At 44.0% G+C, this 144179-nt stretch overlaps 3 protein-coding genes across 4 annotated transcripts in view; 1 reads left to right on the top strand and 2 right to left on the bottom strand.

Moving 5' to 3' along the window:
• Positions 1-46488: 46488 nt before the first annotated feature.
• On the bottom strand, positions 46489-63151 carry LOC130122980 (dual specificity protein phosphatase 19-like). The gene is made up of 5 exons (XM_056292079.1): positions 62988-63151; positions 62597-62840; positions 57018-57064; positions 55675-55827; positions 46489-49015 (listed from the first exon to the last, which is right to left on the bottom strand). The coding sequence occupies exons 2-5, from the start codon at positions 62814-62816 to the stop codon at positions 48833-48835; spliced, it is 603 nt and encodes a 200-aa protein (XP_056148054.1). The 5' UTR covers positions 62817-62840; positions 62988-63151; the 3' UTR covers positions 46489-48832.
• Positions 63152-64952: 1801 nt separating this feature from the next.
• nckap1 (NCK-associated protein 1) lies at positions 64953-114035 on the top strand. Of its 2 annotated transcripts, none has more exons than XM_056291561.1 (31): positions 64953-65256; positions 77709-77819; positions 82331-82423; positions 83324-83380; positions 84014-84156; positions 84509-84599; positions 84892-85029; positions 85879-85927; positions 88094-88250; positions 88707-88763; positions 90346-90442; positions 91416-91522; positions 95092-95224; positions 95633-95714; positions 95898-95956; positions 96791-96936; positions 97310-97442; positions 97812-97931; positions 98508-98647; positions 99002-99133; positions 99411-99629; positions 102088-102218; positions 102319-102416; positions 103144-103237; positions 105816-105898; positions 106157-106237; positions 106400-106493; positions 106788-106904; positions 107807-107916; positions 109184-109273; positions 110816-114035. In XM_056291561.1, the coding sequence occupies exons 1-31, from the start codon at positions 65149-65151 to the stop codon at positions 110930-110932; spliced, it is 3387 nt and encodes a 1128-aa protein (XP_056147536.1). In that variant the 5' UTR covers positions 64953-65148; the 3' UTR covers positions 110933-114035. The 2 variants fall into 2 exon arrangements, with proteins under 2 accessions (XP_056147536.1, XP_056147537.1); XM_056291562.1 differs by having other exon boundaries at positions 82337-82423.
• A 27794-nt stretch (positions 114036-141829) lies between these two features.
• The window catches only part of ppp1r1c (protein phosphatase 1, regulatory (inhibitor) subunit 1C), a 29132-nt gene continuing 26782 nt past the window's right edge, over positions 141830-144179 (bottom strand). Inside the window, exons 6-7 of the mRNA XM_056291409.1 lie at positions 142196-142399; positions 141830-141834 (exon numbers count right to left, since the gene is read on the bottom strand). Of these exons, the coding sequence (XP_056147384.1) occupies positions 141830-141834; positions 142196-142399 (209 nt within the window). The remainder of the gene's footprint in view (positions 141835-142195; positions 142400-144179) is intronic.

The following is a 144179-nucleotide window of genomic DNA, read 5'->3' on the forward strand; positions in this document are numbered from 1 at the left end:
CGATGGTGGCAGGGCAGGAAGTCCTCTGCCTGCCGGTGCCAGTTACCTGTTTGTGGTGGTGGTCGTAAGAGTTGATGTGGTTGTCGTACTGTTGGTGTCTCACATACTGCTTATCACACAACTCACAGTAGAAACTAGAGTCCCCTTCCTCCTACAGAGAGGGAGAAAATAAGAAGAGATGGGACAGTTAAAAGAATATTGCGACCAAATGGAAGAGCGAGGGAAATTGGCTTCAATTAGGGAACAACACTGGCGAGCCATTTTCTTTGGTTACCTGAGTGAAGCGTATAGAAACATTTTACCTACTTTTTTTTTTAACAGCCATGTGGCCAGACAAATAGATTGGTTCCCAGTGAACATTTGATAATGTTGCATATGATATTCAGAAAGCAACGGCGATACAAACAGCCCGACATCATATCTGCGAGGCACATCTATCTCCAGATGTTTCAATGCTACTAGTGTCTCTGTTTGTCAGCATTCATTAACTGTGGCCATTTTACAGCATATTGCTGGCATAAATATGTAAATGTAAACCCTAAGTAGCACCACAACAGGCTTGCAGATTTTCAAAGCAGATGCTCAGGATTGGCTACAATGTTACAATGTTACAATTTCATTTAGCAAACGCTTGTATCCAAAGTGATGTACATCTGAGAGTTAATACAACACAAGCAGGGATCTAGTCAGGAGGCGACAACGCAAGTGCCAAAAAACCAGGTTCAAGTCCAATAGGACATAGGTGTCAACAGGCAGTGCACAAAGGCAATGCATTGGGTGCAAGGAAGCGATTTTTTTTCTATATTAATGCCATCAGGTGTGGAGGTGTTCGAGAAAGAGCTGGGTCTTTAGCTTCTTCTTAAAAATGGAGAGGGACTCAGCGGATCGAATGGAGTTTGGTAACTCGTTCCACCACCGGGGAACTACAGAAGAGAAGAGTCTGGCTAGTGACTTAGGGCCCGTTGTAGTGGAAGTGCCAGGCACCTTTCGTTGGCCGAGCGTAGTGAGCGGGACCGAGTGTGGACCTGAATGAGGGAGTTCAGGTCGGCAGGAGCCGTTTTAGTTGCTGTTTTGTAAGCGAGCATTAAGGTTTTGCATTTGATGCGGGCAGCAACTGGGAGCCAGTGGAGGGATATTAACAACGCAGTGACATCTGCTGTTTTGGGTTGGTTGTAGACCAGCTGCACCACCGTGTTCTGGATCATTTGCAGAGGTTTGAAAGTGCATGCAGGGAGACCTGCTAGTAAAGAGTTGCAGTAGTCAATGCGTGATATTACAAGAGCCCGTACCAGGAGTTGTGCTGCGTGCTCAGACAGGTAGGGTCTAATTTTCCTGATGTTGTACAGGGCAAATCAGCATGACTGAGCAATCGAAGCCACATGAACCTTAAAGGTTAAGTTGGTCATCAATCATGACACCCAGGTTTGGGTGGGCATGAGTTGGGTTGATCCAAGCTGGATATTGATCTGTTGTTGTAAGGATAGACTGGTTGGGATGACAAGGAGCTCAGTCTTAGATAGGTTAACCTGAAGGTAGTGTTCTTTCATTCATGCAGAGATATCAGCAAGTCATGACTGTATCTGTACTGAGACTGTGAGGTCATCTGGCAGAAATGATAGGAAGAGCTGGGTATCGTCAGCGTAGCAATGGTATGAGAAACCATGGGAGTGGATGATTGCACCAAGCGAGGTGATGTATATTGAGAAGAGAAGGGGACTGAGCGCTGTTTTACCAAACGTGTGTGACCCATATTAACAAATAGGTGAAGAATTTGTGCTTTCCCCAGTTATAGCGTTGTTTTTCATGCGTCTGTCGCTCCTTCTTCACATGTGTATTGATGATAAAGATCACAATAACAATCACCGGTCTCATTTACACTCATTATTGATGCACCTCCAATAGCCAGATAGAAATCCAGTTGCACTCCATGACTGCCTTTTTACACACAACATTCACGTCTGTCTTGCAAAATACAGCCTATGTTTTACCCATCTGGGAGGAAGATAGTCAAATGACATGTGGGGTTTGGTTAAACGTACAGCCACAAAGTGTCTCAAACTTCCTCCTGAGTTGGTTCAAGCAATTGGATTTCAGTCCGTCCCAAGTGCATTTATGCTCAGGTTTTAATGCATATATGCGTGCTTAAACTGCTCTGTGATCCCCCACAACACATTTAAATGCTGAGTGTAAACAGGGTGATGTTTCCACGAAAACAGTGTGAATGTAATTGTCAATGGCAGCCATTAAGAGTGTCCAGGATGAGATTGTCATGTGACACAGGGCAGAAAATAGGCTAGTCAAATGTTCCCTTTGATTTATCGCTGAAAGCTTTAGGAAACTTGTAGATTTGATCTTATTTATATGTCAACCATAATTATGTACTCAGTCTGCAGAGAGAAATTTGTTCGATGGAATTATTTTCAAGGAGCTCCCGAAGATGCCTGATCTTATATGACCTCATTGCTATGGAGAGACATTAAAGTCAGTGGTTGCTCAGTACCTGTAAACCTACGGGTAGGGTACAGTGTGTACTTGTGTATGGATGTGCATGAGGGAGAGGCTGTTTGTGTGCATGTATGCAGGCATGCTTGTGTGTGTGTGTGTGTGTGTGTGTGTGTGTGTGTGTGTGTGTGTGTGTGTGTGTGTGTGTGTGTGTGTGTGTGTGTGTGTGTGTGTGTGTGTGTGTGTGTGCGTGTGCGCACGCGTGCCACAGTGGAATACTGCAATCCATTTATCCGTGTATGTCTATGTTTGTGGTTAAGGACATTTTAGTAAATATATTTATTCCCTGTGTGGATTTGTGATTTGTGTATATATGTGCCCTATAAACTCTGTGTGTGTTTGTGTGTGTGTGTGTGTGTGTGTGTGTGTGTGTGTGTGTGGTTGTATGAGTAAGGGGGAGGCTGTTTGCGTCTGTGGGTTTGTGAGTTCTGTCAGACACTCAGATTGCTGATCAATGGTTCTGATTGACTGGCCCATTAGCAATCGGAAGCGATAGAGACAGCATCACTCCGCATGACACATACCAGATTCACTTAAATGCATACAAAATAAACATAGGCACACACGCACACACACACACACATTCCACATGGCAGCTAACATAGTATTAGCATGATTGCAATCAACATAATTATTTTCCACAAATGACTCTACAGGATATTTTTTATTCACCATCATAAACATGAATGTCAACCCCACACACACACACACACACACACACACACACACACACACCCATCATCACACCCATCTACCTTCTCTCTCTCTCTCTTTGTCTCTCTCTCTCTGTCTCTCTTTCGCTCTCTCCTCTCTCTTCCTCTCTCTCTCTCTCTCTCTCTCTCTCTCTCTCTCTCTCTCTCTCTCTCTCTCTCTCTCTCTCTCTCTCTCTCTCTCTCTCTCTCTCTCTCTCACACGCACACACACACTTTCCATTAATAGCAGATTGATTTATCTTTAAAAGTAGAGAACATTCAATCCGTTTCATGACCTTAAGCAGTGCTCTTGGGTGTATGTTTGCGTGTGTGTGCGTGTGTGTGTGTGTGTGTGTGCGTGTGTGTGTGTTGCGTGTGCGTGTTAGATGGAAAAAGAGACGGAGGGAGGGGGGCCATGTGTCTGAATCTTTGAGCATGCGTGTGTTTCAGCGTGTTAAGAGTTTGCATTTCCTGCAAGCTGCCCCCTCTCGGTCAGCAACAATCCAAAAGCCTTCCAAACTCAGAAAAGTGGAGAGAGGCCAGAGGCAGAAAAAGGTGAACGCCCAGTAAAACAGACCGAGGGGGTGAGACAGAACAGAGAAAAACTGTCAGACATTGACAAAAAGGGCAGGGAGTCAGATAGCCCAGTTTAATTCCTCAGGGTCCCTTGAGTAGCCTCCACCCTCTGCCATTACCGCAGGGATTCCATTATAACTTCTATTACTTCAGCTAGCATTAGCTCAACAGACAGGCAATTACTGCAGCTACTATAATTCCATTAAATAATGAATTTATGTTACATTATTCTATTACACAACGAAACATTACATTTGCATTATTTAATCAAAGACGGCAATGGTTTGCATTATTTCATTAAAGATGTCATTGGTTTGCATTAGCTCGCTGAGGAAGACTTTAGATGTCCATTAGAGATGGCTAGCTAGGAGGTTTTGATTCCTGCAACAGCTGACGAGCATGTCAGCATAAGTACTCTCTGTTGAAGTGTCCTTGAGCAAGATGCTGATCAGTCGCTGCAGTCTTCTCACAAGTAACAAGCACCAGGTAAGTGCCTCAAATAAACAATTGGTAAACATAATGCCATAACATAGACTTCATAGTGTGGAGTGGAGGAATGGATAAAAAAAATGGGGGGGGGGAATTGATGGACATCTGGTTGAATGTCAAAATGTCTTAAAATTGAAAATTAACGTCCAGTAAATAGCTTTAAACCTCCCCTGGATATCTTACTACCCGGATGACTGAAATGAATCTACACAGACAAAATAAACACAGTTGGTTCAACATTAGCCTTTCACGTCAGATATCACTTTAACATTAGCAACTCGATTTTGAACACTGCAAAAAAAAAAAAATTAAGCCAGAGATTTCCTCTATCCCTTCTTGTTAAGGTTAATTTGTGATTTTTTTTTCCGGATCGCAACAAACCTCAAAAGACTGAAACAACTCGAGACAGTACATCAGATTTGAAAAATGACTGGCTAGCCTCACGTAGCGTCACAAATCAAGTTAGTTTTTTTTTTTATTTCTGAAATCAGTGAAATTCTTTCTGTCATACAGTGAAACCATTTCATTGTAAGTATCTTAAAATGTGGCTGCTGAACCCTTCGCCTGACGACCGTCTTCCTCCTCCGGATTTTGACACTGTCCATCCCTGCCTGTTGGTAGGAAAGCTCACACCACAATTCGAGCGAGACAGGAACAGGCTGGACTTTGGCGCTGACAGATTTTAGTAAGGGTAATTGTGCCCTCTCAGAATAGATCTTTTCTTCCCCAGGCTTTCCCCCAGGGTTGTATTTTTTTCCCTCCCAACTTTTGTACACTAATGAATGCTGCTGCAAATTCGTAGATGGGCATTTAATCAAGTTTCCGGATCATCGCACACTGCAGTTCTTTTTCTTTTTGGGGAGACATGGAAAATGGACACAGCAATGACAGTGATTACCTTGGGGTTATGCTGTGATTCATTCTTTCTGGAGCTGTTCGAATTTTTTTCATAATAACTGAAGACTAGACTTTTGAACAAACGGACACGGTGGTCTGCTACAGTATAATCGCCCACAAACTGTTGTTGATAGAAAACTGTTTTGTTTGTTTTGTTTTTTTCCCCCATTTTCTCCTCAATTGTATCCGGCCAATTACCCCTGCTCTTCCAAGCCTTCCCGGTCACTGCTCCACCCTCTCTGCCGATCTGGGGAGGGCTGCAGACTACCACCTCCGGTACATGTGGACTCACCAGCCGCTTCTTTTCACCTGACAGTGAGGAGTTTCACCAGGGGAACACAGCGCGTGGGAGGATCATGCTATTCCCCCCAGTTCCCCCTCTTCCTTGAACAGATGCCCCGACCGACCAGAGGAGGCGCTAGTGCAGCGACCAGGACACATATGCACATCCGACTTCCCACCCACAGACACGGCCAATTGTGTCTATAGGGACGCCTGACCAAGCCGGAGGTAACACGGGGATTTGATCTGGTGAGTCCTGTGTTGGTAGGCAACAGAATAGACCGCCACGCCATCCGGACATCCAGAAAACTATGTTTTAAGATGAATGCGGGTACAATCCATGAGACAGCACAGGGCAGCGTTGGGTTTAGGCTTCGCTGCTGTGCTGCAGACTGGAATGGGCTAAAACGCCCTGTGAAAATGGTCCATAGGGTTATCATGATGAACCAGGCATTGCTAACCAAAGTCGGCATGTGTTGAGGAGGGCAAATAATGTTCTCAACTGCCCAAGTCAGCCCCCCCCCCACTCCCCCGCCATGAGAAAGGGTTTCAGTCCTGCAGGCGCCATTTTAGACTGTCTCTACTCAGGACCAGAGGAGATAGGGCCTGCTTGCATTACAGTGACATCAATTCACTTCCACATCAATATTTTCAAGCATCTAATGCCTGTAAAAGAATTTCCTATTTAACACTTATGAGTGGATCTTATGGCACCATATAAAGATATTGACTCTCTGGACAATCTTATTAACTGATGTTAGTCCATATGTTAGGTTTTATGTTTGTGTATTTTGCTTGTGTTTTATGATTTCATCTTTGCTATTTCCCTTGCCAGCATTCCCTTATTGGACAACAATGTTGCAAGATCACCTTTAGTTAATTTTGCAAATCTGGCTTGTGTGTGATTGTGTATGTTTGTGTGTGCATGCATATGTGTGTGCATGCATGCACGTGTGTGTGTGTGTGTGTGTGTGTGTGTGTGCTAACTAATTCTTTGGTAACTAGTCAGACTAGGGATGAGGTGATTAGCATCAACAGACACAGACATTAATTTACCTTCATACCCCTACATTGCAGCAAATTGACCACTGCCCCTAGGAAAAGAAATTTATATTGTATTATATTACGTTATATTACATTATATTATCCTATATTATATTATATCAGTGGACTGTTCTAGTCTAATAGAAGGAAATAAGAGTTTATTAATTTACTCTGAAGACATCCAGACATCCACATTATAGCAGAAAAGCAAACACATAAAAACAAAACCAGGGGACCTGTGGTCTGGTCCAGAAATATCTCATACTGATTTATATCGTCTACCCCTTTGCTTCAAAGTGAAACCTGGCTTCCTTACTCTAGATTAAAAGGATACTTGACTGCAAAGGTATTTGTTCGAAGAAAAATGACCAAAGTTTGCTCTCAGGATTTTTTTTTTCTTCTTTGTGGGTTTACTTGCTGAGTAGTCTACAAGATGTAGGAGACAGGCAATAATGTTTCCTTCAAACCGCAGGGAAATGGACGTAGATCGAGGAAAGGGCCACTCCTCTGCCACACAGTCGGCTCACGTAGATATAAATGTTAGTTTCAACTGGTTTGGCCATAGAAAAGTAGGGTGACTTATTCATCAGAAGGAGGCAAATCGGTCACAAGACCCACAGCTTACCACCAAAACACCTTTTCAAACTTTCTAAACTTGTTTCACTCATGCAAACGTTCTGCACCAGCCTTCCCCTCAGCAAATATAGCATGTATGCAACTTAAGCCTACTCTGTGATGGATCAAAAGCGAAGAAAAAAAAAATCTTGATTTAAAATCTTGGGATGTCACCCCACGGTACTCCATCTCTCTTCCAACTTTTATCCCTCTCTAATGTGTAGGGATGGTTGTTTAATAATTTAAGAGGCCATTTTCATTTATATGCGCACGCATTAAAGTGTCTCTGCATTAACAGCTGCCTTGATGACCTAAACTATCCATCCATCTTCTTTACCCACTTCCTCTTTTTCAGGGTCACGGGGGAATACAGCCTTTCCCAGCACACGTTGGGCTGCGGGGGGACATGACCACACGATGGCCACCAGCCCCCCCCCCCTCCACAATGCAAAAGCAGAAACACACACACACACACATGTCTGGAGATGTTTGCATGGTCATTGCATAAGTATTTGGTCTCTGGAGTGTGATGTAAGCATGCGAAGAACATGCAAACTCCATGTAAGACGGCCTGGGACCAAACCCGGAGACAGTTCAAACCACTGAAGCACCATGTCCAATGAAATCTATACCAAGGAGGGAAAAACACAGAAAAACAAACTACGGAATCAACACTCTGGAGTCGAATCAGAAATGCAGAAACACTCCCAAAACACTTAATATGTACATACAGAAGAACATCAAGAGGGGCTATAAACTTTAAAAGTCTAATAAAAGACACGCTTTGACATCAACCATAGCAAAGCTTCTTCTTTGACTATTATACAAGATGTTGTAGCAAGCTGGTACTGCAAGTATGGAGTGTATCGAAGACAGATGATGATGTAATCCCTGGTAGAGACACATATATACGTACACATATGAGTCAGGTTAGTGCAGGTGAACCTCACCCATGGCCTCGCGTGCTTTTATTTTGGTAAGTTTTGAAGTTTTACTGCTCTGTTCGTTATGAAATTTTGTCAGAGTTTTAGCAGACAAATGTAATGTATGAGCTGCCAAGGTGTGTATTGCTATAGAAAAGCCTGGCTGAACATGGCTGGCTACCTGTCAAAGTGGCTATCACAACTGACAGACTTACCAGCCAAAGCCCAAATTAGTTCACGTACACACATTCACTACACAAATGCTTGAACACACACACACACACACACACACACACACACACACACACACACACACATGCACATGCGCGCACACACACACCATGTCACCTTATACTTGTGGGGACCCCTCATTGACTGCAATTATTCCCTAGCCCTTAACCCTAACCTTAACCATCATAACTACATGCCTAACCTAACCCTTACCCTAACCTTAACCCTAAACCCAAATCCCAACCCTAACATAGACCCTTTTCCTTATGGGGACCCATAAAATGTCCCCACAAGGTATGTAGTTTCAGGGTTTATATCCTGATGGGAACTTTTGGTTCCCTTTAGGATTGGAAAAACCTGGTGAACACACACACACACACACACACACACACACACACACACACACGATGATACACATACACATCCTTCTCTCCCCCAAAATAGGTAATATTTAACAGCCTATTCGCCTCTATGTCTGAACAACAGAAAGAGAGAAAGGAAGAGATAAAAGCTAATGGCGGAGACAACGGGGAAAGACAGAGGATGAATAAAAGAAAAAAATGAGAGGCAGTGCAAAACAATATAAGAGGGAGAGATGAAGGAGAGAATTGGTGTTGAGGTAATGATGGAGCAATAAAATCCCTGTGTTTCTGTTTCTGTCTGTTGGCCTGTCTCCGTTCGTCTGTGAGGTCTACCTGTCTCTCGCTCTGTCGCTCTCTCACTGTATGTCTCTGTCTCTCTCTGTATGTCTCTGTCTGTCGCTCTCTCACTGTATGTCTCTGTCTCTCTCTGTATGTCTCTGTCTGTCGCTCTCTCTCACTGTTTGTCTCTGTCTGTCTGTCTGTCTGTCTGTCTGTCTCTCTCTCACTGTATGTCTCTGTCTCTCTCTCTGTCTCTCTCTCACAGTATGCATGTCCCTCTCCCTCTCCCTCTCTCTCTCTCTCTCTCTCTCTCTCTCTCTCTCTCTCTCTCTCTCTCTCTCTCTCTCTCTCTCTCTCTCTCTCTCTCTCTCTCTCTCTCTCTCTCTCTCTCTCTCTCTCTCTCTCTCTTTCTCTCTCGCTGTCTTCCCGTCCCCTCTTTTTCACTCGTTTTTTTCTGTCTATATTTCTTTCTATGTCTCTTTCTTTGTCTCCACAGTGCTCCTTGTGTTCCACAACGCGCTCCCTGTGCATATCTCTTTTCTTTCAGGCCATTTCATCATCAGAAACGCATGATTTGACATGACCAAGTCAAAATTCACTACAACACTATTTCATCCAAGCAGTTGGCTGATCTTTGAGGGGGCTCTTTATCAGCTCGACCCTGCTGTTCCCATGGACGTTCACATTCCTGTGGAGGCCTTATGCAATGCCCAGGTGAGAAACATCATAAAATCAGATTAAGAATAGAAGGGCCCTTTTTCGAACCTTGTATTAACATGGTTTTCATATTTGGATAGCATCCACATATTTTCATATCATTTTTTTCAGCATATCAAGTATCCGTACGATAACAATGTTTGTTCCCCTTGCAAGATGCATGTAGTCCTTGCCAGGCAAACGACCCGCTCTCACAGTAAATGAAAAATCGGTGAATTCACACATTTTATTTTCCTTTTTGTGATTATTCTCTCAGTGGTTTTTGCTTCATTTGATTGGACAGTGAGGCGTGACAGGAAATACAAGGTGGAGAGGAAGCAATGACATGCAACACAGGTCCTGAGCCAGATCCCAATTCAAAATATTAGTCAGGTCTGAGCCGGTATGTGCTTCACATTTTAACCGCTGAAGCCACCAGAGTGCCCACAATATGATTAAACATAACAATGATGCATGCTCATTTTTGCTTTTTTAAGTCACTTACTTGACAGTCCTCGTTATTTCTGAGTAGTGTTTTTTTGCACAAGAAAACACAGCGAGGATCAAGCCTGATGCTTTCCAGTTAAGGGATATCCACCCCACCTACTCGGCAAGCATAAGTTTATTCTCTTTGTAAGAGTGCTGTAATTGAAATAACAACCACACACATTGTTATTCTGCAAGTCTAAATCAAGTTAATCTCAAAAAGAACTGCTTTTAAACAAATCTGGCATGTAGAAAGAGGCTAATGCGAATGTGGCTTGTTTTGTTTTTTTGGGGGGGGTTTTGTGATTGTATGTGTGTGCAGATGTGCATGTGTGTGAAAACAAAGAAACTTTGATAGGAGTGAGCCAACCCCCCTAAAATATGACTCCTTTCTTCTCTTCCTCATACCCCGCCCCTCTCCCCTTCTTCTATTCACTTCCTCCTCCTCCTCTGCTCTTCTTCTTTCTCATTATATGGTGCTTTAATTAGGCTCTCTGATATGATCATCTGGACTTCAGAGACACAGCAAGTGGGGGATAGACAGAGTGGGAGAGATAGAGAGATGGAGGCAGGGCTGATAGAACGAGACAGAAAGACAGTGGGAAAGAAGGAGAGTGTTTGAAGTCCAGAGTATACATTCTTAGTTAATTATGCACCCTCCCTTCATCTCTCTCTCTCTCTCTCTCTCTCTCTCTCTCTCTCTCTCTCTCTCTCTCTCTCTCTCTCTCTCTCTCTCTCTCTCTCTCTCCCTCTCACTCGCTCACCCCCCCCCTTCCAGATGAAAATAAAACATTTTGGTAGGGAGAATATGTGCTAAAATGTATTGGAGTATATTTTGCAAAAAATATTTAAAGTTTGAGTGATAATGAATAGATAATGCATCATACTATGTCATTGTGCACCCAGAAACAACCATTTAGATTTCTTAAAAAATACATTCCAGCTGTGTGGCTACATGGTTAGTTTTTGAGTTGCACTGAAGTTTCAAAAAAGTTGAATCATAGAAACACTATCATATATTTGTTATCAGCAAATTGAAGCTTCAGTTCAATATCCTGGGGATACAGGATGCAGTTATCCAAAACTGAAAAGTATATGCATTACAGTAATATGTACATACAAGTTAGCACACTGGAGTACATACATACATACATACATACATACAGTAATATGGACTAATCGAGTGGAAAGGTTGTCACTGTGTGTATGTATCTTGGGCTTAATTTCCACTGGGGACGGGGGGCACCCCCCCTTTCAAAATCCCGTTTGCCCCCCCCCCCCCCACTTTTAAAAAAGTATTATTATTTGTTAAATCGTGCTTAATACGCTCCTATTTGACCAGCCGTCAGATTCTGGCTGAGAAAGTGGATTGAGCTGCTGATTTGGTATACGCCAAACATTGCCCTGGACGAGTAGCGGACATGGACTGCCTGCCTACGCATCTGAGGCGTCTGTGGGCGAGGACGTGTTCCACGCATGCGCACTTGAAAAATTGCTCACTGGGCGAGCAAGCGGCAGTTCATAAAAAATGAAACGCCAACAGCAGCAGTTAAATTTAATGTCTTTGTTTGGAGAGGTGCGGAGCCCGGGAGGTGGCATGGACAAAATTTGCTTTAGTGAGGGGATGAAAAGGAAATGTGAGTTGGTTGATTAGAAGGTTATTCAGTAATGTAGCTCAGGATAATCATATTTTCTGTCTCGACCTGTTGATGCTAGGCTAACGTTGACCGAGCCAACATCGATGCACTCTTGCTAGGTAATGTTACTATTTCTGACGTTGGCTGGCGAGCGAAATAGTCTCCAGCCCGTCATATAGTTCCCTGGGGGGAAGCTATTTGACAAACTAAATATTTAAGGTGGCTGTAAAACAGCATGATTTTTATATTAACCTATGTAACTTGAAAACGATTCCACGTTAAACCGGAGCAAGTATCCGTCAATAATGTATGAAAAGCAGCGTCTCTCTTGCAGCTTGTTTACTCTAACGTTAGGCTCACACACCACGGGCCCAAAATGATAACTCGACTCTGCTTTCATATCAGAGATGAGATGAGGTGGAGGTGCCTAAGGAAGACAGGGAGGGCGAGGCAGGGAGAAGCAGCGCTGAGTGGCAGGTAGGTTATAAGTGCTGTATAAAGGGTTAGGAGATTTTGGTTTGTTGATAATGAGAGGAAGGAGTGAACGTAAGAAGTGAACATGGTTGAATTAAAAATAAAGTACACTAACAATCGTATTCAAAAAAGATAGATAGATACCTAGATACAGATATATAGATATATATCCAAAATTGGATAACTGCACGTGAAATTCAGTAAAGTTATGGGTTAAACAATACAGAAAGTAAGACAGCTTTTTCGAATGCATATTTAGTGCTATTCTGGCAGAATGTAGCATGATGACTGACTTAATTATTTCTCGAATTTTGTATTGGTTACCGTAGTCCCTTTAATGTAGAAATGCAGGAAATGGGATTCAAATTGCCAATTTTTTTCTGGGGGCCCAGACTCTCCGTAAGCAGAGTACACGAGTTTGGTGTTATGACATCTATTTTTTTATTGTAATTTTCTCCATCAGTTTTGACTGCTTCTCCTGACTCTGATTGTATTAATCTATTGGTAGTGTCTCTCCTAACTAATCAGGAGGAGCCAAATTAACAAAAACAAAAGCAACACTTTGTCACTGCTGCTGACATTGCCTGCTTCTGATAACATTTATAGTATGCGTAGCTGCCTGTGTACCCGATAGCCTGACTGACAGAGAAAATTCAGGTTTCGTGCAGCTGCCGAGCCCAGCATGAAGAGCAGAGTGCATTGTTAATGAAGAGCCTGTTACATGGACATATAGCGTGATTGACGCATTAGCTTGATTTGGTAGATCTGTTTTTCCCCCTCTTATTTTAGACAAACTTCTGTGCTACACGTATCCATCTCATGCAGTATTTGAGCTGTGTTGTTTGCTCAGTCCAAATGGAAACAGGACATCAAGAAAGTAATCTTAACTGTTGCTTTCTTGATAGTTTGGTAGCGGGGGGTACCCTCTGCTCATATAGTCAGTCCTCTGCATTTTCTTGCAGGCTAGGTGCTGCACCATTGATATGTTCCTGTCTTCATCCAAAGGGACTCGAGCAAAACAGAAACCACTCAGATTCCAACCACAATGTAAGGGTACTTAAGGTGCAACTAAAACCAAAGGGGTTCAGTGGATGATTTGCACAAACTTCAAAATAATGACTTGCTGAAACTTTAGCTCAATTTAAAACATACAGTCTAGCTATTGTGGAAATCAGAGCCTATTACACGTAGTTCCTCGTAAAGCTGAATATACATATTTTTGAGCTAGGGCTATTGATAGAGGCGCATTGTTTTTTTGGTTTTTGTTTTTATTTATTTAATTTTTTTGTTATCAAATCCCTTGAGGTAGAAGGCTGCTGCAGTTGAATGCACATGGCAGAAACGCTTGTGTGTGTGAGGGGGGTATATTGGTGTGTGTGTGGGGGGGGCAGGGATGTATCTGCAGCCAGAGGGCCAGATGGAGACAAATGGAGAATCTTTCAAGACAACAGCCCCCATTTAACAAACACACGCAAACACTCTCACAAATCATGTGCACACACAGAGACATACACACAAATAATCTCACAAACCCCGGACACAAGCTAAACCACAAATTTAATACAAAAAGATCCTCTCACAAATTGCACATATTTGGGGCACACACACACACAAACACCCGCTGACGAATAAAACAGACATTTAGAGCCATATAATAAAAGTGTCTATATATACACTCTTCAGCTCATTATAAGGCATTTTCCAACACATCCAGATAAATAGAAGCACACACACACACACACACACACATACACACACACAACTGAGGACAAGCTGGCATAAGCCAATACATGCTGTGACACCCCAATGTTGAAACTTTCATAAAACCAAACAGTCCAAATATTGCAATCTACATTCTGTTGGATTTCAACCACAGTAATCTGTGAAAATTGACTCCCTGAAGACTGCAAACTGCTCAACTGCCCATCATGTGATGACTTTACTGTGAAATTATGGATTTCTTGGAAGAGGAACGTGCGGCTGGACTGGGAATGACTTTTTTTGGATCACTGCTTTGAACACAGGCCTGGATGCTGTTTCTCCCATTTACCTAAGCCACCCCCCCCTTCTGTTTTCTCTTCCCCATGCACAGCTAGCTTTCGCCTAAACCTAAGTAAAGATAGCATGACCGGGAAGAAGCTTAGTCTCAGGTCCTACCCCGAGCCTTTTCCTCACGCATTTAATAAAGTCACTTTTGGTTGAACTTGAACTCTGTGCTGGCTCCCTTGTTGCATTTAGTATGCTGTTTACTGAAAGCAAGGCCAGAATAGTCATTACAAAAAACAGTGTCATGTATACACACACAAAGACAATATATATATATATATATATACATACACACACACACATACAGTGGTGCTTGAAAGTTTGTGAACCCTTTAGAATTTTCTATATTTCTGCATAAATATGACCTAAAACATCGTCAGATTTTCACACAACTCCTAAAAGTAATAATAATAATAAATAAATCTTATATAGCGCTTTTCAAGTACTCAAAGTCGCTTTACAATAAATGGAATGAAACAAGACGACAGATCAACATAAGGCGGACATACAGGGGTGGATGGGAAGGGGGGCTACGAGAGGGAGAAGCGGCAGCCACAGACGACACCAGCAGTACTCTCCGAAGTAGATAAAGAGAACCCAATTAAACAAATGAGACAAAAATATTATACTTGGTCATTTATTTATTGAGGAAAATGATCCAATATTACATATCTGTGAGTGGCAAAAGTGTGTGAACCTCTAGGATTAGCAGTTAATTTGAAGGTGAAATTAGAGTCAGGTGTTTTCTATCAATGGGATGACAATCAGGTGTGAGTGGGCACCCTGTTTTATTTAAAGAACAGGGCTCTATCAAAGTCTGAGCTTCACAACACGTTTGTGGAAGTGTATCATGGCAAGAATAAAGGAGATTTCTGAGGACCTCAGAAAAGGCGTTGTTGATGCTCATTAGGCTGGAAAAGGTTACAAAACCATCTCTAAAGAGTTTGGACTCCACCAATCCACAGTCAGACAGATTGTGTACAAATGGAGGACATTCAAGACCATTGTTACTCTTCCCAGGAGTGGTCGACCATCCAAGAGCAAGGCGTGTAATAATCGGCCAGGTCACAAAGGAACGCAGGGTAACTTCTAAGCAACTAAAGGCCTCTCTCACATTGATTAATGTTAATGTTCATGAGTCCACCATCAGGAGAATACTGAAAAACTATGGTGTGCATGGCAGGGTTGCAAGGAGAAAGCCACTGCTCTCCAAAAAGAACATTGCTTCCCAATTGCAGTTTGCTAAAGATCACGTGGACAAGCCAGAAGGCTATTGGAAAAATGTTTTGTGGATGGATGAGACCAAAATAGAACTTTTTGCTTTAAATGAGAAGTGTTATGTTTGGAGAAAGGAAAACACTGCATTCCAGCACAAGAACCTTATCCCATCTGTGAAACAATGTGGTGGTAGTACCATGGTTTGGGCCTGTTTTGCTGCATCTGGGCCAGGATGGCTTGCCATCATTGACGGAACAATGAATTCTGAAATATACCAGCGAATTCTTAAGAAAAATGTCAGGACATCTGTCTGTGAACTGAATCTCAAGAGAACGTGGGCCATGCAGCAAGACAACGACCCTAAGCACACAAGTCGTTCTACCAAAGAATGGTTAAAGAAGAATAAAGTTAATGTTTTGGAATGGTCAAGTGAAAGTCCTGATCTTAATCCAGTGCAAATGTTGTGGAAGGACCTGAAGCGAGCAGTTCATGTGAGGAAACCCACCAATTTCCCAGAGTTGAAGCTGTTCTGTATGGAGGAATGGGCTAAAATTCCTCCAAGCTGATGTGCAGAACTGATCAACAGTTAACAGAAACATTTAGCTGCAGTTATTGCTGCATGGGGGGGTCACACCAGATACTGAAAGCAAAGGTTCACATACTTTTGCCACTCACAGATATGTAATATTGGATCATTTTTCTCAATAAATAAATGACCAAGTATAATATTTTTGTCTCATTTGTTTAATTGGGTTCTCTTTATCTACTTTTAGGACTTGTGTGAAAATCTGACGATGTTTTAGGTCATATTTATGCAGAAATATAGAAAATTCTGAAGAGTTCACAAACTTTCAAGCACCAGTGTGTGTGTGTGTGTGTGTGTGTGTGTGTGTGTGTGTGTGTGTGTGTGTACACATATGGACACACACAGTTGCAAACGCACACATATTGGCGAAGCAGATCCACCAATCAGCCTATGACTCTGCATCAGAGTCCAACACAGATCCATGGGTTTAGTTTAGGATTAGACCACACACACATACACACTCACGCGCGCACGCACACACACACGTTTATATAGATGGTCTAATACACATACAGGCAAACACATCAAATATAAAACACACACAGATGCTCACTGTTTCTCATTAAGATGCGTGGTGGTAGTGGTAGCATTGATTTCCACTCTGTCTTCAACTTAGCCTATACAAAACGTGTGTGTGGTGTGTGTGTGTGTGCACGCACATGCAAGCGCTGGTCAGCCTGGCAGAGCTTCACCAGGCTGAGTGAAGATTATGGCTCAGAGATCCTTTCCTCCTTCCCTCATCCCTTTCTCACTTCCTCTCAGAAGGGAATTGTTCCTTCCCTTATCCGTTCTTCCTCTTTTGCTCTCTCTGTCTCTCTTTCTCTTTCTCTCTCTCTCGCTCTCTCTCTCTCACTGCATCACGTTATTGCTGTTCTCCCCATCAATCTCTGTTAATCCTCACTTGTAAAAGGAAAACTACCATCAAGAACTTTATAAGAGGCAACAAGATAGAAAGGGAGAGAGTGAATGAGACCAAGGGAGAGACAGTCGGATATGAAGAGAGAGAGGGGGTTGGTGCAGGGAGAGGGCGAGAAAAAGAAAAGGAGACAAATGGGAAGACACAGCGAGATGAGCAATGTGTGTTTGTGTGTGTGTATGTGTGTGTGTGTGTGTGTGAGAGAGAGAGAGAGAGAGAGAGAGAGAGAGAGAGAGAGAGAGAGAGAGAGAGAGAGAGAGAAGTGGGATAGACAGTTGAAGCAGGGAGAGAATGGATGTTGGTTGGAAATTAGTGAGCAGACTGAAAGACTGATGGGGAAAAGACTGATAGCTGGAAAAAGGAGATTTGGACTGCAATCGTCTAAGAAATCATTTTGGAATATGTGAAGCACTGCATCTGCTGAGGGGAACTGATAAATGAACCACATCTGTGAAAAGCTGAAAATCACATTATTGTAGGGAGCTCTGCTTTACTTCACTATCGGGCTATATACACACACACACACACACACAGCTAATGATTGCTTATGGCATGAAACAGGCTTGTGCTGTCTCATAAAGAATGTACTAGACTCACTGGATTGTATACATATATATATATCCACAGGATGTTGCAATGATGAAACCTTCGGTGTAGAAAAAAAGAGCTCAACAATTCAGGAGCAAAGATATATTTTTTATAGCTCAAAGTTGTTAAATGGCAGAACAAGCTTGTTTCGTGCTCAATGCACTCATCAGCTGCCTACATGGTTACAGTAAACGTCCTTATACTGTATAACTGTAACCATGTAGGCAGCTGATGAGTGCGTTGAGCACGAAACAGGCTTGTTCAGCCATTTAGCAACTTTGAGCTAATAAAAAAAATATATATATATATATATATATAAGATATAAAATACTCATGTAAAATGTCAATCCCAGTAATCCATTCTTAAAGCAATAATTTCAAAGAAACAAAGTTGTAGTCAATTGAAATTGCATAGTTAACAAATAAGGGACATTTTTACATTTCTTCAATGTGAAACACTGGACCTTTAAACTGGGAGCTGTTAATGTAATACTTGTGGTGCATGGTTCAATATATCTCTGTGAAATATATGTCTCCGATCACATATTTCAGCACCAAGACTCGCAATTGATTATCCCACAGGGTACAGGATCCAGGCATGTAATACATTTTAAACAAGTTGTTTCATTCTTGAATTGTTAAAACACTTTGTAAGAAGACGGTGCTATACAAATAAAATTTTACATTTCTGAGTCCTGATTGGCTTTGTGGCAAGGTGGTCCATTGTTCTGCTGTTGTTTTTTTACAGCAAATTTTAATGGCGATGTAGATAGAATGCTTTAACATGCCTTTTGAATAGGTTTGGAGAAGACAACCTTGCCGGTGCATACTTTCATACGCAGGGCCTGAGAGTGAGAGTCCCCCACATGGGGAAATGATACATTCTGCATATAATGGAATTGAAGTGACAAATGTAACATAGAACCCCCCCCCCCCGCCATCCTCCCTGTTAACACTTCTCCAGCATTTCCAGTTCTCAGACACCATAACTAATTTTTCTCTTTCGCCCAATATCCCCCTTTTTTCTCTCTCTCTATTCTCTCCTTCTCTAATCACTCACCGTTTGCTCCTTTCCCCTGCTCCCTCTTCTATCTTGTGTTCTCGCTCTTCATCCTCTTTTATGTCACTTCTTCCCCATTTCTCTCCGTCTGCCTCTCCTTCTCATCTGTCTCACCCCCCCCACCACCACTACCAACCCCCATCTTTCTACCCACTCCTCCCCCCAACTCCCTTTCTATATATCTCTCTCTGTCAGGGGTAGAGGAGGCAGAGTATCATTTAAAGGAGATAGCTTTTCCTAACAGACAGGCAGAGATGCGTACGTGCAAACACATACACACACACACATACACACACACACACACATACACACACACATACTCACACACACACCAGAGCATCTATGCGCGCCGGTAGATGCACACAAGCACACACCAGGCAGTTTTGTCATCTATTGTGTCCTAGCGTGTTTCTCGGTGTGTGCCGGGCAACCACTAAACTAGATGTTAAAAGGTCCAACTGCTACTTCATTCTGGGGCGAGAGCAAGAGAGCGAGAGAAAGAGGGAAGGAGAAAGAGTAAGTGAGAGTGAAGGGGTGGGCTGGAGGCGGTGTCGCAAGACAGAAACACTGGAAAATGCGAGGCGGGGAGAAAGCAATCCTGTTGGTGCTGATAGATTTCTGGGAGAACAATGTTATCGCTGTCTCTCTCTCAAAACACACACACACACACACACACACACACACACACACACACTCAGAGACCTACACGCCAAAACATACGCTTACACTCGCGTTTATACACATCCACAAATACACAAACATACACATACAGGAACACCGTGGGGCATACACAAAATACCCATACACACTCACATGCAGATACATGTTCGAACACACAAAGAAACAAAAGTGTGTAGGTACACATAAATCCACACATTTCCCCAAAAAAAAATAAAAATATATATATATATATATATATATATATGTATACACCGATCAGCCAAAACATTAAAACCACTGATAGGCAAGTGAATAACATTGATTATCTCATTACAGTGGCACTTGTCAAGGGGTGGGATGTATTAGGCAGCAAGTGAACAGTCAGTTCTTGAGTTTGATGTGTTGGAAGCAGGAAAAATGGGAAGCATAAGGATCTGAGCGACTTTGACAAGAGCCAAATTGTGATGGCTAGATGACTGGGTCAGAGCATCTCCAAAATGACAGGTCTTGTAGGGTTTTCCCAGTATGCAGCGGTCAGTACATACCAAAAGTGATGCGAGGAAGGACAACCGGTGAACCAGCAACAGGGTCATGGTCGCCCAAGGCTCATTGATGTGTGTGGGTAGCGAAGGCTAGCCCATCTGGTCCAATCCCACAGAAGAGCTACTGTAGCTCAAATTGCTGAAAAAGTTAATGCTGGCTACGATAGACAGGTGTCACAACACACAGTGCATCACAGCTTGCTGTGTATGGGGCTGTGTATAGCTGCAGACCAGTCAAAGTGCCCGTAATGACCCCTGTCCACCACCGAAAGTGCCTACAATGGACACATGAGTGTCAGAACTGGACCATGGAGTAATGGAAGAAGGTGACCTGATCTGATAAATCACATTTTCTTTTACATCATATGAACGGCTGGGTATGTGTGCATCATATACCCGGGAAAGAGGTGGTACCAGGATGCACTCTGGGAAGAAGGAAAGTCGGTGGAGACACTGATGCTCTGGGCAATGTTCTGCTGGGAAACCTTGGGTCCTGGTATTCATGTGGATGTTACTTTGACACATACCACCTACCTAAACATCGTTGCAGACCAGGTACACCCCTTCATGACAATGATATTCCCTGATGCCAGTGGCCTCTTCCAGTGGGATAATGTGCCCTGCCACACTGCAAAAATTGTTCAGGAATGGTTTGAAGAAAATGACAATGAGTTCAAGGTGTTGCCTTGGCCTCCAAATACCCCAGATCTCAATCGGGCATCTGTAGGATGTGCTGGAAAAACAAGTTATATCCATGGAGGTCCCACCTCGATACTTACAGGACTTAAAGGATCTACTGCTAATGTCTTGGTGCCAGATACCAGAGGACACCTTCAGAGGTCTTGTGGAGTCCATGCCTCGATGGGTCAGAGCAGTTTTGGTGGCACAAGGAGGCTCTACACAATATTAGGCAGTTTGTTTTAATGTTTTGGCTGATTGGTGTATATAAAAATACACATATATAGTAGTAGTAGTAGTAGTAGGTGTAAAAAAAATACAATATCACACACATGCAGATACATATACTCATGAACCTACACTCACACAAAATAACAAGGACAAGAACAGAAGAACAGATGCAACGACAAGCAGGCACAAACACAGAGAGAAAGAACAAGAGAGAGAGAGCGGGAGAGAGAGAGAGCGAGAAACCTTTCAGTTCTTTGTGGAGAAGTACATTCATCTATGTCTTTCATTTTACAACTAAGAAATCTTATAATACATAAACTCACACTGAGGCACAGTAAAACACACAAAATAAAGAACACACACTAATTTACACACACACACACACACACACACACACACACACACACACACACACACACACACACACACACACACACACACACACACACACACACACACACACACACACCTCTTTGTAGACTTGGCTTGTGTTTGACTCCAATTCATTTTGCCACAAGTGATCCCAGATTGGATCTGGTCAGAGTCCCATTACTGCTCACCTTGGCTGACCTTATGCCTCCTCCACCCCACCCTAACCCTGCACATGCACGCATGCACACACACACATACACTCACACAGTGTGTCAGCATAGACAAATGTACATTTGAAAAAATTTTAAAGAAACATTGAGTACGACACACAAACACATACCCACCCACACGCCCCCACATACGCACATAAAGGATATACACATACAAAAGGACACATACAGAGTAGCAACCACAGATAGGCTGGTATACACACCACACAGACATAAACATACACAAACTTAGGCTTACACACACACACACACACACACACACACACACACACACACACACACACACACACACACACACACACACACACACACACACACACACACACACACACACACACACATTATCGATTGAGTGTAACGTTATCTAGATGGGATCATTTCTATTGATTTAGAAAGAGAGGTCACTCTGATCAATGCTATCTACTTGTCTGCTTTGTCATTAGAGCAAGACCTGAGTGCCAAAATATCTGACTATCTCTCTTTCTTCTTAGAAAGGTTGCTGATCTGATCTTGGGTATCAACAGTGCCCGCTGCTGACATGCCCCCTGATCAAGGTCACCTAATCCCCATGTGCCCGTGGACCTACCAGCACTAAGAATGGGTAGAAACAAGCTAACACATATACTACAGCTATACTACGTCACTCTGATTTTACATTACACCGATCAGCCAAAACATTAAAACCCATGGCAGGTAAGTGAATAACACTGATTATGTCATTACAATGGCTCTTGTCAAGGGTGGGGTGTATTAGGTAGCAAGCGAACGGTCAGTTCTTGAAGTTGATGTGTTGGAAGCAGGAAATATAGGCAAGCATAAGGATCTGAGTGAGTTTGACAAGGTCTAAACTGTGATGGCAAGATGACTGGGTCAGAGCATCTCCAAAACAACGAGTCTTGTGGGGTGTTCCTGGTATGCAGTAGTCAGTAGCTACCGAAAGTGGTCCAAGGAAGAACAACCAGTGAACCAGCGACAAGGTCATGTGTGCCGAAGGCTCATTGATAAGTGTGGGGAGTGAAGGCTAGCCCGTCTGGTCCAATCCGACAGAAGAGCTACTGTAGCTCAAATTGCTTAGAAAGTTAATGCTGGATACGATAGACAGGTATCACAACACAGTGCATCACAGCTTGCTGCATATGGGGCTACATAGCCACAGACTGGTCAGTGTGTCCATGATGACCCCTGTCAGCTGCCGAAAGTGCCTACAATGGGCATGTGAGCATCAGAACTGGACCATGAACTAACTGAACTAATGGAAGAAGGTGGCTTGGTCTGATAAATCATGTTTTCTTGTGGAGGGCCTGGTGCATGTGCATCATTTACCTGGGGAAGTGATGGCACCAGGATGCACTATGGGAAGAAGGAAAGTTGGTGGAAGCAGTGTGATGCTCTGGGCAATGTTCTGCTGGGAAACCTTGGATCCTGGCATTCATGTGGATGTTACTTTGACACGTACCACCTACCTAATCATTGTTTCAGACCAAGTACACCCCTTCATGACAACGGTATTCCCTGATGGCAGTGGCCTCTCATCGGGATGATCTGCCCTGCCTCACTGCAAAAATTGTTCAGGTATAGTTTGAGGACCATGACAAAGACTTCAAGGTGTTGCCTTGGCCTCCAAATTCCACAGATCTCAATCCGATTGAGCTTCTGTGTGATGTGCTGGAAAAACAAATCCAATCCATGGAGGTCCTACTGTGCAATGTACAGGACTGGAAGGATCTGCTGCTAACATTTTGGAGACGGATACCACAGGACGGATACCACAGGACACCTTCAGAGGTCTTGTGGAGTCCATGCCTCAACAGTTCAGAGCTGTTTATGCGGCACAAGGGGGACCTTCACAATATTAGGCAGGCGGTTTCAATGTTTTGGCTGATCGGTGTATGCTTGTATTCAGAGGAAGATTTTTTTTAAGCAATTTGCACAGCACCAGCCACTCTCTCAAAGTTTAGGCTGTACATCAAGAAAGCTATTTTAGCTAATGAAAAAAAGTATATGAAATGAATTTTGGAAATTCTTACACTGTGGATGTCTTGCTGAAATGTCACTTTCTTGTACTTACGTCTAGAAAAACAATAACATAGAGAGTACTCGAAATTGCAAAGACTTTAATGCTACCAGCGGTTTACTACAGCCATCAGTAAATTTAATCTGTATTCAATGGCCGCTTAGAGGGACGTACACTAATACAATCATCATTTTCAGTGTTGCATGGAGGGTCTGCCACAATAAGAGCCAACAGCTGAAACTTGTAGTGTAGATGGTCCTGTTTTTCCCCTTGGAGGCAGTTTGCTGACCCTTCCTCTTTCATGAATATGAATTGTGATAGCAACTGTTTTTTTTACACAAAAAAAACAAAAAACAGACTTCAAGACAGCAAAAACCAAGGGCGTCACTGTTTTTCATGTTCATCCACAATGCAATGACCTTTTTTCAGTAATGCTATGTTTGATAGCGTACGGTCCTTGCAGCACTGTCCCACCTTATATACTGAATACGTAATTGCGTTGGGCCCCGGGAATCCTTTTTTTTAAATTTAATAAAGAAAGTTGCTGGGAGACATAAAGCCAATCAATGGCTCTGACCCAGTGCAGAGGCCCCCCTCTTCAATGGATGGATCATGTCAAGCCAATCAACATCTCTCTGACCCAGGGGGCCTGCATGTCAATGGATAGTTAATGTCGGTGGATGGATTTGGTTGGCACAGGTGCTGCAGCAACTGTCCAATCAATCATTATGCTGCTAAAGAATGGCATGATGGTAAAAAAAAAAAGGACGACATGATGGCGCCTCCAAAATGCAAGTATTCCTCCAATACTACCAAAAGAAAAATTAAAAGGAGGAAGACAGAGAGCAAAAGTCAGGATTCAGGTATGTGTCATGGAGTCATTCATTGCAAATCACGATATTGATACAGATATTCTTTAACAATTTCCAGGTTAGGCGACAGGCATGGGCGCAAGTCCATGAATACTGGGATGGCATCCAGAACTTTACCTGTGCCCCCATCCATAGGGGGCACAGGTTTGTACTGTCTCATAAAGAATTTACTTGACTCACTGGATTATTTTGCTGCTTATTTGTTGAGCACTTCCCCTACCGTTGAGTGTTTCTTTTAACAAAGTTTTATTATATATATATATATATATATATATATATATATATATATATATATATATATATATATATATATATATAATAGAGAGAGAGAGAGAGAGAGAGAGAGAGAGAGAGAGAGAGAGAGAGAGAGAGAGAGAGAGAGAGAGAGAGAGAGAGAGAGAGAGAAACCAGACAGACCAACCTGAGCACAGCCTGGCTTGACTACAAGAAAGCCTACAATTCAATGCCTCACACCTGGTTACTGGAGTTCTTGGCACTATACAAAGCAAACAGAACACTAATAGCCTTCATCAAGAACTCAATGTGGTAAGACAGCATTGGGGAAAAGATATGAGGGTGGAAATACCTGAGGGTGTGTGGTTACATGCATGTGAAACTCACTGCACCACCACTAACTCACTGACCTGGAGGGACTTCTGCCGGAAGGCCTTGATTCGGTTTTTTATAACACCAAAGCAGAAATCCAAGTTCTCTGGGACCCAGCACCCTTGCTGGAGAGAGTGTGGACCAATGCAAGTGGACCATACCCATATATTTTGGTTGTGTCTACACATTCAGCTTTTTTGAGAAAAGGTGGGACGTTTGATATCTAGGATCCTGTGCTTTAATATTGATTTGCCTTTTTCCTGTCTGTATCTTGGAGTTCCCCCTAAAAACATATGTAACGTTGATGCCTATCTCCTGAAAAATGTTCTAGTGGCATCTAAAAAAGCTGTCACCAAATGTTGGCTGCAGAGAAATCCTCCAAATATGGACCTTTTTACTGCAATTGTCAATTATATATGCTCCATGGAAAAGGTGACTTTCACCCTTCGTCTACAGAAAGACAAAAGGGAAAAATACTGGAAAAAATTGGATTGCTACATAAAGGAAACTGTTGTTGATTAAGTTTTGTTTTTCTCATTTCTTTCTCATTAGACAACATTGCTGAAATCCCTGTGTGATGGCCTGTACCTATATATCTGTCTTCGGTGTTGGATGATAACAAGACCTCTTGTTCTGTACTTTGTTTGTTTGTATTTAAAATGCTGTTGAAATAAATAGTGTAAAAAAAAAAGAAAAAAAGAACTCAATGCGGAAGTGGAAAACAACAGTAGAGGCCAACTCAAAGACAATCACGCAGGTAAACCATCAAATGTGGCTTATACCAGAGTGATGCACTATCCCTGCTGCTGTTCTGTATAGGCCTGAACCCCCTCAGTCAGATCCTCACAAAGAGTGGATATGGATACAGGTTCAGAAGTGGAGTTACCATCAGCCACCTCTATACATACATGGATGGCATCAGGCTTTACACCAGAAAGGAGCGAGATATTGACTCGCTGATCCACGTCACCAGGATCTATAGCGACAACATCGGCATGTCATTCAGACTGGAAAAGTGCGGTCGAATGGTGGCACAAAGAAGAAAGTTAGTGAGCACTGAAGGGGTTAAATAACCAGATGGCAGGATAACAGGACAGTTACAAATACCTGGGTATTCTACAGGCAAATGGAAACCACGAGGAGGCAGCAAGGAGGTCACCTACAGCCAAATACCTCCAGAGAGTGAGGCAGGTCCTGAGGAACCAGCTCAATGGGAAGAATAAGATCCAAGCCATCAACACATATGCCTACCAGTCATCAGATACCCAGCTGGAATAATAAGCTGGCCAAAGGAGGTGATAAAAGCCACAGATATCAAGACAGGTAAACTCCTCACAATGCATGGAGGGTTCCACCCAAAGTCCAGCAGCCTGAGACTCTATGATAAGTGAAAAGATGGGGGCCGAGGGTTAGTGAGTGTCAGAGCCACTATCCAGGATGAAACAAGGAACGTCAATTAGTACATCAGAAAGAGGGGCCCCCAAACTGAACTGCTGAGTGAGTACCTCAGGCAGCAGAAGACAAAGAGTGCAGAGGAAGAAGAAGAGTAGGTATCATGGAAGATCAAGCCCCTCAATGGGATGTACCATTGACAGATAGAAGACATAGCTGATATTGAGAAACCCTACCAGTCGCTAGAAAAGGCTGGACTGAAGGACAGCACAGAGGGTCTGATCATAGCATAGCATCGGTTGAGTCAGGGGTCTACCACACCAGACAAGACCCAAGATGCAGCCTGTGCAAAGATGCGCCCGAGACACTCCAGCACTTAGTAGCAGGGTGTAAAATGCTAGCTGGGAAAGCGTACACTGAAAGGCATAACCAAGAGGCTGGGATAGTGTACAGGAAGACTGTATTGAATACAGACTGGAAGTACCCAAGTCCAAATGGGAGACACCGCCATAGGTGCTTGAGAATGGCAGAACTAAGACCCTGTGGGACTTCAAGTTCCAGACTGACAAGCTGGTTAACCAAGGAGACATTGTGGTGGTCGACAAGGAATAGAAGACAGCAGTAGTGATCAATGTAGCAATCCGGAGCGACAGCAACATAAAGAAGAAAGAGCATGAGAAGCTAGAGAAACACCAAGGGCTGAGGGAAGAACTAGATTGAATGTGGAAGGTGAAATCCACAGTAGTCCCAGTGGTAATAGGAGCACTACGAGCTGTGACCCCCAAACTGGGAGAGTGGCTCCAGCAGATTCCAGGATCAACATCTGAGGTATCTGTCCAGAAGAGTGCAGTCTTATGAACAGCTAAGATATTGTGCAGAACCCCCAAATTCCCAGGCCTCTGGTAGAGGACTTGAGTTTGAGAAAGACACACAACACCCAAAAAAGGCTGGGAGGGAGATTTATATATATATTAAAAAAAATCTCTGTCTTACCCTTTTATCCACCATAACCATCTATCCATCCAGGAATTTATATATATATATATATATATATATATATATATATATATATATATATATATATATATATACACTACCGTTCAAAAGTTTGGGATCACCCAAACAATTTTGTGTTTTCCATGAAAAGTCACACTTATTCACCACCATATGTTGTGAAATGAATAGAAAATAGAGTCAAGACATTGACAAGGTTAGAAATAATGATTTGTATTTGAAATAAGATTTTTTTTACATCAAACTTTGCTTTCGTCAAAGAATCCTCCATTTGCAGCAATTACAGCATTGCAGACCTTTGGCATTCTAGCTGTTAATTTGTTGAGGTAATCTGGAGAAATTGCACCCCACGCTTCCAGAAGCAGCTCCCACAAGTTGGATTGGTTGGATGGGCACTTCTTGCGTACCATACGGTCAAGCTGCTCCCACAACAGCTCAATGGGGTTCAGATCTGGTGACTGCGCTGGCCACTCCATTACCGATAGAATACCAGCTGCCTGCTTCTGCTCTAAATAGTTCTTGCACAATTTGGAGGTGTGTTTAGGGTCATTGTCCTGTTGTAGGATGAAATTGGCTCCAATCAAGTGCTGTCCACTGGGTATGGCATGGCGTTGCAAAATGGAGTGATAGCCTTCCTTATTCAGAATCCCTTTTACCCTGTACAAATCTCCCACCTTACCAGCACCAAAGCAACCCCAGACCATCACATTACCTCCACCATGCTTAACAGATGGCGTCAGGCATTCTTCCAGCATCTTTTCATTTGTTCTGCGTCTCACAAACGTTCTTCTTTGTGATCCAAACACCTCAAACTTGGATTCATCCGTCCACAACACTTTTTTCCAGTCTTCCTCTGTCCAATGTCTGTGTTCTTTTGCCCATCTTAATCTTTTTCTTTTATTGGTCAGTCTCAGATATGGCTTTTTCTTTGCCACTCTGCCCTGAAGCCCAGAATCCCGCAGCCGCCTCTTCACTGTAGATGTTGACACTGGTGTTTTGCGGGTACTATTTAATGAAGATGCCAGTTGGGGACCTGTGAGGTGTCTGTTTCTCAAACTAGAGACTCTAATGTACTTATCTTCTTGCTCAGTTGTGCAACGCGGCCTCCCACTTCTTTTTCTACTCTGGTTAGAGCCTGTTTGTGCTGTCCTCTGAAGGGAGTAGTACACACCGGTGTAGGAAATCTTCAATTTCTTAGCAATTTCTCGCATGGAATAGCCTTCATTTCTAAGAACAAGAATAGACTGTCGAGTTTCAGATGAAAGTTCTCTTTTTCTGGCCATTTTGAGAGTTTAATTGACCCCACAAATGTGATGCTCCAGAAACTCAATCTGCTCAAAGGAAGGTCAGTTTTGTAGCTTCTGTAACGAGCTAAACTGTTTTCAGATGTGTGAACATGATTGCACAAGGGTTTTCTAATCATCAATTAGCCTTCTGAGCCAATGAGCAAGCACATTGTACCATTAGAACACTGGAGTGATAGTTGCTTGAAATGGGCCTCTATACACCTATGTAGATATTGCACCAAAAACCAGACATTTGCAGCTAGAATAGTCATTTACCACATTAGCAATGTATAGAGTGTATTTCTTTAAAGTTAAGACTAGTTTAAAGTTATCTTCATTGAAAAGTACAGTGCTTTTCCTTCAAAAATATGGACATTTCAATGTGATCCCAAACTTTTGAACGGTAGTGTATGTATATATATATATATATATATATGTGTGTGTGTGTGTGTGTGTGTGTGTGTGTGTGTGTGTGTGTGTGTGTGTGTGTGTGTGTGCATGTGTGTGTGTGTGTGTGTGTACTATTACATAGACTTCCATTGTAATTATAGCTCAGCCACTGTGTAGATTAGAAACTCACTTCAAATTTCTAAATGCTCAGTATTCATAGTGATGAAACGTGCACACTTTCATGTTGAGTATGAAATATGAGTTATGAATTAGATGGAAGTCAAAGGAGTCCCGTCCACTCCCAATGTATTTATAAGTTAGAACTGTATAGAGTGGAAACTCCATTCAGATTTGTAAATGCTCAGTATGATATCACCTATCTCCGTCTAAAAAATGTATGCTACGAAGACATTCCATATATCAAACTATATGTAATGTTTTGTAGATTTATGCTTTCATTTTTTCTAATGATGCAACTTATACTTTTTGATTGTTAACGTTTAATACAAGTAAACATTTAATGATATTTATTTATTTATTTTTAAATACAATTACATTGACTTCCATTGTATTTATATTTCAGCCACTGTGTACAGCAGAAACTCCATTCAAATATCTAAATGCTCACTATGACATGCTGATGAAACATGCACACTTTCATATTGATGACATACGTATATGGATTATGAGTTATGAAATACACGGTAGTTAATGAAGTCCCATCTACTCCGATTGTATTTATATGTCAGTCACCTATATACAGTAAAAACTCTTGAAATTTCTAAATGCTCAATAAGGTATACTAATCAAATGTGCACACTCATATTGATGACATGCGTGATTTATGAGTTATGAAAGACATGGAAGTCAATGTGTGCCATTATGTGTCGTCTGGAAGATCACTGGTTTGATCCCCGGCTCCTCCAGAGGGCATGTCGAAGTGTCCTTGAGCAAGACACTGAATCCCTAACTGCTCTTGATAAGCAGGTTGGCGCCTTTCATGGAAGCCGCTGCCATCACTGTATGAATGTATGTGTGATTGGGTGAATGTGAGGCATACATTGTATAGCGCTTTGAGTGGCGCTATATAAGCACTGTATAAATGCAGTCCATTTACCAATGAAGCCACATCCACTTCCATTATATTTATGTCAGCCACAGTATACAGTGAAACCTATTCAAATTTTTAAATGCCCAATACGGCATACTAGTCAAATGTGCACACTCATATTGATGACATGCATGATTTATGAGTTATACATGGAAGTGAATGAAGCTCCATCCACTCCAATTGTATTTATAATTCAGCAACTGTATAAAAAAAAAATTAGATAGACTTCCATTGTATTTATAAGTCGTCCACTGTATACAGTAGAAACTCCTTTTACATTTCAAAATGCTCAATATGACATGCTGAGTTGAGTTATAAAATACATGGAAGTCAATGAAGCCTTGTCCACTCCCCAGGCATAATTTACAGTAGCAACTTCATCCAAGTTTCCAAATGTTTACTTCAACATGTTAATGAAATGTGGTGGACCACATAATTCTAGAAATTACATTTTGAATGGTTGTATATTATGAGGTGGATTACAGACAAGTAGCTGCATTCAAATGCAAATATAAGACACCCAAATGTTATCCTACATTGCCCACTTCAAATGCACGTAATATGAAACTATTGCAAAAGACATCAATGCAAAACCAAATTAATCAGTTTATCAGCTGACATATTTTCTTCAGGAAATGCTCCTTTTCTAGTCTAGTGCATTTGTTGAGCAGAAGTCGGGATTCAGGTATGTGTCATGGAGTCAGAATGCTTGTAGTTGTGCATAGGGAATTGTGATGTAATATACTGTTTCCATGTACATAATACTTTGCATGAATATGACAGCAACTCTATTCTATAACTAGAAGAGTGAACTCAGTAGAGTGCAGATTCCTGCCGGGCGAATCTCCCCTTCTCCGGTGCTCGGACATGATGACAAATCTTTTTTTCACCTACCGGGACAAGGGAAAGAAAATACGGATGCACTGCCTGCGTATCTCCTCTTATCCGGTGCTCAGACATAAGTGGAAAACCAGCTGAGGAGTTAGCACTCAGTTGTGGTATAAAACAGGTTTTTCAAAGGTTTTGAATCACCACAACTACAAGAGGTCCTTAATCGTACTGTAACATGCATGGATAAGTAGACACGTTGGCCCTTGGCTAACTGGTCGGACCCTTTAGTCGACTGGTTAACGTTGTTGCTTGCGGAGCGGGAGACATGGGTTCGTGTCCCGGCTGTGGCAGTTCCCGGCTACCCGCTGAATTCGCTACAATATAATAAAGTCCCGGGGTAGTCCATCCTCGGGGGTCGTCTCGGGCCGTCCTCTGTGTGGAGTTTGCATCTTCTGCCCGTGTCCGCATCAGTTTCTTCCGGGTGCTCTGGTTTCCTCCCACAGTCCAAAGACATGTAGGTCAGGTGAATCGGCCGTACTAAATTGTGTGTGTGTGTGTGTGTGTGTGTGTGTGTGTGTGTGTGTGTGTGTGTGTGTGTGTGTGTGTGTGTGTGTGTGTGTGTGTGTGTGTGTGTGTGTGGGCCCTGTGTTATGGCCTGGTGGCTTGCCCAGGGTGTCTCCCCACCCCAATGACTGCACGGACACTGCCCGCTGCTCCTAGCTACACAGCTAGGATGGGTTAAATGCAGAGGAAGAATTTCCCCACGGGGATCAGGGGGATCAATAAAAAGTAAAAAAGTTGTCTGTACAATCGCTACCTGTTTCTTATGCGTAAGGCCACCGAAATGTGATTTACAACGATTAACTTGTTCACACGTGTATTACAAAAAGATTTGACATTTGCCGTTTCAGGCTATTGACACTGACAGCAGACCAGTGACAGACCTTAGTCGGTATGCAGGTAATGGATTGTCGACAGCAGTGGAATGGTCACCAGAAACCACAAAGCTCTCCATAGCCTCGCCGAACTCCTCCTACACCCGAGTTTTTGCTTCTGCAACCACGGAAGCCGCAGCCCTTCTGGCCTTCCGGTACCTGTCTGCTGCTTCAGGAGACCCCTGGGCCAACCAACCCGAAAGGCCTCCTTCTTCAGCCTGACAGCTTCCCTCATGGCCAGTGTCCACCAGCGGGTTCTTAGGTTGCCACCTCGACAGGCACTGATGACCTTATGACCACAGCTCCTACCTGCCGCATCTGCAATAGCAGATTTGAACACGGCCCACTCAGGCTCCATGTCCCCAGCTCCCTCAGGATATATGAGAACTTCTTCCGGAGGTGGGAGTTGAAGACCTCATAGACAGGGGCCTCTGCCAGATGCTCCCAGTTCACCCTCACTACACATTTGGGTTTGCCAGGTCTGTCCGGCAGTATGGGGTACTGGGGCAGTTGCCACAAGCCATCTGGTCCTTGTATAACCAAAGTGAGAGCTGTGTTCGCATTCTCAGCACAAAATCAAACACGTTTTCATTGGGTGTCGGACACTGCCAAGGTTGTCTCTTGTCTCCGATTCTGTTTGTGATATTCATGGACAGGATCTCAAGGCACAGCCAAGGTGAGAAGTGTGTCCGTTTTGAGAACCTCAGAATTGCATCTCTGCTCTTCGCAAATGATGTGGTTTTGTTGGTTTCATCAGAACACGACCTCCAGCGCGCACTGGGGCGGTTTGCAGATGAGTGTGAAATGGCTGGGATGAGAGTCAGCACCTCCAAGTCTGAGACCATGGTTCTCTACCGGCTTTGGATTGCTCCCTCCGGGTTGGGGATGAGTTGTTGCCTCAAGTTAAGGAGTTCAAGTATCTCTGGGTCTTGTTGACGAGTGAGGGTAAGATGGAGCGGGAGATCGACACGCGAATTGGTGCAGCGTCAGCAGTAATGCGGACGTTGTACTGGACCATTGTGGTGAAGAGGGAGCATAGCTGGAAGGCAAAGCTCTCAATTTACCAGTCAATCTTCGTGCCAAGCCTCACCTATGGTCATGAGCTTTGGGTAGAGATCAAAAGGGTGAGATCACGGATACAAGCAGCTGAAATGAGTTTCCTCCGTAGGGTGTCTGGGCCCAGCTTTAGAGATAAGGTGAGGAGCTCGGACATCCAGAGGGAGCTCGGAGTACAGCTGCTGCTCCTTCGCATCGAAAGAAGCCAGCTGAGGTGGTTCAGGCTACTGATTAGGATGCCTCCTGGGCGCTTTCCTTTGGAGGTTTTCTAGGCACGGCCAACTGGGAGGAGACCCTGGGGTAGACCCAGAACTCGCTGGAGGGACTACATGTCCAATCTGGCCTGGGAATGCCTTGGGATCCCCCAGAAGGAGCTGGAGGGCGTTGCTGGGGAGAGGGACGTCTGGAGTGCCCTACTTAGCTTGCTGTCACCGCGACCCGACCCCGGAGAAGTGACTGAAGATGAATGAATGAATGAACAATGATACACGTGCAGATATTTTGTTTTCTAATTAAAAACGTTAAGGACGGTAGTCTTTGGTTAAATTATTCATGACATAGGCCAACATAACATGCACAAAAGGGGTGTGTGTGATTTTGGATAAGTCAATACACAACGCCTGCGTCTGTGCTAAGTCCAGGCGGAGACACCGTACCGGCGTAATATTTGGTTTTATTTGCACCAAACTAGCACAGCGGCACCTTATTTTGACTGACACACCCTCTACTACGCCCCCACACCCATTTCGGCGCAAGCTTTGTCATGACGAGCTCGGAAATTAGCAAACGCGCCCAGGCGAGAGAAAAACCACCTTGCGCAAAAGAAAATTGTCACTACGTCTGCGTTACCGCTACCGCCGGCCTTGCGGCGTCCAGAAACTAAAGCACATGTTTTGACACTGTCGCTGCCTGAATCTGACTCAACCGTAGATGTGAGTTGCGCATGCGCATGGTTGACTTATCTCGGGCAGTGACAGAGAGCAGCGCTGGTGGAGTGGAGGTAGTGAGAACAAACGTTTTTCGAAGGTTTTGAATCAGAGCAACCGCGAGAGGTTCCTGATCATACGGTCATAACGGTGCAAAAACAAGACTATCTGAAATATTCCCATAAGTACAAGACAATTGTGATCAGTGGCGGATCTAGAGATTTTTTCCTGGGGTGGCAAAGGGATGGCAAGACTGTGTCCCAGAGGTGGCAGCTGCCACCCCTTGCCACCCCGTAGATCCGCGCCTGATTTTGATAGATGTCATGGCTCGCCTTGCCATCTAAGCCATATGCTTTTTTTCTGCCTGAATCTGCATGATTTTTGGACTGGTTTCTTCACTATTATGTCCAGCGTACTTGGAGTAAATTTGCAACCATGTCCATTGATCGCTATATTTGGGACTCCTAGCAGTTCAGTTTCATTAAATTCGATACAAAAAATGTTATAGCTTTCACATCCTTCCTAGACAGACGTTCCTTACTATTGCATTGGAAGTCTGATAGGTGCCCCTCCATTTCCCAGTGGCTTAAAGACACCGTATTTTATGTGAAACTTGAGAAAATTCAATATCCACTGAGAGGACCTACTGAAAAGTTCTTTCACATATAGCAACCTTTTATATCTTATTTCGCTGAACTACAGGGATTGCCTGATTGAACGTTTGCCTGCTGTTTTGAACCACAGCACTACCCTCGTTGAGCCGTGGTGTGTGTGTGTGTGTGTGTGTGTGTGTGTGTGTGTGTGTGTGTGTGTGTGTGTACACATGTTTAACTATCCTAATGGGGACATTTGGTTCCCATTAGGATAGAAAAACCAGAAACCACCTACCTTGTGTGGACATTTTAGAGGTCCTCACAAGTAAAAGGATCTATTTTAGGGTTAAGGTTAGAATTAGGGTTAGGTTAAGGTTAGGGTAAGGGTTAGGGTTAGGCATGTAGTTTGCATGGTTAAGGTTAGGGTTAAGGGCTAGGAAATGAATGTAGTCAATGAGGGGTCCTCATAAGTATAGTGAAACGAGTGTGTGTGTGCGTGTGTGTGTGTGTGTGTGTGTGTGTGTGTGTGTGTGTGTTCTAGTCTGTTTAATTTTACTTCATCTAGCTGTTTTTTCTCCCATATTCTCTTCTTATGGAGAGTGTTCTGTGTTTTTTTTTTTTCTTGCAAATACAAAAATGTAAATCGTATATGTGATTGAAGGTCTGTAATTGTTATTCTTCAATAAAACTATTTGGGGAAAAAAAATAAATTAGGCTGATAGGCCCAGTAGTATGCGAGATTAACTGCAGACACACACACACACACACACACACACACACACTATTCCGTCCGGCTACCGCCTGGGGGGTATAAAAATCAATCTCCATTTATTGATTGTAATTATAGCTTGTTGGCAAAAGACACACTTGCGTTTCTGCTAAGTTTTATAGCAATGTACTTTGTTGGAAATTACAGTTGTATCTATTCAAAAAACGCTGTTCTGGCACAGTTCATGCAGTCAATAATTAATGACGATTGCATCAATTTTTAGTTTTCAGTAGGAAAAATTAATGAGTGGTTGTCCTGTTTTTTTTTTCAATTTAATTGCAATAATCTTGAAAGACGTGATGATACAATCCCATCCCATTCTCATAACTGTTTGCGGATTCGCAATGAAATAGTTCAGCAGTTTTATGTTTTCTTGTGTGTGTGTGTGTGTGTGTGTGTGTGTGTGTGTGTGTGTGTGTGTGTGTGTGTGTGTGTGTCTCACATCGACAGTATTAATTTTCCCATACGCTGTACGAGGTTTGTTGTCCTTTTAGATTATTTTGAATTGTATGACTGCTGTTGAGTGTTGGCTGGGTTGTGTTGTTTTTCTGCCAACATGCCTGTCATTAAGAGTTTTCTCATCCTCACTTTTTGTCGACAGTTTAGAAAGGCTTTGTGCCTTGAGGATGTTGCTGGGACCTCTGATTTAAGGTCTGACGGCATAATTCTTAATGAACATCTATTGAATGAAGGCATGTTTACTAAAAATGTGTTTTGCATATTAATGTCATGCAAGGATTATGCCCACTTTATAGATTGCAGGAATGTTCTTGCAACATTGTGATAGTACAATAATCAAAGGATTGTCATTTTGTCCTCATAGAACAAATAATAGTTGTGGGGGCGTCCGGGTACTGTAGCAGTCTATTCTGCTGCCTACCAACATGGGGTTCGCCGGTTCGAATCCCCGTGTTGCCTCCGGCTTTGTTAGGCGCCCCTACAGACACAATTGGCCGTATCTGTGGGTGGGAAGCCGGATGTGGGTATGTGTCCTGGTCGCTGCACTAGCGCCTCCTCTGGTCGGTTGGGGCACCTGTTCAGGGGGGAGGGGGAACTGAGGGGAATAGCGTGATCGTCCCACGCGCTCCACCTGGCAAAACTCTTCACTGTCAGGTGAAAAGAAGCGGCTGGCGACTCCACATGTATCGGAGGATGCATGTGGTAGTCTGTAGCCCTCCCCGGACCGGCAGAGGGGATAGAGCAGTGACTGGGACGGCTCGGAAGAGTGGGGTAACTGGTCGGATACAATTGGGGAGGGAAAAAAAGGGGGGGTTTATTTCAAAGTTGTCGGCTCCAGGCAAAGTAAGGAGGGCCCCCAAAGAAAATCTTGCCCTAGGGCCCCCTGTTATCTAGAACCGGGCCTGCATCATTGACATCCGCACCAATTTCCATTTATTTAACAATTGCAATCAGTAACTACTCACATGACTAATTTTCTTTGATAAAAGTCTCAAGATAATGTGATCGATTATTTCATTATGAATATGTCAAACGGGAGTGTTTGCTTCCATCTCCCTATCTTTAGGTCTTCATTTTGTTCATGCTAGTCCAAGTTGATCCGTGTGTGTGTGTGTGTGTGTGTGTGTGTCTGTGTGTGTCTGTGTGTGTCTGTGTCTGTGTGTCTGTGTGTGTGTGTTTGCCCCTTGGGTTGCTTGGGCTGTTTTAACCAGATGTGTCCCCTTTGCCCATCCTGCATGGCTGCTCTTCGAGCTCCATCAAATACGCAAAAGCACAGCCACTGGGGAGCCAGACGGAAAATATTAACTAAACCTGTTTGTATTACCCTATTTGTAAGGATTTCAAAAATCCAATTTTAATCCTAAATCCAAAGGCTCTCGATCTCAATTGCTGCGTGGTCCTCCTGTACAAGGTCCAGAACATTCTGCTCGAGAATAAAAACATTGATCATTGTCTCAAATCTGGTGGTGAATAGGGTGAGCATATTTCTGTGCATCATTTATTCCGGTTAGATTTTGGGGGGAGGGTGGAAACGGCGCTCGTGCCAGCACTGACGACATGCTGCCATGTGGTGTCAAGTTGACAGCTGCCTTTGTTCAGTCCGACAGGAGGTTTGGGGCACTTTTGAATATTCAAACAATAATTAGATATTAATAAAGTTGTTAAAGCTGTATTAGCAACATTTTATGGACTCCATTTTATGATCAGTTAACCAAACATAGACCCGCGTCCCTAAGCACCCCCCACCCCCGAGACTGAAATGTCCCCTTAAGGAAGAGCAGAAATGTTCCTCTTATGGTGGGTTTTCTAATCTTTCAATATTGTGTGAACATTAGGGGCCCACAAGACTGTCTCTCTGTTTCATTCTCTCTCTTTCTCTCTGTCTGTCTGTCTGTCTGTCTGTCTGTCTGTCATACACACATACAGACAGCCAACACCAGTCAAGCGTGTCTTATTGGCCTTCTGTTTGACTTCCTTTTTTTAGTGTATACCAGCGTGTGTGTGTGTGTGTGTGTGTGTGTGTGTGTGTGTGTGTGTGTGTGTGTGTGTGTGTGTGTGTGTGTGCATGTCTCAGTGTAATTGTATGACTGTGCAAGATTGTGTGAAACACCCAGATGGAGATAGGTTTATAATCACAGGACAGTTGTCGTTTTTATTGGTATTTTATAGTTGATTTTATTGCGCTTTAAACTGAGGACAAAGAGGAGGAGAGGAGAGGACAGGAGAGCAGGCGTCCGGGTGGTGGGGGGGGTGGGGGGGTTGGCGTGAACTATACAGTGGGCAAGAGGAGCGGCAGAGAAGTAGGGAATGAAATGAGAGGGAGGAGACGAGATGAGCAGAAGAGTTTCAGGGGCGCGGGAGGGAGAGAGGCTGGCGAGGGAAGAGTGGGAGAGGGAGGGGCAGAGAAGAGAGGGAATAAGACAGGATATAGAGTGGAGAGCAACATCTGTTAACTCTTTAAAAAAAAAGAAAAAGAAACAATACTTAAACTCTCTTCTTCATCTCATTTCTGTCACACCTCCCCCCAGCCTCTCGTCTCATTTCTTTCTCCTCTTATTGTCGTTGTCCCTTCGTATCTCTCTCTCTTTCTCTCTCTCTCTTCTCCCTCTTTCTCCCTCTCCATCCCTCATCCCCTCTTTTTTCTTTTCCATCCATGCCTCCCCTCCTCGCTCTACTCATTCCTCTACCCCTCTCTCCCCCCTCCCCTTCCATCCTTCTCTCTCTCTCTCTCTCTCTCTCTCTCTCTCTCTCTCTCTCTAGATCGCTCACTCACTGTCCCTCCCACCACATTCTCAGGGTTCATCCAAGTCTTGTTGACGCCCACTCATCTCCAACACGCTACTTCAGTTTCCATGGTAATCGAGTGGCAACCATGCTACATAAATACATACTTTAACATCGGCACTCCACGACTCATTAACAATATCTGCAGGGGGAGATGCTGGGGTCGCGGGGCATTCTGCTTAAAGGAGAACAGGAAATTTTCAGCAATCCTGCATTTTTTTTATTTTATTTTATTATTTTTTTAGGGCTGACAAGATGAAACCAAGAACCAGCAAACTGAGACCAGATCAACTTGCAAGATCATCAAGATTTTGTAGTGATGTCGTGAAGACTGAAGTGGGGCTGTAGTATGATTACTATGAGTATACAACAATTTTCTTTGGGTGTAGGCGATTCTGGTGCAGAAATTATAATGCAGTTGTCGAATGAAACCTGATAAACTCAATTAATTCCAGAGATTTTCAGAATTAACCCCCTGTTCATTTTGTACCTAACGTCCCTAAAATGAGGGCCACCTCCCGGTAAGGAAAAAAGAAAAAAGAAAAACGCACAAAGTGTTTCATGTTTGCAGGGTGACACAGCTCAGTCTCTTACTTTTAATGTCTGCTAGCCTTATAATTATATAAATAAGCAATTCCCAACATTTTATGGTTGGTTGACAGCAGAGTCTGGCAAATAAAGCAAATTGCAGCCTCGGATCCCCAAACAGGGAGCTTATAGCCATTTAGAAATCTAAGCTTAACACTAAAAATGCCCAAGCTAGTCTTTGGAGGGACCTGCCTGAGAAGATTAGGCCCGCAGATATCTATCATATCCAAAATCATCATTTCAACAGTTTGTACACCTGTAACTAGTATCTCCATTTTATTTACCAGTGTATAATTTTTACAGTCTATTTCAGATTGTTGAGGCACTTTGTTTAAAAGGGGGGATTCTCTAGTACAAATAATAATAATAATAATAATTACTATTATGATATTGGTTTACTTTTTTAGTCCGTCCTGTGCTTATATTTCATATGTTTTCCAGTACATATTTTAACCGTATAGAGATAGTGATGATCAGAATTACAACCAACTCTCAGTAGTATTCAAGTGTCCAATGTCAAGTAATATATTTTTTAAGCAAAAACAATTTTAAGCAACACTTGAGACCGCTAGAGCTCACGACTGATGCTCCAAAGCATCCTGGTTTCTTCACGCGCATGAAGAAACTGTCTCAACTTGTCGGTCAGAGGTCAGCCCGTGTGAAGAAAAATTAAGACATACACATGCATATGGTCATGCACGCACACGCGCGCACACACACACAAACACACGAATGCATGCACACAACATCAGTGCATACACACAACACATACTGCATCTACGTGTATTCAACCATGCATGCAGACACACACATACACATATATGCATAAATACAAAAATTAACTCTCCCTCTGTCCCACTGCAGCAGATGGCAACACAGTCATAGCTGATGGTTCACACATCAGTGAAGCATGCCATGTACTCATAAGTACTGAACACACACTCGCGCGCACCCACACACATACACACACACATGATATGTACTCACAAGTACTTCACACACACATGTACACACACACACACACACACACACACACACGCGCAATCACACAGACATTCAAACAACTGCTGCAGATACACATACACTAACAAAACGCACACTCACACACGACATGTAATCACACCTAGAGCTAAATTACACTCTAAAGTCTTGTACATGCACTCAGAGGCATTGTAACTGCAAGGCAGCAATCATAACTGAACTCAGAAAACGAAAATTCAGAAAGAGCATATTTGCAATTGTATTCAAAGTATTGTAACTGAAAGAAAATGACTCACAAAGTGTGTACCTTGAGCCACATTTATGATTTTATTTTTGTTGCAGATCTCTCCACACTTACAAGTCTTACAGCACAGCTACAATTTGCTGCATGATGCCTTAAACTCTATGAGTGTCTGGCAGAGCAAGAATTTTAGCTGTTAGCGGAGTTGGCACTATATTTTATTACGAATATGACCGTAGGCGTGCACTTGTCAGTCAATTGGCACCGTTTTTGCTCGTGGCCATCGGCAACACATGGCTAAAGAGCTAGCCAGTCACATTCAATACAGCGCCGTAAGGAAGCACGACAGTTTAACACAAAATCTTTATATTCTTATATTCTACATAAATGAACATAACTGGAGATATTGTTGTTCTGTGCTTTAGTGACGCTGGCTTTTCTAAATTAACACTAACTTCCCTTATCAAGAATGCAGGACGCTGAAATTTTTGCCAATATCCAAAAAAAAAAGAATAATTTCCACAGTCATTTCAGCTGATCCTGACACTGATACAGTACTGATATTTTTTCACTTCATTGCAATGCCACCGTGTGTCCTAGTCTCCATCAGTGGAGTTAACCTGCCATTATACTGTAGCAGTAATGTTTAGAGACGCAGATGCCTACATCTAAAAAACACTTTATTGGTACCTGTTCTAGTCAAGTACTATACACAACACTATTTCCAAGTGTCTGTATTCACTGAAGGAATTGAGGCATGAATTACTTCAACTTAAAAGGAGAAAATGTAACATTTTCCTAAGGCGTGCCATTTTTCATCCTTGAAAGTGTCCCTGTGAATTGCTGACTATCACACGGTTGCCTACATTTCTTTGTAGGCTGCAGACCAACCTATCTTACGAAGCCTGTTGTCGCCATCAGCACACAACTGATATGTCATTTCGACATATTGTGCACAATTTTGATAACTGTCCTGATACCGATAACACATTTTTAAACACATTTTTAGCCAATACCAATAAACTGACCACTATATCACGTACCCATATCCTTCATGTTGTGTCCTGCCACCAAACGGGGTGGAAGACTGACTGCAGCCAGCACACTGAGCATGTGGCCCAGCCAGGAAAACACCATAACATCAGCAAGAGAAATTACTCGCTAATGATGAAATTACTTGCAACTGTCTTCGCTTTACAAGTTTTCTGAGTGTAGTTAAAATTTTAATGACTTCAGTTACGACTACTGTCTTGGAATTACAATTCCTCTAAACCGCACTTACAATACTGAGAAGTGACATTTAGCTCCGGACATGCAGGCCTACGATACCCTCAAACGCACTAATGTCCACATATGCACACATGCGCACACACACACAGATATACGCAAACATATATACACATAGGATGTACAAACCTACAACTTACAACTGTTGAATATGCACAAACACATCAATGATTAAACACATATATATGAAAAAAGGAACGCACTCAGGTGCACATGCACATACTTACAAATATAAAGTCAATTAGTCACTCAGTGACACAAAGATATAGAGAAATGTGTGCACGTACATACATGCACGCATGCACGCACACACACACACACACACACACACACACACACACACACACACACACACACACACACACACATACAGTTGAGCAATAATGGCTGGGAGGCAGTGGGTTATGTGCAGTATTATCATGGGTGTTGTTAGGGCTGATGTCTAATAGCCAGTAGCACCGAGTGAGAATATTGGACACTAACCCACTGCCTAGAGGAATTATCGCGCTCAGAAAACCGTTACCTGCACGTTTTAATTGAAAAGGTTTACCTAAATACCGGCTTTTGAACCCTCCTTTTGAACGAAATTGCCTCACCCAAATTGCTGGCAATGTTACTGCAAAGAGAAAATTAGGTCCTCCAAAGGAATAGGATGTCAACATTTTGTGGCAAGTAGGGTGTACAGAATAAGTGTTATTTAACTTAGTGGGATCAATGTTTCTATAGCAACACAACTCTGGCCCTGCTGGTATCAGGAAAGGTGTGAAAATTCCATGACAGCTGGTGGTTTATCCTGAAATAATGTCTCTTCAGAAATACCACGGACTACCTGTCTCACAGAGGCACACACACGCAGGTGGGTGCGCACACTCACACAGTATCTCACTTAGGCACACACATTCACAAGCAAAAGCACCCACACATACAGTCACTGAAGTCACACACGCACGCACACACACTCGGGCATGCACTGTGACGAACACACGCAAACTCACATAAAGAACAGAATGAAATTAGCTAAATTGTCAACAAACTTGTTGAAAAAAAATATAGTGTTAATATGCATCCAAGTAGCATGGGGATTCACAACAGATTCCTCAATGTGATAGCCTACATGCAGGGATGGGAGTAACAGAATTTAACGTTATAACACACTACAAAAAAAACCCAATAAACTTAGACCTGATTTGGTCCCTTCATGTAAAAACAGGTCTGTTTAGACACATCTGGATGGTGTTAACAAAATGTGTTTGCTTGTTTTAATTTTCATGTATAACAACACACACACATACACACACACACACACACACACACACACACACACACACACACACACACACACACACACAAATAGTTTTAATGGACCTTTTAGCACCCGAATCTTGTTTTCAATTGCCAGATGCTACTTGTCTGAAGAGCGAGAGAAGGACCCGGTGAGCTTTTACTGTTGCTATCTTTATCACAGCCCTTTATTGAACACTTACTGTGTGACCTTAATAAATTACAAGTCAGTTGAGTTCATCTCAGCCAGTGGCTCCTAAGGTGATCGCCACATATTTGCAATTGCTGGCAGAGAAAATATAAGATGAGGAAACAGCGTGAAATGAAGCCAGAGTTTTAGCGCGCGAGTCACAGAGAAGATAATGCACAACCTGTGTTATATGCATTACTATGAAATGGTGAAAATTCACAAAAAAAGAAAAGAAAAGACAACAGTGTGTTCACCCAATTTCTCAATCTATGAAAGGATCACATTTCTATGTCTTGATGCATGCTCAGTAATCCAGGTAAGAGGATCAAAGAGGGTTGAATCAGTTCATCTGGATACAACGTATCCAGATGAACTGATTCAACTGATTCAACGTTCGATCACATTTCTAGTTTTGGGGAGTACTGCAACTATAATGAAGTGCAAATTATACAACTCATGACTCTTCTCAGGTAACACTATGAACAATGATATTATGACAATGGAGCTTTGAAAGTAGAATTGCATTAATCAGGATTAAAGTAACCAAGAGTTTAACCAAATGGTTTATTAATGCACCTGACTTGATCAGCTGCAAGTTTTACCTCAGCTTTTACATTTTGGGCAGTTGGTGCGTCCAACTACCTCTTTGATAGAGGCAAGAAAAGAAATGACAAGCTTTGATGGCGCGGTGAAACAAAAGGAAAACTGATACTGATTCGACCTTCTTTGATGCTCTTACCTGGATTATTGAGCATTCATCAAGATATTAGTAAGAGCGCCTCTCGAAGTAGGAGGACGCTGACCGTTACCCAGATTTACTTTGATTTCCATTCTGTGAAGGCTACACTGCTCATGTAGTCCATTAAAGCTTTTATAGTGTTCCTCTGAAAAGACTTTCCCCTTTTTTCCTTCTTGGTGACCAAATTAAAACAGAACAGGTTGCTGATCCTGGCATTTAATCCAGTGTTTCAGGGGAATGAATGTCCTTTTGTCTGACAGCACAAAGGACATTTTGCATTTGAAACACTGGTCCTTAGTTTTGTAATTATTTCCACTTCGAATATGTTGCATAGCACCTAAAATGCAAAATAATCATAATAACTTTATTTATATAGCATGTTTCTAAAAAAAATGCTACAAAGTGCTTTACATAGAAATAATGATATAATATAATAATAAAGAATTAAAATTACTCAAAAGTCTTTCTCATTTAGGGCAATCCAAAGAATGAGAATTTTAAATCAAATGACCAGTTAAATGGAGTCCGGCTAGAATAAACAGGCTCATGCAAAAGGTCACCATTTTAAACCCCTAGAGGCTTAGGCAGCGCCCATTTGTGAATGACTATTAGTGTACGAGTGTGAAGTGGGCCAGTGCTGTGAGCAAGGTTGCGTAAAGTCAGCCTGCCTGGGGTAAGTAAAAGGTTTTTTAAAAAGTGTAAAGGTCAATAAATGCACACATCTGGGTCACCGAAACATGATGCAATGTACGTGCATGCACAGCATGGTCGCAGCCCCACTGGAACTGTAGGAGATTCATTACATTGCAGAGGAGGGGAGCGCTTCCGCTTCACTACCCCCATCTGTATCTTTTCTCCCTTCCAACAGTGGCAAACAAGTCACTTAACCTAATGAACCTGACATTTAATTAACTAAACGAAAACGGAGATTTAGTTCTTGTCAATCAACCGACTGTGAGTGGCTATTGTAGCACTGAGTTCATGTTAATGACTGCCTAGAAGACATTCACACAATGCCCGTTTCTTTTTTTCAAACAAATATGCCAGTTTTGTGCAGAAACTCGTGCTCAGCAATAGCCGGGATCGAGCCAACGCAAGCCAAAATAGGACAGAATCCAAGAATGTAGTTTGAAATCTGGTCTCGAGACACAATCTGAGTAAAAGAGTCCATGTGCTAGAGATTAAAGACAATTCAGTTTTTTCCACATTGGAGGGTTTCAAATTTTAGTCTCATTGCAGCAGAAGGTCTGAGCAGAGCTTTCTGCAAACATCTGTTCAGCACTTCTGCTGTGAAGATAGGTGTCCAGGGGTTCACAGGGCCTTACCGTGTTCCTGTGGCTGTTTGCTCCTATTGGTCCCCGGAAGACCCCCTTGATGCTCCGCAGCTGTCCATCGCGAAGGTGGGTGGAGCTGATAACGATGTAGTAGCACGCCATCGCATTTCATCTGGTGATCTATCTATCTATCTATCTATCTTTACCTGACCGTCAGTATGGGAGAATCAAAGCAAAAGTAGAGAAACTGTTGAAAAAGTACAATCAACTGGTTTCCTCTCCTCACCTCCCCCCTTCACCTCTTCCTTGTTTGCTCCTCTGTCCTCTTCAAGTCCCTCCTTCGCTCCTCACTTTTTTCTTTCTGCTTCCCTGTTTCATCAAGTGACGGAGATAAGTTGCATTCTCCTCCTGAGTTGCACTTGCGGCTACTTCACTAGATCTTCCCTCGCCCTCTTCTGGTTTCGCTCTCCTTTCCCCCTTAGTTTAAAGTGTTTCACACCTAAATTTCCCCATCTCAAATTCTTCCTTGCACATTTCCCCTCCCCTCCCTTTAAATATTTCTCTTTAAATCTTTTCCTCTGTGTTTTGCTTTCATCTTTCATTCATCAGTCCTTCTTTATCATTCACTACTTCTCAACCCTTTGTGCTAAATCTTCCCCATCTAGATTTTACTCTGAATCTCTTTTTGCCGTTTCTCATCCAACTCACTCTCCACTTCTCTGTCTAACTCTCTTCAGCTAATTATCTTCTTGTCTGTCCTTTGCCTCCGCGACCCTCACTTCTTTACTTTACAACCTGCTGCCCCCTCCCCCTCAGTCAGTTCTCCTTATATCCGTCTTTCCCTTTGTCTCCCCGTCTTTAGAGTGGAGACAGACAGTTTCCCCTCCTTTACAGCTGTGTTATATCAGTTATCCCCATCTCAGGTCCCTCATCCCGCTGCATCCCCTTGTTTCTCTCTCTATCTCTCTGTCTATCTTTGTTAATAGAGATCTGTCTTCTTCAGCCCCTTTCTCTCTCCTACAGCAGGCGTGCAGCTTTGCTTTCAGGATTCTTTCCTGTCCTCCTCTGCGCTGTGTGTGCTCCGCTTCCCTCTCTCTCTCTCTCTCTCTCTTGCCTCCTCTCGCTCCCTCTCTGCTGATCTCTTGCTCTGTGGCCAGGAGAGTGGTTTGCTCCTCAGTTACCCGCGGTTACCATCTGCCCTTTTAACGCATGGAGTGCTGACGCTTGCTCTCTCCTTTTTCCCTCCCTCTCCATCTCTCTTGCTTGCTCTGCCTCTCTCTCTCTCTCTCTCCCTCTCTCTCTTGTCCCTCTCCCCATCTCTGCCTCCTCTTTCTCTGACAAAGTAGTTTTCTCTGTCTCTCTCTTTCTCATCTCTCCCTGTCTCTTTGTCTCTCACCCACTCTATTGCATCTCCCCGTCTCCGTCTCTTTCTGTCTCTCTCCCTCACTCCGGCTGTCGCCCCTCTCCTTTCTTCTCTCTAACCAAAAGCGCCACCTACTGGCAAGCTGGGATGACACCAAGAGAAAACAGGCAACAAGAGACGGAACAATTCCTCCTGAAGTTTTAATTTCTATATGTATACACACACGCACGCACGCACACACGCACGCACGCACGCACACCCACAACCTCGCGCGCGCGCGCGCACACACACACATATATATTTATATGTATATCTATATTTCAGTTTTACGATTTTATTACATTTTCTTACAAATAAATCAAATAAAATATATTCAGGCCCATAGAGAGAATCTTCTGGATGTGTCAAAGAATAGTAATGTGAAAAGTAATGCGATATTTTATCGATCGCCTTAGTGCTACCCCATATAATAATAATACTTAGTGCTACCCCATTTATATATATATATATATATATATACACACACACACACACACACACACACACACATGCATGCATGCACAAACTCACATATATATTTATATTTCAGTTTTATGATTTTGTTACATTTTCTTACGAATAAATCAAATAAAATATATCCAGGCCCATAGAGAGAATCTTGTGGATGTGTCAGAGACTAGTAATGTGAAAAGTAATGCGATATTTTATCGATCGCCTTAGTGCTACCCCATGAATAAATAATGCAACCACAACTTGTTCTGACATTAATACGGCTTTTGACGAATAAAAGCAGTTTGAAAACAGGCCACATAAGTAACCATAGCCCTGATACGGGGGTCATTAATTCGAGGCGTTTTGAGATTCTCATTAATGGAACTTTTACAGAAGCTGCATTAAGATGAGGACGACTTTAGGAAACATTCTCCATGCCAAATCTATTTTAAGTCACCTTACAATTTGGAGAAAGTTTTGCCCTATGAGGGACGCGTGTTTCCCAACAAGCAAGGCAACATTACATCATACAGTAGTTGAGCAGGCAGTGGTGGGTATGGGATACACAGTGGAATATAAATGAGGCTTACAAGGAAATGGTATATTTAAAAGCACAGTCAGTTATTTTACACAGGACTGAAAATGATGCATTGTAATTTGTGAATGTTGATCAGAACCCATATTTCCCAAATTAAGCTGAACCGTACTGTCTTAATAGGTTACTTTATCCAATTTCTTCGGGAAACAAGTTGTCACATACCAAAAGTTTGACTTGTGGGTTGCTCATACAGTATAGCACATTCAGAAATAATACAAAATTATAAAAGACATGTATATCATTATGTAATTGGTCCGAGACACCGACTGAGGCAAAATTTTAGAAAATAAATGATGAAAAGCATTTTTTTCTAAAAATAGCTCTAGTATGTTCTCCCTTGACCTTTCGTGTAAATACGGGCATACAGGTAGCATGGGTGTGGACGCATGGACACACACACACAATATATACATTGACGCATACAAACACCCAAAAGACATAATTAGACAGCATTGTTGTGTGTGCCTTGCCCTCTTCCTCATGGCAGTCATTATATAAGTTTGACATGAATGGGAAAAGCACAACATTTTCCAAAAAACTCCTTAAGTGTAAATTTTGTGGGACTGAAAAGACCCAACCAGTGTTTTTACATGCTTTTTTAGCCCATTTACTACAAATCATGTATACTTTACATTATTCCAGACCATTTTCAAAAGCAGAACCATACTGTTTTAGATTTCGTAAATGTGTTTTCCCTACCTTCCACGCAGCAATTGGTGTCCATTCCTTGTAGTACAGATTGAAAATGAACTTGCATGGATTTGAAACTTGCATGAGATAGGTAATCCATCAATCACAGTGAACATTTAGTCACAATTGTTTTTTTTTGTCAAAGTTACATCATCATTGCAGGATGATGCAGTTGAAAGTCCCAGAAAACTTCTCAAATCAATCCACGCTTTCAACTGCATTATCCTCCAACCTCTTCTTTTCAGCTTGTCCCCTGTTTCTCAGGGGTCACCACAGCGGATTTTATAGTTTCCATCGGTACCCTGTGAGGGCACAACATGGTGGTCATTGTTAACCCGGGCCTTGACCGATCCAGTATGGTCTTGTCAATCTGTGTACTGATTTGGCAAAATTTTACATTGGATGCCCTTCATGACACAACCACTAACCCTATGGATGGTGGCACAGGTAAAGTGCTGGATGCCATCCCAGTATTCATGGACTTGCACCCATGCCTGTCACAATTATCCTCCAACAATAACAATTATCCTCCAACAAAAAATAAAGGCATTCAAGAATTCTAAAACACTTAAGTATGCTTTGGAAAATGGTCGGGAGTAATGTAAATTATATGTGATTTGTAATAAATGGGCAACAACATGGAAAAACACCAGCGTTGTCCTTTAAGGTCTGGGTAGCATCTCTGTGTTTGGGTTGTGTAGTTATGGAAAGATTGTAGTTCCTTCATAGGCACTGGAAGCAGAATTGGAGGTTGTATTTTAAGGTTTGTAGTTCTGCAGTTGCTGGTAAAAGCCGGGGTTGGGGCAGACTGAGGGCCTTGCCTGCTTTACATGCCTGTACGCATCATCAAATGACAGGCCATCTCTCAACATCAGGTAGCCCATCACGATGGAGGATGACCGTGACACGCCAGCATTACAGTGGACTAGGACCACACCACTCTGAGGCACAAGAGAAAGACAGACAATACAAGATGTGAGACAAAAGTATACATGTTTCTGAACTGTACTAAAAAATATGCTTTATGATCCCCCCCCTTTTTCTCCCCAGTTGTACTTGGCCAATTACTCCACTCTTCTCAGTCATCCCGGTCGCTGCTCCACCCCCTCTGCCGATCCAGGGAGGGCTGCAGGCTACCACATGCCTCCTCCGATACATATGGAGTCACCAGCTGCTTCTTTTCTCCTGACAGTGAGGAGTTTCGCCAGGGAGGATCACACTATTCCCCCCAGTTCCCCCTCCCCTCCAAACAGGTGCCCCAACCGAACAGAGGAGGTGCTAGTGCAGTGACCACGACACATACCCACATCTGGCTTCCCAGCAAGCCAGACGTAACATGGGGATTCGAACCGGTGATCCCCGTGTTGGTAGGCAACGGAAAAGACCGCCACACCACGCCTATTAACCTTTTTTTAACTGCCTGAAATGTCCAGCTGGATTTCAGTTTCCCAGAAAAACTGTTAAGACTCAAGCTATAACTATTTACTGTTTGTACTGGCCGATTTTTGTGGCTAACTGCACTCACATTATTTGTCAAAAGCTTTTAATGGAGAACTTTTATGTGTATCGTATAAATTATTGAGTGCAGCAAAAGCACTGGAATTAGCTACCTCAAATAAAAGGAAACAATGTCAAAAAATAACAGAAATATTACAGTGCACTATAGTTGATTTCAGATTTCAATCAGTGCTTCTTAAGGGGCTGTACTTGAAATCAGAATTTGCACTGGCTATACACACAATGTGTACAATGCTTCGGGGACTGTACTTTATTTAGTATTGCTATTGAGTATTTTCACAGCAAGAAAACTCATTATTTATATTTATTATTAATATCTGTTTTCATCCTACCAGGGGCTATTGCCCCCAACAACACAGCTCCTAGGATCACCGGGACACACAAACCCCTCCACCACATTAAGTTGGTGATTCTTTGAGGGTAAGGCAAATTAGTCCCAGAGGAGGGGCCAGACTAAGAGCAATTCCCAAGAAACCCAATGAAATTACACCAGCAGAGTTACAGCACCTCGCCCGGAAAAGGGAAACCGGGGCCCCCTCCTGGAGCCAGACCTGGAAAGGGAGCTCACCGGCGAGTGTCTGGTGTCTGGACCTTGGCCCATGGGGCCTAATCGGGCCCAGCCCAAAAAAACAACAACATGGAGCCTCCACCCTGTAGACCCACTACACATGGGGATTGGGGTAGGGTGCAATGCAGGCCGGGTGGCAGGCAAAAGAGGGGACCAGGGTTTGCCACCTCCTGGCATCGCAGATTGGTGCTTGGGACATGGAATGTCACCTCTCTGGCAGGGAAGGAGCCTGAGCTGGTGCAGGAAGTGGATCGGTACCAACTAGATATAGTTGGGCTCACCTCCACACATAGCATGGGCTCTGGTACCAAATTCCTGGAGAGGGGCTGGACTCATTACTTTTCCAGAGTTGGCCAAGGTGACAGGCGCCGGGCGGGTGTGAGGATACTCATAAGTCACTGATTGAGCACCGCCGTGTTGGAGTTCTCCCCGGGAATGAGAGGGTCGCCTCTATACGACTACGAGTCACTGGGGGGGGGGAGGCTCTGACTGCTGTGTGTGCTTATGCACTGAATAGCAGTTTGGAGTATCCGGCCTGCTTGGAGTCTCTAGGTGGTGTCCTGGATAGGGCTGTACCTCGGGACTCTACAGTTCTGCTAGGGGACTTCAATGCTCACGTGGGCAAAAATGGAGAAACCCGGAGGGGCGTGATTGGGAGGAACGGCCTCCCCAATCTGAACCCAAGCGGTGCCTTGTTATTGGACTTCTATGTAAGTCATGGTTTGGCCATAACAAACACCATGTTCAAACATAAGGTAGCTCATAAGTGTACTTGGTACAAGAACACCTTAGGTCGAAGATCGATGTTGGACTTTGTGGTCGTGTCATCAGATCTGCGGCCATATGTTTAGGACACTCAGGTGAAGAGAGGAGCAGAGCTGTCAACTGATCACCACCTGGTGGTGAGTTGGATCAGATGGCAGGAAAGGCTGCCAGACAGACCTGGCAAACCCAAACGTGTAGTGAGGGTGAACTGGGAATGTCTGGTGGAGGCCCCTGTCCATAAGGTCTTCAACTCCCACCTCTGAAAGAAGTTCTTGCGTATCTCGAGGGAGGCTGGGGACATGGAGTCTGAATGGGCCATGTTCAAAGCCTCTAATGCAGATGCAGCAGGCAGGAACTGGGGTCATAAGGTCATTGGTGCCTGTCGAGGTGGCAACCTAAGAACCCGCTGGTGGACACTGGTGGTAAGGGAAGCCATTAGGCTGAAGAAGGAGGCCTTTCAGGCTTGGTTGGCCCAGGGGTCTCCTGAAGTAGCAGACAGGTACCGGGAGGCCAGAAGGGCTGCGGCTTCAGTGGTCGCGGAAGCAAAAACTCGGGTGTGGGAGGAGTTTGACGAGGCTATGGAGGAGGACTTTCGGTTGGCCTCAAGGAAGTTCTGGCAAACAATCTGGCGACTTGGGAAAGGGACGCAGGGCTTGACTCAGGCTGTGGTCAGCTGGGGGGGGAACTGTTGTCAAGTGGTGGAAAGAACACTTTGAGGAGCTCCTGAACCTGGCTAACACGTCCCCAGTGGAAGAGGTAGAGTCTGAAGAATCAGGGGAAGCCCCACCCATATCCCTGGCAGAGGTCTCTGAGGAAGTTAAGAAGCTCCTCGATCGCAAGGCACCAGGTGTGGATGAGATTCACCCCGAGATGCTGAAGGCTCTGGACATTGTTTGGCTGTCTTGGCTGACATGCTTCTTCAGTGTTGTGTGGAGGTCGGGGACAGTACCTGTGGAGTGGCAGACTGGGGTGGTGGTTCCCATATTTAAAAAGAGGGACTGGAGGGTGTGCTCCAATAATTGGGGCATCACATTGCTCAGCCTCCCTGGGAAAGTCTACTCTAGGGAGCTGGAAAGGAGGCTCCAACCGATTGTCGAACCTCGGATCCAGTAGGGACAATGCGGATTCCGTCCTGGGAGGTCCAGGATGTTGAGTGTCTTGTAAACAAACTGATCTGGGGACAGATTTGCCAATCCATAGGCCACGTTCAACACATGAGACACCTGACAGAACGAAATGCACGGGGGAAACAAAAAGGTGATTTCTTTTCTGTCTTTAAAATGCAGACTATCATTCTCTACCTTGTTTTCTAGTTTGTGTCCAGTTTTTATTTATCCAAAGGAGTTGAATCAAGTGCAAGTGGACTTGGTATATATCAGTGAAGACGTTCGCCTCTCATCCAAGAGGCTTCCTCAGTTCGTGCCTTTCTGACTAGACCAAGCTAGTCTGACTGGCTGGTGATGAGACTCAGTATTTATCCTCTAGGAGTCGTTGTCAGAGCAATTGATATGTGTGGCTCTTTGTGATCAGATGGTAAACAGGCATTGGTAAACATCTGATCACAAAGAGCCACACATATCAATAGCTCTGACAACGACTCCTAGAGGATAAATACTGAGTCTCATCACCAGCCAGTCAGACTAGCTTGGTCTAGTCAGAAAGGCACGAACTGAGGAAGCCTCTTGGATGAGAGGCGAAACGTCTTCACTGATATATACCAAGTCCAGTTGCACTTGATTCAACTCCTTTGGATAACCATGACCTGGATGAATGAGAACATTCACAGACAGTTTTTATTTATATTGTATTGTTTTCTCTTGTGTTTTGTTCCGTGCAAGACTACTTATGACATGTAATTTGAACATTATTTTACACAGGTTAGATTTAGGACACGATAATAAATATTTTTTTGAGACTGGTTCATTGGTAAAAGCAGAAAAAAATGTAAAAAAATCAAAATGTGTGGAGCTTGTAAAGGCCAGAATGTCAATAACTCAAGGTTTCCTGTTAGATCCTTAATGTGATCTCTGGACTGAAGGATCTGAGAATTTCTTGTCAGTTAAGCTGTTTGGTTGTCTAGACATACCCCCACAGATAGAAAGAGAATCTACTTCTAAATCCTCCCGTTTGTAACCCTATCATTGCTTGGACAGCATCATGAGCATGCCCGGAACCAGCAAACAGAGATTTTTTATTCGCCCCTCACTATGAGATGCAGTGCTAAGCCTTCAATGAATATTTTCCCTGTGTAAATTATCATTACATGTGTTACAGAAGCCTGTCGAGGTGGCAACCTAAGAACCCGCTGGTGGACACTGGTGGTAAGGGAAGCCATAGGCTGAAGAAGGAGGCCTTTCAGGCTTGGTTGGCCCAGGGGTCTCCTGAAGTAGCAGACAGGTACCGGGAGGCCAGAAGGGCTGCGGCTTCAGTGGTCGCGGAAGCAAAAACTCGGGTGTGGGAGGAGTTTGACGAGGCTATGGAGGAGGACTTTCGGTTGGCCTCAAGGAAGTTCTGGCAAACAATCTGGCGACTTGGGAAAGGGACGCAGGGCTTGACTCAGGCTGTGTCTTCAGCTGGGGAGGGGAACTGTTGTCAAGTGATGGAAAGAACACTTTGAGGAGCTCCTGAACCTGGCTAACACGTCCCCAGTGGAGGAGGTAGAGTCTGAAGAATCAGGGGAAGCCCCACCCATATCCCTGGCAGAGGTCTCTGAGGAAGCTAAGAAGCTCCTCGATCGCAAGGCACCGGGTGTGGATGAGATTCACCCCGAGATGCTGAAGGCTCTGGACATTGTTTGGCTGTCTTGGCTGACATGCTTCTTCAGTGTTGTGAGGAGGTCGGGGACAGTACCTGTGGAGTGGCAGACTGGGGTGGTGGTTCCCATATTTAAAAAGAGGGACTGGAGGGTGTGCTCCAATAATTGGGGCATCACATTGCTCAGCCTCCCTGGGAAAGTCTACTCTAGGGAGCTGGAAAGGAGGCTCCAACCGATTGTCGAACCTCGGATCCAGTAGGGACAATGCGGATTCCATCCTGGCCGTTGAACAATGGACCAACATTTTACCCTTACACAAGTGTTGAGGGGGATATGGGGTCCAGCCAGTCTACATGTTTTTTGTGGACTTGGAGAAGACTTACGACCATGTACCCCGGGGTACTCTGTGGGGGGTACTGCGGGAGTATGGGGTACTGGGGCAGTTACTACAAGCCATCTGGTCATTGTATAACCAAAGTGAGAGCTGTGTCTGCATTCTCCGCACAAAGTCAAACACGTTTTCGGTGGGTGTCGGACTTCGCCAAGGTTGTCCCTTGTCTCCAGTTCTGTTTGTGATATCCATGAACAGGATCTCAAGGTACAGCCAAGGTGAGTGTGTCCATTTTGGAAACCTCAGAATTGCATCTCTGCTCTTTGCAGATGATGTGGTTTTGTTGGCTTCATCAGAACGCGACCTCCAGCGCACAATGGGGCAGTTTGCAGCTGAGTGTGAAATGGCCGGGATGAGAGTCAGCACCTCCAAGTCTGAGACCATGGTTCTCTACCGGCAAATTGTGGATTGCTCCCTCCAGGCTGGGGATAAGTTGTTGCCTCAAGTGAAGGAGTTCAAGTATCTCGGGCTCTTGTTCATGATTGAGGGTAGGATGGAGCAGGAGATTGACTGGCAGATTGGTGCAGCATCAGCAGTAATGCGGATGTTGTACCGGACCGTTATTGTGAAGAGGGAGCTGAGCCAGAAGGCAAAGCTCTCAATTTACCAGTCAATCTTCGTTTCAACCCTCACCTATGGTCATGAGCTTTGGGTAGTGACCAAAAGGGTGAGATCATGGATACAAGTAGCGGAAATTAGTTTCCTCCGTAGAGTGTCTGGGCTCAGCCTTAGAGATAGGGTGAGGAGCTTGGACAGCCGGAGGGAGCTCGGAGTAGAGCCACTGCTCCTTCACATCAAAAGGAGCCAGTTGAGGTGGTTCGGGCCTCTGATTAGGTTGCCCCCTGGGCACCTTGCTTTGGTGGTTTACCGGGCACAGCCAACTGGGTGGAGACCCCAGAGTAGACCCAGAACTCGCTGGAGGGACTACATGTCCAATCTGACCTGGGAACGCCTTGGGGTCCCCCAGGAGGAGCTGGAGGGCGTTGCTGGGGAGAGGGACGTCTGGAGTGCCCTACTTACCTTGCTGCCACCGCAAGCCGACCCCGGAGAAGTGGCTGAAGATGAATGAATGAATGAATGAATTTATTTTCACAGTACATAAAAGAAGGCCCCTTGACTGAAAACAGACTCCATCCTATTCAGAGTTCCTGACTAAAACTAACCTCACAGTTTACAGTGCAGACAGGCATCCTTGCCAACTGTTTTGCATTTGTGATGAGTAGTAGATGTGAGAGCTGTAAATGTGTGCACATATGTTACAACAGGCATAGCAATGCCAAGAGTGTGCTGGTTTTCTTTCCAACCAATCACTACAGCCGACTATTCCCTTAGTCAATACTTCCTGGTTGAAGATGCGCTAATCAGTGAATTTACCAGATGTAAAGATCATCTGGAAAGAAAACCTGCTTACTTTTGGAACCCTAAAGGTTGCCCATTTCTGTGTAATATGATACACACTGACATGGCAGATGAGTGTAAAGATGTTTGGATCTGCCCTTATGTCTGTGCTTATGCACCAACTATTGTCGTTTTGTGTGTGTGTGTGTGTGTGTGTGTGTGTGTGTGTGTGTGTGTGTGTGTGTGTGTGTGTGTGTGTGTGTACCTGCTTCAGAGCCTGGTCTATGAAGGAGCAGCATTCCTCCAGGTAGGAAGTGATGTCAGTATCTGGGACGTCCAGGATGTTGAGTGTCTTGTAAGCAAACTGATCTGGGAACAGATTTGCTACTCCATAGGCCACGTTCAACACATGAGACACCTGACAGAATGAAATGCATGGGGGAAACAAAAAGGTGATTTCTTTTCTGTCTTTAAAATGCAGACTATCATCATTCTCTACCTTGTTTTCTAGTTTGTGTCCAGTTTTTATTTATCCAAAGGAGTTGAATCAAGTGCAAGTGGACTTGGTATATATCAGTGAAGACGTTTCGCCTCTCATCCAAGAGGCTTCCTCAGTTCGTGCCTTTCTGACTAGACCAAGCTAGTCTGACTGGCTGGTGATGAGACTCAGTATTTATCCTCTAGGAGTCGTTGTCAGAGCTATTGATATGTGTGGCTCTTTGTGATCAGATGTTTACCAACGCCTCTTTACCATCTGATCACAAAGAGCCACACATATCAATAGCTCTGACAACGACTCCTAGAGGATAAATACTGAGTCTCATCACCAGCCAGTCAGACTAGCTTGGTCTAGTCAGAAAGGCACGAACTGAGGAAGCCTCTTGGATGAGAGGCGAAACGTCTTCACTGATATATACCAAGTCCAGTTGCACTTGATTCAACTCCTTTGGATAACCATGACCTGGATGAATGAGAACATTCACAGACAGTTTTTATTTATATTGTATTGTTTTCCCTTGTGTTTTGTTCTGCGCAAGACTACTTATGACATGTAATTTGAACATTATTTTACACAGGTTAGATTTAGGACACGATAATAAATATTTTGTTGAGACTGGTTCATTGGTAAAAGCAGAAAAAAATGTAAAAAAATAAAAATGTGTGGAGCTTGTAAAGGCCAGAATGTCAATAACTCAAGGTTTCCTGTTAGATCCTTAATGTGATCTCTGGACTGAAGGATCTGAGAATTTCTTGTCAGTTAAGCAGTTTGGTTGTCTAGACATACCCCCACAGATAGAAAGAGAATCTACTTCTAAATCCTCCTGTTTGTAACCCTATCATTACTTAGACAGCATCATGAGCATGCCTGGAACCAGCAAAAAGAGATTTTTTTTTCGCCCCTCACTATGAGATGCAGTGCTAAGCCTTCAATGAATATTTTCCCTGTGTAAATTATCATTACATGTGTTAGAGAAGCCCCCCCCCCCCCAGGATTGGCTAATTCTCCAGAAAAACACGTTTACAATACTGGTTTTATTCTCTTTACCATTCATGTACAATTTTAGCACACTGGCAGCAAGGCACCTCCATTGACCTTTATGTACTGACCTTATATCTCTGCAGAGTGTCAATGTCATGAGCTACATCCTGAGAGGCTGAAACATGCAAAAAAAGACAAATTAGAATACAGACAGGACAGAAAAGAAGAGTGGGCTATGCATTTTGTCACCACAAGTAATCAAATTAACAAATGCATCCCACCCTTGGGTGTCCTGGGAGCATAGCGGTCTATTCCGTTGCCTACCAACATGGAGCTCTCTGTTTCAAATCCCCATGTTACCTCCAGCTTGGTCAGGCGTCCCTACAGACACAATTGGTCATGTCTGCGGATAGGAAGCCAGATGTGGGTCTATGTCCTGGTCGCTTCACTAGCGCCTCCTCTGGCCGGCACTATTTTCACTTTTTTTATTTCTGGATTTTTTCCCCGTTTTTCTCCCCAATTGTACTTGGCCAATTACCCCACTCTTCTGAGTCGTCCCAGTTGCTGTTCCAACCCCTCTGCTGATCTGGGGAGGGCTGCAGACTACCACATGCCTCCTCTCATACATGTGGAGTCGCCGGCCTCTTCTTTTCACCTGACAGTGAGGAGTTTCACCAGGGGGACGTAGCGTGTGGGGCAATCACACTATTCCCCCCCAGTTCCCCCTCTCCCCTGAACAGGCATCTCGACTGACCAGAGGAGCCGCTAGAGCAGCAACCAGGACACATACCCACATCCGGCTTCCCACCCGCAGACACAGCCAATTGTGTCTGTAGGGATGCTCGACCAAGCCGGAGGTAACACGAGGATTCGAACTACCGCTCCCCGTGTTGGTAGGCAACGGAATAAACTGCCACGCCACCCCGGTCTTTTTGCTTGCCATGTCTTTGAAATAACTACAGCTTCTACAACCCTTACAAATGTTGGGTTACATGTGACACAAGTCCTTGTGGAATAGACACCAAGTCTATTTGGAAGGAATACTCCAAAATTCCAAAACCATTTGTGCAACGGTTTTACTTTGGTGCTTAGACTGAACAGTATTCTTGAATTTGTTATAAACCCTTTAACCAACTAACTGTCTCTGCACAGACGACATGTTTTATCAACTTCGGCTGACATTCTTGTCAAACTTACTAATGCAGTTTATGTCAACTGAAAATGAAGTCAGAGTAGTCGGATACGTCAATTAATAATGATTGGGGAGGGAAAATTGAACCCCTCCACCACCCCCACCACCCCCCCCCAAAAAAAAGGAAAGAAAAAAATACACATAACAGTTTTTTCCAAGAAGACAATTTCAGACTGAATAACAGAGTGGTAACGAAATGGCAGAAAATTGGTTAGCCTAAATCAAGCCGTAACATAAATGTCATACAAAATTAAACTCAAAACATTTGCTGGCCTGAAACAAATTACGTAGTGTGCTGGAAGCAATTATCAAACAATCTCTCAATCTGATCGCATGGAATCAAATTTACTAAAAACATCCGGGAAAGCAGCAGTTGACATAAAGTCCTAACTGATAATTTAACAATTTAAATGCTGGAGAAGGAGGTCTATTTTCCTCATCCTCAACCAAGGCCTGTAACTCTGATGCAGTTTGCTGGCTGGCGTTGAACAGCATTTTTGTATTGTACCACGTGTTTGTTATTTTGTTAGGATTGTTGTGATCTTCAATCTTAATGTAGTCCTGCTTTTTTTTTCAGACGTTTCAGCATTTGCTGCAGCATAACCCCCCACCCCCACCCCCAAAAAATTATAGAGCAATTTTCATACACCTTCTCAATGTAAACTGCCAAGTCGAGCTCCTGCCTCCCAAATACCGATGAATGTTAATTCTTCTCACTCGGTGGGTACTTCAATTACTTGTTTTGAAGTCAGTTCAACCCCTTTTTGTTCCCTGTCCCATTAGCTCCACCTCATGGAAGCGGGAACTTGTATTTGGCTGCACGTTTTGAGCTGGTACTAAAACTGAGTACCCAGAACCATCAGAGAACCATGATAATAATAATGGAAATGTTTTCTGAACCCATGAGCGCCGTAAATCATCACAGCACACACTCATCATCATCAGCAGTCACTTAAAGCAAGTATGACTGTCCTCTCCATTGGGTTGTCTAATTGTGGGTCTTCAGATGGCTGTAGAGGCTGATCTGCAATCCACATACTTTGGTGTGGTGTGGACAGGGGAAAGTGGTGGTGGTGGGTGGGGGTGGTTGAGCCTTTTTCCCTCTCTCCTTGTGGTGCTATCAATTTCTCTCTGCGGCACAGTGGAGTTCCATTTCATGACGTGCAGCTCCGTCCTACACGGATTTCTTCCAGGGAAGCCTATCCAGTGCAATGTGTTCCCAGTGGCTCAATGTGATGTGGAATCTCTTCAGACTGGTCTTAATGTTTCTTTTGCCCGTCGGGAGCTTGCTGACCTTCCTTCAGCTGGGAGTACAGGATCTGTTTGGGGAGACGTGTGTTGAACATGCAGATGACATGGCCTATCCATCGGAGTTGGTGCTGCATTATGTAGTGGTGATGCTTGTCATGTTGGCTTCTTCCAGAACGCTGATGTTGGTGCATCTGTCCTTCCAGCTGATCCTCAGGATCTTTCCTAAGGATCTTTAGTGGCATTGTTCCAGGGCTCTCAGGTGCCTGCTGTAGGTGGTCCATGACTCTGCTCCAGCAGGGTGGGGAGGACAACAGCTGTGTAGACCAGGAGTTTTGTTTGGGCCTTTAGGTCTCAGTCTTCAAAGACTCTTTTCCTGAGTCTGGCATAAGCACCACTGGCACAACACAGTCAATGGTTGATCACAGCACACTACGGCACAGGCCATTGGTGGAGAAGAGCCTAAATTTATCAATAATCTGGTTAAAGCTTTTTGTTTTAGAGAATGAAATTCAAGACTTATATAGCATATTCTGACAAGGAAATAGGTATTATAATAGGATGTCGTTTCTTAATTCTAGTATTCACAATGTCAGTGAAGGCAGTCAATTGGGTTGCAGATAAGCAAGGGTGGAGGACGGCGGGGGGCAATATGATAGCTATAACTACAACAGCATCATGAAGAAAAAGGCTGCTTGTCAGTTGAATGACAACATAAAAATGGGTTAGGATGAGAAGTGAAACTGGGCCAATCTGGAAGCATCTGTTTTGTCAGGAGGAAAACTGTCATACAAAACATTCCCTGACAGAGGTGATCACAACAAGTTTGGAGAAGCCTGTCAAAAGACTGGTGATGTGATATGATACATACCAACCTTATGAGACAAAAAGTAGACTCGGGAGTCATGGCAATACTTGATAAGATCATTGTAAGTGGTTCAGAACGCATAGATATCCCTGTTATCATGCTCCAAATTTAAGTGTCACCAGCATGGGTATGGCCTTTAATGGAATAGGAGAGAACTATAATAAAGGTGAATAAGTTTGAGAATGTAATTGACTCTTATGTTAAGAAATACCAAGGATAGCGGGGTTGCACTGTGTAGAAAATAGTTCCTTGTTTTACCGGTAAGAGATACAATAGCTGATTTTACACTTCATCTGTTAGACAGATAATCAATATTACTGTAGAACAGCATCACGATATAGTTTGATGAAGTTTGTAATGCATTAGACTTCCTCTATTAGCATTGGTCCAAGGATCCAATTTTCACAAGGATGGGAGCGGTTTATGGAATGCTGTTAGCTGATCACCAGCTTAGTTAAAGTAGCCTACTTATTTCCCTGCAGTATTTAAAATGTGTTCATAAGTCATGAGCACTTAACAGTTCTGTCCTTTGGATAGAATTTGCTTGTAAAAGCTAACACTTGGGGCGGCACGGTGGCGCAGTGGTTAGTGCGGTCACCTCACAGCAAGAAGGGCCTAGGTTCGGGCCCCGGGGTAGTCCAACCTTGGGGGTCATCCCAAGTGTGCAGTTTGCATGTTCTCCCCGTGTCTGCGTGGGTTTCCTCCCACAGTCCAAAGACATGTAGGTCAGGTGAACTGGCCATACTAAATTGTCCCCAGGTGTGTATGTGTGTATGTGTGTGTGTGTGTGTGTGTGTGTGTGTGTGTGTGTGTGTGTGTGTGTGTGTGTATACATGTTTAGCTACCCTTGTGCGGACCAAATGTCCGCACAAGGATAGCAAAACCTGACAGGGTCTATTTTAGGGTTAGGAGTTGGTTTTAGGTTTACGGTTAAAATTAGGGTTAGATTAAGGTTAAGGTTAGGGTAAGGGTTAAGGTTAGGCATGTAGTTTGTGTGGGTAAGGTTAGGGTTAAGGGCTAGGAAATGAATGTAATCAATGAGGGGTCCGCACAAGGATAATGAAACACGACTGTGTGTGTGTGTGTGTGTGTGTGTGTGTGTGTGTGTGTGTGTGTGTGTGTGTGTGTGTGTGTGTGTGTGTGTTGGCCCTGTGATGAACTGGTGGCCTGTCCAGGGTGTCTCCCCACCTGCCGCCCAGTGACTGCTAGGATAGGCTCCAGCATCCCTGCAACCCCGAGTAAGGATAAGTGGTTTGGATAGTGGATGGATGGAAGCTGTTTACTGCTGAGCTGACTGCACATAAGCAACAATGGCCGCTACACTTGGTTTGTAGTCCGAGAAAATCAGTTACAATAGGTCTATTTCTCACTGCCTCCTACATCAAACTATAACATAATGCTGATCACCTGTCCAACAGAATCACCACGTTGTCATCATGTTATCAAATTGATAAAATAACTTGTTAATGGAGAAAAATCGTGGCTTTCAGCTTTAATTTTCCCCTTTGGTCGTCTCGGAAATTTACTTACATGCTACACAACAGCCACCAGTGCTGTTGATCGACTAATGCACTTAGGCTAAAACCCCACCAGTTCCACTGTGCTGCCGTCAATCTTAAACTCAGATAATAAAATGAAGGCCTACAGTCTCTGTGTATTAAATCAGAGATTAGCTTTTCCTAAATCAATAAATTCCATGTTCTGTGACAACAAGCATATACTATACAAAAAACAGGGCTGTGGTCCGCCTACTGAAAGGGGTGGATCTTTTATTTCTCAAAAAGTGGACCTTTTTATTCCCGAGCACAGGATCCCACAAGCTGGCCTTTACACAATCATTTATAGTAAAACAAAAACTAGTAATTGAGTGGGAGGGTCACCAAATAATGTCTTAAAAACCCAATGCAGTGACTATAAACTTGTCCTGTTCCATCCATCCATCCATTATTCAAACCGCTTATACTGCTCTCAGGGTCGCGGGGATGCTGGAGCCTATCCCAGCAGTCATTGGGCGGCAGGTGGGGAGACACCCTGGACAGGCCGCCAGGCCATCACAGGGCTATTTAATTCATATCAAATTTTAATCCATCTTTGTACCTTCTTCTTCTTATTCCCTGCTGATTGGTTTCAATGAATATACTTTAGTTGGACTTGTTGGGCTCTACCCCCCACCCCACCCCCTGCATTCTATCAATACTATCAGTACAGTTACATATTTAAGAAGCCGTTTAGAACTCAGCCAATTATTAGAAGAATGTGATCGACTCTTATGTTAAGAAATACCGAGGACACTGACAGCAGCGTTGCACTGTGTTGAAAGAAGGTCCTTGTTTGACCTGTGAGAGATCCAATAGTTGATTTTGGCAATCTGGGTAGAATCAGAAACACTTGTGCGTTACCGAGCAGTAGAGAGGGTCTCACGATGCCAACTTGGAGGTCCAGGCTTTTGTCCTCAACGAAGCCAAATCCTGCCCCATCTCCTTCCACCTGCTCCTCGGTCACCTGTCCTCCGGCCCTCCTCTCCACGAACTGCCGGCCGGTGACGGTGGTGACGCGCGTGCACTGCGTGTTGAGGCGGTCTCTGGAGAAAGCCTGGATCTCCTTGGCCAGCGAATGCATCGCACCGAGGTTTGCCAAACTCACCTGAGGCAAAACGGGGAAATGTTAGGCCTACATCGCCATTTATTTATTATTTTTGAAAAATAAACGTTAGTTTTTCATTAATTAAAAACAAAAACGGGAGCTTTGATGATAGGTTTACCCGCCGCTACTGCTTCGCGTATCACCCACCTGGTCTAAACGTTTTGAACTCTCGACCGAGGAAGAGAAGGATCCACCCACGATTTCACTAAACCTTTTTATATATGTGTATGCATAACGTAGTCAGAACTGTATTATCTTTGGAGAAACACAGACAGTTTGAACTGAGTACATGGCTTGAAGGGAACTGTCAGCTGTCGTAGCCACTCGAGTCGGAAGCTGCGTCAGATGGGATGGTGCGTTTGTGAGGACCTCGCAAAATGGTAACAGCGCCAACGTGTATGACGAGTCGTATGAAGGAACCAGGTTGACCTCACGGTGTCGCTGTTATTGATTTGATTTTGGAAAATACGAACAGTCCAAACAGGTTTTCTTCACAAAGACATGGCCATCCAAATCAACCACACACACACACGCACGCACAAGTGAAAATGAATAGATTTGGAAATGTAGCATGTGTTAGTCAAAATAAAAAGTGCAAGATGCATGACAATGTAAAAAAAATGCCATGATTATACAGAGACAAATAGCTATAATCTATGACGGACAATGTTTAAGATTCAAGATTCAGAAATGGTTGGGAGTTCGCAGCCAATTATTTTTGAAGCTGTGTGCACGACTCTGTCCAACAGTTTTGTTTTGGGTTTTTTTTCTCGTGGGCTGTAGAATAGCTGTTACCATACAGTTACTGAGAAAGTGAGCGCACTTTCTATACAGCTCCGTAGAACTGTCCGTAACACTGCAACCCCTTGACACTTAGAAAGAATAGTCTTTGGTGAGCTTACTTCTGTATGGTGGTGAAGTTGTCTTCCCATTTCAGGGAGGATGACATTGTAGTCCGAAGGAATTTGAAATGATCCGCTCTTTCTACCACGTGGGTTTTAATGGCCAGCGGTAGTAGTAGTTCCCCTTGATTTTCATGAAAGTCAACCACAAGGTCTTTAGTTTTGTTGATATTCGGGTGCAGAATGTTATTGCTACATCAGTTAGATTCAGATCCACCTGTTCTAAACCTCAAGTCTGCCAAAATAGAGGATGAGGAGAGCTAGAAATGTTCAACTACAATCGTGAATAAGGTCATTTTTGTTTGATTCTGGTAATTGGTTCTTGGTTGCCTTGGGCTTCTGCATTTGGCTGCTACGGGAAGACGTATAACGCAATCTGCCATACAATGCTCCTGGGAAAGTCCTACTCGAAAGTAACAATTAAAATGAGCAATTACAAAAGCATATGTGATAAGCTATTGTCTTTAATACACAAGTGATAGAAAGTATGAAAAAGGACAATTATTAGCATGGAACTTTTCAGTGTTGTAGCCTTAATGAAATGCAAAAATAGGAAGAAAAAAAAGATAACTGGGTGGCTAGTTTTAACTCAAGAACAGCTGGTGTACTGTTCATTCTGATTTTTATGATACAAGTACCACAGAGAGAGAGTCACTCAATTCAGCCGTGACTACACCAATGGAATAACAGTATACACAGAAAATGGTAAAGGCTAAAATAAGCACGTATGACAAGTATCAGCCTTATTTTTCAATTGAGAAAGTCCAAAATGAGACTGATTTTTATATGACATTACATTATGGTTTCAAAATATTTATGCAAAAAATGCGCTCCTTTCAAACGAATCCCCCGGTTTCCGTCAAAAAGTCGTTTCCTCTCCGTTTTTCACTTTAGAGTCCAAGCTGCAAGTGACAACCAAACTGCGCCGCTTCGAAATTCAGGCCATTTTTTGTCCTTTTTTTCCCACAACAAATAGGCGATTCCCTAGTTGATCATTACTGCCGTGAGCGTCGTAGCAATACAGTAAATACCTCTATGTGCAGGACCTGACCGCTCCGGGCCGGGCCGGGGTTAACCCTGTGCTAAACCCTTGTGAGGTTTCTAGTTAACGAGGGTCCCCTGAACGCACCACGGGGCTGGAAGTTGCATCGGGCTTCGCAGAAAAAGAGCGTTGCTGTGAAAACCAGGACGGCTCGTCTCGTCCCTGGAATGAGAAAAAAAAAATACAGGCTGGGGAGACGCTGGGGTGGAGTACAGGAAGCTGTTGTCTCCGAATAATATCTGAACATGGGTGAAATCTAATCACTTACAGCGTACGGATTTTCCATTTCTTCTGGACCAAAAGCGGCGGAGATTTCGAAGATTTTTTGTCGTTGAGTCGGTGATTTTTTTAATCGAGCAGCAAGATGTCGCGGGGAGTCATTCAACCCAGCCAGCAAAAGCTGGCGGAAAAGCTCACCATCCTCAACGACAGAGGCATCGGGATGTTGACCCGTGTTTACAATATTAAAAAGGTTCGCACCCTTCAGTTTTATCTGCACAAACATTATTAGACCGACAAGGAAGCCTAACTCTACTGCTTACAAACCCGGTTTTATTTGCAGCTACCTAAATAAACCTGTCAAAATGTAGCTAGTCGGCGTCTATGAGGACGCCCCTTTTTTGAACGCCTCATTAGATTTGCACAGTCCGTGTAAAGCGACGTTAATCGCACAGCCTTACCATACACCGCGAATTTACAACGACGCATTGCCGTTTTCGGGGTTTGCCTTATTATATGTCGTTGTATTGTTAAAAGAAATGTTCGCGTACTAACAATTTACTCATCAGAAAGTCTCCCTTCTCACTCAATCCTTTTCGGAACTGCAGGCTAATTCGTTAGCCTGCAGTTTGCGGTAACCCCTCTGTTTAAAGGGGAGAACGCTCATTATAACAAATAGCTCATAGTAAGATGAGAGACGAACGTAGTCATTCTTGTCCACACGCATCGTTACAGTTGTAGACTAAATAGGGGCAGCTGCCAGAAACTGACTCCTAAATTAACCCCCTAGGGCAAGTTACTATTGGAAAACCTGGAGACGAGTTGTCAATCTAGGCCTGCGGTATCCCGTATTCCAACCTAGGTTTGCTGGTAATGGCGGCTGTTGGGTTAGCCAAAGTAATGCTAGCTAATGTAACGCTCGGGCGTCGTCTCCCTTCCTCCGCTATCTGTATCGCCAGCTATCTGCCATTAACCGTCTATTTTATGTCATTGAGTGAGGTTTATTGGATTGGTTTCAACACTAGCCAACTTTTTTTTGTCAGCGTCTTACCACGCAGGTATAAACCTATAATCGTATCCCACGAAAATCAAAGGAAACGAGGCTAAGCGAATTTAGCTAAAGCTAGTGTTGTCGCTAGCTAGCCGGCATGTTAACGTTAGCCGATTGGTCACGTTTGGCCCTCGGTGGTTGTTGTGGCTGGGATGCCCGAACCAAGCGTCACTTTTTGTCCCATTACAGGAGGTAATGCCCCGATCGACGGGCCAAAATGTAGGTGTAGAGTGGGCAAATGGCTAATTTCACATCAGATTTTCTTTTTAGGGATTCTGAACCCGTGTGTCCTGGATGTAGATAAGTGTTTGTATCTAAGCTGTCATGAATTCACAAGGGAGAGGAAGATGGGACTTTTCTTCCTACTAATGTATTGGGACAATGTAGAAGTCACACACTACGAAACACTCAAGCCATAGTTTATTACAGATGTTTGTCATGTATGATGTATAAATACTTTTAGTGTAGTTGCGCTGCATACGATTTTTTTAAAAGACAAATGGCTGTCAGACAGTTACTGGGAGATTTATACTGATTACACGTCTTGAAACAACCTTCTCTCCTCCCTTCCTTCCTCTGTCTTTATCCTCATCCTCTTCACATGCCCCTATCAGATGTCACTGCCATTATAGGACCTCATAGCACTGAAATTAACCTACTATTAACATTAGCTAGGCTCGCTTACAAAGCTCGAAAGCAGAGAATACGTTTATGAGTAACAATCACTAATCACGTTCTGGCATGACATAATAATGATTTGGAGGTTTTGCACCAAATAAAAAAAAGCAAACCTCCAAATAGGCCGATATTGAATTTGATACTAATTGCTGTTTTGTGCCGGAATATCGCCCCAAATTTTCATCCTTGATTCTCGCAAAATGGACACACATTTGTTTGTAAATTATTTTTAGAACAATTCTATTAAAAATCTTTTAACATATTTGACCATGTGGTTTTTGCATTTGGAAGAGTGGTAGTAGTAATACACAAAACTGATAGTAATACCTAATATCGAAACAATATATCTTTTTCCATTGACTTATAATGTACTAGTGCCTTTTTGCATCAGAAAATGCACAATTCCTTAACCTTCATTTACTGATCACCTCATATAAACCATTTTTTTGCTATTCTCATCTTTCCCCTCAAAACTTCATTCTAATGCTATTTTTGTGTTTCTTTAATGATTTTTTTTGGAAGGCATCGTGTAAATTTTTAGCTCCTATGGTTCTCCAGAATTTTTGCATTGATGGCTAATCCTGGCTAATTTTTATAAATCAGTGGTTTACAGATCAATCAGTTGATAAAATGTAAATTATATTGCCTATTTAGTACATCAAAATGCAATGCTGCACAAAAGAGCAAATGATTAAAATGAAAATGGTAACAATCAAAGAAAATAAGGTTTTTGTCTAAAGTGAAAGTCAGGCCAACAAGTCAGGTAGTGTAAATAGATTGGTAATTTGTTAATCTTGTGCTGCATGACAGGCTTTCAGTGTCTCACAAAAAGATGGAGAGTAGTTCGGTAATTAGGGAAAAAAGAAACCACGGTGGCATGTAGCTCCAGGGGGAAAAAATGCCATATGGCCATATCTAGACATACAAATTTAGGAGTTTGCGCAATTCTTGAAATTCGAAGTGATGTTAATCTGTATCTAAGACCTGTCTTTATGTAGATCAATAATCCAGGCAGGTAAGAAAATCAAAGAAGGTTGAATCAGTTCATCCGGATACATTTATTATTATTATGTATCTGTCAATAAACGTATCCAGATAACCTGATCTGTCAATAAACGTATTCAGATGAACTGATTCAAACTTCTTTGTATGTAAGACCTTATCTACTATGTAGTTTGTAGCAATCTTCTGAATATGTATGCAGTGGTAGACATTGGTGTTAGGTTTGCATACTTTTGATACTAGAAACCAACTCATAATAGGCTATGTGCATACATTGATTTACAACAGAATTGAATCACTTCCCTCTTAATTTTTTTCAAGGCCATTGTGTGAAACATTTTTCAGAAGCTTTTTTTGATACTGTGGAAAAGGTGAAGTCAGCATTATTATAAAGGGCTTGTTGAGCTGATATGAATAAAAGTTTGTCAGAGACTAAATATATTGACAAAACAAAATGACCGTAGTTTCAATGGCTGCTTTATTAACAAATCCCACTTTTCTTTTCATCATTTTTCTTGCACTCTGCTTTGTTCTTCCTTGACTTTCTCTGTCCCCTGTGTTCTTATGAAAAGAATAACAGTGCGATAGGCCTACAAATTTAAAATGTTGAATACATTCACACTCTTAATTTGAATGTATGTCAATGGCTTGCTGACATAGTCATCGAATTACTAAAGAATCCCAGCCTCACTTAGAATTGTAGTCTGAATTAAGACCAAAACACACAAGAACTGCGGTTAATTTCAGTGAAAAAATCCCACAATGGCGGCATGTGGCCCTGAGTTGATGTGCATCTACCTGTCATGCCACGACTGCCCAAAACAGTGTTCTAATCTGACATCAGCGTTCCTCCAGAATTAGCCCTTTCGTTGGGCAAAATGTGTTAAAGCAGTGCTAAAAACTGTGCTTTTCACATTTGATTTGTGTCGGCTGGCGTTCCCTGTTCGTGCTCGTGGTACATGGTACATGATGCAAGTCATTTGACTCACTGCTCTGCTTTTGTGCAAGTGGGTGTTTGGCTTTAGGGTTACTGTAGCCTAAACCACTTGGTCGTATCTTTTCAAAGTGCAGGGTGGAATGTTCACTGGGTATCTTCAGTCAGAAAGAGCGAGCAAAATTATGGTGACAAATGTGGATCAGAATAAGACAAAATTCACGGGGAAGTGTCGGCAAGTATTACAAATCTGGCAACAAATATTTGCTTACAATTTTGAGGGAAAAGTAAAAATCCATTATTGGGAACCCTTTTAAAAGATCACTCATCAAAGGAAGTGAAAAGGTGGTGGGTTCTTCAGACAGTATATCTGGGCTGTGGACCATGTAGAGTACCTGCGAGAAACCATTTCCTTAAATCCCAGTCTTAATTCAGTTATAGTCGCAGTCAGCACATGTAAATGGAAAAAAATAATTCATAGTAACTTAATTTTGAAATAAGAACATAATAGACAGACTTAGATTTTTCTTCGGTGTTTCAGGTTTCAGTGTCTAAATCAAATAATTTGGACTCCTGCCGATTTTCAAAAAATTAACCATCATGCTGGCATGCAGCCATATCAGACGAAGTTTGGGATTACGAGCAGAATTTGTACCTGTATGCATTGACACAATCAAATAAATTGTAATGAAATGCATACATGTTTTCAGTATATTCCAATATATGTGTGCAGTTTTGATGCCACAATTAGATTTATTTTTTTTTACACACAATATTGTTTTTTACAAGTGAGATGAAGTTTCAATGCCATTTTGAAATCCAATTTATCCTGGGAGCCCGCCTCTAAAACACTGTCCTGAGTTTATCCATATTTTTCCCTGTAGGGAAATGACAAGTCGTTTTGGTAGTGAGGGTCTACTGGAGTAGAGCTGCATGTCTGACTAATGTAAAGAAGCTGTTTACACCTGGCATTAACATGTGGCATGCACATGTGTCCCGGACCGCTTAGTCAACTGACAGAGGACGTCAGTTGACTAGGCCTTCACCAAAGCCTCCTCTGGGTTTTTAGGTTAAGCATTTGTTTATTTATTTATTTATTAAATAAACATCATCTGTAATTGCTGACACACATCAAACCCACAACTGTGGAAGAGCCCTCGCCCGCCCCCTTGCACATTCAAGTTCAACTTCAGGTTCAAGTTCATTTATCCACTGCAGCGCAGAGCCCGACCTTCTCAAACCCGCTGGAATAATTAAATAATCTGAGCCTGAACCGACCTGATTGGGTCAAGCCTGTCAGGGTTTGGGTTGAGAATTACAAACTAGTGTTCAGACATTTACATTTTCCCACATAACAAGTTTGAAGAGCGAGTTTCAACTTTTGCTGTGTGTTTTGAGCACAAAATACAAAGAAGGCAAACAATACGCTCCTAATTAACTCAGTTAATTTCCTCATCAGATTATTTGTCTGTATTCACTGCATCCATGCCATTGTAATAATGTGAAACTCTACCCACAATAGACTATTTTTAAATGCAATATATCAGGTCAGGGGTCTGAAGGCTTTCAGACAGAGCTACATCGTCAGAATAACATTTATTTACACAGCACTTTTTAAAAACCTGTTGTGCTTCACAACAAAGTGGAATGGAAATAAAGTGCAGTTAGGATATGGGATAATTTATTTTATTTCATTAAGAGCACTTCACATCTTGTACGACAACATAATTTGGTAGAATAATTGACAGTAATAATTTATGGATGCGAAATACGTCATACTAATTGATGGTGCATTGAAATGAGGCTCGAGTGAGCAAGGATGTCTCGTTTTGTTAAATGCCTGTTGCTTCGACTCCTCTCTCACGTTTCTGTACGCATTTACGTGATTGTGACGTGCCACAGGGAGACAGTTACAGGCATTAAACACAGGCTTTATTAAATAATATTGTAACGTGCATGGATAAGTAGATACGTTGGCTCTTGGCTAACGGGTCGTCGGATCCTTTAGTCGAGCGGCTAGCAGTGTCTCCCGCGGTGCGGGACATACGGGTTCGCGTCCCGGCTGCGGCAGTTCCTGTGGTTGCCCCCCCCCCGAATTCCCTACAATATCCTTCATTCATTCACTCACACGGGCCGGTGTGCTGCTCTCCCATGCCCACGCCCCCTCTCTCTGCTTGCACCCGAAGCGAAGCCACACCCCTACCACCGTGACGTACGTGTAGATTTGCATGTACAGGGGAGACGTGAGATCCGATCACAGGCGGTCACCCGAGACGCATGTGGAGACGCGTTCTAATGCCACGTGTGAACTGACGTACTTAGCGCTGTCCACTTGTGATCGGCTCACCCAAGATGCATGTTAATGCCAGGTGTAAACCGCCTCAGTGTCATCGTGTGTAGTCCTCACACTGCGAATCTAACAGAAGCTAGAAAAGGCTCAACAAAATGACCGATGCTGCACCACCAAACTGAGGCTGGGCTTCAACAATCTGTTTTGCGTTGTATTATGAAAAGCCACCTTGCCCAAAATCCCTTAAAAGTAGTGTTACTCCAGGACAGTTTCAGTCCCGTTGGAATACACTACGTCTCTGAGATTTGCAGAGCTGAGAGAAATGGGAGACTAGGTCTAGACGACAGCCATATAGATTTTTCCCGTTTGTAGTCAAAGGAAAATTTTGCCAATTTTCAACCTTGTTACTATTTATAATATTGTTGCAGTGACATCACTATATTGTACACAATACTTGCAAATGTTGTCCATATTACAGTAGTCTATGTTATAGCAAACTGTCTTACTTCCATCATCCACTGATATCAGTGAATGATGAAAGAACCACAGGGCTGATAGGCTGAGATGTTTGTTTTTGTCATCTTGAGAAACTCTCACACAATGCATACTCATATATATAGACAATGTAGAACAGCTCTCTTGGTGGGGAAAAAGTCTATTTCTCTGTCAAAATAAATTCACCAAAGCGGTTATACAGTAGTTTTGAAAGACTCGATAGACTACCAGCACTTACTGGACATGCAGGTTAATAGCGGTGAAATTTCCCTCAAAGAGACTATGTTGTAAGACGATAGAATGTTGACTTTAATAAATATGCATCATTTCCCTCCATAACCTCACAAATGATGAAATGCCCAAAGATCTGAAGTTCAGCATGAACAGAAATACCAGTTACTGTGCAAAAGCCATGGAGCAGAAGATTGCAGCCATTGAAAACTGCAGGCATCAATCTTTTGTCTACAGAGCTCTGGATAAAACTGTTGAGATACAGCTGGAGTGTCACCCATATTGTTTCAGTCCTTACGCACTCTTAAAATGGATGTGCCATTTTCAACATGTCTTGGTGCCTTGTTAGAAAACACCACACCTTGTGCTACCTGCAAGACAGCATGTGTCCTAGATGTTTGAACGGTAGCACATACTCAGAAAGCTGTGTTATTTACACATGTTGTGTTGGAACGTAATGCAAGATGAGTTGTCTCTAACTAAGCATATGGATGTGCAAAGAAATGTCATGCCATTTAATGAGTGTAGATGTTTTGAAGAGTGTGTGTGTGTGTGTGTGTGTGTGTGTGTGTGTGTGTGTGTGTGTGTGTGTGTGTGTGTGTTTGTGTGTATGGACCAATGGGCTAGCAATTTGTCTAGGCGGGCCCTTTGTTTTGATTTCTTCTCTTCTTCTCTCCGTTCCACTGCTTCCCCCTTCTTCTATGCAGCAAGGACAAGTTTGGAAGGTTTGCAAAGTTTATCACCTTCCACTGATTTAAAAAAAATCCCTTCACCCTCAACTCCTTCCTTCCCTCCCTATGTCCTTGTCCTTGTCCTTCTCCTCCTTCTGGCTACCGGTACTGATCTGTTTCTCCTTTTCATTTGTGCTCCTCTTCACATCTGAGTCTAAGGGCAGAGCTAGGCAGCTCCTCAGTCAGTTTAAGATATTCCCACAGTGATTCGTTTTCAACTGACGGAGCATAGAAATCAATTTCTAATTAATCTTAATGCAGATAGCTCCTAAGTTATTCAGGCCACAAGTACAGAAATAGAATTATGCTCAAAAGCGCTGCAGTCAGCAGCTCATTTTTTAACATGTATGCCTAAATCAAGCATTCATACCGCGACTTGGGAGACCACAATTTCTTGATGTTTTAATTATACATAGAAATTTGATCAATTGTTTTGGAATCTGATGGCTAATCTATCCTTAAATGGCTAATATATCAGCTGTTGACTTTGTTACTTAGAGAATAATTGAGCTGTTATTTTAAGCGCTAAATAAATTCTACCATGTCCTGAAATGCTTATGATATATTTGTAACCCAGCTGTAGAAATAAAACTAAGCCAGATAGTAGCTCTAGTGGAAAAGCTATCCATGGTCATGTAACACTAGGTTAAAATTCAGTATTGTCCCAACAGTCAGTGTTGGAAAGATTGCAGTTACATCATTTAACCAATACATTCATCCAGAACATCCTGCAGTGTTTTGGGAATTACAGAATCAAGTGTCTTAGCTGATAAAAATCGCTATACAGTGCTAAGAATTTGAAAATGAGAGATGGGGAATAAAAACTATAGCCAACCAGAAAGTTGGCAAGATGGCACACTACCCAGCCCGGGAGTCTGGCTGACATCCAGCTTGCCAGCAAGCCTGTCCTTGGTAAGTGTTGCTGGTTCAACTACTAAGTGTGAGACTAACCACACTACAAGCTGTCATTACCCAACAGTTGGTCACACTGTTTGAAAATGAGAGAACTCGCCAGAAGATAACACAGGTCCACTGTTTTTATCCCTTTTTTTCCCCCAACAACCTTGTTTTGCAATCTATCCCGCTGTTGTTAAAATGGGTTATGGGGACCCACAGGGGTTGTCCTATTATGTCATTCAGAAATTGGGCTAATTTTAGAGATTTGCACACTAAAATACAATGTTCGGATTTAGACTTTCTTGGCAAATTGCCACCTAGTTGCAGGTCTTCAGCTAAAAGCATGAATATTTAGGAATTCCAGCTCTTGTGTGTTAAATTGGAGTTTGTTTGTTTTTTGTTTTGTTTTTGCAAACCAAAGTTCTGTCAGCTGTTTGTTCTAGACCAGAGTGAAGAAATGGTTTTGGAGCCCAGAATAAGGTCTGTACAGGTATCCAGGCAACAACCCCCCTACTCCCCCTCCCCTCCTGCTGGTTATCAGCTTATGCCCCTCCATTCACCACGCCTCTCCTTCCATCCATCCTTCCATTGAGCCCCCATCCCACTCCAAACCAGCCAGCCAGCTTTTTGCACAAGCTATCACCACTAACGGACAGTGCCACGCCATGTAAATGATTTGAAAATTGTTTTAGGCCTGGAAAGGTCTTTATGTGATGCCCCAGCATTTTAACTGTTAATGTTGTTAACTTGTGAAAAAAATTACAGGCTAAATCTTACGTAAGTAGGGTGGTAAATTTATTGTGGCTATATAAACTTTTTTTAAGTAGTATACTCGTTTGGCTAAATCTACAAAACAAAGATAGCATGCTAGTCTATGCTAGCTCTGTAGTAAATGACCATGGTTAATTGTTTTACTCAGTTTTTGCAGTCATTAATTAGTGTACTTAAATGGGTGGTGTTTTTTTTACTCCACAGTTTCCCAGGGCAGGTCAAAGGGTAACTACATTTTAGTGCACAAGCAAGAGACTGTTGTAAAGGGCTAGACTATTGCTACATCAGCATCAGAATGTTAGTTAGCACTGTCTGGGCAAACTAGCAGGGCTGTGTGCTTTTTTAAAGTTGCATGGATTTCAACAGTCACAGCTTGGTTCCTTGTTTCACATTGCAGGATGGATAAAATTTCAAGCTACCTCTCTGACCCCTCGATGTAAATTCACTGGCTCGGGTAGACATGCAATCTCAAGCCTACTCAATAAGCATAAGGCCATTGACATTTCAGAAATGGTCAATTGAAAGGGGAGAGAGAACGAGGAAACACCTTGTGACTTGAGGTCCATGATGTCTCGTAGTCAGGTTAGAGTGAACCCATGTTGTTGTTACTTGTGTCTTGTAACCCCCAGTCCCCATGCTGTTTTCCAGACCCCTCAGAAGCCAGTGTGTGTTAGTTCAGACTGAGCAGAGTTAAGCATGCTAAACTATTGTCATATTCCCACTCTCCAGATTAAGGCTTTGGTTTGTTAGTTATAGGCTTTTATAAATTAATCTAGCTGCATTTTAGTGAAAAAGACAGACTAGGTAGCTAGCTTGCCACATATGCATTGTTGACATGGATAGCTACTGGTGTTTTCTTCATAAGGCTTTCCTTCCCATGAAGTTAAATATGGGTGTTTTTAAAATGCTTGCAACATTTTGCATCCTCATTTGTTTCACAGTTTGCTAATTATGAGAGATGCAAAATGGCTGCAGATGCTGATGGGTGTTGCTTCTCAAACTCATTGTCAAACAAAGATCATCTGAAACAATGACATCTTTCTATTCATAAAGCAACCAGGTGTCAAGATCTAGCATGTTTGTTAGCTAGTATGTTTGTTAACTAGCATGTGTTGCTGTGTTTTGGTTTCATTCTGTACTTACTGATGCTGGGTTTTTTTTTTCATCACCCCACAAACTGAAATCCCACTCTGTTTTGTAGCTAATTTAGCTCTAATATATGTTGTGTCATTAGCTGTGTTCTGTCAAATCAGGGTGGGTTGAAACATATTTGTAGCATAACTGTGTGATTTGCTTTAATGTCGTAATCCTGTGTGATCTATGTGGCTTTTCCAAACGTGTTTCCACTTTCCTAACCTTAACTGTAACCAATAAAAATGCTGAATCCTTAGAAAGGCCTTTTTACCTGAAAGGCAGACTGTGGCAGCCATGTTTGGTGTACCACACTAACCCCCTCTAGGATTCCATGTCTTTGCTGGCAGCCCAGGATGTTTATACAAACACTTTGTTTATGGCACATGCATGGACAACATCCTCCTCACCATTCACTACTACACAAACCCCATATTGCATGACCGCTGTTGCTTCCTGTCAGTGCTCGAGCAAATGGGTTGTTATTGTGCTACCTGGAGAAAAGGGGTTGAGATTTGAGGCAAACTACATTTATAGTGAGGTCACTCCTTTACAGATGCTCTGTGGAGGCAGATACAACTAGAGTTAGGATCAAAATTAAATAAGACAATATTGTGAGAAATTGAACGTCCGCTCTCAAGTCAAGGTTACTTATATAGGCCCTAAATCGCAATTAAAGTCGCAAAGGTTTTTACATTCACATTTTGGGGAACGAGTAGATCCAGCAAACGACAGTGGATGACTCCCTCTATTCTCAGACCCTCAATTCAGATGAGGGAAAACTCCGCAGAACAAAACCTTTTCAGAAGAAAAATGGGGAAAAAACCTCAGGATTTTTCACAGCTGATAGGCATGCAATAGGTGACAGACAGGCATGGTAGACGATGTAATAACAACTTAAGACATAAAACCTTAATGACTACTCTTAATATTGAAACAGTGCAAAAAAAGAAAAATGTGCACTGGGATAGCACTACATGCAGAAGCAAGTTAAGCATCCTCCCCAAACTTCAGCACAGAGCAGCACTATCCCATGCAGCATTATCTGAGTGATGCAGAGTGATGGAAAAGAATCCTATAGCTCTCAAACACACAGCAGATAGACCCAGACACATCACTCTCTCGGACAGGGAGTACAGACTGAGGATGATGCGTAGCCGGAGCTGTCACTCCATTCTCTCTCTCTCTCTCTCTCTCTCTCTCTCTCTCTCTCTCTCTCTCTCTCTCTCTCTCTCTCTCTCTCTCTCTCTCTCTCCCGCTAGCTGTAGGTCATTACTCTTTCTCTTGGTTTGTCTTCGTTTCCCTCGTACTCTCTAATCTTAACTTCTGCCCCCTCTTTACTATTTCTCCTTTTCCTTATCCCTGTTCAGCCCCCCCCCCCCCCCCCACACTCTTCCCTGTCCATCATTTTGCCTGTCATGCAGTGTGTCTGTAGTACTAATCTGTACTGGTTTAGAGTAACAGTTTGCAATAGATACCCACTCATATCTGGGTCCCTTTCAGTGGTTTTCAGCCTTTTTGTGTTGTGGTCAACTGGAGTAAAGCGCAGCTTCCATGGCCTACCAAATTACTGTCTGATCAGTGCAAGGCACATGTAGCAGCTGCCAAGTGGCCATTGACACTGCAGACATTTTTATTTTTGTCTTGTTGCCTTTTTATTGAACAAGACAAAACAAATAATTACTAACTTGGAGATGTCACAAAAAACCCATACTCATTTGAGGTGGCCAGCTTTAATAATGAGCTTCCAGGAAAGATTCTTGTTGGTTAAATCTGTGCCTAAAAGTGTGGTTATGTGATCATCTTATCCTATTTGGTATATAATTGGAATTAATATAATGTCCAATTTATTTTTTCAATTGAGGAGGCAACTATGTAAGTATAGCTGAGCTCTTTCCACAGCACAGTGGTTGAGAACCAGTGAAAACTTGGACTCTGCTCAAAGTGAAACAACAGTAGAAGCTGGTTTATCTTTACTATTGAAATGTCAAATTTTCAAACTGACCATGATAGAATGCAATTAAGAGACAGACAATTATGCAGTGTTTAGATCTGTATTTTTGATTATGCATGATTATAGAATTGGAGAACAACCCCCCCACCCCCACCCCTCCCTGTGGACACATGCATCAAATCAGTAACTCTGACAATTCAGTTCATTGCAAAATGTCTATGCACGGATGTTTTCCAGTGTTGAATAAGCCTTGGTCTGGAATTCACTACATTTCAGTGTTGTGAACATTTCATTTCCCTGAACTACCCCCCCCCCACCCCCATTCCTGGGGGTTGGGGATAAACCAGTTTTCACTGTACATGCTAATTTTTTCCTCACTAATACCCTCACATTTGACATGCTTGGAAAGAAAGAAAGAGGAAAAAGTTAGAAAAATTAGAAGAAATTAACAGCCTTGCTGTCTCAGTAGCAGCAGTGTATTGACCTTTCCCCCCCTCATTTTTCTGTCTCTCCTCATCTCCTCTCTCCTCCCTTTTCCAGGCGTGTGGAGATCCTAAGGCCAAGCCTTCCTATCTAGTTGATAAGAACTTGGAATCTGCTGTTAAATTCATCGTCAGGAAGTTCCCTGCTGTCGAGACGCGCAATAATAACGTAAGTGCACCTGCACGTGTGTTTGTTTTTATTTGTGTGTGAGTGAGCAAGAGAGTGAAAAGGAGAGATGGAGAGATGTGCATGTATCTTTTAGTGAGTGATGGTGTTTGTGTGTACTATGTGTTAAGATGTGTGCTTGTGTTGAAGTGCACAAATCAATGGATACTTAGAAATTTTATATTTAAGTGGCAAACGTAAAGATTTCCACTGTCCTTTAGTCAACTAGTGAAAGACTGTATTTATCTTTGCTGCTTCTCTCTGGTTGGCCCGCCAGAGAGGAAGTAGATATCGCTTTATCCTCTCTGATGGGCCAACCACTGCTCACCAGCTAAATGTCCAAAAGCTTTCATGAATTGAGAGTGAGCTAAATAATTGTTGTTTTACCATAGTTGGTAATAGTAATACGTTTATATGAAAAAGTTCAAGGTTATCACTTTTAAAGCTCTAGTTTTTTTCTTATTTTATAAAGTACTTGATTGGAAAAATGGTGGCATTGGATTTTTAAGCTTCACAGATATTTGCTAGTTGTATGGCTGTTTGCCTGGATATTATAATACCTTTGGGATGCCATGTGTCCAAAAAGCAAATCTGTTTTTAAAAAATAACTTGTTTCTTGAACCAAGCGATGTGATGTCATATTAAAACAGGTGAAGCATGCTGCCTTATTTCATTGTCATGAATCTAGTTTATGAGACTTATTTCAAGGGAAACTAAAGGGAGGCCAAGTATATTTGGGCCCCCCCTTATTGGCTGTTGCAATAGTGTAGTTTCTCCATGAAGATCAATAAAAATTTTATCTGAAGATATCCGAATGCTTTAAGCAAATGAAATCACATACAAAGAGATTATAAAGTGATTTAACCCAATTGTTTTTTTTATGAAGTCCCACTTGTTATTAGAAAGATATTCAAGTCAACACATTAAAAATAGAAAGGTTTTTTCACAGGTGCCAACTGTTCTATTATTATTCTAACATGCTTAAACTGGTTATCCCAAACGTTTTTCCGATAAAAGAATGTCTTTTTTGTTACCATCTACCATTGACTATGGCCAACAATGATTCAGCTTTTGCTTCTGAAAGCAATCTACTACTACTACTACTACTACTACTACACATCCTGAAAGCAATGGTATTTAAAGAAAAAAGAAAAAAAAACATTGGTCTGACCCTTCCCGTGAAGAAAAATCTCAGTTGTGCATAGGAACTGATGTGATTTACATTAGTCAGCAGCATTTGGTCCACCAGAGTGGATCGGCAGAACTTCCTCTCTCAACAACAAGTCTAACAGCACAGTGTAATGATGGACATTATTTAGCTAGTGAGCAATGTGATTGGCCCACCAGACAGGATAAGGTGGAACTTCCTCTCTGGTGGACCAACCAGAGAGAGGCATCAAAAATGGTCAACACGCGAAAGATAGCAATCTAACAGACAGTGGATTGCCACTTTAACTATATGAATAATGGCAATACTATGCAGCCATAATATCAAGCTCTTCATGTACTTTAGTCAGATAGTATTACAGGTTTCTTACATTGGATATGCAAATATAAAAACAAATAACTTTTGAAAGAAAATATAAGAATTCTTTATTGGGATATTTCTTGAGGGAGTGCCTGAATTTTTTTTTAATAGACAGAAAGCACTTGGAACAATGTTAAATTGGATCAGCATTTGGGAGGAGGTTGGCGAAATGTTGGGATATTTATAATGAAACCACTTATTGAAACAAACTTTAATTCAGTGTAACAAGTGCCTAGTGAAAAACAGAAAATGAGAGCAAAAGTTGGTGAAATTTAAAATTTCAAGGTATCCGTTGAAGTGCATTATAGAGTGTTTTTGTGTGCAAGTATATACAGTGGATCCTAAACTGGCCTCATTGCCCATCTAGTGTTTTATTTCCACATTAACTGTGAGCTTAGCTCTTAGCTTCTGCTGTTTTTGGTTGTGTGAAACTGTCATTAAGCTAACTGCCACTTGTGTGGTTGTATTAGTGTCGAGCTAACTGCTTTATTCAGTATAACTGTGCCAGAATTGTCTCTTATGTTGTTTTCTGCTTTGTTTCTGTGTTTGTTTGTGTTTTGTTTTGCATGCTAAACTTGGCTTATTCCGGATTTGTGCTTTTTGGTAAGTTTATTTGTCTCAAAGTTTTTTTTAAGCTGAGTTTTCATATCTTAGTTTTTATATCTAAGTTTTGCAATAATGACATTTTTTGTAAATATTTTGTGTATATGTTGGAGGTCTTTTGCTTTGCTCTGCTTCTTCTCTTCTGGCAGCATTCTTATTTTCTCTCCATCGTCTAAGACCCTGGCTGGCTGCTGGTTAACTGACTGTTTTTTGTTTTTCTCAACCAGCTTAGTGCTGACTTAGCTGGCAGGCTAGATGACTGACTGGCAGGCTGGATCATTTGATGGCTGTTTAGATGTGTAGTTGGCTGACTGTGTGCACCTTGGGGTGTTACCTGTAGCTCTAACCTGGTAGATTGCCGATCTTGGCTTTCTCCTGCAGATCCTAAATAAAATTGATTACTTAATGAAATTAAGCCATTTGTCTTTAAGCTAAACTTAAATTCTTAGACATTTTAAAAGTCCTGATTTAAAAAAAAAAGCAATTTTACATGTTTCACATTCACTTAGGTGTAAGCAAATGTGAACAACAATGTTCTCTTGGCTCCTCAGTGCAGCAGCAGTTTCAAGACTCCTCCAACTATTCATTCAGTCATTTAGCTAGTCATTTTTTTAGAGTATTGTCTGTCCAGTTTACTGTTAGAATCCCCAACCTCTACTCCAAAGTGGATGAAGTTGATTCATGATTACCAACAACACACAAAGCCCCAGGGCTGATGTCAAGTTGCATTTGTTTTGGTCAACTGAAAATTAATGCCATATCCTTCGCTGACAATTTGTAATTTATTCAGTTTTCCATGATTTGAATTTCAAAGATCCTTCCTTTGTTAAATAGAGATTTAACGAGCCCCTCTTTTCTGTCCTCTGTAGCAAAAACTCTAGATTCCAATGAACCTAGAGAAAATGTTTACTTCTTTGAACGTCATTGGCTCAGGCTGACTGTGGTCGTACCTCACAACAGTCTCATACCCTTAACTCTATCCTCTGCTAAATTCAACCCAAGATGCCTTTTTGCTGGAGTAGTTTGCACTGCGTGTTAAACTAGGTATTACTCAGTGCTGTATGTGTTCAATTTCCAGTACACTGTATTCAGCACATCTTCATGAACAGTCATCTAATGACATCACCTACCCCTTCAATGTGTTCACCATGTGGACATTTTGGCTATTTTCCCGTTTAGTCCTTAATTTGAAAAAATGCTTCTTAACAAGTATTGTAAAGAACACAACGAATTATCACTGGCTTGCTCTAATTGATGCATGTCTTAGAGATGTAATAAACAGAAGATTTAAAGTCTGTAAAAGTGAATAGTCAGAGTAACCAGGACGTTCATTATTTTTTTGCTAACGGCTGTGTTGTACTGACAGCTATAGAAACATTCCATTAAGTTTGACTTTTTGGCACTTTATGTATTAAGGGTTTTGGATAGGGTCTTTTTTTCTTTTTTTTTTTTCTTCTTTTTTTTTTTAATGGAGCTAGAACATTTCTGATCACCTATTACTCTTAACACCTTTATCTTTATATTCTTTTCATGCCAGGGTTTGGGTTCATTTGTCCATCCATTCAGACAGCTCAAAATGTGAAGAAATTGTAATTCTGTCACTAATGACACTTTGCTCATGTGCGACTAGGTTGGGTATGAAGGACAGTGGGATGGCCTAGCGATTTGTGAGGTCATCCTCAGCCAGAAGGCCCAAGTCTGATCCTCCCTATATTTGCATGAATAGTCTCAAGAAGGATCAAGCTTCAGCATGTTACTGAAGTTCTACTTGCTCCAGAGGCAAAACACAAAGGCTTGCTGATCATGTACCCAACCTTGAAGGATTGATAAATTAAGCTTTATCAAAATGAAACAACCTCACTCCATTTTGAAGAAAAGCACTTCCTGAGTTGATTGACTCGAACCAAACCCTGGTGTCTGTAATAACAGCTTGATTGCCATTTTTATTTTAGAGATGCTTAAATCGAAACTTTTAAAACTGATATAAATCATAAATTACTAGTTTACTGAGATGAGAAATCTGGCCAAAACAGGGTTGTTTTTTTTAGCATTATTCTGCAGTTTATCAGGAAAAGATGTATTTCCTGGGAAAGTTGCATCATTTTAAGAACAGAAAAAGAATAAATGCTGTCATTGATATGTCAGTCAGTCAACTGGATCCTGCACTGATGCAGATGTTAGCTGATTGAGTTTGTGGTCTTTTGCTAGTAGCTAATAGTACTCAATGTAACACAGAGATGACTCAAACTGTATCTAATTTCTGCTTCTCAGAATCAAATTGCACCATTAGCATCCCAAATGGTAAATAGTGTTTATACGGATTGTTAACCATACATGATAATGTTGTTGTAACTATTTGTTCTGTGTGATGTGATTTTTACAGCAACAGTTGGCCCAACTGCAGAAGGAGAAGTCAGAAATTCTCAAGAACCTAGCTCTGTACTATTTCACCTTTGTAGATGTCATGGAATTTAAGGTAGGAGAATGAAGCACACACACATACACACACACACTTACATGCACGCACACACACACACACGTAGGTGCAGAACTATAATTAGCAAAGCTACACGCTGGCTGATATTTTAACTTCTGATGGCTCTATTTTCATGCTGGCACAGAACAAGTGGAGACCGATTGGCAATATGGTGGCTCAGAAGGAACCTGCCTGTGTCAAGATGGGTGTGGTGGGGCATCCGGGGGTGTGTTAATTCAGATCGTCCAACGCAGCACAATTCCGGTGTCTATTTTGGCATGCGGGTTTCACCTGCTCCAACAACGTCTAAGCACAGACAGCGGTCAATGAGCAATTTTCATGCAGCAGTCTGGGCGAACATGCACAGTGACATCTATCAAAATGTGTTTTAATGGCTGTTGCAATAAATTATTAAACCAATCGAAATGGCTAACTGAATGCAACTTTCTAAGGGCAGGATGTTGGGTTGCTGTAAAGCCCCTCAAGGCAAATTTTTAATTTGTGATATTGGGCTATACAAATAAAATTGACTTCTTGATAAGTTAATAATCAAAACGTCTGTGTGGCTGTTGAATTGATATGAATCAACACGGTTTGTGCTCATCATGACGAGCAGAAAATTTGACAACAACTTGACAAAGTGAATGTCTGGTCCAGACAAATATTCACTTTGTCAGGTGTGGGTACTTGCACTTGCATCCACTTCCATGGAAATAGAGCCCTTGGATGTTACAGTAGTAAGAAACACTCACTTATTCACACACAGATATCTGCGTGTGCTTGTGTGTGTGCATTTGTGCATGTGCGCGCTCATGTGTGTGCACAAAGACCTCATGAGAAAGGTGATGAAATGATGTTGAAGATTATTGTGATCAAGGTATGTTATATTGCCCTCTGCAGGACCATGTGTGTGAGCTGCTGAACACAATTGATGCTTGCCAAGTCTTCTTTGACATCGTAAGTTCAATGTACAAATGATTTGTATCGCTTATATTAACAAGCCATTGGAGTTATGTTAACAAAGTCTTGTAATTAGAATTTTTCTTTTTTTTTTGTTCTGTTATCATTTTTTTCCTTGACTTATCTTTTTTCACAAGGTACTCTGTTTTTTAGATAAAGAAAATCAGAAAATTTAGATTTCAAGTTTTAAAATGCTAACAAGTCAATATCAGGGACCAAATGCAGGAAGTGACCTATTCAATATTTTTTATTTTCCTAGTGAATGAATATACTTTTTAAGGTGAAAAAATAGTAACTGAATTGTTGTGACTGTGGAAAGTTCTGTTCAATACGTACTCAATGCTTAAATACTTATATACTTATAACTTTTTGACAGCGCTGTATGGCCTTCAAAATAAAAATTCATCACTGACGTAATTTCTCAATCACCCACAAAGTAGAGCAAAAAAAATTATGAAAGCACATTGCAACAGCACGAAGATGCCTATTGTACCACTGTACTCATAATAAGTAACTGTGGATCAGAGCATCTGCTCAGTACCTTAAATATATATATATATGTTTTTCACCAAGAATTATAGAGGAAAGTTAGTTGCCCTGTTGTTGTCCTGACTTCCTTTTTCCTGTCAGACGGTGAACTTTGACTTGACCAAGAACTACCTAGACTTGGTGGTGACCTATACCACCCTGATGATGTTGCTGTCGCGCATAGAGGAGAGGAAAGCCATCATAGGCCTGTACAACTATGCTCATGAGATGACACATGGAGCTAGGTAACACACAGAAATATTACTGCACACAGAGAGGAAGGCCATGGTTGGCCTCTAAAACGGCACCCTTGAGAACTGGGCCTAGTACACACAACTTCAAATTATGCTTTTGTTATGTAAATTTGGCATTTTATCCATTTTGCAACATAAATGTGAATGAACCATTATTCTGCCTAAATTTGAATTTAAAGCCATAATGGCTGCACACTGACAAACGCAAACATTCATATACACACACATGCATAAAATCCTGCCTAAATTGTTTGTGAAGTGTACAGTGTACAAATTTTCTAGAGGTTGTATATTTTGTAATACTGGTAACTGTGTGTGTGTGCGTGTGCGTGTGTTCTCATAGTGACAGGGAGTACCCCAGGCTGGGCCAGATGATTGTGGACTATGAGAACCCCCTGAAGAAGATGATGGAAGAATTTGTTCCACATGGAAAGGTAGAAGGATTGCATAAATGTGTGTTACAGTGTAAATTGGTTTTTTTCTTTTCCCCCCCTGGCAGGGTGCAAACTCATTCAAGTTAACTCGTGCACTCGATTTTATGGTATAGCAAGTTCTGCTGTGTATAATGGATTTCATTAGTTATATTTGTTTCTTTCAGATGTAAATTGACTAAACTGAAATCATTTCCTCCTTTTATTCTACTCTGCTCCGTCTCCTTCACCTTTCATCTGGTCTTGTCTGTTCTTCCTTACTTTCTGCACCCCTCTCTCCTCCCGTTCCACGCAGTCTCTGTCAGATGCGCTCATCAGCCTTCAGATGGTGTACCCCAGGAGGAACCTTTCAGCGGACCAATGGAGGAATGCCCAGCTGCTCTCTCTCATCTCTGCCCCCTCCACCATGCTTAATCCTGCTCAGTCAGACACTGTGAGTTTGGGTGGGGTGGGTAGTTATGTGTGTCTGTTGGAATGCTTGAATAATTGGCTGGTTTTGTCTGAGAGTGCATTTTCTTGTTATTTTGCAGTAGAAGTGAGGCAGAAATGATTATTCAATGAAATGAAAATTTCAGATCGCAGTTATCAAGATTTTTTTGATTGTAATGAGAGGAACCACGGACAGTCTAAGTTCCGTGAAATGTAAAAACAATGTTGCCATAGCTATATCTTATGGTTATTAATTGTTTAAAGTAAATATCTGATGTACAATAACACAGGGTTTCTGGGAAGATAATACAAATTTAACCTTATTCTAAAATGCCTACTCTGCCAATCTCAACACACACAAGAAGAGCGTATGTGTATCCGTGTGTTCCACCAGCCATAGACAGTAACTACATTGAGTAAAACTAGTGGTCTTGGCTTTGTCCTGACATTTGAAACGTGTCCCGCTGTTTCATCTACTATTAGTTTCCTCTTGGCGTCTCAACTCCCAGCTGCAAACATTGTGTGGCTACCATTTTGCAGTGTCGAACCATGTGCCATGAAGAGAGAGCTCTGTAGGTTTTTATTGAGACTAAACATTGGAGTTGCTGATCTCACTGAGTAACACCTGAAGCCAGAGAGCAAGGAACTCATCTGTTGTGCAGTATATTGATGAAATAGAAAAGCCTGCACACTCATAGCTCTCAGTGGCACAGGGTTTATCCACGAAAGTCCTTGATTTTTTTTTCTCTGCAAAAACAAAGCTTTAGTGAAACAAATACTCCTCTGTGTGTGTGTGTGTGTGTGTGTGTGTGTGTGTTGCCATTTCACTTGGTCTCTTGCTGTTTGTCTTTAGATGCCCTGTGAATACCTGTCTCTGGACACAATGGAGAAGTGGATTGTCTGTAAGTGCAGCAGTAACAAGGATTCATATCTGTAACCCTCTCATTTTGTCATTTAACGATAATCCTGTTCTTGAGTTTTATGACCTGATGCAATTAGACTTTTACCCTTTGAGGTATCAGAATTTAAGGACCATAATTGTCTGTCTGTTGATATGGACTTTTAATTTATTTAATGTTTATTTGATAGGGAAAGATGCAGTATACATAGAGAATTGCACAACGATTATCCAATGCAATGCATCACAGCTTTTATCGCTACTACTAATTTCCAATGCCCATCCCCAGATGGGCCTTTAAAATAACAAGACTTAAAAAATGTACTGACAACAGATATAAACTATGTGGTACATTTTGCTGACCTTATAGGAATTACAATACAACTTGTATATAGCTTATATACATACATACATGCATACATACATACATACATACATACATACATACATACATACATACATACATACATACATACATACATACATACATACATACATACACTACCGTTCAAAAGTTTGGGATCACCCAAACAATTTCGTGTTTTCCATGAAAAGTCACACTTATTCACCACCATATGTTGTGAAATGAATAGAAAATAGAGTCAAGACATTGACAAGGTTAGAAATAATGATTTGTATTTGAAATAAGATTTTTTTTACATCAAACTTTGCTTTCGTCAAAGAATCCTCCATTTGCAGCAATTACAGCATTGCAGACCTTTGGCATTCTAGCTGTTAATTTGTTGAGGTAATCTGGAGAAATTGCACCCCACGCTTCCAGAAGCAGCTCCCACAAGTTGGATTGGTTGGATGGGCACTTCTTTGAGCAGATTGAGTTTCTGGAGCATCACATTTGTGGGGTCAATTAAACGCTCAAAATGGCCAGAAAAGGGGAACTTTCATCTGAAACTCGACAGTCTATTCTTGTTCTTAGAAATGAAGGCTATTCCATGCGAGAAATTGCTAAGAAATTGAAGATTTCCTACACCGGTGTGTACTACTCCCTTCAGAGGACAGCACAAACAGGCTCTAACAGGTACTATTTAATGAAGATGCCAGTTGGGGACCTGTGAGGCGTCTGTTTCTCAAACTAGAGACTCTAATGTACTTATCTTCTTGCTCAGTTGTGCAACGCGGCCTCCCACTTCTTTTTCTACTCTGGTTAGAGCCTGTTTGTGCTGTCCTCTGAAGGGAGTAGTACACACCGGTGTAGGAAATCTTCAATTTCTTAGCAATTTCTCGCATGGAATAGCCTTCATTTCTAAGAACAAGAATAGACTGTCGAGTTTCAGATGAAAGTTCTCTTTTTCTGGCCATTTTGAGCGTTTAATTGACCCCACAAATGTGATGCTCCAGAAACTCAATCTGCTCAAAGAAGTGCCCATCCAACCAATCCAACTTGTGGGAGCTGCTTCTGGAAGCGTGGGGTGCAATTTCTCCAGATTACCTCAACAAATTAACAGCTAGAATGCCAAAGGTCTGCAATGCTGTAATTGCTGCAAATGGAGGATTCTTTGACGAAAGCAAAGTTTGATGTAAAAAAAATCTTATTTCAAATACAAATCATTATTTCTAACCTTGTCAATGTCTTGATTCTATTTTCTATTCATTTCACAACATATGGTGGTGAATAAGTGTGACTTTTCATGGAAAACACAAAATTGTTTGGGTGATCCCAAACTTTTGAACGGTAGTGTACATACATACCCCACCCCTGCACATGACTACATGATTGATTGATTACAAAAAAAAAACCTTCAGTTTAATTTTAAAAAGTTGGCAATTTTGGATTTCCATCTGTTTTGAGTTCAGTTGGCCGTACGTTCCATATGTTGGCTCCCTTTATAGAAAAGGATGTCTGGCCAAAGGAAGTATTCCAGTATGATACTTTACCGTTCCCTGCGGTGGTATTCCTAGTTGACAATCCAAAGGCCTGTAAGGGTCGCACAATGTCACAGAAAACCTGAGGAGCCTAGCCATTTAAACACCTGCAGATAAGATTGGCATTTGCAAATGCAATGTAGTTGTCAAAACTTAGTCCCCGTCCACATTTGGTTTTAATCTTATATGAGTTTGCTGGCTTCTGTTCTGGCTTATGTTAACATAATTCACCTTCATAACTGGTCTCTCTCTTTCATCTCTCTCTCTGTCTCTCCCTCATGGTCTCTAGTTGGTTTCATTCTGTGCCATGCAGTACTGAACAGTGATGCGGCAGCTCTGTCCTTGTGGAAACTGGCTCTGCAGAGTTCCTCCTGTCTCTGCCTGTTTAGAGATGAGGTCTTTCACATCCATAAGGCTGCAGAGGACCTGTTTGTCAACATCAGAGGGTATACAGATGTAGAAACACATACACACACATACTAACAAGACGTTTTGATGTGCAGCTATTTTACTTCCACAGAGATAGGAAAATGAACATCTACATGTACACAAACACGCAAAAAATGCCTGCATGTCTTGACTAATACAGGCACTGAGGTTGAAGAACACGCACATAACTACACACTGATGCCCCACTACACAGTACCTGGTAACTTCAAAGAGCTGTTTCATTTATAAAGCTATATTCTAGTAGACTCATTTATCAAGATATGAATATGTTTTCACCATATCTGCAGGCCTTGGTGAACATCAGAGAGAAGGATCATAGATACAAAGTTTAAACATGTCTGTTAGCTTCAAACATGTCTATTCTCTTAGCTTCTCATTACAACTTGACTCTCTTCTAATGCTGATTTATCTGCATGTTTACATGTCCATGGATTTCCATGTGTGTGTTACAGGTACAACAAACGCATCAACGACATCAGAGAGTGTAAGGAACAGGCTCTGTCTCATGCGTACGTATCCCAGTTTCACCTGCTCTCCCGTCTCATGTCCTCTCGCCAGTGTGTTAATGGTCTCACATCCCTGTGAAATGTTAATTTTTCAAAAGTAAAGAGTAAACCCCCCCCCCATTTAACACACTGACACCTGTGTCCTTTTAGAATTACACATGGATTTCAACATTCTGTAGGTCATGAAATTTTGCTCAGCCCACAAAGGAACCTAAAAAAAAAACCAAAAAAAAACCTCCAAGTCATATAATGTGTAAAAAGAACCAAATTTCTGTTTTACAAGGTGGCAGCAGTATCCTATGGGATGCAGCTGTCTTTTCATCTCTAACCCTCTCCTACCTTGCCTCTGTGCTCTCCTTTCATCTCTCCTTACATCCCTGTATGGCATACTCTCTCTTCTCTTTTTACTTTCTTTTCTTTACACACACATCCCTTCGTCTTTTTCTTTTCATTTCTCTGGGTTTTCAGTATCTTTTTCTTCCTTCCTTAACACTCTCTCCCTCAATTCTTTAAAGATGAACACTAAACACTACAGTCCTCTAGCATTCCCCTCCACCTCCTTGGCAAGTTTAAAGCAGACAATCTTGACGTTTTCATCTTAATCTAGACTATAATCCTTATCAATTGTTGAAATAGGCTAAACTATAAATTCCCCACGGCAGGAGCAAATTATAGACGATAACGCAGAAGCACCCTGTCTTAACCCAGTTGTTTTGAAGCAACAGCAATGGCCCTCCAGAGAGGGGGCTACAATTTACCAGTATAATAACTATTTACATTCTTTGGTATAGTGATAAAGTCAGTTTCCCAATCCAAACAAAGGTTATAAATGATGAAACGGCTTGTGTGCTGCTGCCCATCTAGGGTTATAGTACAATAACTGCCTGGTATGGACACTGATTACCGCTAGTACCTTCATGGAGCTAGATATTTTCCATTGCCTTCCATTTGCTGATGAGTAGCCACCAAAGTTAGTATATCTGCCCTGCTCTACCTCCTCCTCCTACCATACGTTTCAAGCATAAGCACCATTTGGCTTTGGCTTTGAATTATAGAGGTGTCATTTCTCCGTTAGCACTAATGTGTTTGTGTTATATTACTGAAAACGATTCTCTGCTCAGTGAGAGAGAGCAGTGCTGTGGAGACTGGGAGTAATGGATGTAGATGCCGTCTCTTTGTTTTGATTAACATTCCTTATTCACCGGCATGTGCAGGGGAACTGCAGTTTTTCAAAGTCCACTTTAAGAAACAAGTCTCACAGATACCTACCTTCTCTCCTTTGATTTTATTCCTTCTTCATCTCTTCCCTCATCTCATTCCTCTTTTTCAATGCATCCCTTACTCTTCTGTCATTCTCCCATTTCCTATCAACATTCATCTCTACTTTGTCCCCGTTCTCTTTCCTTCCCTCTGATTGTTGTGGAATCCTTAAAGTATAGCTTTTAATGGGGACAGGTGAAGATGGAGGCAGATGATCCACTGTGGCGACCCAGGCGGGAGCAGCCGAAAGTAGTAGTAGTAGTAGTAGTAGTAGTAATGTAGCATTTAATGATTGTAGTTGTGTTGTGTATTTTTTGCCCTGCAGTGGTTCTATGCACAGAGAAAGACGTAAGTTCCTCAGATCAGCTCTGAAAGAGTTGGCTACTGTCTTAGCTGACCAACCTGGACTATTGGGACCCAAGGTAAGATATAGAAATACTACCACTTTAATACTTAATTACATACGTTCCTCAAAGCTATTTTAAGGAGTTGATTGCTGTCTTAATTTACCAGCCAAAACTCCTGGGATGAAAGGGTTTTTTTTAATACACAATAAAATATATTACGCTACCTGAAAGGACCCAGAAAGTACACCTTTCAGATCCGCACTAGACAAGTTGGGAATTTACCTCTCTGAATAATGTAGATTGCTTAGATACAAGGCAACATGTGAAACCATCCTCCAGGCCTAATGTTAACTTAAAGGCCCAATCTTTTGTTTTTGACCATATAAAATTGAGGTTTATTTACATATATAACTGAAGACTGTGAAATAAAGATTGAAAATAAGCATTTGGTGTCATTCTCAACTGAAAAAAATGGGCCTGTTTTACTCCATTGTTTGCAAACATTACCAATGCTAACAAACCTTTTACAGCTTCATAACATGTAAAGAACTCAGATTTTAGTGTTAGTCCTTATATCATGAGGCCTTTCAATCAATTAAGGAGTGATAGCTGCACATTCCAATCCGGTGTTTTATCTTTTGATAGCAGGGCAACCCTTTTGTTCATATTTGAATTAAGGATTATACCTGTTCAATAGTCTAGATTAAATTTCTTCATTGCTTAATGACTTGGAAATTGTTTTATCCAGCTACCCTACATCACCAAGACCAAAAAGAACATATGATACCACTTCACATCATATTACCAGAGTAAATGGCCCCACATAAGTTCCCCAGTTTAGTTGGTGACCTAGTAAATTCACTGGAGTTTTTTAGAATTTGTTATACATGCAGTTCTATAAACTAGTGTCACTGTTGCCAGCTGCATTTTGTATTTTGAATTATTTTGGAGAAACATGTTTATCATGCTGCTGAAGCTGTTTTTGACATCTGTCCTTTTGTGTTCTCTCTGAGGCCATATAACTCTCCCCATCTCTTTCTCTCACCAGGCGTTATTTGTGTTTATGGCATTGTCGTTCGCCCGCGATGAGATCATTTGGCTGCTTCGCCATGCTGACAACATCCAGAAGAAGAGCACAGATGACTTCATAGACAAGTACACATGCACAAAGCACACAAATTCATATTTACACCGATGCTTGCATTCTTACTTAACACAGACACATAAGCACACGCAGGCATAAATTCATGAAGACACATACAGACTAATGCACAGACCAATGCACTAAAAAAAAAATCTCCCTCTCACCCCTTTTTTGGGTGGTGTGTGTCTTCTTCAAGCTCAGGTCCTTTACCAGAGGTCTGGGAGTTTGAGGGTTCTGTGCAGTATCTTCTAGGACTGCACTCTTCTGAACAAAGCCCTCAGATGTTGTTCCTGGAATCTGCTGGAGCCACTCTCCCAGTTTGGGGGTCACAGCCTATTACCACCGGGACTACTGTGGATTTCACCTTCCACATCTGATCTAGTTCTTCCTTCAGCCCTTGGTATTTCTCTAGCATCTTATGCTCTTTCTTCCTGATGTTGCCGTCGCTCGGGATTGCTATATCGATCACTACTGCTGTCTCCTGTTCCTTGTCGACCACCCCAATGTCTGGTATAGTCAACACCTGCTTGTTAGTCTGAAACTTGAAGTCCCACAGGATCTTAGCTCTGCCATTCTCAACCACCTTTGGTGGTGTCTCCCATTTGGTCTTCGGGACTTCCAGTCTGTTTTCTGGGACAGATGTTTCTGTCCCAGCCACTTGGTTATGACTTTCAGTGTACGCTTTCCCAGTTAGCATTTTACACCCTGCTACTAAGTGCTTGACTGTGTCAGGGGTGTTTTTGCACAGCCTGCATCTTGGGTCTTGTCTGGTGTGGTAGACCCCTGCCTCAACCGATCTGGTCCTGAGTGCCTGTTCTTGTCCTGCTATGGTCAGAGCCTCTGTGCTGTCCTTCAGTTCAGCCTTTTCTAGCCACTGGTAGGATTTCTCGATATCAGCCACATCTTCTATCTGTCAATGGTACATCCCATGGAGGGGCTTAGTCTTCCATGATACCTCATCTTCTTCTTCCTCCCCTCTCTCTGTCTTCTGCTGTCTGAGGCACTCACTCAGCAGTTCATCCTAGGGGGCCCTCTTTGTTTCATCCTGGATAATGGCTTCACCCTCAGCCTCCATCTTTTCGCTTTTCGTACAGTCTCAGACTGCTAGACTCCGGGTGGAAACCTCCGTGCCTTATGAGGAGTTTCCCTGTCCTCGTATCTGTGGCCTTTACCTCTTTCTTCGGTCAGCTTATTATTCCAGCTGGGTATCTGATGACTTGTAGGGCATATGTGTTGATGGTTTGGATCTTATTCTTCCCATTGAGCTGGCTCTCTGGAGGCATTTGGCTGTAGCTGACCCTCTTTCTGCCTCCCTGTAGTTTCCATTTGCCTGTGAAATACCCAGGTACTTGTTACTGTCCTGTATGTCTGTTATCCTGCCATCTGGTAATTCAACTTCCATGTCTATATATATATATATATATATTAGGTATTACGTGCTGGCTAACCAACCAGACATCGTGGTGGTCGACAAGGAACAGAAGACAACAGTAGTGATCGATGTAGCAATCCCAAGCAACAGCAACATCAGGAAGAAAGAGCATGAGAAGCTAGAGAAATATCAAGGGCTGAGGGAAGAACTAGATTGGATGCGGATGGTGAAATCCACAGTAGTCCCAATGGTAATAGGAGCACTAGGGGCTGTGACCCCCAAACTGGGAGAGTGGCTCCAGCAGATTCCAGGAACAACATCTGAGGTCTTTCTCCAGAAGAGTGCGGTCCTAGGGACAGCTAAGATACTGCGCAGAATCCTCAAACTCCCAGGCCTTGAAAAAGGGTGAGAGGGAGTTTTATATATACATATGTGACATACCTGTGGCGCCATGGAGATGTTTAGGAGAGATGGCAGTGGAGTTTTTAACTAGATTGTTTAACACAATCTTAGAAATTGAGAGGGTGCCTGAGGAGTGGAGAAGAAGTATACTGGTACCGATTTTCAAGAATAAGGGCGATGTGCAGAACTGTAGCAACTACAGAGGTATAAAGTTGATCAGCCACAGCATGAAGATATGGGAAAGAGTAATAGAAGCTAGGTTAAGAGAGGAGGTGATGATCAGCGAGCAGCAGTATGGTTTCATGCCACGAAAGAGCACTACAGATGTGATGTTTGCTTTGAGAATATTGATTGAGAAGTACAGAGAAGGCCAGAAGGAGTTACATTGTGTCTTTGTAGTTTTACAGAAAGCATATGACAAGGTGCTGAGAGAGAAGGTGTGGTATTGTATGAGGAAGTCAGGAGTTGGGGAGAAGTATGTAGGAGTGGTGCAGGATATGTATGAGGGAAGTGTGACAGTGGTGAGGTGTGCGGTTGAAATGGTAGATGGGCTCAAGGTGGAGGTGGGATTACATCAAGGATCGGCTCTGAGCCCTTTCTTGTTTGCAATGGTGATGGACAGGTTGACGGATGAGATCAGGCAGGAGTCTCCGTGGACGATGATGTTTGTGGATGACATTGTGATCTGTAGAGAGTAGGTTGCAGGTGGAGGAGAGCTTGGAGAGGTGGAGGTATGCACAAGAGAAGAGGAGTGAAAGTCAGTAGGAGTAAGATGGAATACACATGCATGAATGAGAGGGAGGACAGTGGAATGGTGAAGATGTAAGGAGTAGAGGTGATGAAGGCGTATGAGTTTAAATGCTTGGGGTCAACTGTACAAAGTAACAAGGAGTGCAGGAGAGAGGTGACAAAGAGAGTGCAGGCAGGGTGGAGTGGGTGGAAAAGAGTATCAGGAGGGATTTGCAAAAAAAAGGGTACCAGCAAGAGTTAAAGGGAAGGTTTACAAAATGGTTGTGAGACCAGCTGTGTTATATGGTCTGGAGACAGTGGCACTGATGAAAAGACAGGAGGCGGAGCTGGAGGTGGCAGAGTTGAAGACGCTAAGATTTTCATTAGGAGTGGCGAAGAAGGACAGGATTAGGAACGAGTATATTATAGGGAGAGCTTGGGTTGGGCGGTTTGGAGGCATTTGGAGACAAAGCAAGAGAGACAAGATTGAGATGGTTTGGACATGTGTAGAGGGTAGATGTTGGGTATATTAGGAGAAGGATGCTGAATATGAAAGAGGAAGAGGAAGGCCAAAGAGGAGGTTTTTGGATGTGGTGAGAGAGGACATGCAGGTGGCTGGTGTGACAGAGGAAGATGCAGAGGACAGGAAGAGATGGAAACAGATGAGCCGCTGTGGCGACCCCTAACGGGAACAGCAGAAAGTAGTAGTGTATATATATATATATATATATATATATATAACTTTGTTAAAAGAAACCCGCAACGATAGGAAAAGTGCTCAACAAATAAGGAGCAAAATAATCCATAAAGAATTCAAGTAAATTCTTTATGAGACAGTACAAGCTTGTTTCATGCCATAAGCAATCATCAGCTGTCAACAAACAGTATATATGTATATATGTGGGTGGGTGTGTGTGTGTATATTTCTATACATATATGTGTGTGTGTGTATATATATATATACACACACACACACACACACACACACCCTGATGCTTTTTTTTCCCCCACCTGATGATAATTTTGACCCAGGCTCATTGTTTGTTGTGTGTGTGTGTGTGTGTGTGTGTTGTGCAGGCACATAGCAGAGTTGATCTTCTACATGGAGGAGCTCCGAGCTCATGTCAGGAAGTACGGTCCTGTGATGCAGCGCTATTACGTTCAGTACCTGTCTGGCTTTGACGCTGTGGTACTCAATGAACTCGTTCAGGTATTAACCAATCAGTTCAAGATACACCTAACATGTGCTCTGAAGAAGATAGCATTCAATAAATACATAGGATCTGACGTTAAATCCTTTGTGTTCATATATTTATGGGGCTACAGACCAGCCCATTTCAACAAACTGAGACAGGAAAAAAATTCAGTCAACTGTAAAATCAACCAATAGTCACCACAATCACAGTGTGAATTTTGGTTTGGTGTGGTGTGGGGTGCAGATGGCTGCCCCGAGTAAGCGTAATTAACTCGGCAGATTAAATGGTGTCCACACCTACACAAAGACACATCGGCAATAGGTAGAGAGCAGAGCCATGTGAACATGGACCATGGTGGCTCTCTTCCAGTCATAGACTGTCAGTTTCTGTAACCCCTCTGGGGATCTGTCTGTTCTCTGCAGAACCTTTCTGTATGCCCAGAGGATGAATCCATCATCATGTCCTCCTTTGTCAACACCATGACCTCTCTTAGTGTCAAACAAGGTATATTACTATTATTATTAATATTTGTTGTTGTTTTTGTTGTAATACCTGTAGCAGCAGTGCTTGAACCCTGTGCATTAAATACTAGAAGGTGAATAAGGTTGTGACAACTTAAACGGTATCTGATTTCAACTGTAAACCTAAACTGTAAAACAATTCATGGATTCCTTTTGTATTTTCCAGTGGAGGATGGAGAAGTGTTTGACTTCAGAGGCATGAGACTGGACTGGTTCAGGCTGCAGGTATGCACTATTCGGCAGAAAATTGCAACTAAACCTAAAGTTCCTTTTGTGCAAGGTGGATTAGTGAAATACTCCATGCTATTAGCCAAGTTCATTATATCATATTTTAGTAGCATACCACCAAAATGCAAAATGTTATTTTTATTCTGGCTAACTATTCAAACCGAATGGTGTGCCGCACATTTAGATTAAACTTGAGCCATTGTGTAGGACACACTGAATTTGTAGTTTGGCAAGGTATGTCTAGTTGAGACAGGATTAGAAATAAGCCACATTGGGCCAGGTTTATATGACACCGGAGACATTGAACATGAGCATCGCTAGATGACACATCTACAATGTGTCATCTGGCTATGTTGTTGTTTTTTGTTTTTCTTGCCTGTTTGTATCTGTTTAAGTGGGAGAGTACTGCTGGCGTCGTGTGTGGCTGCCGCTTCTCCCACTCGTAGCCCCCCTTCCCATCCACCCCTGTATGTCTGTGTTATGTTTATCTGTTGTCTTGTTTCACCGCCGTTTATTGTAAAGCAACTTTGAGTGATAGAAAAGCACGATATAAGTTTAATTTATTATTATTATTATTGTTACAACCTGGTCACCCGGGACAAAGCCTTATCATAACTTCATTCCTTCCCTTTTCTGTCTAGCGCTATACACATGACTTAAAAGCAAGCCATAAAACCATAATCCTCTAAACTATCCTCGTCTTTCCATTTATCTTTGTTAGTCTGCATTGGTTTAAGTAAAACTAGTGTTTAATCTGACCTCCTGGATCTTGGTAAAATGGTAAACTACATCACTTAACCATCACTCTCTCTGTCTGCCTCCCCCCTTTAGGCTTATACGAGTGTCTCTAAAGCTAGCCTTGGCATTGCCGATCACAGGGAACTGGGTAAAATGATGAATACCATCATCTTCCACACTAAGATGGTAGACTCCCTGGTGGAGATGCTAGTGGAGACGTCAGATCTGTCTATATTCTGGTGAGACCCTTACACACCCAGGGTACTCATACAGGAGTCTGTGTGTGTGTGTGTGTGTGTGTGTGTGTGTGTGTGTGTGTGTGTGTGTGTGTGTGTGTGTGTGTGTGACTGAAAATGCATACACACAGAGACTCAGATGTGAGTTGTGCCCTATCAGTCTTATGGCCTGCAGAGATATTGTAAACATAGAAGTGTCAAATGACATCTTCAGGAACCCCCTGCTAGCTTACACTTGAACTGATGATGAATATAGAGGAACCCTAGTTTGTTTGGTTTTCAGTATCGTATTGGTCGTCAATCTTTTAAGCAGTGTTGTATCTCTTGTCTCTCTCATTTTGTGTTTTCAATGCTTTTGTGTATGTTTTGTGTATAGCTTCTACAGCCGTGCGTTTGAGAAGATGTTCCAGCAGTGTCTGGAGCTTCCCTCCCAGAGTAGACACTCCATCTGCTTCCCACTGCTCTGCACACACTTCATGTCCTGTACACACGAGCTTTGTCCTGAAGAGGTACTACACAAACACACTTGCACCTTCACTCTCAAACACACACACACCTTCACATGTGTCACCATGTATCATAAAAATAACACTATCCCAAATCATCCTGAATACATGCACACATGGTTACACACACACACACGCATGCACACACACACACACACACACACACGCACGCACACACCATTATGGCTTTTATTGTGAATGGTCTGAGATAGCAGACCAATTGGTTTTTGGCATGGGGATGAGCTATGTTCCGTTCGCTAAACCATTGCAAACACAACATTCCAAACATCAATATGATGTTGGCTGTAGTGTGTGTGTTTTGTTTGTTGTTCTGTAGTTTTATATTTTCTTCTTTGTTTTGTTTTGTTCAAGCGTCACCACATAGGGGATCGAAGCCTATCATTGTGCAACATGTTTCTGGATGAGATGGCCAAACAAGCCAGAAACCTGATCACTGACATCTGTACTGAACAATGTACACTCAGCGACCAGGTAGAAACCCAACACACACACATACACACACACACACACACACACACACACACACACACACACACACACACACCGGTATGTCTCAGTCAGAGGCACCTATATTCTAAACAATCATTTAGTTAAGTGTTTCCCTTAAAGTCTTATTGTTTGATTTCTGCTCAAAGCAGCTCTGAAATAATACCCCATCAACCCACACTTGTAATCAGGTGTTTAAACACGGTGGTAATCAATAATTAACATTAATAGCAGTTATGTGTGACGTTATAATTACTTTGGTGTTCAAGATGAATAACAAATATTTTGATGAACTTGGAAAACTTGGAATTGACTCCTTTTTTTTCTACAATGGTGTTCATAGCCTGTTGATAACTACAGTTGTATACAATCTATAATGAAACACTTTCCTTATTGATGAATTCCATTAAAATGTACAAACCTGATCTCCTTATATGCATGTTTTTTGTTCTTCCTACCTAATGTTCTAAGACCGTGAGTAAGAATGCCAATCATCATGCTAACTATCATTTTATCTTACTTCATCGCCGCCTGTCTGACTTTCCATCTGGCTGTTTCTAGCTGCTTCCAAAGCATTGTGCAAAGACCATTAGTCAGGCAGTGAACAAGAAGAGCAAGAAAGCAACAGGGAAGAAGGGTGAGCCGGAGAGAGAGAAGCCAGGAGTGGAGAGCATGAGGAAAAACAGGCTTCTGGTCACCAAGTTAGTGTCTTACACACGTCTTTTATACTCCAACTTTACTTCATGGTTATGATTTAATAAAGAGTTCTGCAGCATTGCAATGAGTGCTGCACACCTAGAAGTTTTACCAAGTATCTAGTACACACAGAGCACACAGATGCACAACAAACACACATTCTCACATCACAAACAGTGCGCATACACACACCGAATGCTAGAGGAGCTTCAAATACCAATCTACACCAGAAAATATCTGTTCTAAATTGATCTCAACCAAGTTTCTCATAAAATTGTTTTGCCAGTGATTACAAAGTGCATTGATACATTTTGCATATTTAGATAATGTTTTTTGTCCTTCATTGTCATTTTTTACAGTCTGGATAAGCTCCACACAGCATTGTCTGAACTCTGCTTCTCCATCAATTACGTTCCCAACATGGTGGTCTGGGAGCACACATTCACACCTCGGGAGTACCTAACGTCGCATCTGGAGATAAGATTTACCAAGTAAACACACTCAAACTCACAAAGACATACATATAAAAACCTACACTGATAAAGTGCTTGGATTCCCCTCCACTCTGGCTTTTGGTCATTTTCTCACTCTCTACCCCGCTTAAATTTCCTGCTAATTTCATCTCAATCTCCCAACCCTCTGTTTTATTCCCCTGACCCTAAGTTAAGCATATACAACTCTATTATCTAGCTGTCTACCCCACTCTAAGTCAAGCTCTCTCTCACTTGCTCTTTCCCTCTGATTCTTTGTCTCTATCTTCGTCTCTAGGTCTATAGTGGGGATGACTATGTACAATCAGGCTACCCAAGAGATAGCTAAGCCCAGTGAACTGCTGACCAGTGTTCGGGCCTACATGACCGTCCTGCAGTCCATAGAAAACTACGTCACCATTGACATCACCAGGGTCTTCAACAATGTCCTCCTACAACAGACGCAACATCTGGACAGCCATGGGGAACCCACTATCACCAGTCTGTACACTAACTGGTAATGCTGAACACATTCAATATCACATCAACTCCTAGCAGGGTGAAAGAACAAATGAATTACAAAGTTAATTGCTGACTTTTTTTTCCCCAGTTTTTTTTAAAAAAAAATTTTAGTCCGTTTTTTGTCACTCAATTTTATGGCTGCATATGCATAAAGATTAGCAAATGACATGGGTCACAAGTTTTTTTTTATAAATTTATTTCTGATTTTTCCCTTTTTTCTCCCAATTTAGTGGCCAATCGATCCCTATTTTAATTCAAACACCCACCCTCGCACTGTATGCGTTCGCCAACTGCATCTCTCCGGCCGGCAGTCTCGAAGGAGACCGCCTCGCCACTTTCGTGACAAGGCGACTCCAAGCCGAACCACTGTTTTTCCGACACACAGAGACGCATTCACGTGACGAACACAAGCCGACTCCGCCCCCCTCCCGAAGACAGCGTTGCCAATGATCGCTGCTTCGTCGAGTCCGGCCATAGTCGGATCTGACGAGACCGGGGCGCGAACCCCAGTCCCCAGTGGGCAACTGCATCGACACAGAGCCGATGCTTAGACCGCTACACCACCGCGGACCGACATGGGTCACAAGTTTGACGACAAAGTTAAAAAGGATTATGGCATAATATAGAATCAGTCAAGCAGCTTCGAATTGATCCTGACAGCCCTGGCTAGTTTGTATCTTGATCAGGAGGCAGAAAGCTAAATCCTATGCAAGATTGGCCATTCCAAGCATCTAGCATCCAGCCCCTGCATGTGTGTTGAGTTAGCAGGTATTCTGCCAAACTCTGACATCCAATCAGAATAACAAACATTTGCCAAAAAATTAGAAAAATGTGTCGTTAAAATCCAGCATGAGGCTGATGTAGGAAACCAGAATCCTTTATGGACACATTATATTTCACCAGATGAGCTGAGCTCATGCTATGTATTATTGAATGCCATCTCCTTCAGAGCACATGTTAGGTGTATCTTTGAATTGATGGGTTAATAGCTTATTGTCTTTGGAGACTACCAGACAGAATGGAAAGACTTGACTAGAAGAATGGGTGCCGACAGAAAGCAAAATGGCTCCCTGAAAAATGTTTGGCATGAATGTAGTGCTGGCTTCATACCCATCCATCACGAAGATGTCACTGTTCTCTTAAACAATGCTTTCAGATCAAGGGGTTAAAAAGTGAAGCCAAAATATCCCTGATGCTCTCGAGTGGCTGTTATCGAACACATTTTAACCTACCTGTGTAAAGAACAGGTTACACTAACATTTCAAAATACATCTCCAAAAAATGTTGTTCTGTCACTTCAACTAATTCCCTTCATGTTAACATTTCTCCCAAAATGTGTGTTTCAGACAACTGTGTTTTTATAGAAGTTATTTGATGATACTTAAAAGGGTGTGGTTGGGCCTGGGGATGAGTTCATTGACAGCTGTGCTCACAGCAGCTCGCAGTCAGTCAAAGAGCACATGCCCCATAAGAGGGGACGTGCTTATAATGAATGTAGGCAGGCGTACTTCTCCAACTTTCATCTCTACAGAGCAGACTGTAGAGGCTCTGCTTCATCTACAGCGCAAAGGTAGCAACACGGCAGTGACCGTAATGCAGTTTTGGCTGCAAGACGGCATAATTAGAGTGAATGTGTCACGTTGTCCACTGATACAGACAATGTTTCAGACTCCCTGCTATCAGGTTTGGTAGATCCCCCCCAAGGATTGCATTAATTAGCCACCCCCTCCTCAGCCTTTGTGGTTTAAAGGCAGTCACTCCCCCCCCACTACCTTTTTTTCTCCCCAGTTGTATCCGTCCAATTACCCCACTCTTCCGAGCCGTCGCGGTCATTGCTCCACCCCCTCTGCCGATCCGGGGAGGGCTGCAGACTACCACATGCCTCCTCCGATACATGTGGAGTCGCCAGCACCTTCTTTTCACCTGACAGTGAGGAGTTTCGCCAGGGGGACGTAGTGCATGGGAGGATCACACTATTCACCCCAGTTCCTCCTCCCTCCCCTGAGCAGGCGCCCCGACTGACCAGAGGAGGCGCTAGTGCAGCAACCAGGACATGTACCCACATCCGGCTTCCCACCCGCAGACACAGCCAATTGTGTCTGTAGGGACGCCCGACCAAGTCGGCGGTAACACGGGGATTCGAACCGGCGATCCCCATATTGGTAGACAATGGAATGAACTGCTACGCTACCCGGACGCCCTAAAGGCAGTCACTCTTAACGTGGATGTTGCACTGCACATTTAAAGAAAACGGGCAAGAAAATTAATCATCAATTGCCCGTTTTGTGAGTTTCAAATAGTTAACAACAAATTATTTGATTTATACCTTGACATAAAAGACTTGTTTAAGACAGGCATACTGGGACTGATCAATAAAAATAAAGAGGAACCTGGAATCTTAATTTTTGTGTGTGTGTGTGTGTGTGCGCGCGCGGGCGCACCTGCGTGTTTAGGTATTTGGAGACGTTGCTGCGACAGGTCAGCAACGGACACATTGCCTACTTCCCTGCCATGAAGGCCTTTGTCAACCTGCCCACCGAAAATGAACTGACGTTCAATGCTGAGGAATACTCTGACATCTCTGGTACAAATACACATGCTCACACATACTTACTCTTTTCAGCTCAAACTATCCTGTAGGAGAGAGAGTCTATCTTTGTAATTGTGTGTGTGTGTTTGTTCAGAGATGCGGTCTTTATCGGAGCTGTTGGGGCCTTATGGTATGAAGTTCCTCAGTGAGAGCTTGATGTGGCACATCTCCTCTCAGGTTGCTGAGCTTAAGGTGCGTATGCACACACACACACACACACACACACACACACACACACACATTGGCACACTAAAGTGTAGACCGTAAATTCACTCCCTCACACCATGCTCTTGCCTAGTGCTTAAACATAGACACAGATATGCACTTGTGCCAGAATTGCATGCTGTTTCAAACAGTTTTTTAATTGATTAGGTTTGGCAGAGGACTTGATTATTTCCTGGAAGTGGACTGCTGCTGCTGTAACACATATACTTTAGATGGATAGTTTTGCCCTTGGTTTAGTGTATTTTAAACCCGACATTCAGACTGTAAGCAGCCACAGTGCCAATAATGTGGACTATCCTGTTGCTAGTTGTACCAGCAGTGGTGCTGGGCATTCAGTATCTACAAGGCTCAGCGTTTTTGGTTTTTCCGATTTTCACCGAAAAATACCCAGATTTTCACCCGGATTTTATGTTTCCACGGATCCAAAAGTTGTTCCTGTTCACGTGAGGTTATGTAACAGTGTCCTCTTGTGGAGAAATTCGGCATGCTGGGTGGCTTTGAAAAATAAAAACCGAAAACGCTGAGCCTTTAGTATCTAGGAGGTTGTAGTTTTTAACATTTTAAAAGAAATTTCTTGTTTAATATCAACAATATAACAGCAATAAGTAAAGAACAGTATATTTCTTGTAATAGAAATGTTGAGCCAAATATTGATTTAAGGCTTTCTATGTTTTGTGTGTGTTTTTGTTTGTAGAAACTTGTGGTAGACAATGTGGAGGTGTTGACCCAGATGAGGACGAGTTTTGACAAGCCAGAACACATGGCTGCCCTCTTCAAGAAGCTTACCTGTAATCTCACACACACACACACACAACACAAATTTTTTCAACGCTTGACATGCTTACAAAACACAGAAAAACACTCAGTTTAAGACACCTTTTCATTCTGAAATGGTGAAATATTGAAATTTTCATATCGCTTCTTGAGGTTTATTAGCATAATGCATTAGCATAACGAAAGCATAGCAATTTACAAACCAAACAGTGCCTCATATCAGAATCATGTTTATTGGCCATGTAGGTTTGCACATTCCTGGAATTTGACTCTGGTTTCGTGGCTCTCTCAGTGTACTTAACATAGAATAACAACACAACAAGTCTTCACATATATACACAAGGATTGACTATATACAGGTGAAATAAGAGGCAATAAGGTGCAGTGGTGCAGAGAATATATCAGAGATGCTGAAATAGATGTTAGTAAGTTACATGCCTGAGGTAGCTGGACATGACGGAGTGTACCAGTGTACGTACAATGTACAGTACAGTATATACAAAATGGTTGGATTTATTTGACAATGTTAAGCGTTCATCTGAATAACAGCCCGTGGAAAGAAACTGTTTTTATATCTGGTTGTTTTGGGGTACAGTGCTCTGTAGCACCTACCAGAGGGGAGGAGTTGGAACACGTTGTGACCGGGGTGGGATGGGTCTGCAGTGACCTTGCCTGTCCATTTCCTGACTATGGAGATGTATAAGTCCTTAATGGAGGGCAGGTTGGCACCAGTGATTTTCTCTGCAGACTTAACTGTCCATTTTAGTCTGTCTCTGTCCTGTTTGGGACCAAACCAAACCAGACAGTGATGGATGTGCAGAGGACAGACTGGATTATTGCAGAGTAGAACTGTATCAGCAGTTCCTGAGGCAGGTTGAACTTCCTGAGCTCGCAGAGAAAGTACATCCTCTGCTGGGCTTTTTTGATAATTGTGTCTGTGTTGGATGACCACCTTAGGTCCTGGGAGATTATGGAGCCCAGAAATCTATAGGTTTTCCCCACAAACGCTGTGCTGTTGAGCATGGTGAGGGGGGGCAGTCTTGGGGGGCTCCTCCTGAAGTCTGCTATTATCTCCACAGTTTTGAGTGTGTTCAGCTCCAGGTTATTATGGCCACACCAGAGGGCCAGCTGATCAACGTCCCGTCTATATGCAGCCTCGTCACCATCCCAGATAAGGCCAATGATGGTTGTGTCGTCCGCAAACTTAGGAGTTCTATAGATGGGTCTCCTAAGATGCAGTCATTTGTGTAGAGGAAGAAGAGTAGAGGGGAGAGCAGACATCCCTGGGGAGCACTAGTGCTGATTGTTCAGGCACTGGATGTAATTTTCCCCAGCCTCACCAGCTGCCTCCTGTCTGTCAGGAAGTTTTGTTTTGTTTTTTTGTTTGTTTTTTTTATCCCCCCTTTTCTCCCCAGTTGTACCTGGTCAATCACCCCACTCTCTGAGCCATCCTGGTTGCTGCTCAACCCCCTCTGCCAATCCGGGGAGGGCTGCAGACTACCACATGCCTCCTCCGATACACGTGGAGTCGCCAGCTGCTTCTTTTCACCTGATAGGAGTTTCGCCAGGGGGATGTAGCACATGGGAGGATCACGCTATTCCCCCCAGTTCCCCCTCCTCCCTGAACAGCCACCCCGACCGACCAGAGGAGGCACTAGTGCAGTGACCAGGACACATACCCACATCTGGCTTCCCAGCCGCAGACACAGCCAATTGTGTCTGTAGGGACGCCCAACCAAGCTTGAGGTAATGGGGATTCGAACCGGTGATCCCCATGTTGGTAGGTAATGGAATAGACTGCTATGCTACCCGGATGCCCTGTCAGGAAGTTTTTAATCCACTGGCAGATGGGGGCTGGTACAGTGAGCTGGGTGAGTTTGGAGTGGAGGATATCTGGGACGATGGTGTTGAACGCTGAGCTGAAGTCCACAAACAGGACCCTTGTGTGTGTCCCTAGGGGAGTTGAGGTGTAGGAAGATGTATTTATATATTATATATTTACTCTGTAACACCTCTCCATTATGTTTCCTAAGAGAGTAATCTAAGATAACATGTTTACCATCGCAAACTTTGTCTTAAGTTGACATGCAAAATGCTTTGTTGCTTTGTTGGGTAAAACATTGTGAAAACTTCAGACTCTACTGCTGTTACCCTAAGTCTTGACTGCTTGTAAGTTATTTCTGGAAAAGATGACAGAAGTTTATAAAAACAATGTCTGAAATGACGTGCCAGAATTGAAACCCCGTTTACCTTTGTTGCCAACCTCTCATTAAGTTGTTGATGGTCCTGAGAAAGGTTAGAAAAAGGGGTAAGAGAATGCTGGATAGTGAAAATGGAGGCTTGGTAAAGTACACTACAGCACATGATAGAAGCATCTTTGGCATACAAGGTACTTCTAAGAAAATTGGAGGTGGTCAAACTGAGTTAACTTTTTGACATCCTATTTGTAATATATGACTGTGGACTGGACAGAAGACGCACATTATCATTGCGTAACTGATGAAATTGGTATCAATGTGATGGGTTCATTTCTGGAATGATGAATTGATATCGTTTTGATACATTTTCTTGGTTTCTGTATGTGTTTTCTAGCGGTTGACAGCGTTTTGAAGAGAATGACTATCATTGGAGTTATCTTGTCCTTCCGCTCTCTAGCTCAAGAGGCTCTGAGAGACGTAAGACACAAAATCAAATACATACAACACACTACACATCTATACTCAACATAAGCATGGTTCAGTGGTAGAATGAGTGTAAAAAATGCATGGATGCTAAACTGAAAATAAACCATTTCCAACATTTTTTTCCTTTCCCCCCAAAAAGCAAATTTGAATGTTTGATTCTGTCTCCCAATCTACTGTCCTCGTTTCTCTGTTTCTTTCACTCTTCTCTCTCCTTTTTTTCTGTTTGCTACTCTATTTCTCTGGTTTCAGGTTCTGTCTTGTCATATTCCATTCCTGGTCAGTTCAGTGGAGGATTTTAAGGACCACATCCCCAGAGAGACAGACATGAAGGTATCGCACACCAAGAAAACACAAACAGGATAAAACTGTTTACCCACCTATATCCACCTATGGATTATGAACCCATGTTCAGAGCCATTCTCTGTGCTCATTGAGATTTTGTTCTACTGTTTTATTGTTTGTGTGTACATGTCCCTATGTCTGTGTCTGTAGGTGGCAATGAATGTCTATGAGCTTTCATCAGCAGCAGGTCTACCCTGTGAGATCGACCCTGCACTGGTAGTGGCCCTGTCCTCACAAAAGAGTGGTAAGAGCCACATTTATTTACACTAATATACACCCATAGTCACTAACACTGCACAATTTAAAAAACTTACTGAGACAGACACGCAAATACCCACAGATATGCCTACAAAAATACAGATGCATGCAAAATGTTGACATGCACAGTTGCAAAGATAGACTCAAATAGAGATGCACACACACATATGCATGAAAAATACCCCCCCCCACACACACACACACAGAGGCAAGCAAGGAGACACAATTCAAACACAGTGCTTGCTCATAACATTTTCATGCAATTGTTTCATGTGTGTAGAAAACATCAGTCCAGAGGAAGAATATAAGATCGCCTGCTTGCTGATGGTATTTGTGGCTGTTTCCATGCCAACACTGGCTAGCAATGTAATGTCACAGTACAGCCCTGCTATAGAGGGTAAGTCTAATGGATATTATGTGGAAATGTTCAATAACATTTTAATTGAACAATTTTAGATACTAAAGCTATATAATAATATAATATTATGCTGCTGCTACACAAGATTCTTGAAAAGTGTGAAAGTCCCCATCCAACAGCCAATTTCTGCTTGTCCTATCACCTTCTCTGCTGTGAATGACTTTTGTGGTCTGTGCTTGGGGACACTTGTGTCTCAGAAACCAAGTGACCAGCAAGGACTGTCGGTTTCACAGAGACGGGGGTAACTGCTGGATTCACATTCCCAGTGAGCAGCATACAAATGACTTGAAAACATCATGACATGCCAGAACAAAAGTCGATTTTCACAAGCAGTTTAAACACGTTTCAATATCCTAAATTTTTCATCACAGTCACATTGGTTAAAGTTTGAGGTTAGCTAGTGGTTAATGAGGCTGTCTATGGAGACTCTCCCCTCAGCCCTTGGCATCAGATAGAGTAAGAACAGTCCCACCTCAAGTGCCTGGTGATTGGACAGATACATCACTTACCATTTCACTCAAGAGTCGGGAAAATTAATGTTTTTTTCACCAAAATAGCCATTTTGAATGATATGTGAATTTTTAGTTTAGCAATATTGCCAAAGAACGTTTATACCATAACGTTATTATTCCGAGTCGAGGTCTTAAAGTTTATGAACTTACTCAGTCCGAAAAGTTGTAAGTAACTCAGGTAAATATTTTATTTACCATATTTCCCCAATATTACAGTTGCACACATTGAGCCTCATGAATCATGGGAGAAATCAAATAAATGACTGGATGTTCTGCTTTTTCTTTTCAAGTTTGTTGTTGATGTTGTCATAATTTTGATATTAGTATTGTTGTTATTAATAGAAATAACTGTATTCCTGTTCCCTGCAGGCCACTGCAACAATATCCATTGCCTGGCTAAAGCTATCAACCAGATAGCTGCAGCTCTCTTTACCATCCACAAGGGAAGCATAGAGGACCGTCTTAAAGAATTCCTGGCTGTAAGTTTCCGACAGTTTTCTTTAAAATATTGCACCTTATCGGAGCTCCAGGTTGCGACCAAAAATCTGTAAAGTGTGACTAAACATTCTCATTAGTCACACCAGTGCACCTGAAATTTAGCGTGTGTGTGTGTGTGTGTGTGTGTGTGTGTGTGTGTGTGTGTGTGTGTGTGTGTGTGTGTGTGTGTGTGTGTGTGTGTGGTGGGGGGGGTCCCACCTGCATTCTGCAAAGACATCCTACTCTGCCTCTGATTTATTGGCCCTGACCCTGATGTTCTTAGCCTAACCATCTCACTTCTCATGCCTAAACCTAACCAATCTAATCAACTAAGGCAACGAGGACTAGCCAATCAGAGGCAGAGTAGGGTGGGTCTTCACAGAATGCAGATGGGGAAAAGAAATAAGGCATGTGTGTATGTGTGAGACTGTACCCCTCCTCGAGCGACACACAACCTTAAAATATACCAGTAATTCAAAACACCTGTCCCCGGCCCTGAAAGGCCCAGCTCAGCAGTGGCTGAGATAACCGTTCCACCCATGTTCCCTGTCCCCGGGCCAAAGATGGCCTAATCCAAGCACTTTAAACATCAGCACTTTTTAAGTTTATATTTTAAACAATTGAGGTTAACGTGATTTCTGAGTGTGCTGTGATTTAAATAAAGAAAAACATCTATCTGCACCTTTATTCCTATAATAATGATAAATCAAATTTATGGAGCACTTTTCTAACATTCAAAGTCGCTTTACAATAAACGGGGTGAAACAAGACAACATTTTCAACAAGACATTATTCCTGTTTACAGTCATTTACATAATGTATAAAGAAATTACCAATGTGTATAGGAACCGACAAAAAAGGTAATGGTTAAAATTTATTATTGTGGTGCCAAAAGGCGTACTGAAAATTTTCAAGTGCACCTAAAATATGTGCTGGTTCACTTAAATTAAAAAGTTAGGCGCGCCAGTGCAACCAATATAAAAAGTTAGTCTGGAGCCCTGCTTATATTTATTCTTCAAAAAAGGAAGAAAATACAAAAAAAAATTAAATACATGAAAGTATTACCCTTTCCAATATTTTTTTTTCAAACTTCAAAATCTGTTCCATTTAAGTTTTTGTTTTGTATTTGTGACACCAGACCACATAGCTGTGTGGAATAATTAGTCTACATGGACCCTGAAATAACTGTTTAACAAATGAGAAATAGTACACACAGATTTTTAACAATTTTATTTTCTTTGTGTTTGCATTCGGTGTGTGCGTGTATAGCTGGCATCTTCCAGCCTGCTGAAGATTGGCCAGGAGACTGACAAGATGACAACCCGCAACCGAGAGTCGGTCTACTTACTGCTGGATATGGTGAGAGAGAGAGAGAGAGAGAGAGAGAGAGAGAGAGAGAGAGAGAGAGAGAGAGAGAGAGAGAGAGAGAGAGAGAGAGAGAGAGAGAGAGAGAGAGAGAGAGAGAGAGAGAGAGAGAGAGAGAGAGAGGAGAGAGAGAGAGAGAAGAGAGAGAGAGAGAGAGAGAGAGAGAGAGAGAGAGAGAGAGAGAGAGAGAGGAGAGAGAGAGAGAGAGAGAGAGAGAGGAGAGAGAGAGAGAGAGAGAGAGAGAGAGAGAGAGAGAGAGAGAGAGAGAGAGAGAGAGAGAGAGAGAGCAGAGGAGAGAGAGAGAGAGAATAAAAATGAGACAGCATAGATGACAGAAAGTGATGGCGCTAGAGCAATGTGCCGGGGGATGAGCTTCCAGCCAGAGCAAGTTGGGGGAAGGAAGAGATGGAGAGAATGACTCTTAAAGATGGAGAGAAGTAGAACTACTACAACCACACAGTCATCTGAAACCTTGCTAACAGAATCCCAGAAAAGTTGAATCAGTCCATCTGGACACAACATTTATTGAGAGAAATGTTTTGTCACTAAATCTAAGTGACCTCTTCAGTCTCAACTGATTACAGGCATCCCCCAAACTTATAAACGGCACAGCTGCATAAAGACCATAAACAACAATTGGTTTTATATGCAAACTGGCATGACCATTAACTAGAGTTACAATGGCCATGTGTACTATTCATAGAGGATTTGGGAATGTTTACAATCACAGCATTGTAAGATGGCAACAGATGTACTCTTAGGCCCCCCCCCCCCCCGGTTCCAGGATGGTCGTTCCCTCTTCATATAGATGGCCTCTTTGACTCCCCATTTAAACCACCATTCCTCCCTGTCAAGATGTGCACATCCTGAACCTTGAAAGAGGGGCCACTGGCCTGTAGATGGGTGTAGACTGCGGAGTCCCGGCCTGACGTGTTAGCGCTCCTGTGTTGTGCTGTCCTCGCTGTAGCCTCCTCGCTGCTGGCAATGTTGGCTTGCCGCACACCTGTTCCGGCTTCAGGAAAACACGACTGTGGCTAGTCAGTCGCTGCTAACGTTAGCTCTTGGTAGCCTTTCTAAAAATGGAGCAGCAACAAATTCAGTCCATAATCATCGGAATAATTTCGATGATTAATAATTTTTTTTGTTTCCTCCCACAGTCCTGAGACATGTAGGTCAGGTGAATCGGCCATATTAAATTGTCACTGCGTGTGAATGTGTTTGTGTGTCAGCCCTGTGATGGACTGGCAGCCTGTCCAGGGTGTCTCCCCGCCTGCCGCCCAATGACTGCTAGGATAGGCTCCAGCATCCCCGCGACCCTGAACAGGATAAGTGGTTTGGATAACGGATGGATGAATCGAAATAGGGTTTTTTCCGACTGTAACTGGTGTGGAACAGAACTGCTGGAAGGGATTACACTTGAATGAAACCCAAAAATCTCCAGTAACACACTACTGTTACTTCCTCCAAGTGTGAGTGGTCAGTTTTCCGGCATGTGTATGTCTGTCTTTAAGAATAGTTCTGTTTGTCATCTTTCAGATTGTCCAGGAGTCTCCCTTCCTGACCATGGATCTGCTGGAGTCCTGTTTCCCCTACGTCTTACTCCGCAACGCCTACCATGCCGTCTACAAGCAGAGCATCAGCGCTAACGCATAGGCGTATACACTACATAGGCGCATACACTACACCCATGAAACACACACCATGCTGTCTGTACACAGCATTAGCACTGATACATAGGCACGTACATAATAAAAAAGACCTACAATGTCTTCAAAAAAAACATAAAAACTAACACATAAGAAGACACTAAGCATACACACACTAAATGGGCACCAAGTACGCAGTAAACAATGCCTGCGTCAATACCAACACCTACCACTCAGTCAAGAAATCCTCCATACAGCTACTTAGACAAGCATCTCAGTGAACACTAAACACACACTACTTTTACTACAAAATGTTGAGGTAAACTCAACACAAAATACACAAAACAGGTTGACCATATTAAAGGCAGCAGCTCAACCCAAACTTAATACTTACTAAATAAAAACATAATGCCATCAACACTATACAAAGTCCCTACATTGCAGTTTACAAAGACAACATAGATGACATACACAATGCACAAAAACATGCTAATTCACACTCCACATGGACATAAAAAACACACAATCCTGAAAGATGCATACACATTAAACACGCCAGCTGGAAAGGGTTGGGGGGGATCAGTGTCTTTATTTTAATGTTATTTTTTTCTGATGTTGCAAGGGACCACAACCATAGCAACATGGTCTATACCTTAAGTTTGGTTGGTTTAAATGAACAAAAATGATGAACAAAAATATAAATATATAGAGAGATATATATCGTTGACAATTAAAATATTCCCTTTTTTGACAAAAGATTTAAGATTTTCAGCTCTGCTGACAATGTGTAGTGGTGATGATTTTGGATGCTTTTTTTGTGAATGAAAATGATTATGATTTGATGTGGGGTTTTGCTTTTGTTGGGCAGGGGTGGTAATTATTTCTGTACTGATGATGAAAGATATGTTGCTTGTTAATGTAAGTGTGCGCACACGTGCTGACAGACATTGAACTTGCACACACTCATAACTAATATTTCAACATTTCATAGTGAACACACACTAATATGTAATATGGTGATGTTTTTTCTTTTTCTAGCTTGTCATAACATTAACTTTTGTGGGTAAAGATTTAATATCTGTATTCTACTTCGATGTGAACTGAACTCGTCTGTTTTTACTGTTTTTTTTATTATTATTATTTTTATGATAACGACAATGACGATGATTTGCCAAATGTGTTGACACTAAAAAATATGTATCAGGGCTCAGTAATGTGTTTGGATATTATTGGGTGAAAATGCTGTTAGTGTTTGGACATTAGACCTTCTGGATGTTCGGAGACAGCCCGACTGATTCCGTAGCAACTTGGTTAACATGCAAGCTTATACAGGCACTACCACAGTGGTAGCCATCTTTGAAGTCCTGCATTAGCACTACAGTGGTAGGAGTTCATGCAGATGTTTCCCACCATGCACCGGCTCAGTAATATCACAGGGATGGGCATGGTATTGCCCTCACCATTTTGCATCTATCTACCTGTCTTGAACTCTTCCTATGGCTGTTGACACGCTGCAGCCTGTTGGTATAACCCCTGGAGATCATTGGCGGACTTATCTGCTTAAATGTGGTTCTAATAGGAGCGATGGTAATCCTAGTACATTGTCCCCCTTGCTGCTTCTGTATTAACCATGGCAGGTTACATCATCTGAGAAAAAAAACGAACAGTATAGCACAGAAAACAAGGGTGTCTGAGCGGTTTCCCACTCATTTCAGAAGTGCTCTGGCTTCTCAGACGAGAAAAGAGGCCAGTTTTTCCCCTCTTTTAACACTTTTTCTGCAATGGTCTTGTTTTCTCATGCTTGCAGCTACTCACATTTATTCCTGGGCAAAACCCAGTGCAACCATGGGACTGCTGCTGGCCTGCATCTCCTCTGACGCAGATAGCGATCCATTGAGGTGAAGTACCTCACACACTAGCATCTCATCAGTTCTTGAACGAGGGGATGGTGTCGCCACGTTCACTCCCATTCAGGGATTTACACTTGTCAACCTTTCAAACAGACCCACTGGTGTAACCTTTACCATCACTATAGTGCACTGGAATGCACTATAGTGATGGTACAGCGGTTTAACAGCAGGACCTGAGTTTGCTCCCTGTGTCGGTGGCTGTATAAGTGACTACGTAGCTTTACCGTGGCTGGCCTTACTTTAATGGCTCAGTGCAATCATTGGGGCTAGCCTCCATGCAGAAAGAAGCAAAAACTGTTCCAAACCTGTAGAACCGTGAAAGCTGCTTCACAGCAACGCCGACTTAATGACACGAAAAGCTTATGCCTCGTTTGGAAAAAAAAAAAGGGCAGACAACGATTATTGCTGCGGTACCATGAGTTTGACAAAGGAACAATAATTCCAACCAATTTTTTTAAGATTACTATTCACGTGAGGGTCGCTGGATTCTGAACTGTACGTTTCTACAGCGTTGTTGTGAAATGGCTTTGTTGGACCTCAGACCAGACAGTGTGAAGACAGGACTGTCTGCATAAAGTGCTGTCTGACCTTTATTATCTGTGCATGGCAAGGGCTACGTATAGAGAAGTATGCTCCCTTTATTCCTGGCCCTGGCGAAAGTATTCCTTACAACATGGCTCTCTTGGAAAGACCACAGTACATATATTCCTTTGTAGGCGTCTACATTATATGTGCTTATCGCACTGTAGATCCCTATTAGGTAGCTTTCTCTAAGCTAGAAGCATACTGGCTGCCTCTCTGGCAGTGTATTTCTACCTTTGAGCAGTTTTAAGGTTAATACTGGTGTAACATCAGGAAAAAGATCAACACAGAGTGCAGATGTTGCATAGATGGACATTACAGTGTAGATGGTATGGAATTGGAATGCACTTGAAATGATTTGATAAGTGTTATTATGTCTCTGCATACTGTTCAGTATGTGCATTGCAAGTGCATACTAAATCAGTATGGAGTGTGTTTTCCTACTGCGTACTGCTGACATGAATATTCCTGCAGCTGACGTTTGCAGTATCGGCATGAGGACAGCCGTGGAGACATTCTGCCATTTAATGTGGAATGGTTGCAGTTTTCTCTCTAACCTCTCTTTTGTGTCTCTGATTCCACCGTGTAACTTTAATGACATCAATAAAACAAACAAACGTTAGGCCCCTGTCAGACTTGTGGTTTTATCATCGTGAGTAGGTGCGTCAGAGGCACCAGCAATTTGGCTGGGAATTTATAGAATAGAATAATCTTTATTAGTCATTTTGTACATACATAAAAATGAAATTTACTCTCTGCATTTAACCCATCCTAGCTTTGTAGCTAGGAGCAGTGGGTAGCTGCAGCACCCAGGAACCAACTCCAGCTCTTCTTTCCATTGCCTTGCTCAGGGGCACAGACGGGAGTATTAACCCTAACATGCATGTCTTTTTTTTTTCTGATGGTGGGAGGAAACCGGAGTGCCTGGAGGAAACCCACGCAGACACAGGAAGAACATGCAAACTCCACACAGAAGGGACCTGGGACGGTCTGGGATTCGAACCCAGGACTTTCTCGCTGTGAGGCAACAGTGCGAACCACTGGGCCACCGTGCCGCCCAGGCACATCTTGTAGTTGGACAAACAAAGGAAGTGTTATGGTAACTTGTTAGAAGCTAACTAGTATGAATGCAGTGCAGATGAGGCCGAGTTACATGCTAAGCAGTTGGAGCAGATCAGATGTCAGACCGACTCTTGGACCCAGCTTAAGGAGCATTTGGCATTGGACCCAGTGCTCGGGGTGTCTGTTTCAGTGTGTAGACAAAGAAAACCCAAATTTACTTGGAGCTTATTGAACCATTAGAAAGTTGCAACACTAAATCCAGAGGGAGAACTCATTAATACTGTATGAAATACACATGCATATGCGTTGCTTAAAAGTTCACAGAGTTACAGCAGCAGAGACCTTTCATTAGCAATTAACCTAAAAACGTATTTCAAGCTGTCACATGTTTTTTGCCTTGTAACTGCAGAGACAAAGTAAAGTTCATCTTAAGAAATACCCAGCTGGTCTGTTTGGATCGTTCGAAACGATTATCAGGGATTTTACCCTGGTTAAAAAAATTGATATGAATTCTGATGTTGGATTTATTGGTATGATTCCATTCGCTCTCTTCCTACCATTCATAGTGTTCGTTTGGTGTGGGTATACGTTACTTTTCCGTGAGATGGGCCCACTGTTTTATAGAGCTTTGTAAAAACGGACACACTAGCAGTTGAACCTGTTGGGTCAGCAGGCCTAACACAACCTCGAGAAAACAGCATGATTAGTCTAGCGGGTTGTTTAGCATGCAAAGTATACGGAGTCGGCACGCTGAGCCTTGTTTCCGTGTGGAGGACAGCATGCAGGCCAATCAAACCAGTTTCATTTCTCATTACACAACAGATTGACCACATTTTATGTTCCTCCGCCTGTTAAAAGTGGGATGTCAGTTTTAATTCTGAAGATTTACTTGCCAGCAAATGTCCAATTTTGATGCTTTCTATTGCTCGCAAATTTAATAATCCTCAAACATCTAGATTGTGCTTTTGTAGTAGCTCATTTTAATGGTTACTGTCAGGTAGGAGCTGGGGAAAATGATAAGGCACATAACATTTTACGACTTCACCGCGGCAGCCAAATGTGAAAGAAGGGGGGTAGTGAAGTTCTTGTGACTAACAAACAGATATGGTAGCTCAAGCTTGTAGGAGACTTTTACCGACGTGTGACGTCAACAGCTAAAACTCGGGTTCAACCATGTTTTTTGTTTGGTAGTGAAGATGTAGCAGTAGAAACGTCCTGATATTTTGGCTGCTCAAACACCAATGTAACTACCACGATGTCCACTGGCGTCAGTAAGTATAACAGAAACAAGGACATGTTAATGAACTGAACGCTTCAGAGGGACTGTGGCATTAAGGTCATTAACATGGACAGTGTCCCTGTCATGTTTCATAAGTAGGACATGTAGACATGGGGTGATCAAAACACAGCAATGCAGACATGACATCTGTCTGCAGAAGTATGCAGGCAGGATGAAAACAGACTATGCACATGAATCCCACTATGCACACCATACCGACACATTACACCTGCAGTGGTGGTCCACCCAGGGCTTCGGGCTGTATCCAGTAGTCGACTCCGACAAATGGTGCTAGTGGGAAGATGGCGGCATGAATTCACGTTTGCACCGGCCTCACCCACTACTGGTGTGGGAAGATGACGGTGCGAATTTACGTTTGTGGCGGCCTCACCCTGTACCGTCCATGCAGCGTCTTTGTCCACGTCTAAGTTTTTGTCTTCGTTTGATGGCTGGGAAAGCTTGGTCTGCTGCGTCCTGTGAGCCCAGGGACCACGGCCCTGCCCGGAGCTGCGCATGAAGAGGAAATACCGAGGGCGGTCTGACAGGACGAGGAAGCGGGGCAGGCTAAGCTAACGGCTAGCCGATGCAGACCGCGGGTCAGATAACACCAAGGGCGGTCTGGCGGTGGCCTCGCCTAGCGTTGACTGTGTTTATAGTATCGTTGTGTGGAGTGCGGGGAGGTGTGTCGAAGGTGTCTGGCTGGGAGAGCTGGCGTTGGATCGGCTAGGGGAGCTTGGTCTGCTGCGTCCGGTGTGCCCAAGGACCACGGCCCTGCTGGAGCTGTGCCCGAGGAGGAAAACCAAAGGTGTTCTGACAGGACGCGGAAGCGGGGCGGGCTAAGCTAACTGCTAGCCCATGCAGACTGGCAGTTCCAACAGCCATCCTGCATTCATTCTCTTGGACAATGATTTTTTTTTTCGTTTTTGTAGTTTGATATATGTGTTCTTGTAATTTTTGGATAAGTTTTTTTGTCTTTGTGTGGCACTGCTGTGGGCTGGGGGAAACGCCATTTCATTTCATTTCATGTGCTTGCGTACATGAAATGAAATGAAATGACAAAGTGCTCCTGATTCCTGATTCCTAGATGCACAGATCTGGAATACATAGGGAGCAAAGATGCTTAGTGATTACAGAGGCATTTTGATTATTCTTTTTATTTTTCAGACACATTCTGTTTCATTATTTCAATTCTTAAAACATTATATAGTATGTTATAGTACACGAAGATAGTGATAGTCCAACGTGTTTCCAATGATAATACGTCACAAAGCCATGTACACGGAGAAACAAAATGAATCAGGGAAAAACATGTCAAAAACAAACAACCCAGATTATTATCACAGTGATATTTGCCTACTCTGCTATGATGGGATGAAAATGTGATTTTTTTTTTATGAACTCATCCCATCCAATTGTTCATCATAAGGGTGTGAGAGAAAATATATTTCATTTAGCTTTCACGTGCTTTGTCTTAATACAATCTTAGAATAATCTGGGGGGAAAAACTATCGCGGGAAAAATGAATGATCAGCAAACTCTGCATCCTGTTATAGGACATGACTGAAAAAATATTTAAATCTGCATTTAATTCACCCCTATTTAGTCGACCCACCAACACACACACATGCACACACACACTTTTTCCTGTATCAGCCTTGTCAAGTTGTTTGCTGCAAGGCCAATAAGGTGTCTGAACACCGGAAATAAGCTGCTATGAGGATGAAGGGATGTTCATTTTCCTTCGTAAGCAAATATTTGTTTTGTTGTGCCTGTTTTGCTTCTGACACTTCATAGCTGTTTGAGACTCTGGCGAAAAAAAGTGCAACGTTAGTATTCAGTTGAATTATCTAAGTCTTACTTCCATCCCATATCCTGTATCAAATGGAGCTGGGCTTGTCTTTTGGTAAAGTAGGTGTAATCATCGTGAATGAGATGTTCCAGATTGACAGGAAATAACAGAGTTGAGTTTTTCATGCAGCCGTGTCAAAGTGAGCTTGCGGGACCATGAAAGTATACTTAGCTGAAATGTAACACTGGTCGGCTTTCTGGCATTCACCCAGGCCGGTGATGAGGAGAGATAGGAGAGGGTTGCGGGGATACGCTCTAATAACTCAGCTGCCCTGATCTAAACAGGAAGTACCTACTGTCAACAAATACACATTACACTACTGACATTCCTGCTGAGATCACCTTTCTAGTACTGTCATTTAGCTGGAACACCCAACACGGCTGCCATTAAAGCTTTGTTATTGCTGCTGTTTGGGGGGGTTGTATAAAAATGGCCCTTGTTGCTGTAAATTATGTTCCGTGGATCAAGCTTCTGCAGGATGGGCCTCCTCATCCTCTTCAGGTAGAGAGTCTGACTGGGGCAGCTTGCCTACAAAACGCACACACACACACACACACACACACACACACACACACACACACACACACACACACACAAATGCAAAATTTAAGTCTACAGCCGCAGTAATATCTGGTATCAGTTTTGGACTCCCGGAATGGATTTATCATCTCTCTCTCTCTCTCCGGCCTACAGTAAGGACCGAATTAGACTTGCCACTTGTTGTAGACACTAGGTAATGTGTCATGTGACCACATCAGGATGAATCAAAAGATTATTTATCCAACTCCATCGGCTGCCAGTGACTTTGCAGTTAGCTGTGGTGAGGATCAGCACATGGAAACAACACCCTGCTCCACCCTGCATATATCTCCTCACTGTCCCATCTAATCAAAGCTAGACTGGCAAAAATATAATCCGAATAAAGATCATGGAGAATCAAGAGACAGTATTGGCTACAAATTTAGAGACAGTTTTCCCCTGTGTAATCTTTCGGTATGAAAACACATCTGCTAAATGCCAACAGGTAATGGACCTGTACTTTTCAGGCATAGGACTGTGTGCCCTATTATTCTTGCTCTTGTCTTTGGCCCTCACCGCCCATATTGTCAAGTAGCTCCCTGACTCAGTTTTAGTGCAAAGCATACATCCATCCACCCATCCATTATCCAAACTGCTTATCCTGCTGTCAGGATCGTGGGGATGCTGGAGCCTTTCCCAGCAGTCACTGGGCAGCAGGCAGGGAGACATCCTGGACAGGCTGCCAGGCTTACATCAGTTCTCTCTGCCTGCATTGGTAATTCAATAAAATATTGTTACCCCACATCATACTGTCGGATTAATAAGGGGATAAATCTATGGTTAGCGCTAATGCAGCAATAGTTAACAAGCAGGGTTGAGGAATTGTAACATGGGTCATGTTACAATTCCTCAACCCAGAACAAAGGCAATGAAAATAACTGCTATGTATAGGGCCATTTCACAGTGGAATAGGTTGCCATGCGGTATTACTCAAGCAACAAGTAAAGAAAGTTTTAAAAAGCAACTTAAGAGGTTATTTTTGGGTACAGGCATACACAATGTCTAATACATAACTTTTTACATTTTTATTCTGAAATATGTAGCTCAAAGCAGGTGGTAGGAGTAGTCTGTGATAGATGCTACTGTAAGTGTGTGTGTGGGGGGGTATGTGTTTGGCTTCTTCATTAATACTGGTTTAATTGAGATGGGTGGGGGGATGAATTGAATTTAGTGATGCAATTGTGTTTATTTATGTAAGCATGCACATGAAAGCATGTGTATACATTGATGTTGCTGCAGGATATTTTTAATGTTGACCCCAGGAAGAGTTGCCTTGGGTAACAGCTAATGGGGATCTAAATAAACATAAACATAAATAGCACATACAGTAGCCTCCCAAGAACATCCTTCCGCCTCTGCCGACGCCCCATGAAAAGTGCACCAGGTTGTTGCAGAATTACAATAAACACTTCAACAAAGATTTACATAAATATGGCAATTGGAGGGGTTTCAATTACATGTTCAGGCCACATGGGGATGGCCAGAGATGTGTGTCATGTACCGGTTTGGCATGTAAGGGCACCCGTATGTATGTGACGTCACCTGTTGACGTGGGGAGAAGCGCGAGGAATATGGTGTGGGCAGTCTTGCAATACGGTGGAATAAAGCAAGCCACGTTAGGCATTGTGTAATAACGGTGTGCCTAATCATTTATAATCAACGACACCTAAATAAGCATATAGGTGGGAATAACGGATCAGAACAATGGCGACGAGTGATGTACCGAGCCTAAGCTAAGTGATGAGCTAAAGTTCGTAACGTTTAGTTAGATCTGAAGTGTAGCTAACAGTTGTAGCTAGTTAGCGCGGCAGCATGGAAAAGACAGCATGCGTACCGGCGTTTGATTGCTACTCCGACCCGGCGACTTTGGGGCCGCGGTGGACAAGATGGCTAATGTCATTTGAACTGTTTGCTGATGGGAAAGGTCTGATCATCGATGATAACACCGAGGATGCAGTGAAGCAGCGCCGGAGAGCACTTCTTTTGCATCACGCAGGTCCAGACACACAGGACATCTTTTCCACTTTGGACGGCACCGGAGAGGTGACTGATTATGATGCCGCTATTGCAGCTTTGAACAGATATTTCGTGCCTCAAGTAAATGCTACATTCGCCCGCCAGACATTTCAGAAAATCTCTCAGAATCAAGGGGAGACAGTACAACAATTCGCTACACGCTTGAGACGTGCGGCAAAAGACTGCGGTTTTGGTGGAGACACAGACGATCAGATTAGAGACGCAATTGTAAGCAAATGCACGTCAAGTTATGTTCGCCGTAGACTCCTCGAGGCGCGTGGTTTGGTGCTTGCTCGCGCTCTCGAGCTGGCGGCACAGTGTGAACAAATTGGAGAACAAATGGCGGAGATGTCTGTGAGAGAGGGGAAAGCAGAGGCGACTGTGAGTCGTGTCTCACAGAAAGGAGGGAAATACCAGGAGAGAGGACAAGGGAGACCGGGCGCGGATAGAGGAAAAATGGACAAAACGTGTTTTAGATGTGGACATTGTTGGGAATCACCTTCGTGTTCCTCGTCCCCGGGTCCGTTGATGTGAAGAAAACAGCCACCACGTCTTAGGAGATTAAAATGATTTTATTGAGTACAGATCTGGAGACACACTCTGCCAATCCGTCGTATGTGTCTGACTTTCTTTGTGTGTGAGCTTCTTTATATGCTAAACCTCCCTTGTTCATTCATCACACATGACCTTGATTTTCCTGTCCACTGTTTGGTCAATGCTCCCTTTCATGGTTGAGCTTTAGGGAGTGCTCATCCTGTCTGGACCTGTAACTCTTATCGGGGGCCCTCCTTGCACCAGACACGGTATCTCTCCCAAGGCCCCAAGGGAGGGCAACCCACATTCAGTGCGAGGCATGCAATATATTTCATCTACATGAATCTGTCTTTCTTCACCCTCTGTTCTGGTTGCATTCATTGGTTACAGAGTAATACAAATACACTCGGGTTATATTTAATATCACTTAACAACATTCAGACCACTTTGGGAAAGACCCCAATTGTCCCGCGCGCGGCCAAACGTGTCGCAAATGCAATGGTAGAGACCATTTCGCAAAGCAATGCAAAACAAAAGGTGCAACAGGAAAGGAAAAAGTGCATAAAATAGAGATAGAAGAACATGATTATGCCTTTGTATTGAGTGATACAAACAAGTCAGATAGGCTCAACATAAATGTGGGAGGAGTTAGCTTGAAGATGCTTGTCGACTCCGGGGCTACTTGCAATGTGATAGACGAAAAGACCTGGGAGGGTTTAAAGTCAGAGAAAATTAGGTGCCACTCATATGTCCCAAAGCCGGAAAGGAAACTATTTTCTTATTCATCTAACCAACCTCTACCCATTAAAGGGGCGTTCACATGCAAAGTAAAAATAGGAGAACGCTGTGAACAAGCAGAATTCATAGTAATCAGAGGTGATGGAGAACCACTACTAGGAAAAGAGTTGGCCATGAAACTAGGTGTACTGAAAATAGGTGCCAACATATCAGCCGTCAGAGACATGAACCGATCACTTCAGCAGCAGTACCCGACTGTATTTCAGGGGGTAGGGAAGCTGAAAACAAAACAGATAAAGCTACACATAGACCCAGAGGTGACACCAGTAGCACAGCCACTCAGGCGTATACCCTTCAACCTACGGGCGCCTGTGGAGGCCAAGATAAAAGACACTCCGTTTGAATTCGGTCCAGAACAGAAACAAGCATTTGAGGCGCTGAAAGAGGGCTTAGCCAAAGCAGGGACACTAGCCTACTTTAACAAAGACGCACCGACCAAAATCATTGCAGATGCTAGTCCAGTGGGATTAGGAGCAGTGTTAGTACAGACCCAGAATGGAGGAAATGTTCCCATTTGTTATGTCAGTCGTGGTCTAACCGACTGTGAACGCAGGTATTCTCAGACAGAGAAAGAGGCCTTAGGTCTGGTATGGGCGTGTGAAAGGTTACACCCATACATCTATGGTAGACGATTTGACTTGGTTACAGACCACAAACCTCTTGAATCTATCTACAGCCCACGCTCGAAACCATGCGCTCGTATAGAGCGATGGGTCCTAAGGTTACAGCCTTATGATTTTAAAGTAGTACATATCTCGGGCAAAAAGAACATAGCAGACCCACTATCACGTCTGCTGGGGAACAGCGCACTGAAACAGAAACATGCACACGGATCCGACGAGTATGTGAGATTTGTTGCAGTGAGTGCCACACCCAGAGCATTGACAACCCGCGAGGTGGAGGAGGCATCAGCCCACGACGAGGAGCTGATCGAGGTGCGTAAAGCTATTGAGAGTGGACACTTTGAGAAGTGCGCAGCATATGCCGCGGTGGCTAGTGAGTTATGTGTAATAGGACAGTTGGTTCTACGTGGAACGCGTATTGTGCTGCCACAAGTACTGCGGGCACGCGCTCTCTCACTAGCACACGAAGGACACTTAGGAATTGTCGGAACTAAACAGCACCTCAGGAGCAAAGTCTGGTGGCCAACAATGGACAGAGCAGCCGAGAGACATTGTAGGTCATGCCACGGATGCCAAGTTGTTGCTCGGCCAGACGCACCGGAACCGTTAAGACCAACAGAGTTACCAGAGGGGCCCTGGCAAGATATTGCCATTGACTTACTCGGACCCCTGCCGACAGGTGACTCGATTCTAGTTGTAGTTGATTACTACAGCCGCTACTATGAGTATGGCGTGTTAAAGTCCACAACCACGTCAACAGTGATAGACAGTCTAGAGACAATCTTCAGTCGACATGGACTTCCCGTCACACTGAGGTCGGACCAGGGTCCTCAGTTCAAATCAGAGGAGTTCAGTGAGTACTGTGACACCAACGGAATCAAGCATGTGAAAACAACGCCACGATGGGCGCAGGCGAACGGCGAGGAAGAACGTCAAAACGCCTCGCTGATGAAGAGGATTCGCATCGCTGTTTCAGATGGACTCAGTTGGAAGCGAGAACTTAGAAAGTATGTGACAGTATACCGGAGCATCGATCACGCGACCACAGGGAAGAGTCCCGCGGAGCTGCTCTTCAAAAGAAAGATGAGGGGGAAGCTGCCAAGCATCACAGCAGCACACGCTGATCTGGAGGTAAGAGACAGAGACGCAGAACAGAAAGGACAATCAAAGATCTGTGCAGACGAACGGCGTCACGCCAGGTACTCGGATGTCAATGTCGGTGACACGGTCCTGGTGAGACAAGAAAAGACTGATAAACTGACAACACTATTCAACACAACGCCACACAAGGTGGTGAGCAAATCAGGAAACCAAGTTGTCGTCGAATCTCCAACCGGAGCCAGATACACACGGAACACAACATTCGTGAAGCGATACACCAGTACTCAGGAGACACCTGCCGGAGCAGAAGCATCACAGGATGCCGAGGACTGCACATCAAACAGAGAGACACTGGGTGCTCAAAACGCAGAGCGGAGCAACACCAGCAATGACACCCCGGGGGCAGACAGGCCTCCAAGAGAGACGCTTGCCATCGAGGCTGGCAGACTATTGTAGTGGGAAATGCCTGGGGATGTACTTGGAATGTTGCACTGGGCTCGTGCAGCTAGAGGACCAATCACAGGTTAGCTCGCGCTGTCACAGACGCAACTATATTAGACACCGCGGGAGAGACAAAGCGCCAGAACTGTTTAGTAACCATATCGTAGACTGTCACCTTAGCGTGGGATAGAGCAGGGAAACCTAGCGTATCCTGGGCTAGACAGTAGATACGGTGGCTAGCAGTGGTAGTGTTAGCAGCAGACTGCCTCGGTACCTGTAGCTAGCTGACTACCCCCGAGAGCTTCCCCAGAGAGACTGAGAGAGACATTCACCCGGTCACACCGGAGCCAGAGTACAGAGAGAGAGAGAGACACGCACCCCGGAGAGCAGCCATCCATCTCCCGCCCCGCCTAGAGCTCAGCCGCCCTGTTCCATCACCAGCCCTGGTCCCAAGGTGAGCTTGCTAACCCATTAGCACACGGCTAACTAGCTAACTAGCAGGCTAGCCCTAGCATTGGCGCAGCTATCCAGCTAACGGTGGTGAAGCCCGGTTTGTCGCACCTAAAAGTCCCCGCCTCCATCCATAGTTATCCGGGCTATAGAAAAACCGCGACAAGTGGTGTCAGAAGTGGGATAAAAGGTTGGGATTCGCCATAATCTCAACACCGGAGGATCCTGCCCCGGTCACATGGCGGCATAATTCAGCCTGCACACTGTGAGCTAACCCAGCTAGCATGAAGCCATTTTGTACTTCTTCATGAAGTAGAACCCCAACGAAAAAAGTGAATAAGAAACTTCTTTATGAAGTGGAACCCAAACGAAAAAGTGAATAAAAAGACTCATTAGTTTCTCAACGCCATTCACACTGTGAGGATATTGTTTTTCACCGAGTTTCACCCTGAAAGTGCACAAAAGGACGTCCAGTGGCGCTAGCTAATTAGCATTGACATTCTGCAGCATTTCAAAGCAGCATTTAGCAGCTTTTTGGCGGCATCGCTATAGCTAGCTAGCAACTGAGTGAGTCAGCCATTTTGTGAAGCACTGTAATTTCTTCAGTAGTCACCTAAATCAGTGGAAAAATAAAAATGTCACAGGACAAAGAAAATGTAAAAGAACAGTCTGAGTTGAGTCTGGATGGTGCTGGTGTGGGGACAGAAGACCCCGGAGAGCACGCCTGGATGAAGCTCCTCCTGGCGCAGATGGAAACCATGAACCAGACCCAGGTTCAGATGCAACGCCAGATGGAAAACATGGAACGCCAGACCCAGGTTAAGATGCAACGCCAGATAGAGATGCAGATGGAGGCCCTCACAGCGCGTATCGATGGACTAGCGGAAGCGGTGGCTAAGCGATCTCGTCCCCCCACACCTCCCATTCAGCGCACCGATTGGGCCCGTCATCGTTCAGATATCCAAGGTGAGCCTCCCGGTTTGTCGCCCATCGCTCAAGTAGTGAAGCAAGGGGTTTCTCCTAGTAGCCCTCAAAGCGATAGTGGTGTAGGGTCGGCAGGGGCTGTGCTCGGAGAACGAACTAGCAGAACGGTGCAAGATATGAGCCTACTCTCGCAGTTCACCCCGGCCCGGGAGAACCCAGGGGCCAGACAGCGAGACGGCGCTGATCACCTGTTGCCAGCAGCTATGGCCGCAGTGGCTAACTTGAGCGACCGGCGCAACGAGGAGACGCCAGCCAGGCCGAGCAGCAAAGCGGCCCCAGCAGCCCTGCGCTATACAGGAAATGGACCCAGTGAGCCCGCACCACTTACCAGCACTCCGATCGGTCATGGTGGAAAAAATGGAGCGACTGCAGTACCACCCCCCGACGGGATGCAGGGTGGCCAAATGTCCCTGGACAGCAACGGCGGCCGAAACCTGCTGGATGACAGCGTTGGAGGGCAGGCAGGTTCCTCTAGAGGTCAACAGAGCCAGACAGGAGACCTTCAAAGTCGGAGCGGCAACCGAAGCTCACAAGGTCCCGACCGAGGACACGAAAATGACATCAAGCTCCTCGCCACTTTTGATGGTAAGGGCGACTGGGATAGTTTCGTTGGACCATTCGAACGGATGGCGAGAAAGAGGGGCTGGACCGACGAGACCTGTTTGGACGCCTTGTATCTCCGACTGAGGGACAACGCCATGTCTTTTGTCATCGCGCAGCCGGCTCCGATAAAAGATGACTACCACGCGCTCATCACCCAGTTACGCCGCCGCTACGGTAAAGAGCTGCCTGAGGGAACTGCGCGCCGTAAACTCAGCGAGGTTAAGCAGGCCAGAGAGATGACCCTCTATGAGTTTGGCGAGGAAGTGAGGAGACTTGTCACACTGGCATACCCGCAGGTTGGTGTTACACTGCAGGAGGCCTACGCTGCAGAAGCCTTTCTGCGCGGGCTGAAGAACCAAAACATCGCGTATGAAGTCCTGGGGGCAGAACCCAAAACACTAGCTGAAGCAATCAGGAAGGTTGAGGCACGCGAGTATGACTTTAAAGCGACGCTGGGGCGAGAGGTTGAAGGAAAAGGGAGAATCCGGCGAGTAGCATGGGAAGACGAGCGGCGTCGCGATAGCTCTCCAAGTCCTCCGCCGGTAGGAGACAGCATGAGCACCCCCGAGCTCAAGACCCTGGCCAGTGGCATCGACAACATTAACAAGGTGCTCTTAAACATCGAGCGGTACATGGCCAAAGAACAAGTAGGAGTGGAACGGGGAAGGACGCTTGAGCGGGCTACCTACGCGCACACGGGGCAACGCGCGCAGCGGTCCCCGAGCCCAAGTTCCCGCAGCAAAGGGACCTGTTACCAGTGTGGAGAGGAGGGCCATTTCAAGCGAGAGTGTAACTCACGGTCACCAAGCCCGAGGGCTCCGAGGAAGGTCAGCGAGCAGCCATCAGTCAATCTCGGCCGAGCCTCGGGGAATGGACCCAGTCTCGTCATTCCCATCACCGTGAACAGCCTGCAGCTGAAGTGCATCGTTGACACAGGGGCCGAAGCCACGGTGATGTCCCGAGACACATTCCAACGATTAAATCTGCCCGACCAGCCGAGCGTCGGAATCGCCATTCTGCGTAACGCTGAAGAGGGTAAAGACATGGCTGAAACCCCGAAGTATAGGGTGACCATCCGCTTGGGCCCCAAGACCATCGAATGGGATGTGTTCGTCGCGCCCATCCGCGACCCCTTCCTCCTGGGCCTAGATCTCATGTTGGCCGCTCATGTCACTGTATCCGGGGGAGGCCAGGTCTACGTCGAAGGGGAGCCAGTGGCCACAGTTATCGTGGGTACGTCCGTGGGGGAGTACGCCGTCTCTCGCGTACTGCTGCAGGACTCTTTGACACTATCAGCGGAGAGCGAGCAGGACGTCTGGGGTGTGGTGGAAAGCCCCAAGGCAGGTATCTCCGCCGTCGTGGAGCCTGCTGGCCTCACCGAGGGAGTTTCATCTGGCAGTGTGTTGGTCAACGTTGCCCCACACGTCCCTGTGCGACTGTGTAACCTGATGCCGAAAGAAGTTAGGCTGAAGAAAGGAGCCTGCCTCGGCGTGCTAGTGGAGGCGGAAGAGGAGCTTCAGGCCCCACAAGAGGACGACATGAGCCGAAAAAATGAACCAGCCACAGTCCGACGGATGGAGTCGTCACCAACTATGGGTCTGCCCGACCATCTGTCGTCCCTGTATGAGTCCGCCAGTGAAGGGTTGGATGAGGATCAGCGGAGGGCCCTGCAACAACTCCTGATTGAACACCAGGGCGTGTTCGCGGCCAGTGACGCGGACCTGGGGCGCTTCGATGCGGTCCAGCACCGAATCAACACTAGCGAAGGCCAACCTGTCCGACAACCGGCTCGGCGCACGCCCCTGGGCTTTCAACAAGAAGAGGAGCGGCACCTGAAGAGCATGCTAGAGGCCGGAGTGATTACACCATCCACTTCGGAATGGGCCTCTCCAGTGGTGTTAGTTAGAAAGAAGGACGGAGGTGTGCGGTGGTGCATAGATTATAGAAGACTCAACGACCTGACTCTCAAAGATGCATATCCACTGCCGCGGATCGAAGAGTGTCTGGACACCCTCGAGGGGGCCACTGTATTCTCGACTTTAGATATGCAAAGTGGATATTGGCAGATTGGAGTGCACCCGGATGATCGTGGAAAGACAGCCTTTATAACACGCTATGGGCTGTTCGAGTACACCCGAATGCCCTTCGGGCTGTGCAATGCGCCCGGCACATTTCAACGTGCGATGGAGGTGGTGTTGAGAGGGTTACAGTGGAGACACCTGCTTGTATACCTCGACGACATCATTGTGCTGGGGCGTGGAGTCGAAGAGGGTCTGCAGAGCCTGGGGAAGGTCTTGGAGCGCATCCGGGCGTACGGTCTCAAACTCAAGCCATCTAAATGCCACCTGCTGCGGAGGGAGGTCCTGTTCTTGGGGCATGTCGTGAGCGGAGACGGAGTCAGCCCGAACCCGGAGCTTGTGAAGTCTGTGAACGACTGGAGGACCCCAAGAAACCTCACTGAGCTCCAGGCTTTTCTCGGCTTGTGTAACTACTACAGACGGTTTGTGCGAGGATTTGCCCATCTGTGCAGCCCCCTCTACGAACTTCAGAAAAAGGGGGAGGAGTTTAAGTGGGGCGACACACAACAAGTAGCCTTCGAGGAGTTAAAGGCAAGACTCACCACGGCACCTCTTCTGGCATACCCCACTCGAGATGGACTGTTTCTGCTCGACACTGACGTGTCCAACACATGCGTCGGAGCTGTCCTGTCACAGATGCAAGCAGGAGAAGAAAAGGTCATAGCCTACGCCAGTGCACATCTGCAAAGCACACAGCAGCGATACTGCGTCACACGCCGAGAGCTTCTGGCTGTAGTCCGCTTCACACGGCAGTTTCGCCACTACCTCTTGGGCCGGTCGTTCATCATCCGGACGGACCATAACAGTTTGATTTGGCTGTTTCGGTTCAAGAGCCCAGAAGGCCAGCTGGCGAGGTGGATCGAGGAGCTGAGCCAGTACGACTTCAAAATCGAACACCAGCCAGGAGTCAAGCACAGCAACGCGGACGCGCTGTCCAGGTCACCCAAACCCGCCTGTGACTGCTATCATGCTGGGGAGAGTCTGGATTCGCTGCCTTGTGGAGGTTGCTCCTACTGTCACCGTGACCACCACCATTGGGCAAGGTTCAGCGACGATGTGGATGATGTGGTCCCGCTAGCGATCCGTCGAACTGACTCGGAAGAGAACACCTCCGGAGCGGCAGAAGAGGGCGTTCCACCATCGGCTCCAGGAGGAGAGGCAGGAGGCCTAACGATGTCACAACCTGTCAATGAACATCAGAATGGTGCTGAAGACAGTGAACCACCTGCTATCAACTGGTTAGCCCAGTATTCGACCAACGAGCTAGCGGAGCGCCAGAGGGGAGACGCCGTGCTAGCGAAGTTGCACCAGTGGAAGGATGAGGGGAAGCTACCGTCACAGGAGGAGATGGCGCTGGAAGGACCTGCTGCACGGAAGTACTGGTTGGTCTGGACGCAAGTAGAAAGGCGAAATGGAGTCCTGTACTACCGCTGGGACGAAGGAGCTGACACGCCATCCATCCTCCGTCTCATTGTTCCAACAGCGCTCCAAGAAGAGGTCCTACGTTTGTGTCACTGCGCCCTGCTGTCCGGTCACTTGGGCCGTGAGAAGACCTACCATCGAGTTCGCAGAGAGTTCTACTGGGTTGGTCTGACTGACAGTGTGAACCAGTTCGTCCGACGCTGTCCTGAATGTCAGGCGTGTAAATCCTCTGGAAGAACAGGCAGAGCTGCCTTGCAGATGTACCAGGCCGGCGCTCCTATGGACAGGGTTCACATCGACGTGGTTGGACCGCTCCCAGTATCCAAGATGGGGACCCGATACATCCTTGTGATGGTGGACCAGTTCACGCGCTGGGTGGAGGTGGCCCCGATCCCCGAGCAAACTGCAGAGATCACCGCTCAGAAGCTGCTACAGGAGTTCCTCTCCAGGTTTGGAGTACCCCTGGAGATCCACACAGACCAGGGACGCAACTTCGAGAGTTCCCTGTTTCGTGAGCTCTGTGAACTTCTCCAGGTGGCCAAGACCAGAACGACCCCCTACCATCCTGCGTCGAATGGTCAAGTCGAGAGGTTCAACCGAACTCTCCTGCAAATGATCCGCTGTTACGTGGGGAAACACCAGAGCGAGTGGGACCAACACCTCCACCTCCTCGCCGGGGCTTACCGCAGCTCACCCCATGCCTGTACGGGTTACACACCAAACCGGATGATGCTTGGGCGAGAAGTCAACCAGCCGCAAGGACTCACCCTGAGGGTGCAGGAAGCCAACGTTCATCGCACTTCCCCAGCCGAGTACGTTGCTGACCTGGAGGCGAACATGCGGGACACCCACGAAGTGGCGCGCTAGCATCTCCGTGCTGCCCAGCTCAGGAACAAGAAGGACCACGACCTACGTGCTCGACAACGCACATTTCACCCTGGAGATCTAGTGTATGTCCGGGACGACACCAGGAAGAAGGGTCAATCTCCAAAGTTGAAGCCACGGTGGAGAGGTCCCGGCCTCATCACAGAGAAGATGGGAGACGTCTTGTACAGAGTCCAGGAAGGTCGTAAGGAGAGAGTCCTCCACCACGATCGACTGCTACCCTACCTCTCAGACGACGTGCCGGTCTGGATTCAGCGGAGGCGCCATGCTCTGTTGTCTGCTCCAGCACCAGCCATAGGGCCGCAGGAAACACCTGAAGGAGGTCCTCCCGCTGCTGACATGGAGGAGCCGGGGGCGCAGAGAACAGAGGAGTACGAAGGAGTGACAGAGCAGGAGGAGATCGATGAAGACCTTGATCTCCGGCTGGAGAACCTGTTCCACGCAAACGACGATGGAGGACCCAGCACACCAGGCTCCCCGGCTCGGTTCCAGCCGCTCCAACACACTGCTGCCAGCTACTCTTCAGGCGAGTCGACAATCACCCAACGTCGTGGGACAGCAGCCTGTGCTCCGGGCGGGCAGTCCAACGCCCCTGACCCAGAAGGAGACGAAGCCGACGCCGCTGAGCCCCATCTCCCGTACACCACCAGACGGGGCCGGCCAGTCCGGAGGCCCGCCTGGCTCCTAGACTAACTTTGACGGACGTGACTAGTTGACTTGGGGGTTACTAGGCTAGTCACAAGAGTCCAGTATGGATAGCGACCACCCACATTTGTTTGACGCCCTTTGTTCCGGGCCTAGTTCATTTCGCGGGTGTTCTGTCCCGTTTATCGTGTTAGATTAATCAGACTGATCTTTGTAGTCTGTTGTTCATTTATGTTGAAGGGACTCAACAGTGCTGGAGGGGGGCAGTGTAGTGGGAAATGCCTGGGGATGTACTTGGAATGTTGCACTGGGCTCGTGCAGCTAGAGGACCAATCACAGGTTAGCTCGCGCTGTCACAGACGCAACTATATTAGACACCGCGGGAGAGACAAAGCGCCAGAACTGTTTAGTAACCATATCGTAGACTGTCACCTTAGCGTGGGATAGAGCAGGGAAACCTAGCGTATCCTGGGCTAGACAGTAGATACGGTGGCTAGCAGTGGTAGTGTTAGCAGCAGACTGCCTCGGTACCTGTAGCTAGCTGACTACCCCCGAGAGCTTCCCCAGAGAGACTGAGAGAGACATTCACCCGGTCACACCGGAGCCAGAGTACAGAGAGAGAGAGAGACACGCACCCCGGAGAGCAGCCATCCATCTCCCGCCCCCCCTAGAGCTCAGCCGCCCTGTTCCATCACCAGCCCTGGTCCCAAGGTGAGCTTGCTAACCCATTAGCACACGGCTAACTAGCTAACTAGCAGGCTAGCCCTAGCATTGGCGCGGCTATCCAGCTAACGGTGGTGAAGCCCGGTTTGTCGCACCTAAAAGTCCCCGCCTCCATCCATAGTTATCCGGGCTATAGAAAAACCGCGACACTATGTATGATATGACATAGACTGGACATATGTAAAAAAAAAACTGTTGGGTCAAGTTCAGTGACGATTGTTGTTTGATGATGCAAATGTGAAATTAACGTGTTAAAAGGTCTTATATGTTTACGGACTGTTCATAAGTGAATATGTGTTAATGGAGAATTAATACATGGTTCTAATTAAGGTGAAAGCATACAGAATATGCGGTATGTGTTTTGGTTAGGAATGTTTTGATACTGTCATTATATGGGTTCATATTTTTTAATTGAAAATAACCTGAAGTTTATTTCCCAGAAAAGGAGGGATGTCATGTACCGGTTTGGCATGTAAGGGCACCCGTATGTATGTGACGTCACCTGTTGACGTGGGGAGAAGCGCGAGGAATATGGTTCGGGCAGTCTTGCAATACGGTGGAATAAAGCAAGCCACGTTAGGCATTGTGTAATAACGGTGTGCCTAATCATTTATAATCAACGACACCTAAATAAGCATATAGGTGGGAATAACGGATCAGAACAATGTGGTTTCATAACAAGAGCTCTTCGTGGTCAGTGCTTAGAGATCAGATGTGAAATCCATGATAAACCGAGTTGTACCGAAAACAGGTAGTTCATACTTACTGTGTCAGAGAACCGACGATTAACCACTCGTACAAGACACAACGATGAACACACATGAAAAGACATCGACAGACAGACAGGCAGGCAGACAGGCTAAAGGGACAGTTGGACAGACAGAAAGATGAACAAACAGGACCCCCTCTTTGAACCTTTAAGTCTTTTCTCTCTTTCTTCATTTTCTACTTCTTTTAGTGTCCCTGTGTCGTGTTCTCTCTCCCCGGATGTGTTTATACAACAGTTAGTTCCGGCCGAGTAATGTGATTGGACAAGAGGCATTCCATAAACGCTGATATATAGAGTACCAATAACGCTGGGACTTCTAACAATACATGTATCATTTCGCTTTACAGGGAAGTTAACCGTTAATTGCATTAACGATCGTTAACCGCAAATAAGAGCATAATCCACAAATAACACCCGAGTTAAATTATGAATGGCTGTCAGGAGAGGACGAAGGGGAGGAAAGAAGCCCGGATACTTCCGCGCAAACCTCCAGGTGTGCATGTGTGACGTCAGCCGACCCAGGCAGATTAAAGTAGAGTAACAATGAAGCTAACGCTGTGACCTGTGAAGCATTACATGGGCTTTGAACTTGGCTGAGTTTCAAAAATTTAAACATCGACATTCAGTCCCTTAATAAGACCGAGCTGAATACAGTCTTGAGGCAGCTAGCCGTTCGTTGAATTGAATGCAGGGCCCAGAATTCATATCAGCCAACGTCTTTATGCATGCTCAATAACCCAGGTAAGAAAATCAAAGAAGGTTGAATCAGTTCATCTGGATACACTGTTTATTCACTCATCTAAGTGACCTCTTCAGTCTAAACTGACTGCAGGTGTCCCCACCCTTACAAACAACACAGTTGCATAACGACCGAAACCAACGACCAGTTTCATATGCAATGTGTCGTGACCATAACTAGAGTTACAATGTCCATGTGTACTATTCACAGAGGATTGGGAAATAGTTGCAATCACAGATGGCGACAGAAGTACTCTTAGGCCCCCCCTGTTATGTCTGCACACATCGACAGTGCTGCATTTGATTTGGTGCTGTTCCATTGTGCTGGGATCGATTGGTGATGCCTGCGGGCTCTGGGTTGTTTCATCGGGTCTGCCTGTGATGCTGTGCCAATCTAAATAAAGAATGCAACGTAGCGGTTGTGTCGAGCGACAGCGCTGTGTCCTGACGTGTTTTCTAAATACAATATTGGCGACGAGGATGGCTGATATCTCTCTCCCACCACCTGTCCCCTTCCTGGCATTACCTGGCGAGCCTCCGGTACCATGGACTCGCTGGCTACATAGTTTTGAAAATTACATCATCGCCTCAGGGCTCGACGACGTGAGCCAGGCTAGGAAGATGGTTCTGTTGCTACACTGCTTGGGAACAGAGGGCCATCGTGTGCTCGGGACTCTGGGGAACGTCACAAACTTTGACGAAGCTGTGGGACTTATGAGCACCCATTTCGCTGCTCCACAGAGTGCCCTCCTTCGGCGATTTATATTCCGTCAGCGACACCAACTACCCGGTGAGTCTGTGCAGCAGTATGTAGCTAATTTGCGAGGGCTAGCTAGCTCATGCAAGTTTGGCGCGCTTCAGGACGAGATGGTTCGCGACCAGCTAATCGAACACACCAACAACGCAAAGGTGCGCGAGACTCTTCTGCTGGAAAAAGACGATCTGCTGCTGTCCAGAGCAATTACCATCGCACTACAGGTTGAGAGAGCAGCTGAGTGTGCTGCTATGCTAAATACACAGCAAATGGCCACCTCCAGTCAAGCTGCCAACGACTCTTCCCTCTACTCACGGCTGCCCCTCGGGACGCAACCCAGCCAGAGCGAGGCGGGTGCCGACTCCACTGCGGACGTCTTGCAACTGCAACGACGGCGTTCTCGGCCCCGCCCTCAACAGTCCTGTGGTAACTGTGGATCTCGGTCTCATGTTTCAAGGGCTCAGAACTGCCCTGCCCGTGGCCAGACATGCCGTAGCTGCGGTAAGCACAATCACTTTGCCAACGTCTGTCGATCTTCCCCGGCTGGGTCAGAGGGCCACACCCCCCAGTCTTCAACCGCCGTCATTCACAAGGTGAGCTCTGGGCCAGTGTCATTCAAATCATGCACAGTCAACATTAATGATGTGTGCATCCCCCTGCTGTTGGACACCGGTGCAGGTGTGTCTCTCCTGAATGTTGATACTTACAGTCAATTTTTCGGTTCACTGCCACTGTCCGCACCCTCAGCTGTCCTCTGTGGGTATGGTGACTCCAAAATCGATCTGGTTGGCTCTCTCCAAGTGACTGTCCGCTATGGAACCAAGCTGGTGCCCAATGCAGTTTTTCATGTGGCACGCCGTGGGGCCAACCTGATGGGCCTGGACCTGCTCTTAGACACAAGGGGGGCAGCAATCCTGACTGTTGCCACACCTTGGCAGCAGAAGTGGCCATCGCTGTTTATGGGGCTGGGCTGCCTCTCCGCCTTCGCCCATCAACCTCGCCTCAACCCTGCTGTGAAATCTGTCATCCAACCACTGCGCCGCATCCCGTTGGCTCTCCGTGATGGGGTCTCCGCCGAGCTGCAACAACTGCTGGAAGCTGGCATCATTGAACCGGTGGACGCGTCACCTTGGGTCTCAAACCTCGTGGTGGCTAAGAAGAAGTCGGGGGCCTGCGTGTCTGCGTCGATCTACGTGCAGTAAATAAGGCAGTGGTCCCTGATAAGTATCCACTGCCCACCTCAGAAGAACTCACTGCTCAGTTCTATGGCTCTGAGGTGTTCTCCAAGCTCGACCTCAGACAGGGGTACTTACAGGTGCCCCTCCACCCAGCAGCCGAAACCTCACAGCCTTTGTGACACATGCAGGAGTGTTTCACTACACCAGGATGCCTTTCGGTCTCAGCTCCACCCCTAGCTGCTTCCAGAAAATCATGGTCTCCGTGCTGGCTGGCATACTGGGCGTGGCCATTTATTTGGACGATATAGTGGTACACGGGCCCACCAGTGAAATCCATGACAAGCGCCTCAACATGGTCTTCGCAGCCCTGTCCAAGCACAAGCTAACTCTCAATGCTGAGAAATGTGTCCTCTCTGTGACAGCCATTGAGTTCGTGGGGTTCCGGCTGTCAGCGAGCGGTGTAACTCCACTACAATCCAACGTGGACGCCATTCAGGCCATCCCTGAACCCAGCTCGGCCGCCCAGGTCGCCTCCTTCCTGGGTATGACAAGTTACTACCTGAGGTTTCTTCCCCAGTACTCTGCGACCACAGCCCCCCTGCGTCAGCTGCTGCGTAAGGACGAGCCATGGGTGTGGTCAAAGGCATGCAGTGACGCTGTGCGTGATCTCAAGACAAAACTGACTTCACCACCAGTGTTGGCTCACTTCGACATCTCCAGCTCCACCTTTGTGACCTGTGACGCATCAGCCACAGCGATAGGGGCTGTGCTGTCTCAAACCCAGAACGGTGTGGAGAAGCCCATTGCCTTCGCCTCCCGTGCCCTCAACCTGACCGAGCAGCGGTACTCCCTGGGTGAGCGTGAGGCGTTAGTCTGTATCTGGGCTTGTGAAAGGTGGCACCTCTACCTCTATCAGGACAGATCACCAGGCCCTGACGGTGCTGCTGTCCACATCTGGGACAGGCCACAAACCCCTGAGGCTGCACCGCTGGTCTGACCGCCTCCGCCAGTACAACTTCAGCCTGCAGTTCACCCCAGGCAGAGACAATGTTGTCGCCGACCTGCTCTCTCGCTCTGTCTCCACCCCAGCTCCACAGACGGACACTGACTGTGTGGAAAAGGACATTGTCCAAATGCTACACACACCCCTTCAGGCCACTGTCTCTCTGCAGAAGCTGAGGGCAGCCTCCGAACAGGACCCTGTCCTCTCCCAGCTCCGCACCTACATCCAGAACGGCTGGCCTCACAAGGTCCCAGAGGAGCTGGCTGCGTTCGCCTGAGTCAGACAGGAGCTCTCCTGCTGGAACGACACCTGCGTGGCACGTGGGTTTTGCACAGTGGTCCCAGCTGCTCTCCGTGCGCGTGTTTTGAATACGGCGCATGAAGGCCACCTGGGCATTGTGAAACTGAAACAGCGCTGCCGAGACCTGGTGTGATGGCCGGGGATAGACAGAGATATTGAGGCTCTGGTGAAGGACTGTTCTGCCTGCCTTGTGAGTGGCAAGACTGGCCACCAGGCTCCCCCACCCCTGCAACCTCTCACCTGGCCCTCTCAGCCCTGGGAACACCTGCAGTTGGACATTTGTGGTGAGATCCATGGAGTTCCCCACCACCAACGCTTCATGGTGGTCGCCTACGATCTACACTCAAAATGGCCTGAACTCACCACTTCCGGCACTGTGACCTCACAGATCATCATCGACTTCCTGGACTCTCTTTTCTCTCGCTGGGGCCTCCCAAAGATCATCACCACTGACAACGGCCCTCAGCTGGTCTCTGCTGAGTTCACTGCTTATCTCGAAAGCAAGGGCATCCGTCATATATGCACTGCGTACTACCACCCCCAGGCCAATGGCAGTGTTGAACGTTTTCACCAGTCACTGAAGAACGGCCTCAGAGCACACATGGCCCAAGGGTGCTCTTTCACACAGGCCATCCGTCACACTCTGCTGCACTATCGGGCCACACAGCACTCGACCACAGGCGTCTCCCCAGCCTCTCTCATGCTAGGCCGGGAACTGTGCATGCCCCTTGACAGGCTCCGCCCCTCCACACCCCAGGCACCTCCCTCTGGGGTCAGAGCCTCAGTCACTCGTCAGCAGACGCGGATGAAGCAACGGTTTGACCAGTCAAAACGAACCAGGGTGCCAGACATCAATGTGTCAGACTGGGTCAGGGTCCGCAGGCCCCACAGGGACAATAAAATGGCTTCATACTGGTCCTCTCCTCTCCAAGTCACCTGTCAGCTGGGCCCAGCCACTTACCTCCTCAGCGATGGCACTCGGTGGCACTCCAGTCGTCTACGGAAGGTGTCAGCTCCGCCACACACAGCTGGTGACACAACCAAAGCCATTCCCTCAGCATGGCGAGACGCCCCGGGGCTTCATGCAGCTCCTACACGGGCCCCAGACATTCCTGGGCCTCAGCTTCCCCTGCCTTCTCCCTCCCCACCTCGGCCTGCCCAGCCTCAGGCCGCCCCGCGACCTGTTCGCACACGTTTACGCCCTGGCCACCTAGAGGACTTTGTGTCAACCTTTCATGTTTGAAATCCTGCCGGGGGGGGGGGGGATGTTATGTCTGCACACATCGACAGTGCTGCATTTGATTTGGTGCTGTTCTATTGTGCTGGGATCGATTGGTGATGCCTGCAGGCTCTGGGTTGTTTGATCGGGTCTGCCTGTGATGCTGTGTCAGTCTAAATAAAGAATGCAACGTAGAGGTTGTGTCGAGCGACAGCACTGTGTCCTGACGTGATTTCTAAATACAATACCCCCGTTCAGGGATGGTCGTTCCCTCTTAACATAGATGACTAGATGACGCTGGTTTGACTCCCCGTTCGAACCAGCGTTCCTCCCTATCAAGGATGTGCACATCTTCATCCTTGAAAAAGTGGCCACTGGCCTGTAGATGGGTGTAGACTGCAGAGTCCTGGCCTGATGGATTAGCGCTCCTGTGTTGTGCCGTTCTCTTGGCCAGCGTCTGTTTAGTTTCCCCAACGCCGTGACTTTTACGTTGGGGAAACTAAACAGAGGTTAGATTGTGAGAGATTAGAAGGGCAGGGAAAGACAAAACAACACACACACACACCCCGATTTCACCTGAAGACCAGTGCATCTTAAAATATTCTGCAAGACCAGACAAAGGGTTTACTGAACAAGGTCTGGTATGATTTTCAGTCGCACTGTGGATGCAAGGAGGGGAATCGGGATCTCAAACCTGACTCGTTCATCCTAAAAGGTGACGAGAATGTAGCATTTCACCATGACATTCAACGAAGAAACAAAAAAAAATCATGAAGACCCACTGGAGAGAGACAGAGAAAACCGGAGGAGCGCTATGTTTGGGCAGCGAGGAAATCCCCTCTGCCCGGTAGCATCTCCTGAAAAATTCCTGAGCAATATTCCACCTGGTGCAAAAGCCCTCTATCTGCAGGACAGGAGGGTAGCAGCTGCCACAGACAGCTTCCGGTATACTGCTGTTCCCCTGGGAGTAAAGCAGCTGTCACAGATGTTACCCAGGATCTGCAGAGAGGCAGGGACACACATTTCTCACACCAACCACGGCCTGAGAGCCACTGCCATACAGAAAGTGTTGGATGTGGGACTTGAGGCGAGGGAGCTCATGGCAGTGAATGGGCATAGGTAAGATGCTTTATGTAAAAATACAGAGTTGTGATTCATAAAGAGTCGCAGAACATAAAGAATATAAAGGGAAAAAACCTGTTTGTCTTCCAGGTCTGAAAGCTCGCTAAAAAGTTACCGGAGACCATCCATGGAGAGCAGGAAACGATGGAGCAGCGTGCTGTCTGATCAAGCTCTTAACTCATCAGAAGCACACATGCCACCAAAGCCACTGTCAACAGACTCTTACTTCACTGGTTGCACAATAAATGGATATATACAGATAAATGTACATGATGCGAAGTAGCTGGCCTGCGGTAACCTGTAGACCTACACAAAGCTGCAAGCTAGTATGCAGGAAAATGTCTATGTGTTGCTTGGTAACAGTCCTGTCCCAGTCCAGTTGTGGTACTATTTGTGTTGGCAGAGCCAAATACATGACTAAGTAAAGTATAATCTGTTGTCAATTATTACTGTTGACTAATGAATGGCGCTTGTAGAACTGTTGTCTAAAAGCATTATCACACTCGAGGTCATGCTGGAGATCGCCCTCCCTCTCATGTAATATTGTGCGAGTTTATATCTTTCTGTGGCAGGGTGTGTGTCACCTTCCATTTAAAATCTCCACATGGAACAAACCAGGTATTGCATAACACACACACACACAGGGATACTCACGTAGTTGTTATTGTAGTGACAGTGTCAGATGTGTAGAGGTACCAGGTTACATGTAATGATGCTGTCGGTAGTTTGATCAGCACTGGAAAGAGCCTGTGAGCTCATGTGTGAACGGAGCCTGCGGCGCCTCTGTCTGTAATTCCACATAAAACTTAGGACTCATGTTTGTACGTTATCAATTTCCAAGCTGTTGTATACCATACAGGGACAGGTAACCACATCCAAGTTGAAGATTTCAACGGGCTCGTTAAAAAGCATTACTCAGACATTCGGGAAATATTTCAATATAATACACCTTTATTCACAGTTGTTTCTTTAACAAGCAAAACCTCACAAGTACCACCTGCAGGACCAACATAAGACTGGTTTAATGTATTTCGATAAAACCTCTGTGTGTACATATAACCTCTGTGTGTGTGTGTGTGTGTGTGTGTGTGTGTGTGTGTGTGTGTGTGTGTGTGTGTGTGTGTGTGTGTGTGTGTAATTTTAGCCAGATCTGATTGAATAGCAAGGCAGGAGATATAATGCACAGACTGAAGCAGTGTGTTTGAATAAGTGAGAAAATGGGGGAATGGAAGAAGATGGATAAAAAAAAAACAACAGATTGAGCGTGAGATAGAAGGAGAAAGTAGCAATGGAGAGACAAAGAAAAGCTGAAAAGGAGATGAGTGGCTATCGGGAAACGGAGCCAGGACTGGGCACTTCCTCTTTGCGGTCGCATGTCATGTCTGAGAAGGACAGAGAGAGAGCAAGAGACAGAGACAGAGAGAGACAGACAGACAGAGACAGACAGATAGAAAGAGACAGAGAGTATATTTGGGGGAGAGGGGGAGAGAATAGAAAGTTGGAAGTCCATGCAAAGCAGAGCTCGTCAGAGAAAGAAAGGGAAATAGACAGAAAGAGAGAGAGGGGTTAGTACTGCAGTGGTTAGCTGCTGCATAACAGAAACACAGTAGACAGTTAGTAGGGCAATGTTTTCTTTGGTATTTGGTTAGTGTGATTGTTGTGTGCATGAGTATGTTGGTTGATCGTAATTACCAAACGGCTTTATCAAGTTCTGCATGAAGACCCCTCCATAATTTCATTTACATTTAGACACTTAGCTGACAAACTCATCCAAACAACATAAAATCAACTAGTTTAAGTAACAGTAAACTACAGGGGAAAGAGATTGCATTGAGACTTTTCACTGCAAACATTTCCATTAACAAAAAACATTAGACCAGTTTAGAGGTAACCAGCTTCTGCGGCATTAAGTTTCTGTTACCTTTCAATGCTTATCAACTCATCATTAATCATAAGCCAAAATGACTGCATCTATGTGGTACAAATGAATACACATTGACCTATGTCTTATTGAGAGCCATACATCCATCCATTATCCAAACCGCTTATCCTGCTCTCAGGGTCGCGGGGATGCTGGAGCCTATCCCAGCAGTCATTGGGCGGCAGGTGGGGAGACACCCTGGACAGGTCGCCAGGCCATCACAGGACCAACACAGTCACACACACATTCACACCTAGGGACAATTTTGTACGGCCAATTCACCTGACCTGCATGTCTTTGGACTGTGGGAGAAAACCCACGCAGATATGGGGAGAACATGCAAACTCCACACAGAGGATGACCCGGGATGACCCCCAAGGTTGGACCACCCCAGGGCTCGATCCCAGGACCTGCTTGCTGTGAGGCGACCGCACTAACCACTGGGCCACCGTGCCGCCCTCTTACTGAGATTTTGTCATAAATTTATCTAATTCTAAATGTTACATGCCTGCATGAATTGAGCTTTCATTTTGGATTAGCGTTTGATGGATAGCACTGCATTGACAAACTGACTTATTTCGTTTGCAGTTTCTGCAGTTTTGAATTTGCGGGTATAATAGTATTACAGTGTGAAGGCATATGTAAGGAGATTACAGATGTTTTCTCAAATCGTTGTTTAACAGAATAGCAGTATGCAACAAACCTTCGCTTCCTCATCTGGTGTACAGCACATAAGTGCATAGTTTTATAGAGCAGATCTGTCTTTATGTTCAATGTAAATACAAACTGCACAGCCAGGAGTGTCTGGGGTTGTGCTAGTGCTTTTGTGTAAGTTTCTAGCCAAGTGTTTAAAAGGTCGAAGTTGAGTTTCTATTTATTTTCTATTTGTCTGCAATAGGCCTACCTAAAACGCAAACCTGGAAGTTTTTTGCACCTCAAGCATGAACAAACAAGCATGAGTGTGAAGTCACGGAACAGAAGGCAAAGTAGAGGAGAGAGGTGGAGAATAGTTTATTTCTGCTCTCTCTTACCAAACTTCCATGTTGTCATGCGTGAAAAGCCAAATTTTTAAGAGCTGATATTTTTATTTTGTTGTCTAGAATTGGTTGAATGGAAACTATTATCACTGATGGACATTTTTGTCATAATTTCCATTAACAAAGACGGGGGGGGGTGTCCATTTATCTATCCTTGTGGGGACCAAATGTCCTCATAAGGATGCTGAAATCAAAAACCTTGTGGGGATTTAGAGAATGTCCCCACAAGAGGACACAGATTATTCCTAAACTAGTTACAATTGGGGTTATGGCTAAATGTATGTCTACCTAAACTTGTTCTAATCTAGAACAAAGGAGTGAGGTCTGCACACAGAAATGCTCCCGATACTTACTTTATTCGGCAACGTTTCGATCTATAGATTGAATGCAATTTTTCTCTTGCAGCTAAATATTTTATCATTTAAATTAGGCATCAGAATTAGGCTCAGGTTTAGAGTTAGTTTTACATTTTGGTGATTTTTGTTTCAGTTTCAGGTTAAGATTGAGGGTTATGGGTGGGGTTAGGGTTAAAGTCCTATAGGAAATAGGACTTTAACTCTAACATGATTTTTTTTGTCCACACGAGGCTATATAAATAAATAAACGTGTGTGTGTGTGTGTGTGTGTGTGTGTGTGTGTGTGTGTGTGTGTGTCTAGAAGTTTACCCCCTGAACTGTTGCTCTCTGCCATTTCTTTCTCCTCTTTGGCTAAAACCAGACTTGCCTCATTCCCATTGGCTTCCTCTGGCCCATTGTGATTGGCCCACAGGGCAGCATTACCATAAAGCTGTGCTGTGATTGGGCTTATCTGGCTGTCAGTCTCACAGAGGCCCGATCCCAGAAGATGTTGCTCCACTCCCAGCTGTAGCTCTGAGAAGAGAAGGGCACCTCTAGTGGAGGTATACTCCATAATTTCATAACTCGATACAGAACATTGACCTTACGCTATTTCTTGTCAGTCACTCGCATGATTGTCAATTTCTTCCAAAACCGATATATTTATGAAAGGCATGGATGAATTATAGGGCCCATTATAAACCTCAAATACCCCCTGGGATGAAAATTAAGTTTTTGTTTTTTTGGATTTTTTTGGGGGGGGGGGATTTCCCCCTCTTTTTCGCCCCAATTGTACCCGGCCAATTACCCCACTCTTCCGAGCCTCCACCCCCGCTGCCGATAAGGGGGGGGGGGCTGCAGACTACCACATGTCTCCTCCGATCTATGTGGAGTCGCCAGCCGTTTCTTCTTCTTTTCTAGTGGGGAGTTTCGCCAGGGGGATGTAGCGCGTGGGAGGATCACGCTATTCCCCCTCAGCCCCCCCCCGAACAGGCGCCCCGACCGACCGACCAGAGGAGGCGCTAGTGCAACGACCAGAACACATACCTACATCCGGCTTCCCACCTGCAGACATGATTGGGGCTTAATGGGATACAGTATTTCGTTGCTACGGCGCTAGCTAGCCTAGCTAGCCTCCTGAGAGACATGGCGGCAAATTCAGAAGAAACCCACGAAGGCTATTTTCACAGTTTCCCTTCGCGTAGATCTTTTGAGGGGATTTTAAAAAAAATATAAGGGGGACATTCATTATTTTGACAAAAGTCAAGGCCTTTGGTCAGGAGGGTGACGCGATTACTTAATAGGGATAAATGCACAGAAGTAACATTTTAAATATGTTATCTCTATGAATAAATAGAGCAGTGTCGCAGACACTAGCTAACGTTAGCTGCCGTTTTAAATAGACTTAGCTGGCTTGCTAGCATTGGGAAACAGTACGCACAAGCAACAGTGATATTTCATTTAAAATACACAATTACCAGTTTTTATTAAGTGAAGTTGTAGTTATTTTAAGTAAAACTAATTCATCCGACTCATCATTCATCTGGCTTTAAAAACCAAAGTCCAAACTCGCGGTAGCTCAGGAGGTTAGCTAGGCTGGCTATCGCCATAGCAACGAAATACACCCGGCGAGATTTTGCGTCACTTCTGTCCGTGGCTGTAGCCCATTTGGCCACAACCCCGACCAAGCTGGAGGTAACACGGGGATTCGAACTGGCGATCCCCGTGTTGGTAGGCCACGGAATAGACCGCTATCAAGTTTTTAACCTTGTTAACATGTCCTTCTGTTGTTAGGGTAATGTTACAGGCTATATCAGGTGCGACATAAGCAGGCAACGCCATGGCTGAGCATATGTTTTGAAACTGCAGCGTACCAAGCGGACGCGTAGCTGTGGGTAGACCTAGGTGGACTTGGGCCCATCCACTTGGCACTCAGGCCCACCCAATCAAAAGGCTTCCCGTTTTGCTGGCTCGTCCAGTGAATAGCAGTTAATGAATACTGAACTTCAACTCCATCTGTCTCCCTTTTCCCACTGGCTGAAAAAAAAACAAAACGCTAACATCCGCCTGGCAGACGCCCTGCAGCGTGTTTGAATCCTGTAATTGGCAACAGTTATAATAACGGGTGAGGGCTACAGCCAACCGTTTAAACGGGTGAGAGCTTCCAAAAGGCTAACTGTATTTTTCACCAACTCTGTACTTCAACAAATGCAAATGGGGGAAAAAAATGTATGTTTCTCCTTGTCATGTTCACCAAGTTGAAATGAATGACAAACCACTAAGGGCTTGCTATCTTCCACCATATCAGTTACAG

The sequence above is a fragment of the Lampris incognitus genome, chromosome 13 (assembly GCF_029633865.1).
Source record: "Lampris incognitus isolate fLamInc1 chromosome 13, fLamInc1.hap2, whole genome shotgun sequence".
NCBI lineage: Eukaryota > Metazoa > Chordata > Actinopteri > Lampriformes > Lampridae > Lampris > Lampris incognitus.

Excerpts from the sequence above, each read along its gene's own strand:
- LOC130122980 (XM_056292079.1), bottom strand. The coding sequence starts at position 62,816 with ATGCATTCGCTGGCCAAGGAGATCCAGGCTTTCTCCAGAGACCGCCTC. Across the intron at positions 57,065-62,596 it reads GAGACCCTCTCTACTGCTCG|CCTCTCAGGATGTAGCTCAT; the intron begins GTAACGCACAAG and ends TGCATGTTTCAG. Across the intron at positions 55,828-57,017 it reads ACACTCTGCAGAGATATAAG|GTGTCTCATGTGTTGAACGT; the intron begins GTCAGTACATAA and ends TCATTCTGTCAG.
- nckap1 (XM_056291561.1), top strand. The coding sequence starts at position 65,149 with ATGTCGCGGGGAGTCATTCAACCCAGCCAGCAAAAGCTGGCGGAAAAG. Across the intron at positions 85,928-88,093 it reads AATGGAGAAGTGGATTGTCT|TTGGTTTCATTCTGTGCCAT; the intron begins GTAAGTGCAGCA and ends CATGGTCTCTAG. Across the intron at positions 96,937-97,309 it reads TCAGATCTGTCTATATTCTG|CTTCTACAGCCGTGCGTTTG; the intron begins GTGAGACCCTTA and ends TTTTGTGTATAG.